The 144,179-nt window shown below is 45.1% G+C and overlaps 2 protein-coding genes across 6 annotated transcripts; one reads left to right on the top strand and one right to left on the bottom strand.

The window, feature by feature from the left end:
• Nucleotides 1-43,078: 43,078 nt before the first annotated feature.
• HMBS (hydroxymethylbilane synthase) lies at nt 43,079-93,346 on the bottom strand. 4 transcript variants are annotated; one of them, XM_085645902.1, is made up of 14 exons: nt 93,164-93,346; nt 73,447-73,500; nt 67,161-67,233; nt 67,008-67,057; nt 66,064-66,119; nt 60,982-61,059; nt 51,844-51,921; nt 51,662-51,737; nt 51,436-51,549; nt 49,392-49,430; nt 48,468-48,587; nt 47,824-47,877; nt 44,384-44,473; nt 43,079-44,052 (listed from the first exon to the last, which is right to left on the bottom strand). In XM_085645902.1, exons 1-14 carry the CDS (start codon nt 93,191-93,193, stop codon nt 43,879-43,881), a joined length of 1,086 nt encoding a protein of 361 aa, XP_085502028.1. In that variant the 5' UTR covers nt 93,194-93,346; the 3' UTR covers nt 43,079-43,878. The 4 variants fall into 4 exon arrangements, with proteins under 4 accessions (XP_085502028.1, XP_085502027.1, XP_085502029.1 ...); XM_085645901.1 differs by lacking the exon at nt 93,164-93,346 and adding an exon at nt 73,780-74,105; XM_085645903.1 differs by lacking the exons at nt 67,008-67,057; nt 67,161-67,233 and having other exon boundaries at nt 93,164-93,336.
• Nucleotides 93,347-97,668: 4,322 nt separating this feature from the next.
• Nucleotides 97,669-143,891, top strand: FOXR1 (forkhead box R1). 2 transcript variants are annotated; one of them, XM_085645899.1, is made up of 6 exons: nt 97,669-98,593; nt 102,239-102,355; nt 128,661-128,884; nt 130,362-130,603; nt 131,289-131,521; nt 143,084-143,891. In XM_085645899.1, the coding sequence occupies exons 1-6, from the start codon at nt 98,473-98,475 to the stop codon at nt 143,110-143,112; spliced, it is 966 nt and encodes a 321-aa protein (XP_085502025.1). In that variant the 5' UTR covers nt 97,669-98,472; the 3' UTR covers nt 143,113-143,891. The 2 variants fall into 2 exon arrangements, with proteins under 2 accessions (XP_085502025.1, XP_085502026.1); XM_085645900.1 differs by lacking the exon at nt 102,239-102,355 and having other exon boundaries at nt 98,336-98,593.
• The last annotated feature ends 288 nt before the right edge of the window (nt 143,892-144,179 follow it).

Below are 144,179 nucleotides of genomic sequence, written 5' to 3'. Positions count from 1 at the left end.
AACAGGCGTAGGGAGCTGTCCGTCACCGGCGAAGCATGTGATTCGGGTCAAGAAGAAGCAATTGAAACCGGGGAAGAACTGAGGACCAAACTTGCGAGCTCAAGAAAAGAGTGACCAGGACCACCTCAAATGAGTACCTGTGGGCAGGCATATGCCACAGCACGTTAAGGAAGAGCGATGACAAAGGTGCTGGAATAAGTTATTATTAGTTATATTATTATTCTTTGTTCTTATTGTGAACCAAAATACCTAGGAAGAACATTGCTTGTTTAACTTAGTCCAGCACCTTTGTCGTCATTCTTCCTGAACGTGCTGTAGCATATACCTGCCCATAGGTACTCACTTTTTATTTAACCTCTATACAGCAGACTTGGGGGGAGCTCTGAAAGAGGCAAATCTAGTTCCACCGAGACTGGACACGGTGAGATTGGCAACTCTTCAGTACGCAGACGATACTGTAATGATGGATCACACAAGGGTGGGCCTCCAAAGAGCATTAAAAGTTGGGGAAGTATAATAAGGAAAATCACTTGACAGTCCACCAGAGTAACACAAAGATAATGATATTTGGCAGTTATCCCCACAAAAAACAAGCAGTCTAGAATTTCGGAGATCACCAAATAGGGACCACCACAGCCTATAATTATCTTGGTGTTTGGCTACACGAGAGGGCAACACTGGCAACTCATATAAAACACTTAACTGCCAAAACCAACAGTGTAATTTTAACAATGAGACGCTTAAGCCAACACTTGTCCAGCCCAACAGAGGACCCCATGTTGAGGGTCCATAAGGCAAAATTATTCCCGGGCATTAATTACGGCCATATGGCATTTTCAGGAGCCTTAGACAAACTTATAGCAGCAGCTCAGGTCAAAGCCCACAAGATTGTGTTGCAAGTACCCAGGCATGCAAGGAACATCAGGTTACGTTTGGAATTGGGGCTCTGTAGACCTGAACTGGCCCTCCAGGGGGACCTAATTAAGTATTATATCAGAGTCCTTAAACCCTGTATAACTGTCTCAAACATCATTTGGTAACAATATTCAGAGAAGAGGACTCCCCCTGGCATATCAAGTTGGACAAAGCAAACGGGACCTTAAACATCGAATCCAACAGTCTGTCTCTACCAGACATCCCGCATACGACCTGGTCAAATATCAAACGGCAAGTCCACTCTATTTCGCATGAAAAGTGCAACACCACCTGAACACCTGGCAAGAATTTCCTGCTCGGTAAATATGTAATAGTCTATGCCTAATCGCTGTTAAAATGTAATCCTGAGTGAATTTGCTATTTATATATATGTATGTATAACTCTAACCACTAGTATATGTATTAGACCTTTGTACTTACTACCACTCCTATGTGATTTCAGAGTTTATCTGTTTGTATCTCTTCCTTGAGTGACTTTACAACTTGTACATTTGCAATTTTTCCCTCCTTTCACTCTACTTGTATATTTGCAACATTTTTTTTTCTGTTTGTATCTCTTATGTAACTCATGTAATCCAAAATCCTTATGTAATGCAACTGGTTCTTTTGTAAAGCGCTCTGACACCTTCGGGTAATGTTCACGCTATATAAAATCGCATTAAATAAAATAAAAGGATCTCACAGCACTTTGCCAAAACACCCTCACGATGGCGCTGGACGAATCTTATACCATGGGGAAAGCTCAACAATACCTACGGGAAGCACTAGGGGCCCAGGCTCCCAGGAAAAACCTCTTTATGAGGCTAACGGCCCTTAGAACTGCAAACTTTAATCCAGCATGGGCGCAAGCAGACAGAGCCGTTTCTTGTCGTCTATGCAACTACCAAAGGGAATCCATCTATTATGTTGCTGCCCCAAATTGACCAGCGGACGACAAATGCTGCTATGCCCCATTTTAAGAGACCTCGGCATCAGAACGTGCAAGGAGGCATCAGATTGGTGCCTTTCGGAAACAAAACCCACTACCTCGCAAGAGCGGCAAAATGTGTTCAGCAGATCAGACAGGCCTTAGATGCAAGTGTATAAATGACTTTCCACAATCTCTTGAATTTCAGAGACTGATTAATGGGCCAATAAGGTGCCGGCACAACATCCATGGGCAAAGAAGAGTTAGCCCGCCACTCCATGAGTTTTGATTTGAACATTGCTTCAATATGAATTAAATCCCCCGGATCAAAGGCAATATGGACTTTGCAACACAAGATTGACTATTGGAAACGAGATTTTAAAGCTGACGGGACGGTTGGGGAGCGGGGCGGCGTGGGTGGGCATCAATTTTAGCTTTTTTACTGTAATGATTTTAAATAATCAAACGGTTAACGATAAATCAATCAATCAATACACAGGTACTCACTTGAGCTGAGACCCTGGTAATCATTGAAAACAGTAGAAACGCATAGCCCCTTTCCTGTGTCCAATCTTGAAGTAAGGTATCCATTGACAGAGTCATGGAATCCGGTCTCCAGTTGAAAAGGTCCAGACAGGTGGCGGACAGGTCCAATGAGAAGGGACCCTGCCTGCCATACAACCTGGAGAAGACCCCCTCAGATCCAGCTTCCTGCATCCATTTTAATACATGTGAGTTTTTTAATTTATTTGGGTTATATATATATTTTTTAAGAAAAACGTGTGTGGGGGGGTAGTGCTTCCAGTTTAGTATTCATGTATGTTATATGCTTGCCACATTTACACTGTATTCTGGAAACTTGGGGGCGAGGGATTCTAAAAGGTGGTGGGATCAACTTTGGTATTAAAAAGTTGGTCGTTGAGATTTGAAGATGTAGCTCCCTTCCATCTTACAGGTGTGGTTGTTAATGAAATAAACCATTTCAATGTAAACAGTGTGAAAGCCGATTTTACAAAGTGCTGTACCACATTGAAAGCCTTACCCAGCCCCAGAAATGTTTTAATCGTCATTGACTTCAATGGGGATAGCCCTCTAAAAACATTAATTCTCCCCACCACAGAGACTCAAGAGTTTGAGGGACACGTAAAGCGCTCATCTGGGAAGATCTCTAACATTAGGAGGGATAGTGTCTGCAATTTTCAAAACAAAACTGCTGCAGGTTATCCTATCCATTCGGTGTTCGTCAGACAACAGGTCACATATGGCTAGGTCTCTTGAGCCCCTTTTAGGTCGAGTCTAGCGCAGCGCGCATGTGCTGCTTTATGGGAGCCTTCTTGTGAGCATTCCAAACTTTTCCGTGTTTGTCGGACTCCTCCCACAGATTGGATTGGCCTTTGCGTGTGTCTTTCAATAATGAAAGCACGCAAATAGCCAAAGGCGGGTGCATGTCCCACCTCTTCTCCAAAGGTTCATTCCCATGGCGTTTTGCTCTCAGGAGCGAGCAGCGGTGCGCAGGCTGGCAGCTGCATTCCTCCTTTGTCGTGGATCAGGTTACTAATTAAACAAAGCGTGGTCGCTTTCACTTTAGCGGCCGCGCTTGTTTATTTAGTTATGGTCTTGTCACAGGGCCATTTACTGTCGCTAGCGTAGATTGTAATCAGATGCAGAGACGCTCTAGTTGTAGTTGTAATGGCCTGGCAAGCACAGCTGACTGCTTTTTGCATTTCTCCGGCTCGTGTTTATTAGCGCCGCTGTTTGGATTGAGTTTGAAGATCATGACTTATGGCACAAATTGCTTATGTGCCCGGACTAATGGCTTTGTTTAGGAATAAGAAGGGCTGAAGGCTGCGCGCATAAACCTGCAAGTGTAATATTTTCGTTAAGGGCCAGCGCGTGCAGAGAAAACCATCCAGCGCCCCTCCCCACCACAAACACACATCTGAAGTATTTGTGCAGTGCAGCAGCTGAGGTAAATGGGCTTGTCAACAATATTCAGGTGTTTCTGGGCTAAATAAAGGCTATACGATTCAGCAGCATAGCCCTCGTCTCTACCCGCAGAGTACTCTGTCCGCAGGACTACATCATTTGTGGCTGTGTTGTCCCCATGCAAATTATGAAGCCGGGAATACATCTTTTTAGTGCTTGAAAAACTCTGAAAGAAATACAAAGATCTTTTTGGAGAAAAAAAAATCTAATTTTGTGATAGTTCATACGAGTAAACGATTTGCCTACCGTGACCATCAAAAAGTAGGTTTGCTTGTTTAATTCCTTTTCTGTGGATGCCATAATCCCAATACAAAAGTAAAAAAGGTGCCATGGTACCATGAATTTGTACTGCCGGAGGGAACTGATGGACTAATCTAACCCAATAACTGTTGCAAGAAAGTCAGAGGATATTAACCATTATATAGCCCCACACATTGTGTTTCTTTTTATATTTTAGGTTGTATTTTTAGGCAAAAAAATTGATGCATTAGCAGTCGAGACTAGCTAAATCTTCAGTTCATATATGACCACTTACTATCATGTAATATCCAAAATGCATGACTTATTTTCGTTTAAAAATGAAGTTGAACAACTCTTCCTGAAGCTCACACCTCGATGCAGAATCGCCCGAAGGGTGTGGTGGTTGCTGAAACAGCAGCTCATGAGGGACACTGCTGCAGACCCGTCCTCCACCTTAGAACAGCCACCGGTCCGTCATAACTCAATCCCCCAGCATAGATCTATTTGCCGAGCATTTGATAAATTGAGGATTGTGTGGTCATTTAGGGGTATGTACTCTGAAATCAAGATTATAATGCTTGGACCGTGCCGTAATGAGCAGTAGGAGCCCGGCTCCCCTGCTTTACTTGAAGACCTATAAACCACTTAACCCGTGAATACATGTGTGACCTTTGGGGTCATTGAGGGAGAGTAAGGTTGACCGACAATGTGCTGCAATACAAGTGGGACACAGTGGCTACTATACAAGATTGGTTATCTCTGCCCTAGCAGCTGACAGCAGGTATGTGGCCACCGCACACAACCTTTCCCAGAATCCTTCTCATGTGCACCGGCTCATTAAAGTGTCCTTGTGTAACGTAACTAGTGCTCATGTAAAGCGCTCCAAAACCTTTGGGTCGAGTTTGCGCTCTATAGCAGCAGCTACATTGCTCTACAACATACCTTAAAAACATTGCCAATATCTCTGGCTAAACACTTATAAGGTTCCAAAGGCGAGACCTATTGGCTATGCCAATGCTTGTTCTGGTACTTATCAACGTTTATTTTGATTTTTCTCCTGCGTCCCCTTGTTTTAGATTTTATCCACCGACCCCCATAGTTTAGGTTTGCTTCCCGCTGATCCTGTTGCCTATTTGTCTCCATACCCTTAGTCAGGCTTAGTGTTTCCATGTTCCTTTATTTGCGGGCGCATCCACGCAACTTTAGCTTTTCTCTTTTTTCTCCCTCTCCGCGCCAGCAACATGCCACTTTTCGATAATGCAACTGGTGCTCATGTAAAGCGCTCTGATACCTTTAAGTCGAGTTCGCGCTATAAAAAAACTACAAAAAATATATGTGTATAGTCTTTCCCTGCCCCCAGTTTAGTTTTAAATGCCTATTTGTGCGTTGCCCGCTCTTTTCCATGAAGCTTACAGCAGTCTCCGCCCCACAAAGTGGCTTTTGTCTTTTTACCCTCGCCCTGCTCCTTCCACGCCTCCAGGCAGTCAGTTGCGTCATCAGATTTTCAAAAAGTGCACGTGGTAAATGGAGTTTTTAGGTCTCGCCTGACCCAGCGCATGCGCTGGCCTGGTGAGACTTTTTGTGAGGGCTCAAAAAAATGCTACCATGGCCAGCCTAGAGCTACAGTGCATGTGCGCGGGCGCGCGCTTAGGAGCAGAGGCTGGCAAACCTCGTCATGCTCATTAAGCGCCCGCGATCACTTACACTTTCGCGCGCGATCACTTTCGCGGCACCCCTTTGATGTTCTTGTTCAAGGAACATCAAAGAACATGTTGTGTTAATGCTTTGCTGTGCCCGTTTGACTTACAATGTGCTTTCTCTTTCCACAAACTCGATGTTTGTGTTCCTTTATTTTGAGATGCTTTTAGTATTACTGTTTTGTGACTTAAAGATCATTAAGGAAATGTTACTGTGAAACTGGATAACGTTCACCGTGTTTATTTCTTGCACCATTCAGGGAGTCCTTTTGTTGGCGCTTTTATGAGGACATGATGAGGAAGCTGGAAACTTTTGGCACATTCTCTTTAAAAGCACAGCATTTTGGCGACTGGTTAATCGATTAGACCTATGTAGCGCTTTAGATCTCAAAGCGCTATGGTGGGTGCAGCAGTTACAACTCATGAAATATGGGGTGCAACTCACAAGGAGGGGGCAGGTTTGAGTGCACATTGGCTGCAATCGAACTCTTAAGTTGATGGGCTGTGTGTATCCATTATCAGCACTCAGTCTTCGCTAAGTGATCTTGTTTGTTTTGCTGTTGTGTTAATGCTTTGCTGCGCCCGTTTGACTTACAACGTGCTTTCTCTTTCCACAAACTCGATGTTTGTGTTCCTTCATTTTGTGATGCTTTTAGTATTACTGTCACATACACAACCACATGCACAACCACACACACAACCACACAGACACAACCACACACAACCACACACACAACCCCACACACACAACCACACACAAACACACACACAAACCCCACTCACACACATAACAACCACACACAACCACACCCACACACCCACACCTACAACCACACCCACAACCACATACACACACACCACACAACCACACACACAACCACACACACAACCACACACACACACACACACACACACACACACACACACACACAACCACATACACACACACACACACACACACACACACACACACACACACAACCACATACACACACACAACCACATACACACACACAACCACATACACACACAACCACACACACACACACACACACACAACCACACCAAGCATTGCCAATAGGTCTCGCCTTTGGGACCTTATAAGTGTTTAGCCATGCAACAGTTGATGTGGTTGCACCAAGGATATTGTGCTGCATAACTAAATACTTAGATGGTCCCAAAAGCGAGACCTATTGGCTATGCTAATGCTTGTTTTTTTTGTGGTACTGTGTTATATAATGCGAACTTGGGGTATAGTTGTATTACAGATGGACACTTTCTTTAATTTTTAGGTATGGGGAGATTAAGAGATTGACCCGGAATCACAAGATGTTTGAGTGTCCAGCAAGACTCAAACCTGGTTTCCCTGCTTTAAAGTTGGCCGTCAAGCCAAACCGCCGGGAGGAATGGAGAAGTGGGGAGCTGAAAGAGGGAGCCGAGCCTCAGACGCACACACTGCTGGGGAAGGGGGGGCTCCTTAGACTTTTAGTCTCTTTGTTGGGAGGGTCACGCCCAATCACTGCTTCAAACTGGGCAGAAGGTACCCGTGCTCGCTTCAAGATGACAGAAAGGGGAACACGTGTTGTAAGATACCACACACCTAAACTGCCTCGCTGGTTAGAAAGAAGGGGGAACACCCCCATCCTTCTTAATACGTGATGAAAAGCCCCCTCGCACATGGAGCGAGTGTGAAGGGTATCGCCGCTTAACCACTACCCCCGAAAGAAATTTTAAGTGAAGATCCCCACGTCAACATCGCATCGAAAGTGTAAAACATGACGCGTTCAATTTACGAGGGAACCGGAAAGAGGGCCCATTGGAACTTTGAGGGGGTAAAGGCATCTTCTACACGCACGGAACCTCCAGAACTTCACCGAGACCAACAAGTATCTTCTAGGGGCCTGAGAAGAAGAGAACCTGCTTCTTGGCGTAATAAAAGGAGACCCCCAAAACGCTTCTGATGGAGCAGGGTTTTTACTCTAAAACCGAATACCTGTTTCATTTTCATATGTTCTAATTAAAAGTACTACTGATTAATTATTAATAATTAAGTTTGTCGAATGTTGTCTAATCAACCTTATTAACAAGAGAATTACACGTGGGAATGCTATTGCATGGCTAAATAACAAGTGAACTAAGTTGGTGAGCAAACTGACAGAAAACGATGTTGCTTATGTGATGTTGTGATGTTTTGCGCTTTTAATTAATATGCATTAATTGCTTTTAATGTCGCAAATGGCTAGATAAATACACACACATAAGGGTATTAGCAGGGGAATAACACTGTTTAATCATTTCTATGCAGTAATTCTGTTTTATGTCTATTTTGCTTAAAGTTGTCCATTGTGGCCTACCACAAAATGGCCACCACCCGCAGCCTGCATTGGAGTTGCTAGAAATTTACAGAAAGGCTTCACTCTGCCTGTGACCTTGCACCTCCGATGAACTGAAAAGCCATAAGCATGATGACAAGTCTGGGACATCTGCCTAAAAGCCCCTGAAAGACGGAAAAGCTGATACAAACTTGTAATGAACTCACAATTGAAACAAATTCACCTAGTAGAGACATCCGTAGATGTTGCAAATTAGCCATGGACGTTCAATTCTGCTATTCATTATTTGGGACAATCTATGTGTGAGAACCTCCCGTATAATATCGAAAAAGTACCAAGATGACATTATTTCCGCCATTCATCCGTTCTGAATAAAGAAATGTAACTTTATAACATGTAAATTTTAGTATAAATACGAGTAGACTAGAGAGGTCTAGCGCCACTTCTTCCCGAGCTGATGATGCGAGGTCCCTATGCTGACGGAGAGGACGATGACTCTACATGACAACAGAAGACTCTAAATCTTCTACAGAGGACCGGTTCTGACTTAGGATCTGACATTTAGACAGAATAGGTAATTATGAGAGAATGAATTTTGCATTTAATTGGATTTTCATGAAATTTTAGATAAATGAACAATCTGTTTGAATTTCTGTCTCGGGTGATTATTTCTGGTCATGTTTATTGATTTTATTGTGTATTCTTTGAAATGTATTTTGCTAGATCCACAGCAATCAGCTGGTCGCATTGACCTCAAAGTACAGGCAGATTAGACAGAGCATATGTAAGAAGGTGCTTCTCCTTTACAGGGCACGGAGAGTGTGATTTAGGGTGAATGTTGGTGTAATGGGCCCCACCAGCGTATGATGTGTGTATGCGTGTGTGACTGTGAAATCATTCCGTCCGTGGTAGTAGAGGGGATTCGGAGGCTCTGATCTGCACCAGTTTCATGGTAGCAGAATGATGGTTAGCTATTGTCTTGATCTAGCAAAATTGCGTGTATATAGGCTTGTTGATTATTGATTGATATTTGTACTAACACTATATGTTGAAGTCGTGTTGAGTTCTATGTATTGTGAACGGCTTCTGGGATGTAGGAAGTCGGTGACAGTTCCTTAGTAGAGCAGAGGGAGTGTTGCTCTCGGAAAAAGGCGGGATTGTTGGCCCTGTATGCAGACAGGGGAAAAACGTGTGACAATTGAAGTTGCGCGTCGCATTGTCTGGGTTCGATGAGGTAGCATCGCCGTGTGTTACCATTAGAAATGTATTTCTGTGTGAAAGAAGTGTATATGATAGCAACGGTTATCTGTGAAACTCTGGTCTTAAGTCCCAGGGATCCGTAAGGTATTCCGTTACAGCTTACCGCTGGAGAAGTAATAGGTATTCTCGGAGCTTGTTAGAAGGACAGGGCAGAGGTAAGCGCTGCTTTGTTAACGTGTGATATAATTCTGTAGTAGGACAGACTGTTCGCTGTTCTCGGGAAAGACAGAATTCTGTGTGAATGTACTACATTTTCTGGTGTGTAAGTGCGTGAATGAGAAGGCATTCTGGTTAATTGTGAAACTCTTAGGAGCATTCCGGAGGGAAATAGTTAATTGATGCTTGTTAGAAGGGTAGAGTAGAGGGATGTGCTACTTTATCAACGAAAGTAACGATTCTGTAGTAGGGCAGAGGTAAGCGCTGTTCTCGGGAAAGGCAGAATTCTCGTGGGAAAGGTCTTTTGCTGTTCTGTGGCTAGCGAAGCAGACAATGGAGATGTTTGTATGTTGTAACTAACAGACTCGTAGAAGTTGAAACAAAGTCTACCAAGTAGTCTTGTAAAGGAGGGGTAGACGAAAGAAACAGGAGACAGGAGCAGAAGCGACTGCAGCGACTGCTGACGTCAGGGAGACTGCGCTGTGATTGGACAGTGAGGTAGAACGGTGGAAGCGCAGAGATTGGTGTGCTAGTGTACACCGCGCTAGGATTGGGAGACATACAGGGTGACGTACACGCTCCAGGATTGGTACGTTGGTGTGAGTCGCGCTAGGATTCGTGGACTGAGTCAGTGACATAGACGCTCCAGGATTGGTGCGTTGGTGTGAGTCGCGCTGCAATTGGACAAAAGATCGTACAGCTGTAGTAAGAGTAAACAGCTAGCGGAAAATAAGAAAGATGTATTACCATGCTGAGGAAAAGAAGAAAAAATCCTTGCTTAGTAAGGTTAAAACCTGGTTTGACAAGGATAAAGACATAGTGACAAGGGAAGGACAGTTATTACCCCCGATAAGAACCCCGGCATCCTTCATGGTTGCGAAGTATGGGTATCATACCTGTATTTGGTTAGACAACTGGGTGAAATACACTAAAGACGATGGAGTGTTAGCGTTTCCAGAACATGGTTAATTTAATCTGGCCATACTGAGGAACTTACGAGAGCAGATGATGAATCTAGAGCCTCGGCCTAGGCCGACGCAGTTTGAGGCATTAACTGAATGGGAAGATGAAATGCATGAACGAGAAAAGCAGAGGGGTGGGGGTAGCTACAGATATATGTTTGGGCGAAAGTATGATCGCAAAACCCATCATGACAGAATGAGAAGGTGGCGAGAGGTGGCGAGATGGATGTAGCTATGCTACGTATGGAAATGGAAGAATTGATAGTAGGAACCATACCTACAGAAACACTGAAGAATTATCAGGAAGGGGAGATTCTCTTTTTATGTAAGAGCATCACATGGAGAGCAAAGAACATACACGACAGGTTGAAAGGAATAGCCAGTGAAGTGGGAATTGACATGGATAAGGTGAAAGCTTTACAGAAAACATACCGAGTGGATTTTTCAGACAAAGATATTGAGAATCTGAACAATGCAGGCCGAACAGGACAGATTAAGGAAATGATTGCCTTATTAAGGAAATGGGGAGATGTAGAAAGATGGAAAGACAGATGGTATCGAAAGCAAGAGGATGGAGTGGATAGAACCTACTCAGCATTTCCCTTGACAGAAAAAGAGAAGTCAGTGGCAGCCTACCCCATGAGAGAGATTCCAGGAGGAGGGTACATACGTACATGTCCCATGGACCAGACAGGATACTTTATCATTTACGAATGATTTCCCTCGATTAAGGGAAAAGCCTGTGGAGTGGTACAGACAAGTCGACAGATTTGTAAAGCTGTCAAAAGTACTGTGGATTGACCTGAATAGTCTATTTGATATAATTGTACCATCAGACCTGTGGGCAGAATGTAAAATAGTCATAGACTGGCCCACTAAGGAATACCTGAGAGATCAAAAGACAGGAGCTCCAGACCCGGAGGTAATGAAAAAGTATGAGCAGGTTATGGCCTTCTTGAAAAATAAAGTACCCCCCAAAAGAGACAGACTGGGTTAAAATAGACCGAACACATCAGGAATCGAAAGAATCAGTCCATGCTTACTATGAAAGACTGATACTAGCTTTTAAGCAGTTCAGTGGAGATGAACATCTGGGTGACAAGGATCTGAGTCATTTTGTGTACAGATTTGTGTATGGTTTGCGGCCTGAGATCAGTGAAATGATACGGCAGCATACCGTGGACTGGCAGAGTAAGAAGATTGATGAGATTTTGAGACATGCAAAATACTTCAGTGATGAGATTGAGGCAAAGCAGAGAAAACTAAAAGAAAAGGCAATGTGGGCACAGGTGAAAGTTGCAGAAAGACAGGAAGCTCAGCTGGTTGAACAGGCAAATAACCCAGGAAATAAACCTAGGTTTGGTCCAGGAAAAGGGAATATAGAGGAAGCAAAGAAAAAGTTCCCCTGCCACAACTGTGGAAAATTGGGGCACTGGAAATCCGAGTGTAAGAATCCACCGTCTACTAACGATGAAAATTCATCATTGAATTCGCAGGTGCAGAGTGAGGGGTGCGGTCAGCATCGGCAACAGCAGAAGGCTGATAAGCAGAAGGCTGATAAGCAGCAGAATCAGGTGCCAAAACCACCCTTGCCACAGAGAAAAGGATCCCAGAAGTACAGCCAAGAATCGGGGTTCTACGATGAAGAGCAGGTAATCAAACCAAAACGCGCAAGCGCTGTATCACAGTCCTGGATGAAAAACGAGGGAAGTGACTCTGAGGGAGACTTCTGACGGTGCCGAAGAGAGGAGGAGGAGTGCGTACTTGGCGCAACTCTAGAAATAGACCAGGCAGGGCCTTTTGTAGATGGGAAAATTAATGGTGAAAATATCACTTTCCTAGTTGACACTGGGGCCACGAGATCAACTGTCAGGTCAGTAGATATAAAGAATCTTCCTCTTTCGGACGAAGCAATCCAAGTGGTTGGTATGTCCAACACACAGATAAAAACACTACTTACTGAACCAGTAAGGGTTAGAATAGGGAAATTTTCAGATATGCACTGATTCGTGGTGTGTGCCACAAGTCCAGTGAACCTGTTAGGCAGGGATCTGTTGTGCAAAATGAATTGCACTATTTTCTGTACTCCAGATGGAATAACCTTTGAGACACACGATGAGGATGTGCTATACAGAATGACCATGGATAACAGAGAATGTGAGGCTTTGGGGACATATGCAATATTTAATCCTGATGCATTACCCCCAGAATTGAAACAGACAGTGAAAGCAGCAGTTTGGGATTTTACTGGAGAAGATGTGGGCCTGATGAGAAATGTAGATCCAGTAAAGATTACTGTAAAAGAGGGAGTGGTTTACCCAAATATACCGCAATACAGATTGACACCTGAAATAATTGAAGGAATAACACCCTTAATTGAAAAGATGATCCAGCAAGGGGTGTTAAGAGAAATATTGAGCAGCCCATGTAATTCACCGATAATGGGACTGAAGAAACCTAATGGAAAGTTCAGAATAGTACAAGATTTGAGAAAGATTAACAAGATTGTTGTGCCATGTTGTCCGATTGTGCCAAATCCATCAGTGATTTTGTATCAGATTCCTCATGATGCAGAATGGTACACGGTAATTGATTTGTGTCATTCTTTCTTTTCAATCCCATTGCATCATGACAGCCAGCCGATATTTTCTTTTAGATTTGGAGAACGGATTTTGGCATGGTGCCGAATTCCACAGGGGTATACAGAGAGCCCTTCAATATTTAATCAATTGCTAAAGAAATCTCTGGAAAGTCTGACAATGCCTGAAAATTCAGTCTTGGTCCAGTATATTGATGACCTACTTGTGGCATCAAAAACACGTGAAGCCTGTGAAGTAGATACTATTGCACTACTGAATCACTTGGCAGACGGAGGATTAAAGGTATCTCCAGCCAAATTACAGTTCTGTAAGAAAGAAGTCCAGTATCTGGGACACAATATTGAGAAAGGCCTGAGAAAAGTGACTATTGACAGAATCAAAATCATTAGGGGAATGAGAGCCCCAATGACACAAAGAGAGGTGAGAATGTTCCTGGGAATGGTGGGTTACTGTCGTCAGTGGATAAGTAATTTTTCCCTGATTGCCAAACCATTGATTAAATTGACCAAAAGTGAGGTGAAAGACCCATTAGAACTAAACCCAGAAGACATGGCTGCATTCAGAGAGCTGAAAGACAGACTTTGTGAAGCTCCTGCCCTAGGAATGCCTGATTATGAAAAGGAATTTGAGCTGTACTGTAGTGAGAGAAATGGATGTGCACTTTCAGTGTTAATCCAGAAACACGGACGTCTGAGAAGGCCAATTGCCTATTTCTCAGCAACTCTTGACCCAGTACCTGTGGGTTTGCCAGGTTGCCTGAAAGCAGTAGCTGCTACCTGCAAAAGTCTGGAACAAAGTGAGGGAATCATAATGGGATATCCTGTAAGGGTATTCGTACCTCATGATGTGGCTATCCTTTTAACAAGGAGCCGGACACAGTTCATGTCTCATAGTCGGCTGACTAAATATGAGAAAGTCATTCTTGGTGCAACAAATGTAAGTCTGGAGAGATGTGTGAATGTAAATCCAGCTACACTGTTGCCTGATGCTGAATATGTGGGAGTGAGAAATGATGTTGATCATGATTGCCTGGATGTACTTGATTACTGTACAAAGCCAAGGCCAGACATAAGAGATCTGCCATTGCCTGAAAGTGATCATGTGTTGTTTGTGGATGGATCTTGTCTGAGAACAGAGGAAGGAGTGTTGAGTGCTGCATATGCTGTGTGCAAAGTCTCGGAAGTTGTGGAAGCATCACCCTTGAAAGGAGTTAAATCCGCTCAGGTGGCAGAACTGGTGGCACTGACAAAAGCATGCAAGATTGGGAGAAGTGTAAGAGTGACTGTGTTGACTGACAGCCAGTATGGCTTTGGAGTTGTCCATGATTTTGGCCAGCAATGGCTACAAAGAGGTTTCCTGACCTCAAGTGGAACTCCCATAAAGAATGCTGAAGTGGTTGGAAAACTGCTAGAGGCGATACAGCTGCCTAAAGAACTAGCAGTTGTAAAATGTGCTGCTCATGGTCATGGTGACGATTTTGTAACAGTTGGTAACAAGTTTGCCAATGACATAGCACAATATTGTGCAAGGAACAATCACTCAATTAACAGGAGCAAAGAAAGGGAAATGTCTTCTTGTTCATTAATGTTTACTAATGAAGTGGGGACATGGGAGGAAGTAAAACAGCTGCAGGATGAGGCAGAAGATGATGAAATGAGAGATTGGGTGAAGGCAGGTTGTGCACCTAGAGAAAAAGATCATGTGTGGGTCTATAGGGATGGAAGACCAGTCATGCCAAACAGCATGCTATCAACAATGGCAAGGATGTATCATGGCCAGGGACACCTGGGGAGGGATGCTATGATAAGAGCCTTTAAGCAAACCTGGTACAGTCCCAAGTTCAGACTGATAGCAGAAAGTCTCTGCCAGAGATGTCTGATATGTCAGCAATTCAATCCTGGAAAGAAAACAGTGGTGAGCCTAGGAACAATAGGCAGGGAGGGAGGACCCTTCACAAGAATGCAGATAGACTTCATTGAAATGCCCCCAGTCAACAGGTTGGGGTATGTCCTGGTGGTGGTCTGTTTGTTCTCAAGGTGGGTGAAGGCGTACCCAACAAGAAGAAATGATGGGATAACAGTGGCCAAATTACTGTTAAGAGAGTTCATCCCAAGGTACGGGTTCCCAATAACCATTGAATCAGACAGAGGAGGACATTTTTATAATGAAATCATGGGTCTAATTTGTGAAGCATTGAGTGTACAGCAGAAGTTGCATTGTGCCTACCGACCAGAGGCTTCTGGGGTTGTTGAGCAGATGAACGGTACTATCAAAAACCGAATTGGCAAAATGTGCTTAGCCACAGGAATGAAATGGCCCGATGTCTTGCCTCTAGTCCTGATGACCATTAGGTCTACTCCAGACAGAACAACATGTTTGAGTCCACATGAAATTATCATGGGACGTGCTATGAGGCATGCATATGTACCAGTGAACAAGCTGATGACTATAACTGATGACATGATTTTGGATTACTGCAAAGGCCTGGCTGACGCAGTTCATTCTGTGTTTCACCAGGTTGGAGAAGACGCCACCACACTTGAAAAGAAACCAGCCCATGATCTGAGCCCAGGGGACTGGGTAAGGATAAAAGTCCACAGAAGAAGGAATTGCCTGGTTCCAAGGTGGGGAAGACCAAGACAAGTCATCTTGACCACAACGACTGCTGTGAAGTGCGCTGGTGTGAAAAATTGGATACATGCAAGTCACACACTGAGAGTTCCAAACCCAAGAGATGGTACTGGAAAAGAATACTTTGAAGAATCAGATTCCAGTGATGATGCAGACAGTGAGGCAGTAAGAAAGAAAAAGAATCCTGAAAGTGGGGAAAGTGAGTCAAGAGAAGCTTTCATCCCACCAGAAGAGGTTCTGAAGGGAACAGTGCAAACTGCAGAAGCGAGTTCAGACTCAGAAGAATTGCCGGAGGTTCCAATTGATAGTGACCAACACAAAAAGAAAGAAAGAAAAGAAAAGAACATTCCAACAGAAGAGACACCTGAATCACATGAGGAAATTGGACAAGTTCCACCTGAGATAAATATTGAAGAAAAAGGGACAGACAAAGACAGAGAGGGACAGATTGCGGAAAAACCCCGAGGAGGTGTAGGGAACATCCACAACAAGCTAGGTGAAGGGACAAGCAGACAGCAAGAAGATTGCGTGTCGGAGACCCGAGGAGGGACAGAAGTAGGGAATTCTCAAGTGGTGGAAAAAGAGACTGTTGGAGAAAAGGAAGTTGTTGGAGAAAAGAAAGCTGTTAACGAACCAGAAGCAACTGAAACAGGGTCTGATGAAAGTGACAATGAGATACATGGAGGACGAGTTCTGAGAAAGAGAACTTGGCTTGGAGAAAGAAACAATAAAGAGGGAAAACAAAAGAGAAATGCTAAAGGAGATCTTTGGCCAAATAAGATAAAGAGACTAAGATACAGACTGACACGAGTTAACTCTTCGAAAGCTGAACAAGTGAACAAAGTGTCAAGTCAGAATCCTACCAAAGAAGAAGAAGCAAAGATACCTGAGAGAAATAAAAGAGTAAGAAAACCAAACCAGAGGTACAAGTCACCGGAATGGACGTATGTGGCACTGCCTGAAGAAGGAGAAGAGGCGGACAGCAAGGAAGTCCAGAGGAGGCTTTACTGAAGGAGGTTGCTGAAGAAGAAGCTGTGGGAATCCTGAGAGTTATCTTGTCCGACATTGGAGAAGAGACGGATGTTCAGGACCTGATACAGTTTGATGATGATGAAGAGACAGTGAAAAGTGATGAAAATCCAAATTGAGTGAATCCAAGGAAAATCACTTGGAGAAGAGAAGAAGAAGTAATACTAAAATTAGTAGATTTTAATGATCTGGTGGGTACTTGCTGCCCTTAAAAGTTCAGTAGAGGAGTAGAAGAGGCTAAGTCAAAAGACACGGTCAAATTAACAAAATGGCTAACACTGAGAATAAAAGTAGATGTACCTTTCTGAAAAGATGGTGCAAAATGTGCTGCTTTGGAGCGTGCTAGCTCTACTGATTTCATTTAGAGTCACTATAGACACTTTAGAAGGTCATACTGAGAACAAGACTAATATAGGGAAGAGTCCATTAAAAGTAGTTCCAACTAGAACTAGTAATGTACATATTCATAAAGATAGGTCAATTAACGATTTTTCTAGCAATGATTTTTCTAAATTGTTGTATGAATACGTAAAGACAATGGAAGTAAGGGATTGCTACGTCTGCATGCAATTGCCTGCCTCTGTTTCGGAAGGAGTGACTTATCATCATCTTCCGGCTACGTATGGAATGTCCTGTAGTGTATTGATTAGTATATTTTACCAGTTAGGGAAATTAGATTATAATATGTCTAATGTAGATAATATTCTTGGGCAGTTGCCTATGAATAAAGAATTGAATCCTGCAAAGGAAGCTAACACTTTAGGTGAGATTTTTTTAGAAACTAAAGAACTAACCTTAGAATATGTTTGTAGAAACAATTTAACTTGCAGTTTAAAGGGAGAAGAGAAGAATTTTTTAGACATGGTTAAGAGAAGAAGGTTGAACATGCACAAGAAAGCAGAAGGGCATAAAATGAGTGATACAATGTGGGATATTGAAAAAGAAAAGGAGTTGAAAGATGGAGCCAGTCCAACTATGGCTATAGATGCCCCACAGAAAGGAAAACTGTGCATTACCAGGAAGAGATCCCAATATGATTATTATTTCATAGGGGCTAGTGAGTGCCATGATACATACTTTATTGCAACCGGATGGGGATTTAGAGGAGGAGAAGATCCAGTTTTCCCGGGAGTGTATTATATTTGTGGGAACAAGGCTTATTACCGTTTGCCTGACCATTGGTTTGGTACATGTTATGTTGGCCTGGTCTTTCCAAAGATTTTTAACATGGATAGAGTAGATGATGCTGAACATTCTAACACATTAACACGTTATAGAAGAGAAACATGGACAGAAATTGTAGGAGATATTTTTGGAGCTTTAATTCCAGCAGTGGGAATTTCTTTGAATGCATTTGGCATCCGGAAGCTGTCAACAGTGGTAGATCGCTTGTCAACAAGCACCGCTGGAGGCTTTCTTTTGGTTAATACAGAAATGGTTGCTTTGCGTGCTATGGCAATGCAAAATCGACTTGCCCTTGACATTCTTTTGGCAAAAGAGGGTGGAGTCTGTGGAATGCTGAAAGTTCAACATTGTTGCACTTACATTCCTGACGAAAGTAAAGATCTAAAAGTTTACATCAAAAATATTACTGATTTGCATGAAAAATTAGTACCACTGGAAGCTGAAAGTATCTGGACTAAAATGGCTAACAAAATGATTGCTATTAAGAACTTTGTAGCTAAGATAGGTAGTACCATATTTGGTAAGATATTATTTCCTTTAACTTGTGTAATAGTTGCATTATTGATCCTTAGATTAGGATGTATGTGTTGTAGATATAGAAGAAATAAAAAGAAAATCACAAAAGAAAATGTTACAAAGAGACAAAAGAAATCAGAAAGAGATCCACAAGAAATAGAACTAGAATAACTAAGAGAAAGCATGTATATAGAAACTAAAAAGGAACATGAGATGGAAACTAGGGTCTAAAAACAAGAACAAGAAGATATTTCAAATTCTTCCAAAAGGGGAAACTAAATTGATTTTTGGGGTTTTGATTTTTGTGGTGATTAAATATCACCAAAGGGGGGATTGATGGAGCAGGGTTTTTACTCTAAAACCGAATACCTGTTTCATTTTCGTATGTTCTAATTAAAAGTACTACTGATTCATTATTAATAATTAAAAGTTTGTCGAATGTTGTCTAATCAACCTTATTAACAAGAGAATTACACGTGGGAATGCTATTGCATGGCTAAATAACAAGTGAACTAAGTTGGTGAGCAAACTGACAGAAAACGATGTTGCTTATGTGATGTTGTGATGTTTTGCGCTTTTAATTAATATGCATTAATGGCTTTTAATGTCGCAAATGGCTAGATAAATACACACACATAAGGGTATTAGCAGGGGAATAACACTGTTTAATCATTTCTATGCAGTAATTCTGTTTTATGTCTATTTTGCGTAAAGTTGTCCATTGTGGCCTACCACAAAGTGGCTACCACCCACAGCCTGCATTGGAGTTGCTGGAAATTTACAGAAAGGCTTCACTCTGCCTGTGACCTTGCACCTCCGATGAACTGAAAAGCCATAAGCATGATGACAAGTCTGGGACAGTGTCCCTGGACAGGTGGTAGGCCCCATAGAGTGGTTTGTGATGGATTGGTATGAATTTTGGGTCTCGTGTGAATCAGAATGTCTCTCAGACTGCAAGTTCTGGTGTATGCAAATCTAGGTTTAGGTATCTGTAGGTCCCTTGTGTTTAAAATGCCCCAGTGTTTCAAAATAATCTTCTTGGTTGGGGCAGAATTAGGTGTGTAAGAGGTGACACATGTAATCAAGGCATCGGGTGGTTTACGGTGAACCTCCAGTAAAGACTCTCTAGGGTTATTTCTGGCTCTCTTCATTGAGTCCTTGATAACTTTGGAGGGGTAACCTCTAGTCTTGAGACTGGTAGCTAGAGTGGCAGATTCTGATTTATAGTCATCAGTGGATGTGCAGTTGCGTCTAATGCGCAAAAACTGACCAAAGGGTAGGTTGTCTTTGAGGGCTCTAGGGTGATGGCTTTGCTATAGGAGTAAGCTGTTACGATCAGTAGGTTTCTTATATAAGCACGTCGAGAGGTGCCCCTCAGTTAGCCTAATGCTCAAATCAAGAAATGCAACAGTGGTATCTGAAATGGTATGTGAGAATTTCCGAAAAATGTTTTGCTGGTTAATCCATTCTACAAAGGCATTACATGTATCGATGGAGCCATGCCAAAAAATTAAAATGTCATCAATAAAACATTTCCAAAGTTTTAAATGTTGGAAGTACGGGTTGTTGTCATTATTGATGATATCTTTTTCAAAGGCTGCCATGTACAAACAGGCCAGACTAGGAGCGAAGGTGCTCCCCATCGAAGTGCCCTGGCATTGATGGTATAGTTGTCCTTTGAATTCAAATTTTTTTTCAGTTAGGGCTAGGGAAGCACACTCCATAATAAACGAGATGGGAGTAGAGGAATGCCACTCTAAGGAGTTCAAGGCCTCTTTATAGGGGCATACGCAGTTGGCACATTACATTCTGACTGTGGCCCTGCGTTTAGCTCCAGGGCTTACAAGGAACCCATGGGAAGTTTGGGTGTAGCATTGGGGTACTCCTCTCTGTACCATCCCGAGGGAAATTCGGTCATGGATAGGAAAAATCTAGACTTAACGCAGTCTTAACAGCAAGAGTATTAGGTTTGGGTGGTAGTTGGGTCAATCACTTATACGGGGTCCAACAAGCCCATAATAATATGCCAAGAAGTTCCCTAGGAGGTGTCACTCCTTACGAGGTCCTATTTGCGATGATAATGTGGGTACCTGATCTCTGTTAGGAAAGCACATTGGCAGATACAAAACCATATGACATCAATAAACGTTTGGCTGTTTTACAGGATCTGAATGAATCCCAGGCACTACTAAGCAATGTACAAGTAAAACGCACCACCACTGGGGAAGTCAAATCAGTCATGCAAGACCTGTCTGGATCCCAAAAGTTAGGGATCTGGTCAGAGAAAAGGTTGAGGACAAGAAAGAATTTGGGCCATCATACAGAAAGCCTGTACCTGTCCTGGCTGTCGAAGGAACAACAGTACTTCTTCCGCCTCTTGCCGGCAAAAAAGAAAAGAGATTTGTCTCCATTGATCTGATCAAACCACACTATGTGGCTGATACTGAATAGTAGGCCTCGTGGGCTCCTGGGTAGCCGACGCTCTCCTCTCACTACCATACAGGAAGTTTAGACAGAAAGACTCATAACATTTGAAGAATCATCAATACAAAGTCATGGAATTTCCAACAATGAAATGGAAGTCGTTCCACTGAATATATAACTTCAAAACCAAAATGAAAGACAAATATCAATTTGGCCTAACAACGATGTCTACATCAATATGCCTCTACAAGAGACGTCTGCCAGTTCAACAAAACCTGCTGAGCTACCAAAGATTGATCGAACTGCATCTGGCTACTTCATAGATTTTGATACCTTCGCTCTTGATCCCTGTGAACCAGAGACAACGCCAGTTCCAGTTTCCCGTAAGCAACAAATTTGTGACTCTTTCACTTTTCTGGAAGATACTTACCTAGTATCACCTTGGCTCCAGCTCTGGATTATAACTGGAATACTGCTTTTTCTGTTCTGGATTGGCCTAGTGACAGTCTTTTGCTTACTCATGAATGGAAAATCTCTCCCAGACCGCTCTGCAGTATCGAATGTGAACTTGGTCCTGAAACCTCATACATCATCTCATTGCGAACAAAGAGACCTGTCCTACGTGAACATTACTGCCGTTGCCATTCCTGATGGTATATTTTGGGACAAGGTTGATTATGATGTATTTGGTCCCACTGAACTTTTGATAAGACCACATTTATTTAAAATTTCTCTAAATGAAATTGCTTCCAGTACATTTTCTGATGATTGGGAGTTTGAAACTGTAAATAATATGTTGTCTGATTTAGAACAATCGGCTGCATGTTCAAGCACTAAAATGTTAGCAGACACATCTGAATTTGACACTATGCACTGTTACCATCATTATGGTCATCACTTTTTACACAAATCCAGCATCCCACAAAATGTTTTTACATACCACCAATGGAAACATTGCCCAACACCACCGAAAGGTAGTTCGAAAACATTTGCGCATTTTTTTTGGTATTTTTCAGGGTTTAATACCGCTGACCCGACCTCATATTACTAGAAGGTTGCACCTACACCTGCACAGAAACATATGCTAACTAACACCAAACAGATGTATTCTGCATCCTTCTTTTCCCAACTGTCTGAACAAGGGTTCGACTTATGGAAAGACACTATAGACATAAAATCAGTCTGGGGTTTAAAGGAATGGAAGGTTAAGGGGACAGCAGCAATATTTAGAGCCTGCCTCATTACACAGCAGATAATATTTCTGAATGACACTGCAACAGACTTCCTGTCCTGGACTAGCCAAGAACAAGGATCTGAACACACCTCGGATTCCCACACCTTCACACATCAATTTTACATCATGTGGAGGGGATACAATAGATGACATCGTGTAGTACAATACTTCAGACCCCAATTGAAGGGATGGTTAGTTTGGCCCACAGACACAAACAGATGTCAATCAAAATTCAAGGGTACAACAAAGGGTTTAGTATCCATAGGCCGGACCAAAGCTACATATAAAGAGAACATCCAGGGGTGGTGACATCATACAGTGTTGGGAAGTTGTGCCTCGATTGGCTAAAAACCTCAACACTGTCCCAGGTGAAACAGCACTTATCCTTACTCTCAGATGAGGTGGATTTAAGGGAATTTTTATTAGGTCCCCGAAAGCCACGTCTGAAACATTTCTTATAAGCGGTCTACAATGAAATCTGGAAAATATCTCAACAAGAAGCTGCGGAGAGACTTTGTGAAATAAAGAGAATTAACCTAGAAAAGGCGTTAGCTGTAGTTGACAATGGTATGACTACATTAACATCAAGGATGTATTCACTGGGCAGCATTGTATCTTCTGCTATTGATATTAGAACAGGTTCTTTCCATACTACAGCACAGACAATCACAGTTATGGCCTATTATGCAATCATTACGCGCTGGTTATGTGCCATGGCAATTTATCAACAGTACGTCCTTGTTCTCTGCATACAATCTAACTGAAAAACAGATAACAATGGCACAAAGGGGAGCAAAATATACAATGCTGTGTATTGAAGAACTGGACAAATTACCTTTTACTGTGGCAGAGTCACCGTCCACAGAATGGTTAATCCATGGCCATACAACATTACCGGTCACAACTTTCCAGTTTCAGTATTGTCTAGAACAACAACAGGCAGGCAGGTATGAAGGGCTGGGTAGGGAATTCATCAAGATATCTTGGGAATTGCCTAACAGATTTCGATGTAGGAGTGGGGACATGAAAGTGTTCCTAAGCGGTACTAAGCTGCGAGAACTCTTTAAGTGGATCTCTCATATGCCAGGATATCATGCTTCACTGGGCCTGTAATGGTTCAGTTGCCAACTTATCCTGTCACTTGAAAGGTTCCCCAGCTGCAGTGATTAATCCGGTATTCAAGTTACTTTCAAATGGTAGTTACTTGATGCTGAATGATCAAGGTCATTGTGGAATGCTCCTGGGCATTGCATATCTTGTCACTGTAAGCTCCAGGGTTACTTGGTGTATGCAAGTACTGTTTCCACCGACCCACACAGTTAGGGAGGCACAGTTATGGCCTTCGTTGAATGTTTCCTTTATATGGTTTGATACTCCGAGTCGAACGAAGGCCATGCTTTTACAGAAAACCGTGCCCTTAACCTCCGCCGAGAAACCTATGATCTTCAGGTCGCAAGGTCTTCGACTGAGATCCAGGCACTAGTACGAACGAACTGCCCTTTGCATTTCACAGAAATGGTACGATGCATCTTTAACATGTTGGATACGACTGGTATAGTACGCCTATTTAAGACCATAGGTTCTGTACTGTTAAGCACCTTTCAGACCGTCTTCGGAGTTATTCCCAACTTCATACACTCCGTATTCGGAAGCATTTTTGGAGGGCATCCTCTGATCCGGTTTCTAATAGTAGGTATCCCGATTGTAATTTTTCTGCTACGCAATGGACATCCCAGTCGCCACGGAGATGGAAAAAACGATCTTGGAGCGCCGATACCGTAATCGCATGGTACTCCATCTGGGCACACCGCGCTTCCGCGAACTGAGCGAGTCTCTGTTCCTGTCATTCAGAGCAGCCTGGATTGACTGCATTTTGCCTGTCCTCCGATGCCTGTTCTGCGGACAAGAATGCGTGTTGGATCTCTGTCTAACGCTTCCATCGGTTGCGCCAGCGGATGTTGATGCTTTACTTGACCTGATAACGGCCCATGTTCTGCTGTGTCCTCAGGGTATTCCCATGTTGATGTCTGCATTCTTAGAGCCACCACAGGATGCTTCAGCTTCTGTTGGAATGGATACCAGCTCCTCAACAACCACTCAGGCCTTGAATGTCACATGGGCGGCCCCAGCATTAGCTGTGTATAGTGCAGAAGAACATCTGTGCTTGACTGACCTAATCTGCGAGGTGTTACAGGGCTCGTCATCTGTGATGGCAAGCAACAGTGATGTTAGGTCTCCCAGCTAGGACACAAACATTTGGCTCATCGGGTGCTGGGAAAAATGTGGCCTTTTTCTAAACAACCAAATTTGGAGTTTTAAACAAGAGACACTTTTGCTAAACTGCATGGCTTTCAGTCACTCATTGCTCGAACGATATATACAAACATATTTAGTACGGACTTCTATCGCATGCCATATATGGTTTTTTTTTGGCATTTTTGGGAATTTTACATTTTTAAGTGCTGTTTTTTTATGGACTTATACGTTGTTTCTGTACAACACCTAGCTGTAAGTTAGATTTTTTTCTATGTCGTCCAGTCGGATGAGGAGTGGGTGTTATGTTTCTTATAGGTACCCCAATATTGCTCAGGTAGTCACCTAACCTTTCAGCTATATTCTCCCCTACATTATACAAGATAACGGTTCTTGGGACTGACCTTTTTTCCTAGTTACGGTACTGCTTACAGGACGTGGGGTTTTCCCTGAAAACTAGCCTCATCCATTATGCATGAGGATTCTTGCAAACTCAGCAGGACAACCATCTCCTGCATAATAACTATGTATAAGGGTCAGTCCTTCCGTCATCCTAAGTCCGACATGACACAGCAAGGTAGAACCCCTGAGGGTACCACTTTGGGTACATAAACCCCATATCTTGCTGAGGTAGTCAGAATAGAAAAGGACTTCCATACTGACACGAGACGCTGAGGTTCCTGCATGCAGACACTCCAGCTCGCAGTGGTCTGACATCCCTTGCGGGGTGTCCATCTCAAGACCAAGACGGGGTCCCTTAGTCTCTAACTTCAGATAATTAGGTTGACTTTATCCTAGAGAATTCTTGGCTTTTACACCTACATACATGCTAGGTACATCTAGTTAGGGTCACATCGTAGGAGTACGCATTTTACTGTCATGTATTTTAATACTTGCCTGTATTAATTGATTTAGCACTGGGGGAGAAATCTACCATCCTTTTACTTTGTTGATGCTTAATCATTTATATCTGTTACTGTCTTATGGTTGTTTCAGCACACCTATTTTTACACTAGAATGACGCTGGTTCAATAAATGCTTATTGAAAAACGTCCCCACAGTTTATTCTGTGCATTTCTCTGAGACCAAGTGAGCACGAGTAACTGAGTGAAAAGTATCACACTGTTTCGAAGAGCCTATGGGATCAGAGTTGTCATGGTCAATAGTTGCCAAGAACAATTCTCTCCTTGGTAAGAGGGGTTTCTAGTGGCACTGTGAGCTAGCTGGTATACAGGCAAACATACCTGGTGGGGCTGTCTGGAATCAGTCTAGACACCAAGCCCACAGTTTATGTTGTCTGAACCGCAGATCCTATATAGGTTTATAGGAACTACACAACATGGTGCCCAACATTGGTTTGGTACTTATTTAATGGTCAAATCCGAGTAGTTCAGTCGTGCTTTTCTCAGAGACCCCTACTCACATTTCCCCAGAGACTTCTGGAGTGGGAAGGGAACTATCTGCCACAGCTGAGTAGGCATATCCTACATATTGGCTGTAGGTTTATCAAGCTTGAAGGACAAACAGTTCCTATTGTCCAATAAAACCTTATCTCACTTTCCTTGAAGCTTTTTCCTTCTTCAAAAACAATGGCTGACGAAGACGCTGCTGCACCAGCACAACATGCTGCAGCTAGGGAGGAAGAACATTTCCTAAAATGTTAGAACTGCCCTTACTCTAAAATAGCAGACTATGGAGTCTCAGCTAGGGGTGGGACAGTAACTTTTGTGATTGAGGCTCATGAGTCATATAGAACAGAGGAATTCTATTCATAGGTTAAATTCCCACAAGCAGATGCACAATCAAAGGCATTTCATTCTTACACTGAAGATGAAACACCAGAGGAATGCTGTCCGTATTAGGACATTGAAGTTCTGCTCACCTACCAGGAGCACATAAACTGGTTTAAATGCACTCTCGCCCACACTAAAAACAAAGTAATTCTAGGTAAGAGATAGAGTGACTTGGCCAGTCCTTGCGGCTTACACACCACATGCAGACATTGACTCAATGCCCGTGGCAGACTTGCGTCCACTTTATAAAGAAATACAACTTTACAGAAACCTGACAGTTCGTGATGAGAACACTCACACTTCAGCCACCAAGGGCTACACAAGCAGGACAAATTCAGGGATCTACAACTAAAATAACACCACAAACGCTACACGCGGTTGGGGGTACAATGCCCATTAAACGCATGCAAATGACATTCTGGATAGCTCAGAAAATAACACAGATAGAGGCAGTATTTTCACACACAAGCCCTCAAGAAAAACACAGAATGTTAACAATCTGCTTGCCAATGGGGATAGCTCCTCAGAACGAGGATTGTACCACTTGGGGTACAGTTTTCGCTGCCATATATACCAGAACACATGGTATCTAGTAATTAGCAGTAATACCAGATGTATTAAGACAAATACAGAATGAGTATGGAGCAAAACCTGCTCTGAATTTAGGGATGAAATTATTAGGTAATTTTGCCCAGGTATCAGCTATCATACTAGCTACCGTTAAAGGGGATGCAGTGGCAGTACGCCAACGCATGAGGGATTTCACTCCTTTACAACAGGAACGTGGATTCCCTAAAATTATCGAAGACACCTATGCTGAATTAGGTAGAGATAGTTTGGGAGCTAGAGCAACAAAACCTCAACTGATGGGAGGTCCTGAAAAGGATAACACCAAGCAAGCACCTGATTCTTTCCAGAAGAAATGGGATAATAATAAAAAACATAAGAATAGATCACATTCCAGGGGTGGGTCTCCTCAACAGGAGCGCTCCGAACGGAGGTACAACCTTAGGAACCGTGATAACATTAAAAAGCCTGACAGGTATCAGGATACTGATACACGTTCCTCTTGTTCCTTTCAGGGTTCACCAAGAAACTCAGACAGAGAAGGATGGTCAGAACACAAACAAGAAGAGCATACACAGTCCAGAGACACGCCACGCACTTCAGATTATACTTCCAAAAAAGAAGAGAAGCCAAAATCAAAACCTCAATTTAAAAAGAAGAAGCAGGTCTCAAGTTAGACATGCCCAGAATTCTGAGGACTCAACTTCTGAATGGGGAATGGGCTCAGACGATGCTAGACAGCGCAGCAAAAGTAATAATAGCTCACCTGATGGAATTTCTGGTGACAGCGGAGTTTAATGAACATATCACGGTGTAAACACCTGATACAAGGGTAAGTGTCCCACATCGGTTACATGAGATAGCACTCCAAATGGAGGGGGACAAACACAGAAAAATAAAAGGTCTCTTTTGGGAGAATGCAGGACAGTAAATTCCATCCTAGCGATACAAAGACACAGTCTCCAGGACACTGCACGGCTCAGCTGGCAGAACTAAAAGTCCTATTACAGGCACTAATAAATACAGATCGAGAATTCTCCACACGGATTGTGTGCAATTCTTTTTACTGTGTCAAGTCATACAATGAATATCTACACTACTGGGGTGAAAATGGGTTTAAAGATTCAAAAAGGTGGTACAATTATACATAAAATGCTATGGGAACAGGTAGCGCAGTTGAAAAATAAAATACCAAAAGCTCACGTCATACACACGCCGAGTCATCAACGTGATGGCGTTCACGTTGAAGGGAATTCATTGGCCGATGAAGCTGCAAAAGGGGTAGTACTACTGCTTCCGTGCCTGCAATCACTAGTTCAAAAACAAGAATAGACGGACAGATAATGGTAGCCATCATAGCTTCACGAAAAAACAGCACAGCCTTACCGAAAGGCTTTCCATTCAAGTATTCCTACAAGTTAAATGCAAACAACATTCTGTATGCTCAGATACCAGGCGTGGAAGATAGAGTAATACCAAACATGGATCGCAGATTAGGATTAATACTAGCTGCACACGAGGTTCTGCACACACAGGGATTACCGCAACAGTTTCTTTACTGAAACAATGCTATTGGTGGCCTGGGTTAACAAAACAGACGAAGAAATTTATCTTGAAATGCGACATCTGTCAGCTGATGAAGGGTTCCACCGTGGCACGTCCAGCGCAAACACTGTTACTAATATCGGACAGACCACTCGCTTGTGTCTATTTGGACCACTGCAGCCCCCTACAATTAGATGGGGCTTACAAGCACATTTTGGTGGCAATGGATTCATGCTGCAGATTCCTATGGGTATGGCCTCAGCGATCGGCTGACGCTCGAACTGTTATAAAAGATTTGTGAGTCTTTATAGGGGCATACGCAGTTGGCATATTACATTCTGACTGTGGCCCTGCGTTTAGCTCCAGGGCTTACAAGGAAGCCATGGGAAGTTTGGGTGTAGCATTGGGGTACTCCTCTCCGTACCATCCCGAGGGAAATTTGGTCATGGATAGGAAAAACCGAGACTTAACGCAATCTTAACAGCAAGAGTATTAGGTTTGGGTGGTAGTTGGGTCAATCACTTATACGGGGTGCAACAAGCCCATAATATGCCAAGAAGTTCCCTAGGAGGTGTCACTCCTTACGAGGTCCTATTTGCGATGAGAATATGGGTACCTGATCTCTGTTAGGAAAGCACATTGGCAGATAAAAAACCATATGACATCAATAAACGTTTGGCTGTGTTACAGGATCTGAATGAATCCCAGGCACTACTAAGCAATGTACAAGTAAAACGCACCACCACTGGGGAAGTCAAATCAGTCATGCAAGACCTGTCTGGATCCCAAAAGTTGGGGATCTGGTCAGAGAAAAGGTTGAGGACAAGAAATAATTTGGGCCATCATACAGAAAGCCTGTACCTGTCCTGGCTGTCGAAGGAACAACAGTACTTCTTCCGCCTCTTGCCGGCAAAAAAGAAAAGAGATTAGTCTCCATTGATCTGATCAAACCACACTATGTGGCTGATACTGAATAGTAGGCCTCGTGGGCTCCTGGGTAGCCGACGCTCTCCTCTCACTACCATACAGGAAGTTTAGACAGAAAGACTCATAACATTTGAAGAATCATCAATACAAAGTCATGGAATTTCCAACAATGAAATGGAAGTCGTTCCACTGAAAATATAACTTCAAAACCAAAATGAAAGACAAATATCAATTTGGCCTAACAACGATGTCTACATCAATATGCCTCTACAAGAGACGTCTGCCAGTTCAACAAAACCTGCTGAGCTACCAAAGATTGATCGAACTGCATCTGGCTACTTCATAGATTTTGATACCTTCTCTCTTGATCCCTGTGAACCAGAGACAACGCCAGCTCCAGTTTCCCGTAAGCAACAAATTTGTGACTCCTACACTTTTCTGGAAAATACTTACCTAGTATCACCTTGGCTCCAGCTCTGGATTACAACTGGAATACTGCTTTTTCTGTTCTGGATTGGCCTAGTGACAGTCTTTTGCTTACTCATGAATGGAAAATATCTCCCAGACCGCTCTGCAGTATCAAATGTGAACTTGGTCCTGAAACCTCATACATCATCTCATTGTGAGCAAAGAGACCTGTCCTACGTGAACATTACTGCCGTTGCCATTCCTGATGGTATATTTTGGGACAAGGTTGATTATGATGTATTTGGTCCCACTGAACTTTTTATAAGACCACATTTATTTAAAATTTCTCTAAATGATATTGCTTCCAGTACATTTTCTGATGATTGGGAGTTTGAAACTGTAAATAATAGGTTGTCTGATTTAGAACAATCGGCTGCATGTTCCAGCACTAAAATGTTAGCAGACACATCTGAATTTGACACTATGCACTGTTACCATCATTATGGTCATCACTTTTTACACAAATCCAGCATCCCACAAAATCTTTTCACATACCACCAATGGAAACATTGCCCAACACCACCGAAAGGTAGTTCGAAAACATTTGCGCAATTTTTTTTGTATTTTTCAGGGTTTAATACCACTGACCCAACCTCATATTACTAGAAGGTTGCACCTACACCTGCACAGAAAAATATGCTAACTAACACCAAACAGATGTATTCTGCATCCTTCATTTCCCAATTGTCTGAACAAGGGTTCGACTTATGGAAAGACACTATAGACATAAAATCAGTCTGCGGTTTAAAGGAATGGAAGGTTAAGGGGACAGCAGCAATATTTAGAGCCTACCTCATTACACAGCAGATAATATTTCTGACTGACACTGCAACAGACTTCCTGTCTTGGACTAGCCAAGAACAAGGATCTGAACACACCTCGGATTCCCACACCTTCACATATCAATTTTACATCATGTGGAGGGGATACAATAGATGACATCGTGCAGTACAATACATCAGACCCCAATTGGAAGGGATGGTTAGTTTGGCCCACAGACAAACAGATGTCAATTAAAATTCAAGGGTACAACAAAGGTTTAGTATCCATAGGCCGGACCAAAGCTACATATAAAGAGAACATCCAGGGGTGGTGACATCATACAGTGTTGGGAAGTTGTGCCTTGATTGGCTAAAAACCTCGACACTGTCCCAGGTGAAACAGCACTTATCCTTACTCTCAGATGAGGTGGATTTAAGGGAATTTTTATTAGGTCCCCGAAAGCCACGTCTGAAACATTTCTTATAAGCGGTCTATAATGAAATCTGGAAAATATCTCAACAAGAAGCTGCGGAGAGACTTTGTGAAATAAAGAGAATTAACCTAGAAAAGGCGTTAGCTGTAGTGGACAATGGTATGACTACATTAACATCCAGGATCTATTCACTGGGCAGCATTGTATCTTCTGCTATTGATATTAGAACGGGATCTGTCCATACTACAGCACAGACAATCATTACGCGCTGGTTATGTGCCGTGGCAATTTATCAACAGTACGTCCTTGTTCTCTGCATACAATCTAACTGAAAAACAGATAACAATGGCACAAAGGGGAGCAACATATACAATGCTGTGTATTGAAAAACTGGACAAATTACCTTTTACTGTGGCAGAGTCACCGTCCACAGAATGGTTAATCCATGGCCATACAACATTACCGGTCACAACTTTCCAGTTTCAGTATTGTCTAGAACAACAACAGGCGGGTAGGTATGAAGGGCTGGGTAGGGAATTCATCAAGAAATCTTGGGAATTGCCTAACAGATTTCGATGTAGGAGTGGGGACATGAAAGTGTTCCTAAGCGGTACTAAGCTGCGAGAACTCTTTAAGTGGATCTCTCATATGCCAGGATATCATGCTTCACTGGGCCTGTAATGGTTCAGTTGCCAACTTATCCTGTCACTTGAAAGGTTCCCCAGCTGCAGTGATTAATCCGGTATTCAAGTTACTTTCAAATGGGAGTTACTTGATGCTGAATGATCAAGGTCATTGTGGAATGCTCCTGGGCATTGCATATCTGGTCACTGTAAGCTCCAGGGTTACTTGGTGTATGCAAGTACTGTTTCCACCGACCCACACAGTTAGGGAGGCACAGTTATGGCCTTCGTTGAATGTTTCCTTTATATGGTTTGATACTCCGAGTCGAACGAAGGCCATGCTTTTACAGAAAACCGTGCCCTTAACCTCTGCCGAGAAACCTATGATCTTCAGGTCGCAAGGTCTTCGACTGAGATCCAGGCACTAGTACGAACGAACGATGTATCTTTAACATGTCGGATACGACTGGTATAGTACACCTTTTAAGACCATAGGTTCTGTACTGTTAAGCACCTTTCAGACAGTCTTCGGAGTTATTCCCAACTTCATACACTCCGTATTCGGAAGCATTTTTGGAGGGCATCCTCTGATCCGGTTTCTAATAGTAGGTACCCGATTGTCATTTTTCTGCTACGCAATGGACGTCCCAGTCGCCACGGAGATGGAAAAAACGATCTTGGAGCGCCGATACCGTAATCGCATGGTACTCCATCTGGGCACACCGCGCTTCCGCGAACTGAGCGAGTCTTGGTTCCTGTCATTCAGACCAGCCTGGATTGACTGCATTTTGCCTGTCCTCCAATGCCTGTTCTGCGGACAAGAATGCGTGTTGGATCTCTGTCTAACGCTTTCATCGGTTGCGCCAGTGGACGTTGATGCTTTACTTGACCTGATAACGGCCCATGTTCTGCTGTGTCCTCAGGGTATTCCCATGTTGATGTCTGCATTCTTAGAGCCACCACAGGATGCTTCAGCTTTTGTTGGAATGGATACCAGCTCCTCAACAACCACTCAGGCCTTGAATGTCACATAGGCTGCCCCAGCATTAGCTGTGAATAGTGCAGAAGAACATCTGTGCTTGACTGACCTAATCTGCGAGGTGTTACAGGGATCGTCATCTGTGATGACAAGCAACAGTGATGTTGCGTCTCCCAGCTAGGACACAAACATTTGGCTCATCGGGTGCTGGGAAAAATGTGGCCTTTTTCTAAACATCCAAATTTGGAGTTTTAAACAAGAGACTGTTTTACTAAACTACATGGCTTTCAGTCACTCATTGCTCGAACGATATATACAAACATATTTAGTACAGACTTCTATCGCTTGCCATAAATGGTTTTTTTTAGCATTTTGGGGAATTTTACATGTTTAAGTACTATTTTTTTTTATGTACTTATACGTTGTTCTGTACAACACCTAGCTGTAAGTTACATTTTTTTCTATGTCGTCCAGTCGGATGAGGAGTGGGTGTTATGTTTCTTATAGGTACCCCAATATTGCTCAGGTAGTCACCTAACCTTTCACCTATATTGTCCTCTACCATTATCCTACATAACGGTTCTTGGGACTGACCTTTTTTCCTAGTTACGGTACTGCTTAAAGGACGTGGGGTTTTCCCTGAAAACTAGCCTCATCCATTATGCATGAGGATTCTTGCAAACTCAGCAGCACAACCATCTCCTGCATAATAACTATGTATAAGGGTCAGCCCGTCCGTCATCGTAAGTCCGACATGACACAGCAAGGTAGAACCCCTGAGGGTACCACTTTGGGTACATAAACCCCATATCTTGCTGAGGTAGTCAGAATAGAAAAGTACTTCCATACTGACACGAGATGCTGAGGTTCCTGCACGCAGACACTCCAGCTAGCAGTGGTCTGACATCCCTTGCTGGGTGTCCATCTCAAGACCAAGACGGGGTCCCACAGTCTCTCACTTCAGTTAATGGGGCTGACTTTATCCAAGAGCGATTCATGGCTTTTACACCTACATACATGCTAGGTACACTGAGGTACATCTAGTAAGGGTCGCATCACAAGAGTACGCATTTTACGGTATGTATTGTAATACTTGCCTGTATTCATTGTTTTAGCACTATGGTAGCAATCTACCATCCTTTTACTCTGTTGGTGTTTATAATCATTTAGATCTGTTACTGTCTTATGGTTGTTTCAGCACACCTATTTTACACTAGAATGACGCTGGTTCAATAAATGCTTATTGAAAAACGTCCCCACAGTTTATTCTGTGTATCTCTCTGTGACCAAGTGAGCACAAGTGACTGAGCGAAAAGTATCACACCTTTTCCACGATCCTGAGGGATCAACGTTGTCATGTTCGATCGTTGCCAAGAACTATTCTCTCCTTGGTAAGAGAGGTCTCTAGTGGCACTGTGAGCTGGCTGGTATACAGGCAAACATACCGGGGGGGGGGGGGTCTAAAATCAGTCTTGACACCAAGCCCAGTCTAGGTTGTCTAAACGCGCAGCTTCTATATAGGTTTATAGGAACTAAACGACAATCTTAAAAGTGATGACACTCCAGCCGCTCGTTCAATTCTCGAAGGTCTATTATGGGTCATTGGCCCCCATTCCATTTTGACGAGAACAATGTTGCTTATAAAGCCGCTGGGGTGTGGCAAAGGTGGAAATTAGCCCCTTTTGAGGAAGGCTTTGAGATCTTGGTCTAGGAGACCGCACCCGGATAGGGGAAAAAGAGATTGATCGCGGCTGTGCTGCTTGCTGTGGTGAGCCACAAAACTCGATCTGAAAACCCTTGAGGTCTGGAGAACCCATGCATCCGTTGTCAGAACTCCCACCTGTGGATAAAATATACCAGCGGGCCCTCAACGTTTAGTTGGGAAGGACGAATGCTCACAGTTTGTGGAGGAGTTTGAGGCTTGGCCCCTGGAACTGCCCGACCAGGAAACGCCCTCTGGCAGTCTAAAGCTCTGTGAAACGGTTGTGGTCCCGATATTGCCCGCACCAGGAGCAATGTCCCCAGGAGGGGAGTTCTGAGGAGAAGAGACCAGCGGAGCGGCCCCTGCTAAGACTCTCCCCTTGGAAAACCTGTGGGTTAAATATGCGCTTGAGGGACATTTGCATCTTGTCCAAGGACGAGAATGTAGCCACAAACTTCCCCCAGTTCCTTGATAAAGGGGGTCTCTGAAGAGGCCCCCCTGGGCTACCGTCCCGACCTCAGATGCTGCCAGGTTCCACAATTTAGGGTCCACCTTAAAAAGCAACGAATGACACCTCTCAGGAGAGAGGGAAAAATTAGCGTTGCCCAAAAGATAATGGCTCTCTGGATCCAACCGGAAAAGACCTCTGGTGAGATTAGGGCGCAGGACACTGTGGCCTCCTCAGCCATGGACAATATCTTAGTCAATAGCCCTACGGCACCCAGGAGTGTAGCCTGGCATTACCGCCAAGAGCTGTTTATCACCGACTTGGGGTCCCTAATGAATTAGGTCAGAGAAGTCAATCTCAGGGGTAAGGGCTACCTTCCCTTCCAGAGTAGGTTGGGGCTGTTGCACGCCTCTTTCTCCAGTGGCTTGCGGTGTACTTCACTACTTTACTGACTAGGGTCCATTCTGTTCATCAGGGGTGGAAGATGTAACAGCCCCAGCATGTCAGAAATTGTCTCTGAGGGGGCTGCTCCGAAGTGTCAGTGGCTGCGGGAGAGTGCCAAGGGCCACGAAGGGCATGCTGTATCCTCCGAATCCCCATGGGAATAGTCACCCAAGGAGGGATTGGAGGGGGGGGCTGGGCCAGGAAGGCTCGCTCGCTTATGGCGCCTGAATGTGTTCTTATCCACCCCAAGGAGTTTACGGCTCAGGCATGGGGGCACTAGCTCAGAGGTAGTCTGTGGGTAAGAGGACCATGGGTATTTATCAAGCACTTTGTGGTAGAGGTGTTCCACGCCACAATAGCTTCCGCAACTGCTCTATGAATAGCAGAATTGACAGCTTCGTAGAAGTGCTGTCGGATGACTGCTGAGCAGTGGAAAAAAAAAAAAAAGAGGCAACATAAACAGTGATGGACTATATCTGGACTGCTTTAGTTTTGATTGATCATTGATATTCTTAGACAACTCCAAGGGATTTTGGGAATGTTAGTTTGTTATATTACGTGATGCTTAAATGGCTACTGTGATTTTACTATGTGAAGCGAAGTAAAGATTTTAAGCATAATCCTGATCTCTGGGTCGGACATACAATTCAGGGTGAGAGTTTTCTCCACCTATTATTGCAATTGTCTGAATAATTATATTTCAATTGTTTTTTGTCAGTGGGAGACAGTGACTTGGCTTTTGATTCAACAAGATCAATTGTAGGGCTATTGCTCCTCCCGATATGGTGTGATGCAAAAATGATACAGTACCAATCTGAAAATCAACATTTCTCGCTCTACAATGTGACCATTCCTTTCCGGTCTTTTAAACACTGTCTGCAACAGTCTGTATTATTATTCTTTGTTCTTATTGTGAACCTAGATATCTAGGAAGTACATTGCTTGTTTAACTTATTACAGCACCTTGGTCATCGCTCTTCCTAAACGTGCTGTGGCATATGCCTGACCACAGGTACTCACTTGAAGTGGTCCTGGTCACTCTTTTCTGGAGATTACAAATTTGGTCCCCAGTTTAAATGGAACATTCTTGGGATTCTCCAATCCTTCTCCCCGGTTTCAATCACTTCTCGACCCAAATCACAGGCCTTGCCGGTTGGTGACGGACGGCTCCCTAGGCCCATTGGCATGGCGGATTACAGGCAACAATGACACATCCCAGAACTTTTGAGACACACTGAGAACCTCTTGTCCAAAGCCTGGGCAGACAACACCGTCAAGTGTTATAGATCGGCTTGGACGAGATGGATGAGCCGGTGTGTACAACGAGACTTGTATCCCAGGGTTGCAGATGTAGTACAGATGCTGACCTCTATTTGGAAGCTTTGGCATACCGTTCAAGTAATAACTTCCGTTTTGCCATCTCAGCTGACCACATACCTATTAATGGAGCTACAGTCGGTGAGCATTTTGTTTGTGTGGAGATTCTTACCAGGTATTCGCCTTTCATGGCCACCATTTTGTAATGTCTACATGACTGCAAGGAATGGATTATTCTCTAATGTCTACATGACTGTCTATTATTGTTCTTCCCTGGGTTATGTTTTGCTGATGTTATGGGAAGACTCCATTCCAATTATCTCTAGGTTCTTACCTTTTATAGGGAATGATGGCTCCAAGCAGGATTCATGAGCAACGGATTACAGTGATTCGCATGAAGAAAAGTGGCAGTGTAAACAGTGATGATGGACTATATCTGGACTGCCTTAGTTTTGACTGGTTATTGGTCTTCTTTGACAACCTCCAGGGATTGGTTTGTTAGATTAAGTGATGCTTAAAATGGCGGCTGTGATTTTATTATATGAAGCGAAGTAACTATTTTAAGCATAATCCTCACCTCTGTATCCTTAATAGAACTGAAACTTTCTGTTACAGTAGCTAGTATTAGCTCAATATCAAGTAAAAAAAACCTCACCGGTATGTATGTTTACGATACCCAATGAGCAATCCCGCTCAAGAAACGTTTAGCAAAGCAAGCTAGCTTTGCGTATGCCAGGACCATGTATGCTTTTCGATAAAGGACAATTTATAGTGCTTGAATGGATCAAAGACTGCAGTCCTAATCTCAACTAGTCACAAATTTAGGAATCGTTAAAAAAAAAAAAATCATATACATCAGGCACCCAGAAAGTGCCTGGATATTAAAACGAGGAACCTCATTAAGCCAGCATTCAAAGCTCTACATTGGCTTTCTGTTGCAATCAGAATTACGCCCAAAACTCTTAAACATTATGCACAGAGCACATAGGGGAAAGGATCCTGGGCACCTAAGGAGAGGGCACAATACTATGTTCCAGTGAGAAATCTAAGCTTGTCAGCACAACTGATCAAACAACACCCCTAAAAAACATATGTATTAAAAGTTTATGAAAAAAACAGAAACATAAGTGTTGTAGAAGAGTCAAATATTTTAAACAGGTTTTCAATTAATCCCACTTCCACATGGAAGCTATCACAGAATACCTACCTGGGGTTCATCCCTATGCACCGATCGGGCACTAACACTCATATACTTTGAGCAGGCTCATTGGCATATTTTGCTATACATCTCAGAGGTCAAAAGTAACTTAGGTAACATATAGCTCTATATAAAACTCACGTAAACCTGCAGAGGATTTTGATTTGTAGCAGGTCGCCCATATGATAATAATGAATGTTACATACATTGTACGTGAGCACAACTACTTTTAATTAGGCCCTGGCGAAGTTTCAACTATGCCAGGTAATCTGCGTAGTTTCAAGAATTGTGTTACACTGGTTATGAGAAATTTTCCAAAGTATGCTGCTACACCAAGTCACGTAATTATACTTCATTCGCGACAACATTAGAACACAGAAACAACTAGAACAAAAGCAGTTGTAATTCACAGTACTTGTGCTTTTGATGCAATTGTTTTAGTGTGTGATGCTTCCTTGTATCTATTAAATGTTGGATTAGCATTTCACTTAACTTTGTGTAACTATGCAAAAGCCTTCTTTTAATATTAGTGAGTTTGTGTAAGTCTTTACATTAGCTTCCCTAACTTTTGCCAAAGAGAATAGTTTTTTTACATTTCTATAGCAACGCAAGTTATCCTTCCCAGCTCAATAAACACCTAGTTGGTGTCAAAGGTATAGGAGGTACTAATACAGGGGTGGTAGACTAAATGTTGTTAGCCATTATATGGTTGTATTAGACACTTTGTGTAGAGAACAGACTAATAGGTTAGGGATGTGTGGTGAAATGTGGTCGGGCCCATTTAACATTTGGCCTAATATGCTAATTATCTGCTGAGTTGTTTCTAATAATAATGGTCATTCTGAAGCATATACTTTGTAGACAAATACTGCATAGTAAGAGCAAAATTAAAAATTAAAAAAATGCCACACAAATGTAAAATACCATGCATTATGTTTGCTGATATTTTATCATCACCTGCAGGTAAGAGATTCTGTGACGGGTTTGTCTGACTTCTAACGCAACATAACTCACTGGAAGAGGATTGAGAGACAACTACCAGTTCTCTTTTCCTTTCGGGCCAAGAGGATCTACTAAACATGATTCCAATAATATAGGGGTGTTAGAAATAGGATTCCGGATTCACCGAGGTATAAACACAGGCCAGGCAGGAACCACCACTCAGGGTAAGCTAGATACACACTAGAAGATAACCTGTGCTCACCCTCTGGTTGCTTGGCACAGAGCAGTCATGCTTATCTAAAGAAGCAAACTGTAAAGTATTTGACTGACAGACACACACACTTTAATCGGAGTAAAATAAGACAAAAACAACAAAAATCCAAATCAGTAGAAGTCGAGATATGAACTTGTATAGATTAAATGCAAAACCAGTGCTTAGAAGTCAATAGCGCTAGGAGGATACTTTAGGTAACGCTAGACCAGGGGAAATCCTAAGTTCTGGCCGACCGCGATGAAAAGCGGGTGGGATACAGATCCAAACAGGTCCCGATGAAGTTTTACCATCTCAAGCTGATCCACGAGCCCTCTTCGCGGGGGAGACAATCACCGGGAGCATGTCAAGCATCGCTAATAATGATACTGTGGGGGCAAAGTCTTGGACGGGCGTGGAGGACGGCAGAAGGGGCCTCATGTTCGTGGGTGACGATGCTTGCTGTAGGAGAGGATGTTGCGGCAGCCGACACCGATCCTTTGAGTAAGCAGCGCAGTACCAGTGCAAACGGGCTTGTTTGTGGCCACAAAGAGCCTAGACACTTGATTTCAGAAGCCCAAACACCACTTCCAAGGCCAGCAACTGCAGATGCGCCTACTGGGGGTCAGGAGAGAGTTAAAATCGGGCCCAGGTGCTGTAGGTGATGAACTGGAAGTCTTTTGTAGAAAGCAGCTGCAGATTCCACTTCTGAGGCCCAGAACTTGGAAGGAGCAACTCAGGCAAGGGCAGGACTCACAGATAGCAGAGTCCAGAAGCACCAGCAGAATTGCAGGAAGTCTTTTCTGTCCCCAAGACTTCAGAAAACAGGAGGCAAGCCAGCAAGCTCTTAGAGATCACTTGGAGGGTCAGCAGAGTCAGGGAGCAGCAGGCAAGAGGGCAACAAGCATAAAACCAGTTCTTGAAAAGCAGTCCAGTTGTGTCGTTTAAGCAGCACAGCAGTCCTTATGACAGAGGTTCAGTTCAAGATCCAAAAGTGTCTGATTTTAGGGGGTCAGAGACCCAGTATTTCCACTCAAAAGTGCCTTTGATGTAGGGGGTGACTTCAAAGTAACCCTCTAAAGTGCACAAGGATACCTTTCAACCCAGTCCTGTCTGCCAGGCTAACCCTGGTGCTTTGTGGGAGGATAGGATACAGCTTATTCAGATGTAAGTGTGAGCCACCTCTCCGCCTTTCTGCCTAGAAAGGCTATCAGAATGCCGATGAATGCAAAGGAGTCCTAGGTCACACCCAGCCCTTCCTGCGTTTGTGGCCATCTAGAGGGAATGCACAAAGTGTGCTGTCACTCAGCCCAGGCGTGTACTGGAGACAGGATGTCAGGCACAAAGAGCAGTAAGTATAGAGAAATGTCCACTTTAAGTGGCATTTCTAAAAGAGTAATGTTAAATCCTCCTTACTGATAAAGTTGGATTTATCAATACCATTCCAAACATATTAAACATGCAAAAAGCTACTCCTCTCAGATCAGGAATTACAGATTAAAAGTATATTAAGGAATTCCCTACACTGGCCTTTGACAGTAGTGAAAAACAAAATGGGCTGTTTGTCACTACCAGAACACGCAAAACATAAAAAGGTACATGTCCTACCTCCTACTTGCAATGCACCCTGCCCTTCGGGTTACTTAGGGCCTACTTATGTAATAAAAGGGGAAGTTTCAGGTTTGGCAAGCGGTTTTAAATGAAAAGTCGAAGTGGCAGTAAACTGCATACACAGGTACTGCAGTGGCAGGCCTGAGACCGGGTTGAAAGGCTACTTCTGCGAGTGGCACAATCAGCGCTGCAGCACACTAGTAAAAGGAACAAATGACGCATGGAATGATGAACAATGCAAATATTCACCCCAGTCACAAAGATCTGGGTTTAATCCATTGTTCTTCTGCTCACTCCACCACCCCAGTTTAGACCCAGCCATATGCAAATCAGTCTGGACCCTGTACCTCATGGGAACAGTCCAGCCCGAACTGCCAAACTAGATCTTCCCTGGACCGGAAACCAGCATCCTGGGACCGGTTTCGGGGCATCACCCATCATCAGCCAGGCTAGCTTGAATCCAGTGGCGCAGTGAGCATGGGACCCACATCTTGGCATACCCTTCCCACTTAGGGCGACAAAAGTAAAAGGAACAAATGATGGACGGAATACTGAACAGTGCAAAGATTCCCCCCAGTCACAAAGATCTGGGCTTAATCCATTGTTCTTTTGCTCACCCCACCACCCCAGTTTAGTCCCAGCCATATGCAAATCAGTCTTGAACCTGTACCTCATGGGAACAGTCCAGCCAGAACTGCCAAACTAGATCTTCCCTGGACCGGAAACAAGCATCCTGGGACAGGTTTCGGGGCATCACCCATCATCAGCCAGGCCAACTTGAATCCAGTGGCGCAGTGAGCATGGAACCCACATCTGGGCATACCCTTCCCACTTAGGGCGACAAAAGAAAAAGGAACAAATGATGGACGGAATACTGAACAGTGCAAAGATTCACCCACAGTCACAAAGATCTGGGTTTAATCCATTGTTCTTTTGCTCACCACGCCACTAGTACCATTTGAAGTACAGGCCTTGGGTACATGGTATACCACTTTAAAAAGGACTTATCGGTACAACAAATAGGCCAATCGGCATACACCAATATCAACATGTTTAGGAGAAGCACATGCACTTTAGCACTGGTTAGCAGTGGTAAAGTGCTCAGAGTTTTTAGGCCAACAGAAAGAATCAGCAAAAGTGAGAGGCAAAAGGCACAAAGTTGGGTAAAAGACCACTCTAACACTCTAAGGATGACAGGTCTAACATGGTGAATATGAGATAGTGCCCAGCGTAGGGCCTGGTCATAAAGGGCATGGAACCTCCCAAAATAAGATGCACGCACAGACCTAACTGGAGACAACCAGAGGTATTTTAAGATTCTCCTTAGTAGAAGGAAGACCATACCCATGTGCAACTGAGGTTTGTTGAGCGCTTAACAGTTACAAATAATCTGCCCAAATCACTAGCATTTGTTTCGGAGTATTTCTCAGCAATGGTGGGAGAAATGGAGGAAGTATTATTGTAGAGAGTACACATACAAGAAAAAGTTCACCCAGCTCTCATCACCCATCTGAAGGCATGAGCACTCCCATCAACTCGTGCCGAACTGCACTGGTAACTTGTGCCGAACTGCACTGGTAGTCGGAGCAATCCACAAACTATAAATCCAATCAAGGAGCGTTGCCTGAAGCAAAAGTCTCTCCATTAAATTAAAATTGCACTCTGAAAGTGGATGAAGGTAGGGTTATAGACACTATTACTCCTACTACTTATGTTCTTCTCTATCCCCCAACGTGCACATACCCTACACCCAAGTGGTGCGACCAGATCCTGATTTTGGAAGATTTTCCGATGCTTACATAGACACACATCCTCTTTTTGGGAGCGCACACATACCATCAATGTGCAGCTTTCTACACTGGGCACTGGCGAGTGTATGATTTTAACCAATGGAACAGGGAGAAGTGGTGGGGTGTAGAGTAGCAAAAAATATGTCCCAAAACCTCTTGGTCATTATGTAACTCGTGTAGTCTTCCTTTCCCAGTCTCCAAGTGTAAGGCATTCTTTCTGTCCCAACGACACTGTAATCTTTTCAATATTGCTCATGTCATCTTATAACTGTGTGTGCATCTTCAGATTTATGTTTTTGTATATTCCTATCCCTGTATTCTTGTTATCCCAGTTTGTGTCGAATTAGTGCATGGAACCTGGACTTTTGAGTAGACCTATGGTTAGTTGCTGTGTTGGCGTCAGTGTCATTATGTATGCATGGGCCTGTTTCAAGGGAAGGCAAACATCAGTGATGTGAATGAGACAAAAGAAAGTGTGTAACCATCAAATGGACACTAAATCATACAAACCTGTGATATTAGACAGAGCAACGTCACAGTCTAGTAGAGTCAGATCATGAATGCAGGTGTGAGATGTTCATGGATGCTTAGATCAAAAAATCCATACAACAGGACACTTATGATCCTGGAGCACAGGATCACCTTTCAGAAGCATTGCAGGCATTGCTAGCAAGGATAATTAATCTTAATCTTGGTACATACATACTGAGCATCCAATAATCAATCCTCAAAAATAGGTGGCCTGGCACGTAAATGTAAGCAGATGTGGCTGTACACATTTATAGGTTAAGAGGCAGGATTTAGTTAAGTTTCCTTAACATATCCCATGGTGCTCGTCATCCTAACATCTCTCTGGTGCACCATTTTAGCCATTGCACATTTGATGTGTACTGTAAGTGCTCCTACGCAATGACAACTCGCACAACCATACAAGTTGAAAATATTTTAATTTGGCCACAGTATATAGAGGTTAGATTTTAAAACGGCAGAGTACAGGAGGCAGCTGCGGCATATGTTCAGAACCTTTCACAGTAAGTCCCCCCTCTCCAGTGCTATGGGTTCAACATCTAATGTTAACTCGCACAGTTTTTCTGGCAGTAACAAACCTCCCATGAGCACTGTGCATCTTCACTAAATCAACAAATCTCGACAAAATACCTAGGGCTCTACTGCTCATGCCGCATGTATAATTACCATACCAGTTCCCTGCCCTCCTCAAAAAGCACTGAGGCAATATCATTCACAAATAGCTAAATATGTAAAAGTATTTATCATTGTACACTATTCTCCAATAGGTCAGGTGATTCTACAGTAACAGGCAAACAAGGTCAAGAGTGAGTACAGCCTTGATCACCAGTCCCGCCACGCAAAGGGACAAGATATTAAACGGCCCACCAAGGCAACTATGTTCGCACTGGATAAACTCACAGGACATTTAGTGGTTCCAAAACAAACCTTCAATATTTTTACTGTTTACAATACATATATAATTAGGCATCTTTTTAAAAATATATAATTCTCCTATTAAATAATTTGTCTATTGCCTTGCCCTATCCCTCCTACCCTCCCCACCCCACCCACAGCTTACACATGGTCCCCATTTGCCATCCTTGAACAGACTTTCAGTGATCTTCTTTTGGGAAGAATTGTTACAACGGCTCTTCCTTATGTTGACCATGCACCTCCATCTAGAGACATGGACTTCCGGTATTGAGTTTTCAGACAGCAGGTTACCGGGAGTCATTCAGCTGCCTGGCGACAGTCAATATTTGCTTCGCTCCTTGGCTCAGAAGTAGATTGGCCAGATTTACGCCGAGGGCCTCTGCAGCAGCCAGCGCATTGTGAGGCACATTCTTAGCAGTGATGCCCACATGCTGTATGTCATCTTCTGGGCCATCTTCATCCTAAAAAAAGAGACACCATGAGCGCACAATGCTTGCATGAAACTTACCCCAAAAGTTGACAGACTATGGTGAGACTAAAGGCCCCTTGGTCCAGATACAAAACAGGCAGTCCCTGTGTCACAATGGGGGAAATGTACACTAGTCAGGCTTAAACTGCAGGCGCTTTTTGAGTTTTACATCAATAAAAATAATCCAACATGGGTAAGAGCAAAGAAGGGTACAACATTTATTCAATCAACAAACTTACGCTGGAATCACCCAGTTTTATCAACGAAAGAGTAGGAAAAATGGTTGCTGACATTGAGCTCAAGTTCACAGATTGTACGACTACCTGCTGCAGCTTCAGATCCACCCCTGTTTGCATGGTCTCCTTTAGGCTGTCTGAGCCATCAAGACTGTACACGGCTCCAGTTAGATAGAGCTGGGGAAAAAGGAAAAAGGTATAAGCCACAGCCCAACTCTGATTCAGTCCAAGACTACATTTCCTAAGGTACAATTCAGCGCTTTTAGTAACAAACTGAACACATTCACTGATAAAGGCCAATGGCTACTGGATTTTTTAAAGTAACATCTTTTGGAAGGAAGCAGAGGACTCTAAAATACTTGGTTCCGGATTGCATATGGCATTGTGACATATACACAATAATCAGAACGCCCTTATGTAACATACACCAGAATTATGTTAGCATTACAGAATATATTATTTAGTAGAACTTGGTTATGTTCACCAATATGAGTGTTCTCCATTGAATGTCAGCAACTAACTGCTTCAGTCTTGATACAGAGCTGTAGCCTATTACTGTAATGTATTTGTTCGGCCTACTTTATGCGGCGTTTCACAATCTATTAATGACCATGGGCCCGATTTAGATCTGGGCGGAGGGAAATACTCCGTAACAAATGTGACGGATATTCCATCCGCCATATTACGATCCAATTATCTGCTATGGGGATCGTAATACGGTGGACGGGATATCCATCACGTTTGTGACAGAGTATTCCCTCTGCCCAGATCTAAGTCAGGCCCCATGTCTTTGGGAACATTTTGCAACATTCCCCCAAATCCATTCATGTTTTATTGTCTCAAAGCAGATCAACTACTGAGAATTGTTTGGCCACTAAGAAGGCAAAAATTAGAGCATGATCATTCAACCTATGGTAGTAAATACAGATTTTGTTATGAGAGTGGCCCAGTTAGAATTATGGTGAACGTATATGGACTGCTATAGGTCTTCTGAAAGAAAGGTATGCTATGCCCTGGGCTATACCATAAATGTAGCAAAATATCGGATACATCAGAGAAGTTCATGAAAAGGAATAAATCATATTGCCTATAGCATGTCTTGCTCATCTTTTAAGATGTTTCTTGTTATGCCATCATTGTTCACGAAAGATTCATCTATCTCTAATGTTGCAGGTTGTCATTGTATGACTTGTGACCAATCTGCAGTGAGCAGTCCCTAAAGGTTCAACAGAGCGGCATCGATTTGGACTGATGCCTACAACTGTATGCCAGATCACTTATGTAGGTAAGCAGGACCTTAGAGATCAGTAGGTAGAGAATTTGGGTGGAACCTTTAGGGAGAGTATACAAGCGGAGATATTAAACAAGCAGAGAGCTGTTGCTTGAAGAATAGGGTATTAAGTTATTTTCTAAAGTTTGAGGAGTGAATGGGAATGAATAATTTAATAGTTAAGCAATTGGGACTGGAACTGCCACTTGTTTAGGTCTCAACCCTCAGAGTGCTTTAGCAGCTTCTTGCAGAAGACCTACTGTCTACAATTCAATATACATATTGTGGGCTTTGGATAAGTCCCTTGCTCATGACTGGATAGCTTGCTCATCTATTTTTTAAGGCTTTCCTCACTATTCTTGCGTTTCTTGCACCTGTACTGTTTCTTTATTTCCACATATCAGAAAGGTTGGCCTATATACTACTACTGAAGTAAGGGAACTATTAGGCCTTATGGGCCATACAGCTTTTAGCTGTCGGTTTGCAAAAGCCTACTGTCAACCAAACCACATTTAGTACAGTGAGCTTAGTCTGCAGATAGCTTACCACTAATCGGCCTTTCTAGGAAATGACCAGATTTAGCATAGTGTACACACAGATTTTTGCCCTACAGTTTTTTGCTGGCAGGACACCTCTGTGCCCTTTACCCCTGCTAACCAGTAGTAAGGTGCCTGGGTTCTGCCTTTTAAACATGGTTGTAACCCCAAGTTTAGTGTGGCCGAAGAGTTTCGCCATCTTGAAAATGCCCAAAGTGGCTAGGGCCTGCTCCAAGAGCATTGGTTCGTGCATGCCCAGAAATAATTTCCACCCCTAGCTAGTGCCAGGCATAGATGTGTAACCCCTAGGCACCTTCTTTAGAACAGTTCCAGAACCTGTAGAACTCATAAGAGGACTGGCCCTGCTGTCTGTGACCGGATAGGATTCCTGAAGGACTAGGCCTGCTCGCTTTTGGACAAAGGACAAGGAAGTAGACTCCAAGGGTCATAGAGTTGGCCTCCTGTTCAAGCTACAGGGATACAAGTTACAAGAGTCGTTTTCCTGGAAATACCCAGCAGACCAGAGGCAACTGGACTGGACCCTGCTCTTGCCCTTTACCTGACATCTTGTGAGTCTCTGCCTCCCATGAGGTCTTTAGAAGTGTACACCTGTAGTGGAGTAGTACTTAAAGGACTAAGTCAGAAGGTAAAATCTTTGATCTGGACAAACCTGTCTGATATATCCAACCCACACTCCATTACCGTACCGATAATTGGCCTAGGGCACGTGCGCCCAGCCTCTTATTGACAGGGTCACCTGACCGGTGACTGCCTGTGATGTGTGTGTGTGTGTGTGTGTGGGGGGGGGGGGGGGGGGAGAGTAGGAGAGGCCAGCCCTCGAGGAGTGGCTGGCAAACCAGTATAATGGCAAACAATAGAACGTGTCCAGCAGGACACCACACTGCCCATGCCTTCCACCAACGGGTCTTTCTTATTTTTTAAATGTTTTTTTGCAGGAATCCGGCACCAGCATCCTGCTGCCCGACTGCTTGCTGCTGCCTTTTGGGCATTTACTCCTGCCCTGGCTCCCCTTGCATTCATTTAGTTGCCCCTACCCACCCCTCCGAGGTTTCAGCAGCTGCACACTGCTACTGGGCCGTTCAATTTTCCACCAATATGCATCATAACACGCGTACAATGATGGCCGCCTGTCATCTTGGTACAGTAAACTATGATGGCCGTCGCATATTTGTGCTCTCACACTACATCTTTGAATGATTTTTCTTTTTAATATATATCTCTTCAGTAAGCTTGCCATATAGTTATGATTTTTCTTAAAGAAAAATAATTCAGAGATGGTAACCACTTGTGCACAAGAATAAGCACCAACCATGTTTGAATGACTATCACGCCGGCCATCTATGTAGGGGAAAAAAAGCACTGGTAAAGACAATAGGCTTCATGGGCAAAACCTATTGAATTTGCAAATGCTTGTTTTCATTAAGTGTTTGAGTCTTGACCAAGGAAATGTCTTAAATCAGAAGTTTTTCAGCCCAAGTGTCAGTCTATTGTTCTATATTTTTGTTTTAAAAATTGCCATACCATTGATTTTTTTTATACCAATTTGCTAGGGTTAGGCCATTATAGGGATTCAGTACATTGTGCTCCAGAATGCACCAGTACAAAGACTTTAATCAAGTTATCTGTGATTAATCCCCCCATGTCGAAGTGGGCTTAGCACTGAGCTCAGCACGGATTGTAAACAAAGAGAAACACTATACCTGTGAGTCGTTCACTGTGGAGTTCACTGCTACAGGTACGCTGCAGCCACCTTCCTATGAGAGATAAGCATTTTGGTGAGCAGAGAGGTCAGCCAAGACAGCTATATATACCTCTATTTTCACAAGTCATTGGCGATTCGTTCACCATGGAAGGTTACAGATGAAGTTCCCCGGTAAAGGAGACAATAGATGGAGAAAGAAAGAAGAGGCTTGGTGTACTCTTCGACGGTAGGAGTAAATCTGGGGCTTCATCCATCAGCTGCAGAGGGTCCCTACACCCAACCTACTTCGTCTAGAGGGAAACTAGACGTGTGGTTAGCAAACAAGTATGTCTGAAGTGGAATAACCTGCATCCCTGGGAACACAACTTACTCGACCACAACAGTACAAGCCTGCGGACGTGTTCCCAATTATCCAGGAGGCAGCAAGCCTCTAGTTGTGTCTAGACACACACAGTTGTGGTCAAAGGACGCCATGAGAGGGGAGCTCTATGTTTCCAGTTCTTGTGGCACTGATGGTTCTATTGATGTGAAACAAAGACACGTCTCCCAGAAAGTACTAGGCTATTAAACAAAGCCTAGGAATCGAATCATGGAGTAATTCAGTTGTGTAGTAGGGGCATGGCGGAGCAATTGGTTACCTACCAGCTGTTTCATGAAAGCTCTCTCTGCGATGCACCGCAGGACCGTCTCTGGATCATGAAGAGCAGATGCCATGTTCAGGATGTCTTGGTCATTGACCCTCACCTCAACTGCCAACGCGCCCTGAGGGATGAGGGAGAGGACACAGGCTCAGTCAGACCTTACATTGCAGGATGCATCAAATCTGGGACTGTTCTTTCCGGCACACCAATGTTGCGGACTAAAACCAGGTGGACACACTTTAACCCTAGACCTCATTACCTTGTAGGAGACAAGTAGAGAACTGCAGACAGCAGGAACTATAAACACAACATGAAAATGGGGGCCCTGCAGGCCTCATGAGCTCCTTCTGTCCAGACATACTCTACTACCGATTATATTAGTCAGTTTCCATCAGACATGAAGATGGTTCTTTCACAGCAATGTCCTCCTCACTTTGGCAGAGAACCTTTAGGGCTTAGATACTGAAGGTAGATGGATAGCCAGGGCTGCCATGTCCTTGGACCTCTGCTTACACTCCAGCTCACTTTACTTACTTTCCTCATACCACGATCATTCTAAATCAATTGCTACAGAATAGAAATTAAAGAACGACGTTAAACACATTTTGTCCCTGCTAGCCATGACAGAACGTAGTTTCATACAGTTGCCACTCTTTCTATGAAAGAAAATTGTTTAGGTGACACCAGGAAGAACTCTTCATAAAATATTCTTTTAAAAGCACCCTGCAGTTGACATGCCAGGCGCACTGGTACTTTAATGCCCCTCTCATATCTTCCTTCTCCCTCCTCGCCATGATGTACCAAAGAAAGCAGCCGCACAAGCAGTTACATGTGCAACCAAACCATTAGCTGCCAACATTGTGAGAACAGTCATGCTTAAAAGAAGTAAAACCACATTCGACTCCTAAGACACGGGTCTACACACCTGTCCCACGGCGTACATGCAGTCTTCAGGGTGCAAAACCTGCAGAAAACACAAAAGACATTGTTGGACTTGGCCATTTTTGCAGGGTCATCCCTGAACTTTTTGCCTTCCTCCTATATTTTTTCTGACCTGTTGGCTGTTTCATGACTCTGGGCACTTTACCACTGCTGATCAGTGCTAAAGTGCATATGCTCTCCCTATTGTAAATTGATGTATGAATTAGTGATTCCATGATTGGTTGGTTTGGTTTACCTGTCAGGCCCTAGTACAGTGCACCAGGAGTGCCCAGGGCTTGTAAATCCAAATACTGCTGGTGGGCTTGCAGCACTGGTTGTGCCACCCACAGAAGCAGCCTGTAAAAGTGTGTCTAAGGTCTGCCATTGCAGAGCCTGCGTGCAGTCTGGTACTGTAATGCTGACTGGGCAAGCGCACCCACTTGCCAGTCCCTAAACCTCCCCTTTTCTTCATTTCAGACACCTCTATGGTAGGCCCAAGGGCAGGGTGCATTGTAAGTATAACGTAGGACATGCCCTGGTGTGTGTGGCATGTTCCAATAGTGATTACAGCCATTTTCGTTTTTCACTATTGCAAGGCTACCTGTTCCCCATAGGCCAGAATGGGCAGTTTGATTATTACATTTTATAATCCTAACTGACTCAGGGAACATGGTAGAAATTCGAATTTAGTATGCCTGAACTCAGAATGATAAAATACCACTTTTAGTGAAGTTGGTTTTACCATTCTGTGTTTGAAAATACCACTTTTAGAAAGTAGGTATTTTCTTGTCTAACCATGTGGATTTTTGTCGTTTATGGTCTTGTGGTAAATCTATATAAAGAATACTTATTTTTGATATAAAACTTGTGTGGTGTCCATCTGTAGTGTTGTCGCTTGATTACTGTATGTGTTCACAAATGCTTTACACACTGCCTCTGAGAGAAGCCTGTCTGCTCGTGCCAAGCTACCAAGGGGGTGAGCAGGGGTTATTTTAGGAGTGTACCCCTTTACCCTGAGGCAGGGGTCCCTATTTGTCACAAGTGCATACCTGTGCCAACTAGAGACCCCCAAATCTAACAGACATCTACTTACTTACAGTGACAATGCCAGGTACCCAGAGTGTCCACGAACCTGCCTCCACAATCAACCTATCCCTCAAATTCAAACACAACTGGAAGAATTTGGGTTTCCTGAAGAAGAGCTAAACCTAGAAGTGTGTTGGGTAAAGTATCACTAACAGAGAGAAAATAGCACAAAGTAGAAAGTGATACCAGTTTGTGAAAAACAGTTACCCGATCGTTCTCAGTGTGTGGCAATGCTGCAACCTAGTGCAACATGCTGTGTGCTTTGTGCTCCCAGGGTGTGCAGTGCATCTTTCCAGTGGCTCCTTGGCAGATATCACAGTTAATCCGGTTGTTTCACATATAGATGTCAGAATCCAAAAAATGTGAACTACAAACTAGGATTGGACAAACATTTCACACTTAACATGGAAAACTTGATAACTTTGCCCTGGATTCCGTGGTCGTATTGACCAAGTTGTTTAGGTCCTTCCATTCTGCATATCAGATAGGTTGCGCACTCCTCCACTGACTCGCTTTATTTCTGCAGGTATCAAAACGTTTTACTGACCCACCAGCCACACTTCGGAGGGCCTCTTTTCTAAAACTCTTTCTGGCATCTTCCACTGACCGATGATTTAAGTACTATAGTGCCAAGATACCCGTAGGGTGATAGCTGCGCTCTATAAATTCTGCATACATACATACACTTGGCCCAGCTGCATAGATACATGGCAGCTAGGGAGCAGGGATTTGGGCATATCAAAGATAACCTTATTGAATTACACCTTTTCAAGCTGCCAATTGCTGTGCTAAGACCATGGTTGGCTATTGAAGGGTGGGGACTGAAGAAGACACCACCCCTTGCCAAAGCTACCTCTTATACGTAATGTTCCCTTCGTCTTCCTTTTGCCTTCCCATTGCCTCCCAATATTTACTGTCTGCACCTACCTTCCCTCTCATGGCTGTGTCACGCCACTATTTACCTGCCCGATGCGGCTTTCCCACCCCATCCTCCGGAGCCCAGCAGCAGCCAGGATGATGGCACTGAACTCATTGTTTTCGTCGAGTTTCCTCAGCCGCGTGTTTAAGTTGCCTCGCTGAAGGGTCGCGTCAAGGGTCAATCAGCAACATTGCAAACACACAAAGTCATAGTAAAAAGACAATATGGCATCTAACCCCCACCCAGCTGGACCATTTAAGAAAGGATACAATGTCCCTGAAATCGAGGTGGGAAAACTTCTTTTTGAGTTGAGCGGCTCGGCGTAGGGAACTGGTCCCAATCACACTAGGGAAAGAAGTAGTGTCAGTGATGAGACGATGGACAACTGTGATACACTCCAAGGTTCATATGGGAAGCAACTTGCACCCTCTCCCCAGGGTTATTACTTTACCTCTTCTCTGCAAGAGAGCTTAGCGTCTTTCCAGCATTGCTTGGGTGGAAGACAACGGCATCGTGAGGGTTTTCACGTCTAAAATAAAGCGCGTTTGGTATGATAAATAATTAAAGTATGTATGATAAATAATTAAAGTATGTATGATAAATAATTAAAGTATGTGATAGCTCATTCCGCCTACACAGAACATCCGAATCAGGAACATTAGCAACATGTAGACTACATTTATACCCACTCAATCAGTGAAATATTCGTAAATCATATACGGACATCAACTTGCCTGCAACAATGGTTATTTAATATGGGGCTACTTCTCAGATTAACATACTTTGAATCTTTCCCATGGCGGATGAGGACCCCCTCAACTGCAGAGTGTAAGTAAAGAATTATGACTAAGAAGAATCACACATTAAACATACGCATGTTACTTGCCTTTGCCAAGAATTCTTCAACATAGCTTTACCATAATTCTCATATTCATTAGCATGGAATAATCCCAACGATTGGGGTGAATCTTGATTTGACTTCCACAATGAATAAGACTTAAAGTGCGAGAGTCACTAAAGGATACTCAGGCTGGAAATGGGACCTTAACTTATGTATAGAAATAGTTCAATAGCACAGTATCTCCAAAATCGCCGCTTTTAATATTTGCTGCTGCTTAGGGCAAACAACTTCTTATGCTTGAGGCTGATAGAGTGCCCATGCTAGAGAAGTAGTTACATAATTGTAGCTATAAAGCAGGTTTAATTAATTTGACATCTAATTCAATCTGTTATTGCGGTCATAAAAAAAAACAAAAAAAAACTGGACAAATTCTATACAGGCCAGAATGTGAAGTGTACGGGTTTCAGCAACCAACCAATGTCAATTTGTTAGTTTTGACAATATACTTACATCTAACTGATAGACATGAAACCAGAAACATGCTGCTATGAAGAATACAAAAATATTGAGTGTCCATTTCATTTAGTCTTTATTTCGATAAGATATCATAAAAGACATTTTACAGCCATAATAAAAATACAGATTCAGATACAACTGAAGAAAAGGAACATAAACTTTAAAACACAAAGATAGAGGTGGCAATCACAACATCACTCAAGTAAACTGTTAATTCCTATTTCGTATGATCCAGACCCTGCCTAGAAATTTGGCCACAGCGATTACAACGCATTCACTAGTGTCAAAACGCAAGATGTTAAGTGCAACAAAACCCTGCCGGGTACCCATATTACGACATAAGGGTTTAAGCCATTTGGCCCGAGGTGCAGCGTACGCCGGGCAAACAAAAAATATGTGTCCAGCTGAGTCGACACAATCAGAACACCAACTACAGGTATCGGATAATCCACCCTTCCATTTTTTTGTGAATGAATTGGTAGGTAGGGAGCCAACCCTGAATTGGTGGTAAAGTTTCCTATCACTAGGCCTGGTAATGATGTCCCAATATTCTTCGAATCCGGGGGTTTGTTTATGTCCAAAGAACCTGCCGGACAATGACTCAGGAGAAACAGAGGAGATATGTTTGTGGATTATCATTGACCAATAAAGGTTTTTAAAGTGTTTTTTGGGTGGAAAAGAGTTGTTAACTGGGTCAGTCCACAATATACCTAAACCCATGGATTCCAATAATAATCTAACATGCTTACACCAGGGGATGTCACCCGCCCCCAGAATACAGCGAACATCCATAAATGCCTTGGCGTTGGGACCTAGTTCTGGTACTGTCCATAATCTCCTCCAGAAAGCCAGAGGTTTAAACCTAGCGATGTCATAAAAAAAAATGACATCCAAGGTCTGACAAAAGCGGTTTCAGTGGAGTTGAACAAGGAAGACCCGTTAATTTTCTAAAAAATTTGCTTTGTGCTTTGACCAAGGGGGAGAGATCAGCGAAACCCCAGAGTTCAGCGCCATACAAGATCGCTGATGTGATCCTAGCTTCGAGGATTTTGATAGGGGGACCTATCATTTTCGACTGGGATTGTTTTTGTTCCTTGATCAAGCTGCCCGAAAGTTGAGCAAATTTAAGAGAGAGAACGTCAATTTGGGGCCTCCAGTTCAACTTATTTTCGAATACCACCCCCAGGTAGGTCATAACATTTGTGCGTTCCAAAATGTCGTTGTTCATGGACACTTGGCCCTTCACAGGTTTCCCTTTGTTAAAGACCATATATTTGGTTTTTGAGATGTTAACTAACAGGTCATAGTTGGAACAGAAAGTAGAAAATACATTCAGAGCCGACTGCAACCCGGACAAAGTTTGCGAGAGGAGAAGGGTGTCATCCGCAAACATAAGGAGCGGTATTTTGGAACCGCCCAACATTGGAGCATCGGTGGGTTTATTGGAGAAGTATTGCACAACTCTATTGATGAATAGTAAAAATAAGGTCGGTGCGAGGACGCACCCTTGCCTGACACCTCTGTTGACATTTAATTTTTCAGTAACCTGCCCTTGATTCCCCCAACGGACCTGGGCGAAATTGTTTTCATGTAACCTAATTATGATGTTTAAGAGATCCGGGGACAGCCCAAGCTCCGCTAGTTCGCCCCATAGTTTGGTCCTATTGACTAGGTCAAATGCAGACCGAAGGTCTACAAAAGCTGCATAGATAGTACCACTGCAAAGATATACCGTTTTCCAGACAATTAGTTGGAATTTGAATGCCTGGTCAATGGTACTAGTGCAGGATCTAAAACCTGCCTGTAATGGCGAGATAATGTCATCCTGCTCGGCCCATAACTGGATCCTGGCCAAAATCATTCTTGCGACAATTTTTTGGACGGAGTCAATAAGACTAATGGGGCGATAATTGCCCGGGCAAGAGCGGTCACCTTTTTTAAAAATGGGCAGGATCTCTGCACCCTTCCATGAGTCTGGGATGGAAGCCCCCTTAACTAAGGCATTAGCCAAAAAGGCGATGTAAGGGGCCCAGTTACCAGGATCGGATTTAAAAAGGTCCGCAGGGACACAGTCGATACCTGGAGCCTTACCACTAGGTACCTTCAATAGTGCCATCTTAACCTCTTCGATATCAAACTCGAGGTTAGAGGGCATAGTCAAGTCCCAACTTGTTGGAAGAGTAGGTATAACAGCCATATTGACATCAGAAAACTGAGATTCGTAGTGGGATACCCAGTTGTCCGGGGGGACATTATTAGAGGGGACCTGTGAGTTGGATGTATTACCCCACTTCAAGGTATGCCAAAACAGGGTTAAATTCCTCAGTTTGCTGGCTGCCAATAGTTCACTCCAGTGGTCGTTATCCCAGTCACGCTTTGCCTGGGCTTTGGCCCTGGTGTAAAGTTTTCTCGCGGATCTAATAATGGCCTGATCCTTGGTGACAATAGCTACTTTCAGATTGTTATAGGAATCTCTGCAATTCTTATTGTACCAGGAGCTTTGTTTAGGGATCTTAGATGTCGTGGCCCTACGAGGTTTAGAAAAAAGGGACTTTAGATCCGAGAATAGATTTAGGTGTATATTTGTAGATTCGGCAACGTCACCGTTGTCGAACCGGAGGGACTGTAAATCTACCAGCGCAGAGGAGACTTTAAAACTAATCTCGGAGAGCAATGCACTATCGAGGGCAACCTTTTCCCAGCGCACTCTCCGGTGATTATTGGTTAAGAGGGCATTAGCAGTCGATATCTCAGATTGAGTGCTTCTGAGTTGAGGAGAAAACAGGAGTGTTAGAACCAAAGGGTTGTGATCACTCTCTATGCGCTCACAGACCGACATATCGCCCAAGGTGTGCCAAAACTCCACTTTTATTAGGGCGTAATCGATTCGGCTGCTACGGCCTCGACCATCAGAGAATGTCATATTACAGACATATCGGAAGGGGTTCGTCCGTTAGCTGCCCTAAATCCACGTTCCATGCAGTGACTTGTCCACTGAACAGCGGATTCACTCCATCGTTTGATGGGCGGGAGGTCAAGGGGAGGAATATTCAAAATAATATCAACTTCCATGGTCAAAGAGTCGCATTCGGGATACAGTGGCTCAAAACAGTTGAGATCACCTATGATTACGACATTGGTGCTTGTGTCAACGGTCTCCAGAAACTCATCCAGTTGTAGGAAAGTATTAGTTCCACGACCTCCAGGAAGACCCCTGTTATATACATTTATTATCAAAGTTGGGGGTTCGTCAGTTCAGTGCAGGGAAATAATCAAAAGATCAGGATTGTCAATGGCCGTTTCAGTTAAACTATACTTCAGGGTTTGCCTTACCCAAATGCAGAGACCACCTGAGGGGCGACCCCTCTGGTTAATGATAGCCCCCTTGTAAAAATTCACATACCCAGGATAGTAAATAGGGTCGACAGCCCAAGTTTCCTGAAAAGCCAGGATATCATGAGATGATACCCAGGCAGACCAGTCCTCATTGGTTAGTTTACTACGGAGCCCCGCAATGTTCCATGAAGCCAAGGTAAGGACAAGGGAACATGGGGAGACCAAGGGTGTTGGAGTACAGGAAGAGGTCAGAGCCACTGGAAGGGATTCAACGCTATCAGGAACCAGAGTCTCAATCACGGGGGTGCAAGGGACAGTGCATGCAGAGAAAGGAGGGACTGTAGGCGACTCACCATCACCAAATACCAACACAGTGCTTACGGGGTTAGTGTTGGTAGGAGTACAGAATGAGAGTGTATGAGAACACTCCAAATCTGCAGAAGGAAGGTGGGGCTTGTTAAGAAGGACAGGTTGAGAGACACAAGAAAAGCTAGGGGGTGAATGACAAGAGTCCGTGTGATTACTCCCAAGCTCACCCCGACCGGTGGGTCTATGAAGAACAGGGCCACCAAGGGCCCTGGACTCAAAGCCCACCCGACGAGGATTGAGAAATGGTCAATCAACCCCATCCAAATTACTCAAAGGGGCATATGAATTAAATAGAGGAAGATGGAAGTCCAACCCCTGCACTCTGCGAGGTCCCCTGGATACCCTCTCCCAACCAGATGACCAAGTATTAAACTGAGAGTGTGGATCGGGGGGGCAAAAGTATGACAAATCTGTGGCAATAATTCCAGAGGAACTCGAGGTGTTAGGATGAGAACATATGTAACTCACCACCCTAGGGTCTCTAAAATTAACGAGCACACAGTCCCCTGCCACTCTCTTAACCCCACTACCCAGCCAACACACCCTGCGAACTGTCAAGATTTCAACGCAGGATGAGACTGGCAATGGCCTATTATGGTTTAACCAGTGAATGACCTTGTTTTTTAGCTCTCTATGGGTCTCAGTCTTATCTTGCGGAAGACTTGGAACACCCACCAGGATGACAGTGTATGCATAGGACTCTGGCGGGAGGTTGATACAGGGGAGTTTTGGTGAAGAACCGACACCCTCAGCGGTGGGATGCCTAATGGTGGGATTACACCCATTGTTATTTACATTACTGTCTGAAGCATGTTGTGAAATGGAACAAGGTGGCTGGTAAGGGGTATTCGTAATGTGGGCTTTGGGGACTGGTTGATCGGAGAGAGCTCCAATCGTTAAAATAGTGTCGTTAGGGGCGACCTCGACCACTGGAGCTGTATCGGGAATTAATGTGGTCCCGGAAGTCGGTAGAGTCGCAGAGTGCTTCTCTATTATGGCCAAGTTGGTATGCATCATAGCCTCTAATTTTACAAGTAAATGGGAGAGCCGGTTAACTTTCTCATATAATGGTAGAAAAAAGGACTTTAGTAACTGTTCCAAGGGCTCAACATGATCAACGGACGGGGATGATGAGATAGACAAAGATGCAGGGGAGGGAGTTGACACGGGACTCACATCAACAACAGGGATATTGTGTGATGTGAGAGGGTGGGAGGCAAGACAGGGGTTAAAGGTTTTGGACGTTTTGGGATCTTTAACACGTTTGCCCTTAAAGTGCACTCCCCTACGTTTGTTCGTCCCCTGGATTGACCGTGGCTTGGCACCCAGTGTCGAGTTAATAGTACCTGTCAAATCAGTGGAGGGCTGTAGGCGGGTATCGATAGCAATTGAGGGCAAACCAAGAAGAGCAGAGCCATTAGTAGTAACTGGAGAATTATCCGGTAGACCAGGTGCTGCGCAACCCTCTAAACCTAGCTCGGTGTTGTCAGGTTGGTCAAGAATAGATTGGGGTAACCTAGAGTCGGGGGATGAAACTGTCATGATATTGCCTAAAGAGGATCTTTTAGCAGACAATTCCATAGACAGTCTTTTTTCAGTTAGAACTATTTCGTGCTCAAGGACCCGGGCTGCTCTAGTAATGAAGTTGTCCAAAGTCCCCGAAACACAACCCCCAGTGCTATCCCGCGCTATCTTCCTGCCTGACCTCAGGGACGACATCCTTATGGTCAGCAGGCAAGTTATGGATGTCGATTCCAAGAAAGGTAGTCTAATATGGGACTAAAACTTATATTACACGAGCGGTAGCTCCAAATAAGGGAACTGGCCTGTCCCGTCCGCGCTCGGCCACAAACGGCCACAAACGGCCCGCTCTTAGCCCGGTCTTCGCCCCGAGCTTCGTACCGCACGCGTACCGCTAGCGCGCTTGGACCTGAGCAGCTATAAGCTCGGGGCGGAGTCGGGGGCGTGAGCCGGAAGAGGAGCCAGGTGAGCACAATCAAAGGAGCGCAGTGCTCCGTGGTCCTCGCAGTCCCGTAGGTATGGAAGTCTGCAGCCTGCCCCCGTTTAGCAGCGTAGCGTCCAGGCAAATGAGGGAGCACCAAAGAGTCGCACACACAGTGAACACCAGCCAAGATTTATAGAGATGAGGCCGGCGAGCGGCTCCCGCGCAGCGGGGGCCGCGGGGCGCTGCGTGCGAGGTGGAGACCAAGGCGGGAAGAGGAGCCAGGTGAGCACAATCAAAGGAGCGCAGTGCTCCGTGGTCCTCGCAGTCCCGTAGGTATGGAAGTCTGCAGCCTGCCCCCGTTTAGCAGCGTAGCGTCCAGGCAAATGAGGGAGCACCAAAGAGTCGCACACACAGTGAACACCAGCCAAGATTTATAGAGATGAGGTCGGCGAGCGGCTCCCGCGCAGCGGGGGCCGCGAGGCGCTGCGTGCGAGGTGGAGACCAAGGCGGGAAGAGGAGCCAGGTGAGCACAATCAAAGGAGCGCAGTGCTCCGTGGTCCTCGCAGTCCCGTAGGTATGGAAGTCTGCAGCCTGCCCCCGTTTAGCAGCGTAGCGTCCAGGAAAATGAGGGAGCACCAAAGAGTTCAATCCAATTTTTATCCATGATCATTTCTCCCATTGTACCCTAACATGGAAGAATCAGTTTGCCTCCTGCGTCATCCTTCGTTGCAGTCCCTGGTGGGGCATGCACTCTCCAGCAAGGGCCCCCCGTGCTTAGTCACTGCTGGTGGTTGCAGGTAGCGGGCACTGGCAAATATTTTTAGGGCCTGGAACTTTTTTTTTCATAATCTTTTCGTTTTAAAAAGGAGAGGTTGAATTTTTTTTCAGGATATTGAGTGTCTTAAAAAGGTTTTATAGCAAAATGTGTCTCAAAGTAGTTTGACTACTCACATATGATTTGGATTTTACAGTGCATCTGCTGCCTGGATAACTGGTGGATAGGCACAACACTGCCTTCTGTCTGGTTTTTTTTTTTAGTTAAAAAAGTATCAAAATAGGACATCAGCCTATACAATTTATTAACAATACATTGAAATAAGCTCCAGCATATGTTCTAAAACAACAAAAAAATACTAAGATTACTGTGGTCATACATATAGGAACATAACTAAATTATGAAATTAGTAAACAGTTAAATAAATTACGTACAATACCAGTGATCAATTATTAGAGGATATCCTGACAGCCAAGAGTGTGGACGGTCCGCCATTCATTAAGTGGTGCCCGGATTTTCCTAAGCTTTCTACTTCTTGGATTATTACTATTAATCGCTTTTTCAATGCCAAAAAGAAAGATCAGCTCCTGTCACCATACGTTACATTCTGGAGCTTTCCTTTGCCATAAGCATGCCACATCCAGACTAGCAACTATAACACCAAAAAAATATAACCCTTGAAGATGAGGTAGTCTAGCAGTAGCATATCCTAAAATTATAGCTATGGAATCTAGACGAATGGTATTTTGAACACTCTATTAAGTTGCTTAGACACTTTCATCCAAGACAGTACCATAACTGGACAGGAAGAAATATGTGCAGTATCTGCGGCTGGGGGTTTACAGCGAAAACAGTTCAAAATCTCCCTCAAGCCCCATTTGTGCAGTCTATACATCGTATAATAAAAATCATACAGGGTTTTCAAAAATGTGAACCTTAAGTCGCGAGATATTGAGTGCAGCTAAGGCTAGCGTAGGTTTTATAAAAATAGGAACAAAGCCACGACTAGGTGTCTTAACAAAACTCTCCAAAAAGAAATTAGGATCCACCACTACCTCTTCCATCTGTAAGTTTTGAAAAAAGCCCCTTAATTGTAAGTATCTACGCCTCCCACAATCATTACATAATTCATTGTATGCTTTGATTATTCCACGCCTTCTGTTTCTGGTTCACGGTTAGTGTACGAAACTACGGAGCCCTGGCTAAGTTTCCTAGCATGAGCAATTTATTGAAGGTGGTCTCGCTAGGAGCTGGGCCCGGTGTATGTGGCTTGGACTTCCAACATTGCACAGTGAACTATTATTCACACAAATCTATGGAAGGAAGGCTGGCTTCTTAAGAGGAGGCATGGTTCCAGAGTTTATACCAGAGCAGGGGCGTAGCACAGGCCCCTGCGGCACAGAGGGGCCCACAACCCTTCAGGTGTCCTTAACCATCGAAGTTGTGCCCCATTCAGCCCAAGGCAAATTAACATATGCGAGATATGGGAGCTGCAGTGGCCCTTCATAACATTCTGCAGGGGTTTCCATCATTTTGCATCACAGCACTGCACCAGAGATTATGTGATATACATTTAGCCTTCTCTAAGATTATAGAAGGAATCCCTTGGATGCGCAAGAGATGCACAAGATTGCACCAGGGCTGTCTTCAGTAACACCAGGGGTACCCTAGAAAGCAGCAAGGCCGCACAGGGCTGAAGCACAGTCATTTGCAATATAAACTTTAAAAGATCACATTGTTAGATCTGCCTCCTCCACCTACTGTGCCCTTCCCAGCTCTCTCAAGGTTCACTCTAAAGTGCACTTACTTGCAAATGGCTCCGATGGTGAACCCGAGAGGGAGCGTTGTTGGAAGATCCTTCAAGGAGTGAACAACCAGGTCAACCCTGAAGATGTGAAAGGAAAAAGGTCAGAGTGAGGGAACACGAGCTATATACAGTGGGAACAATGGATCAACAGATGAAGGGAACAAAGGGGAATGAGGGGAGATAAGAAAAGGAGAGAGAGAGAGAAAAGAGAGCGAGAGAGAGCTACGTATCACAGAGTGGTCACGGGTGAGATGTAAAAGGCCTGGGCCAGAAGATGGGTCTGTGAAAGAGAGGAGACAAATTACAACTTTGTGGGCGCTGCCTCATTGCACTGGCAACGGGCAGGAGAAATTAGGATGTGGTTTAGGAAACGTGTGTTCTTCCTGTATAGTTGTATCCTGCGAGTTTGATCTGTTACACAATCAGACGCTGGCTGTTTGACATAGTCTTTTACTCTGGTGCAGTGCCTAGGTCGGCCATTTTGAGGGTGATGAGCACAGGCTGTGTTTGTGTATGTATCTGCATTAACCACAGAACAGAAACTTACTGGCAAGCACATCCTATTGTATTGTATTTAGAGTTCAACTGAGCTCTGTGTCGCTGTGGGACATGAAATATAAGCTGTTCTTCACTCTTCTAAAGTTCCGCGTATGATCTTGAACTAAACATTCTTAATCATCTAATTAAAGACCAGGATATTCATTTTAATTAATTATGTTTAGTAACCTGGCTATGGTGACTAGTTTGATAACGTTGAGATCAACAAAAATGTAAACAAAGTGCCAATGACACTGATGGCTAAAGCAACATTGTTACTCTGGAAAGAGAACCCACTCAAAAAGATATTGGAAGATTGTTTGTAATATTGGGCTAATTGTGGCTAGTCATAATATAGGTAAATTGTGGGGAAAACTGGTAATCCTGAGATCTGACTCTCAGTGAGAAAACATGGACTGGGATACGTTACCCCAAAAATGTGTTTATACCAGTCTAGGTTGCCCTTCTAAATATACCAAGCTCTGGGGGCAAAGGTGCAGCTGTTATGGTCAAGAATGATTCCGTGAAAAACAACCTTGGCTCATAAGACATTCATAGTCTAACAAGCAGTTAGGTTGGTGATACATCCTGCATTTTTGTCTTTCAGCGGTGAAAGAATAAGGTTAAACATTTGTTTTCTCAATGTTGTCTTGGACTCCAATAACACAGTAGTGTACTCCATAAACTGCAGTGAAAGTTACTCGACTCCTGATACCGCTTTGTTTACAATTTTTATGTTGGAGGGAAAAACAATCAAATTGTCAAATTTGTAACTCCTTTCTTACAAAAGCTAGGGAAGCCCGACATTGAATGACCAAGGTTGTTGAACTTATTTGAGGCTTACGTTTAGGCACCGAAATGTTTTGAAAGCGAACACTGAAATGTGTGTTACTTGAACTACATTTGGCCGCAGAAGGTATAGAAGCGTGCAAAAGTTTTTTTTTTATTAACATTTTTTGCCCTCATATCACCTTGACGTCTGCAAGTCTCAGACCGTTTTTTCACATCAGTCTCGGTCTGTTGCATTGGAATTAGGTCCCACTGCACTGACCCAGCCATCAGATCCGTCACCTTTTGCGGTGGCCTGGTGTAATCATATGACCTCTTATGCAATCGATTCCACTCCACCTAGTGAAATCGGCCCACACTTTAAATGATCTTCCAGGTTTGCCCTTGTATCCAAACGTCAAGTCCGATAAGCCGCGTTGAGCCAGACCGTAGCACCTGGGGCAGATGGATCAGTCCAGCATTTACAGATCTCCCTCCTTGCTAGAAATACCAGGTAGAACAAGAGGCCTCTTTGCTCTCTGTTCAGAAGGCTGTATGAGGTCATGTCCACCACCATGACCCCCATGATATGGTTTAAAATGGACTCCATGTCCTTCCAGAACACTTAGATCCCAGGACAGGTGAAAAAGACATGTTCATCATTAGCTCTTAAGAGACCACATCTTCTACATCTGGGGTAGGCTGCAGTACAAACTTTGAGATCTTTTGGGAGTCCAATATAATCTATTAATAGTAAAAATATAATTTAGTTTTAAATTTGGTGGTTTAACCACTGAAAACAACAGTTTCAGGGACTTTTGCCATATGGATTGCAAGTCCACCCCATATTAAGTATCTTCCCACACCGAATAGGATGCAATCTACTTCTTGTCCTCAGCTTCTAAGAGCTTTCAGTACCATGTAGCGACCTCTTTACTTTTAGATCTCACATCCTGGAGTGTAGACTCAAATTCCCAGTACCCTCCCCCCAATCTCCCCCACCCCTCTTGGTCACCCAAGTCACACTTACAGCTGCACATAATTGAACCTGGACAGGGAGTCTTCAGTCTTAGCTCCTAGACCACCCCAGGGCAATAACCCCTGCATGGTCATCAACCCTCTCCCCTCCCCAGGTGGCAATCCCAGCCCGCCTTGATGGGAGTCTTAGCCTGTCCTTCAGGCACTCTGGGGTGCCAGGGGAATACCCAGTTAGGTGCAAAGTCAGAGTACTAACCGATACACCAGATCTTCCTCACTCTGAACCATAGGCTTAGTGCTGCCTTTAGGACCATCAGACGTACTTTTTTAAAGAATTTCAGGGTTCTCGGGGCTCCAAACTTATATAAATACCCAGTGGTTCCAGACTGTCTAATCATTCCTGATAGTAGCACCCCATATTGAACTATCCGGCTTACCCAATAGCATCCTACAGTTTTGCAACTGAAAATCCATGCAATACAAGTTTAGGTCGGACAGGGCAAGACCACCCATCTCCATCCTTGGGAGGTGTTCAAATGTTTGCCCCCATTTGATTAACAACGTGGAGACTTGGATAAGTATGCAGTCCAACAAATGCAAGGCAGACAAGGTTTATTTTCTTTTTTTTTTAACAATTAAAAATGAATTCCCCTATAGAACAAAGAAAACGTTTGTCCCTCGGCAAAGAAGAGAAAGAGTATACATAAGTGTGTTGCCATTCTAAAAATATTGGCTGTACCCCGGAGCGACTACATAGAGCGGGCCTGCGTGTCTTGGCTGAATGCACACGCTGCAAGTACCAACCAGCAGACTTCTACCATACGGTCTGGTCTTGCCCCCGCCTCATAAAATACTGGGAAAAGATAGAATCCGAACTCCTGCATATCCTGGGTTGGCATGCACCTCAAGACCCTATGTGGCTCCTCCTGGGTATTATGGATGGTCTAGACCGGTCCCGAGCAGATAAATTATTCCTGGGGACGGCCATCATGGTGGCCAAACGCGACATCGCTATGGCCTGACCACAACCTGACCCCCGCCCCCCCCCAACACAATATCTAAATGGAGACGAGGGGTGGACTTGTGTGCCGCACAAGAGAAGCCCTTGTTCGAAGCCAGAGGCTGCCCTGCCAAGTATCAGAAAGTATGGGGTAAATGGTTGGACGAACGGAGATAGAGGGTTCATGGGAATAGCTCCTTGCTTCCGGAAGACAGCTTGTTTTTTGCCATGTTAAATGCTCGATCACTGTGCATACTGGACAACATTGCCATCGACACCCTTACAGTGTCTTATATGGTGCCCAAAGTTCTAATCAGAAGCCCACGGCTTGTGTAATTAAATGTTGGTGCATTGAATACCAAGGTTGCATAGTCCCGATTTCACTTTAGGCCTTTTTAATCCAGTACTCGACACTGCTGCCACATTATCTCGCCCTTTCCGGTCCCTGCTTTCTCCCTTTGTGTTCATTTTGTCGTCTTTATCTTCCCCCTTCATTCCCATTTGTGTTTTTTCTCTCTTGCTCGCAGTCATTATCTGACGAGTAGAAATAATGCTGGTCCTCAAAACTAAATGCCAGTGGTCCACGCCAGCTCAAATGAAGCTCTGCGCATTGTAATTTTAATTTGCAAATAAATACAGAAAGAAAGGGAAAAAATACCATTAAAAGAAAAAGCGAACTTTTAATTTAATGGGAGTGTTGAAGCTTTCCTAAATTTGTTTTTTAATTCTAAAAGACGAAGAAGTATACAAGACTAGCATATCACTGTCTTTTTTGTGCACTGAATGCATGCGCTCTATTTGTTGGTGCTTATATTTTGTTTGCTATACATGAGCTGCTCCCACAAATCCAGCTTAGGACACCAGCTTAATTATAGCCTCCAAATTTTAAATTCCTTCATATTTATAGAATGTTTTTACATTTTCTATTTTACATTTTCTTATTTACATATATTCTAATAATCCGCTAATATCGTTTCATTTTCCAAACAGTCCACTGATCACATGCTAAGAACGACTGCTCTAGGGGAACTGGGGAATCGAGTTGTTAAAGAAGTTATACCATGAGCCTTTAATTCCACATTGTGTGGGCACAGGTCCCTCCAGTCTTCTTGTGACAGCAGGCAACCAATCCCCATTTCTCTTAAAGGGAAATGATAAGGGCGGGCGGGGTTGGCAGCTACAAAATTAGGTCTATTACGACTGTCCGACAAGAGCGGCTATAGATTTTTATGTGAGAACAAGGATATGTTGCTCAAAGGAAAAACAAATGAGCATGTGAACTGTAGAAAGAGAAAAAGAATAAAAAGAGAAAAGAAGAGCGAGACACAGAGTGTGCATGTAACAGAGAACACGAATGAAAAAACAAGGGAGCCTTCAAGCGAAAAAGGTACCATGGGCCCAGGGATAGTGGTAGATACATAGATAGACCAAGACAGGGAGGGGATAAAACATGGGTAGCGGGAGGGGACCACGAGTCAAAGATAAAGGCCAGTACAGATCAGAGAGGAAACATGCACCACAGCAACCCCACAGATCTCATGGAAAGATGATGGGCCAGAGAAACCACAGCAGCATACATGGTCACCAGAACCAGGGGCAAGCGATGTAGGCACAGGAGTGCCAGGGCATGATAGATTTTAGGACACTCCTGTAAGATAAATGCCCCTAAAATTAATATAAAGGAAGTGATTTGCAAGATGTTTATTATTTCAATCTGGCATGGTTAAGCCCTGATGGACCTCTCGCATCATCTGCCCATCAGCAGTACAGCCGAGCATCACATCCAAGCAACATCTTACTCATTCTTCTCCAGTGCAGTTTCCAGCTCCTTCGTAAACAGGCTCTTCTCTCCAATCTGAATATAAAACACAAACAAGCAGAGTTACTACAGAATATTTCCAGAACGCATATTAGAAATGGAATAGTAATTGCACTAGTAATGCCTTACTATCAAAAAGCTCGAAGGTACTCGCGGTTTCACCACACAAAATGAAGACTGGAAACTGCAGGTGAAACATATTCCACAGCAGGAGCACCACTAACCCACCAAGCTATATTACCCCGATTGGGATCTGGGCCTGCAGGTCGCAAACGGCTATATGAATGAGGCTCATTAACATAATAAGCTATCTTGGACTGGAATCTGGGGGGGGGGGGGGTGTATATATATGTATATGCTGCACACAGGTCTGTGCAACAGGCACATCAACTCACAGACCAAAATGGTGCTGAAATCTAGCGCATGGTTACAACCGAACGATTGGGACAGGTGTATGACCCACTAAGTCACCATAATGTGATAGTACGGCCCGTCCACTGGCCCCGTGTCCAGAGGGTGACTTTCTGTCAGCACTAAGCTTGTTGCGACCTGCAGGCCCATATGAATAGCTGAAAAAACAGAAACCATGAATCCAGCATACTCAGGGCACTTGGGTGAGAATCCGGGACTAACTCACTCTTATGAAAGGAGACAGACAGCTATGAGAGAGGCACCCCGAGACATAGGTGTCCCACCAATATGGCACAGGTGTATAAGCAACAAGAAGGGGAGGGGGGCAAAACGGGCTTTTTGTTAAGGTCCAGCTAAGTGTGCCCAATATATGTAAACAACAAGTGACAAAGCTGTTCCTAAGGGGGTTGGGGGGAAGGGGTACCATGTATGAAGATATCTGTTATGGATATTGGAGCCCTCACACAGCCATCGGGATATTGTGAATCACATACCCCACGCGCACGCAATTACCTTGGACAGGGCTGTATCCAGGATCTTGTCTCCTGTGGTGGACATGGCGACTATTGAGAACAGAGAGAGACAAGGAGGTGAAATACTACAACTTCCGGGTACCAGTGATCCGCCACGCTGCCACCCACCCTCAGAACCAGAAATCACACTCACCGATCTCGAACTTCGCTTCAGGGAACCGCTGGCTGAGCATTTCCACCACGCTGTCTGTCTGGATCCGCGCCAGCTGCAGCAGAAGAGAACAAACCAGTCAACGCCGCATCCACGGGCGCGTGAATATCATCTGATGACGGCCAGCAATAGACGGGAGGTGCCGCAACGGCTTGACCAAGATGCACAGCACAGTCAGGGCTCGGAGACCATTAACCTTATCAAACGGAGACAACTACCCTGGAACTGACTGCGACCGCATCGCACAGTGACCTTGGGCGGGACAGAAGTTTGCACCTCAATTTTCGTGCCCGGGGCTGCTTCAGTATTACAGAAGGGGGAGGGAATGCTTATCTTACTCAGTCTGCAATACGGTTGGCTTTAATGCACAAGTTTGTGCTGGCGCGATCCTTATAGGGCAACTCCATATATGCACGCAGACACCAACCCATGAAATGAGAGAAGGCCTCTGCCAATGCACCGGTGCCTTACTGCAATGGGGCGCAAGGACAACAAAATATATAGGGAAGCTTACTGATTGTGTGCAACACAGGAGGTGATGCACACCCCCCCCCCCCCCCGCAGCCAATCCCCTGCAGTTATGCGCAGTATATGCCCGTTATACCACTCTGCCTTCAGAACTAAAAGCAAGGCTGACGGTTTCAACCCACCGGGCTGCCTTTTAATGCATCACTCTCTCCAGTGCGGGCACCAGTTCACACCTCGACTGGGGACAGCAGAGTGCTTGTAATATGGCACACTGGCATGTTTGAGGCACACTCTCGTGAAGGTGCGCCAGGCACGGACTAGGCCAAATTCATCATTTTACGGAATTAATCCACGTGAGCGAACGAGCTGTAGGCGGCACCGCTCAGTAGCAGCTTTGTTTCCAAGCTGTGACCCCTGCAGCTCACGCACTAACTCACGAACGTTAGAGGCTGCGTTTGCATAAGGGCTGGCAAACTGCTGTGCGGTGCAGAGCGCGCATGTCCATGACGGGACCCCAGGTGAACAACAAAGCCAGGGTCTCTAGTACTGCTCCAATTCAGGGGAGGGGCTGGCCTGTTTAACTCCTAAAATCTATCTAATACGTCTACCAAATAGATTAGGGAGAAACAATATTAACAAACGAAATACGAAAGGTTTTCAGTCTTCGAATCCTTCCTCTCACACGGACCTGCTGATTCCACCAGGTGGCGACCTGTCTAAATACAAAAGACCTTAAGTGGTAAAACGCTGTGTGCTTGTTCGAAATGTTAAAACTACGAAGAAATCGCGGATTAGAATTAAATTAACGACTTTAAAATACATCTTTACCCGCCTTAAGAGATTGCCACAGGAAATAAAAGTTACCTCCTCACTCATCAAAATACGATTTTACTCCAAAGTTCCGAATGTAGGGAGTAAAATGGCGCTCATTCAGAATCTAATCTGCAATATAGATGGTTTAACTATGCTTTTCGTGTTTAGTGCGTGTATTATAAAACTCAGAAAATGGCCAGATCTGCAGATACGATTTTTTGTAACATCCATGTCCAGTTCTCCTGCAGGGTGCGTCTGGGTGGATAGCTGCCCCTGCTCATCACAGAAGAAAGACCTACGCCTTCCCTAGACCCATCAAGGCCAACCTACCTTGTCCACTCCCCTTCGCCCACGTTACTGCATGTGGGATGCCTCGACAAGACATTCTCACAACAGGGTCTTCCCTGTTGCGACTAAGGCCTGACATGGAGTTGTAAATGGCAGACAGTGAAGGGTCTTTATTTTAGACACCGTTTGCACGTCAATGTGATCAGATCTTCAATATCATATTGTCAAAATGAAAAGTCCCACGAAGACAGGTCTCGAGACTGTAGGGGTCCATGTGGGCCTCGGTTCAAGTACACGAAGGGGCGCTGTAGACCAGAATTAAGACACACAAGTAGGGGTTCGGTCTCAGGACTGGACTAATGTCAAGCGCCATTAGCCAGGAAGGAGGTACACTGGCCGCACTGTGTCTCAGTACAGGACCAGTACATGGGTACTACCAATCAGAACCGGTGTGCGTTGGCACAGTGTACACTGTACATTTTGTGGGTGTCAGAAATGGAACAATACAATTAAGACTGGCGGTATTGGCTGCGCTGTGTGTTGGTCTTAGCTGTCAGCCAGTACTGGGGTACACTGGCCGAGCTGTGTGTGAGTCTCAGTACTAGAATGGAAGGCCTGCTGATGGGAGCTGTAGTATGTGGCTCTTAAAAGTGGAATATTAAGAGGCGCTTACAGTATGAATTGAGGTGCACTGGGAGAGCCGTGTGCTGATCTCGGCATGGGAACAGTACAGGCCAATGAAGTATGGTTTGAGGTGCATTGGCAGAGCTCCTACGGCTGGAGTAGCACAGCGCAGAGTTCTGCCAGTCAGGACTGCCGTAGAGATGGCAAAAGCAAGAGGAGAGAGTTAGATCCGGAGGGGGGTGCCCAAAAAAAAAAAGAGTGGCGGTAGATTTAAGAATTGGTAAATTGGGGGCGGAAAGCCAGATGTGGGTGTGGCTCTAGGCAGACGCGCTGAAGGACACCCCACTCATGAATGAATGAACAAATGTGTGCTGTTACACAGCGCTCTCCGTGTATCTGACCGGCTCTGAGGAGTCCCACTAGACTGATGGACTCTAGGACAAGCCAGCCCTCAGATCACCCACCCCAAGACTGTTTGGTCCCAAAACCCAAACAAATCAGCGATAAAATACAGAGACCGACACATAAAGCAATCTATCTAATAAGGGGGGGGGAGAGGGAGGGGGGGGGGGGGCAGGTGTCCTTTGGATTCCAGTACTGGGCTTGCTTTTTAGAAAACACTAAGATTCTTTGCTCATTTTGGTTCATCCGAAATGATCCATGTCTATAGTTTCCGGCACGTATTAGATTGTCAAATAAAAGTCCTGAACAAGACCGAGGATACTCCTGAAGTTGGAGTCAGTGGGCAACTGTTGACGAAATGTCATTTTGCAGTAAAGGTTTCATTACAGGGCATCCAGGAGATCCCAGTCACTCTACAGAGCTCCATAACTCGAACTCCCGAAATTGACACACTCGGACTCACCCCATGGACAAAACACCCAGCTAAAAGGAGGGAACAGTATCAATTTACGCACACCTGGAGTAGGTGACAGTGTCTAGGGTTTTCCGCTTTGCGTTATGGTCCTTGTGCCGTGGGGGTGGTCACACTGCCTCTCATCCCAGCACAGTTCACCCCCTGCATTTAGGTAAATGCAGTATGCTTACTTCAAAGTTGCTGTAGTCTCTCACCAAATTTGGTGCAGGTAATGCTGTCATCTCTAGATACAGGTTTCTGGGTTTAGCCCTTCATTAGTAGAGAGCAGAAGTAGTAGAGAACAGAAAAACGTCACCTGGGGTTGTTGAAAAGCTGTCCAAGTCTTCACAGGTCACAGTACCACTCAACCGGCACACAGGTGCCCCACAGGAGAGTTTGTCAGCTTAAGGGACCCTTTAAACACAAGGGGGGGGGGGGGGAGTTACTTTACACAGCTCAGGTTGCCCTAACAAGGGTGAAAAAGCAAAGACTACTACTGAAGCAAGTGTTAACATACACTGCATTTACCATGATGCACTGGGGTACATTGTGTGCTGTGCTCCCACCCTCCTGTTTAAAAAGGCTCCCTTGAGGAACTGAGCCGAGCTGGTGTTGATGCATCTGCGCCTAGTGAGTGGTACAGAGACCAGAAAAGACTTCGGGCAGCATTTTCAGCACCCCAAAACGACTTGCTGCTCTCTACTGATGAAGGAATGAATCCAGAAACACGTGTAGAATTACACACCACAGGTTACACCAACAAGGGTGAAAAAAGTAAAGATAACTACAGAAGTGTGAACATGCACTGCATTTACCATGATGCATTGGGGAAAATGGAGTGCTGGGCTGTGAGGCAGTGTGCTCCCAACCTCTCTGTTTTCTCACATGTAAATTATTCGTGTAGCACTTTACGCTACTCAAAGGTCGTCTCAAAGTGGTGAAAGGAAACAGGCGGTGGTCTCTCCCCTTATTAAAAAGCCAACCCTGGATCCAACTAATCCGGCTAGTTTCCGGCCTCTCTCTCTCCTTCCTTTTCCTATTAAAATCTTGGAAAAGGTCTTGAGTAGATCCCTCTTAGGCTACTTAGAGGAACACCATCTACTGGACAAGGACCAGTTTGGCTTCCGTCCCGGTCACGGGACGGAGTCAGCTCTGGTCACCATGATGGACAACATGAGAATGCGGGCTGACAACGGGAGCACCGCCGTTTTGGTGCTCCTGGATATGTCAGCCGCATTCGATACAGTGAGCCACTCAATCTTGCTGGAGCGTCTAGTGGAGATTAGGGTGAGGGATCAGGCACTGCAGTGGCTCCGCTCCTATTTGGCGGGGAGACATCAAGTGGTGACTTTGGGACCTTTCTCTTCCAAAAAAAACCCCGTAGCTTTTGGAGTTCCGCAGGGCTCGAGCATCAGCCCCATTCTATTTAACAAATATCTACAGCCGCTATTCTCGATCATCAAGGCGTTTGGGGTTGAGCTTGTCAACTATGCAGATGATACGCAGCTGGCTTTCTCATTGGAAGGAAAGCAGGCGGTCCCCTTAGAACAATTCCAAAACTGCATGAGGCAGACCATGGACTGGCTACAGAGAAACTGCCTGCAGTTCAATGGAGATAAAACTGAGTTATTGTACTATTCGCCACTTAGACAGACTCAACATCTGCCGGTGGATTTCAGGCTCGTTCCGGATGAGGCTCCACCTAGTGGAATACGTAATCTCGGTTTCTTGTTCGATAGCAATCTCCAGCTGGATTCACAGGCAAACAAGACAGCCTGCATTTGTTTTGGGCTACTACGGCTCTTACGCCGAATCCTCCCACTTCTGCCTGAAGACTCCCAAAGCACGGTTGTAAGGAGCACGGTACTTAGCAGAATGGATTATTGTAACTCCCTGTACTTAGGAGCCCCCCAATACATTCTGCAGGGGCTACAGAGTCCAGTCAGCTGCAGCGAAGCTGGCGTTAAGACGCAAGCATGACTCTTCTTCCACTCAGGCGCTACAAGAGCTTCACTGGCTGCCAGTCAGAGAAAGGGTTCTCTTCAAGTCCCTCTGTCTAGTTTATAAAGCAGTCCATGGGATGGGCCCGGTCCCTCTTCAGGAAAGATTTACATGCTATCTTCCCTCGAGACAGCTGCGATCCTCCAACGCTAACCTGCTGGTACAACCCAGGTTCAAACGAACATGGATGGGCGGGAGGGCCTTCAGTGTGGTGGGTGCTCGAATGTGGAACGAGCTCCCACTGCGGATTAGACAGATTAATTCTTTAATGGAATTCAGAAAGAGCCTTAAGACCTGGCTCTTTCCAGCAGCTTGATGACTCCTGATCAACCCTCTCCCTCTGCACTAGTGATTCTGTTCTGTCAGAGCGCCAGGATACCCGTAGGGTGACAGTCTGCGCTATACAAATACCAATACAATACAATACAATGGAGACATGGAAAAGCGATGAGAGGGAGAGGGGACTCAGCGGTGAGATACATACAGAAAGGGAAGGGACAGAGACAAATGTTGGCTACAGGGAGAGAAATCTAAAGAGAAAGGCTTGGAGGGGGCTTTACAGAGCAAACGAAATCAATGGGAAAAGAAAGGAGACGAGTAAAAATGAACCATGGAGAGAGATTGGTTTGTGAAATGCTTTTTGGCTCAGAAGAAAACATCGAACAACTTCCCGCCCCCCCCCCCCCCCCCCTAACTCTACTCGCAGTCAGACACCCACTTCACAGGAACTTTGGGTGTGAATGTCAACGCATTACAGGCGATGAACTAACCTAATGGCGGATGGTATATACTCGATTTGCATCCGCTATGATATTATCTGCTGAGACCAAGCACCTGGGAAGCCTATATTACTCGTAGGGAGTGTTCCATGACTGTTTCAAAGTTATTGGCTCACAGCAGTAAAACCAGAAAAGCGGGTGTTAGTCATCTAACACTATCAGGATTGAAAACAGGTTTCCAGCTGCGGAGATAACCAATAATTAAACGCAGCCGACATTACTTCATTTTAGCCATCTCTCTGGAAGGCAAATAACATGATCTGGCGGTCCTTAACTGTGTGCGGTTCATTTCTTCCCCGGGTACACAAACCCCAGTCCCCACTCGTGCTGGTGTGGAGGCTATGCAATGATTTACGGCACAGAGCTCACCTGAAATATGGATTTTACTTAAATGTCAGACACAACGTGGGTCGGAGGGGCACAATAACTCAAAACTCACCTGGCTCTTCCTGGTCCCCACGCGGATAATGCGATTTTGGGAGACTGCGGCATCCTGTAAAGATAGAAACCAGTGGTTAGCAAACTGAATAGCAAGTACTTCACCCCACCTGCCAAAACACCATCAGACAGCCCATTCCCAAGAATTCTAGGCGGGAAAATAATGACCCCCCTCCCCCCCCCCCCCCCCCCCCCTCCTCCATATAGGTTTCTTCACTTTTGGAGAGTCGGAGCAGGCTGAAATATACCCGCGCCAGGTTCCAGGTCTACCTCGCATGTGTGCTCGATAAGTATTTTAACTTGTCACAAAGTGAAGCAAACCCCCTCAATTCACCTGGCCGTTCCTTTGCGGTTGCTCCTCCATCTGTAGACGCGGAAATCCGACCTATGTGGGGCACAAGTGTGAGTAAAAGGTTCCGGACGCCTCGGATGGAAGACAGGCTCGTGTGTGGCAGAGCTGAGCGCGCGGAGCAGGCTGTGACTTGAACCCTCCTCTGTCGCTCACTGGAACAGACCATGTGCTGTGAAGCACCATCTCCCAGAGCCACAGCCCTTCCTGGCTAAGGTGGGCAGAGTGATAAGAGGCCGCGGGAGCGAGGGCCGGGAGGGCTGTTCGGGGAGATTGCACAGGGTGTAGCCAGTACGAGGCTCCAGGGCGGGAAACCGCAGTGTGGCGCAGCAGGTGTGGGCTGCAGAACTCCTAATCCACAAACGCGACATCAAGGCCGGCTTTAATGCCCAGTTAGGGCCTTACTCTGGCGTGCCTGACTGACTGCAGCGCCAGACGCCGGGCCGGGCCCCTCCAAGACAGTGCACGTGTAAGACGTTGTATACTTCAGGGTAATGAGGGGCACGTACGACTCCCGTGGGTCACAGTCTCCCGCATTACACAGACTGTGGCTTCACAAAGACTCTGGCATCTCGCAGGCATGTTCTCTCCCAGTCTGTGGCGTCTCCCCATAAAGACTACACGCCACCGCAGCCCTACACACACGGTTGTAGCATCACACACACTCTCTCTCTCGTTCGCTGGACAGACAGCGGCCACCAACACCATTCAGTGTGCACAGAAGTCCACTATCTGGAGCACGTCTCACTCTCAAACAAAACCGCAAATGCTGTAGCATCATACACAGATGCCTCTCACACAGTTATCACATAAGGTCCAAGGCATTAGTTACAGACACTGAGGCATCACACATTCCCACCGGCATCTCAAAGTTGATGAAGCGCTGAAACTTTTCAGACACTCACCCCCAGTTTCAGACACTCACCCCAGTCACAGATCTGGGTTGAATCCATCATCGTTCTTTAGCTCAGTTTGCCACCCCAGTTCAGACATAACTATATGCAAATCAGTCTTGACCCTGGACCTCATGAGAACAGTCTAGCCTGAACTGCCAAGCCATGTCTTCCCTGAACCAGAAACAAGCATCCTGGGACCGGTTTCGGGGTAACAAGCCTCATCAGCCAGGCTAGCCTCAATCCAGTGGCAAAGTGAGCAAGGGACCCACGTCTGGGCATCCCTGTCAACTGAGGGCAAACAAAAGAAGATGATGGACGGAGCGCTGAAACTTTTCAGAGACTCACCCCCAGTCACAGATCTGGGTTGAATCCATCATCGTTCTTTAGCTCAGTTTGTCACCCCAGTGCATCTCGCATTGCGTCTATAGTACATCTCTGCGCTCTCTCACTCACACGTTCCTTGTGCGTTATCATACAGTATCGTAGAAAACTCAATAGCATTAGACGCACAGACTGTGGAATGAGACACCCTTCTCAAGACCTGGCTCTTCATGGAACTCAGTGAACCTCCCAGATCTGCGGGCCCCCACTCCCTCCCTTCCCTTTTAGCGCCTTGAGACCCGCTCCAGGTGAGTAGCTAGTGCTTTACAAACCCGATTGATTTATTGATTTCAACACCTCTCTCAGAGTCAAGCAGTGACACAAAAAGTGCTGCATTACGTGCAATCCAAGGCACTAGACACCCAGTCCAAGGCATGCAAACACTCAAGCAATGTCTGCTACATCGCTCACATGCAATATCATACAGTATGTGTTGAGTCACACACTGTTTCTCAGATGTGGCTCAACAAGTGTACACAAAAGTCTAGATATAGCCAACAGAACTGGGAACATTATGGCCTGTGGGGAGTCTCTTCAGCTCTGCTGGACTTTAAGGGCACAGGCCTGCTTTCCAGTTTGACTCCACTTATGAGCTAATGGGTGCTCAATTGGCAATCAACGGGCCTAAAAGTGGTATAATTAAAGAAGCACAGAATGTGGAAGGAACCCCCAACACACGCAGCGTGAGTGTGCTAGCATGACTGTCTGTACACTATATTTAGTTGTTAAGCACCTATTCCTGTAGGCTGTGCATTGCTCACCAATGTCTGCACATTGTACATGGCCGCTCTGGACATCTGTCTGCACAGCGTATATGAATTTTCACCTATGCCTGCACAGTTCTGAACTACGGCACCGAAGCTTGCACAGTAATGTATTATCACGTATGCAAATCCGTCTTATTTATGATTTGGATCACAAATGAGGTCCACAGAAAATGTCTGCAATTTTCAATTACAAAATAAGAACAATTTACAAATAATATTTATACAAAAAAAAAAAAATCATAACAGATCTAGAGTAACAATTACCATCCATGCGATGACAGTAAAAACTGCTGGTTTCAAAAAGTGCCATACTTCTAAAGTGGAAAACAGTGCAGGATCGAGATACCAAAACGCCATAAGCACAATTCCAATTAAACAAAAGGGAATTTCCCTAGGGGATCCTACATCAATAGCTTGTAATTCCTATGTTTTACAGCTCAGTAATTAGTTATCGGCCTGGGCCTATACAAACTCATACCAGCAATTTCCCTACAATAAACGAGTTGAGACCTTCTAAAATACCTTTAACAAACATTTTGAAAATGTATATTCGGTCTAAAACATTTCATTTACTGGCGTGGTGATCAGAGTGCACACTTTCACTACCGAACTACATTATGTTTAAAAAAACACAAAGATCTCACCTATGCCTGTACATAGTCACTGTTTATGTCTTCATCACCTGTGCCGCCTTCTAGTAGGTTTGCTCAGCATCTGCACTTCTTCCCCCTGACAAGGCACTAAAGCACTTTGCGGATAGATAACACGTCATTCAGTGGCGATGCCTTGCACACAAGCATGTGTCAGGTGGCATACATGAACAGTTATGTTTAACGCGCAAGGACCAGAGTTGTACTCTTTTGTTATGTCGTAGCATCTATGCATGAACCTGAAGCAAAAAGATTGTGAGGGACATAATGCTTAGGCATAATATGTTATCACGCAAGTGGTCCCAGAAGTAGTAAGACAAGCAAATACCTACTATGTGATATCACAATGAAGGAATAGTGATATCAGTAAATGCTATAAACCGCCAAGAAACGTTACAGTCAGCACTGGGGCAACACAAACCCAACCCATGGAGACACTGGTGAGCAACCAAGGGATACTACTATATGGAGTCAGCCCTGCCCCTTCCTCCCCTACCACAGCCATTGGAAAATGTACCCTTAAAGAGACCCAGGAATACAGAAAAGAAACCCCTGGAGACAACTGGCAAGCCAAATTAATATTCTACATGGAGTTTTCCATGTGCAACAGAAAGGTTAACCCCCTGAAGAGAGAGTAAAGCAACCAGCGGGGACTGTACGGAGCTCTCTCCCAATCTCTGAGCGACAGAAACTACACCCTTGGGGAGATTGCTTGGCCCAAGCAAGACAGAAAACTCACACTGTGAGGGACTGTCTTGTCAAAATAATATCTGGTGTTAACCAGGAGCAACCAAGTCCATCCACTGGATACTCAGTTAAGTGATCAAACAGACACTATATGGTATCGGCTTCCCTCCACACTGAACCGTTCAACTCCACCATTTGAAAAAACGGTCGAGCTACTTGGGATCAGCAATAAGGAGTCCACGTAAAAGTGAGACAGAACAGCTATTTGGACTGGAAATTATATGAACAGGTGTGTTAGGTTGTTCAAGAGTCGATATAGCTCACATTCTTGGTGTCAAGGTGTTAAAGCACCCAAAGGGAGAGGGTGTAATTGGATTCTGTGGAATACATTCAGATTAACTTACCAGAGAGTGTGTAGGATGTAAGGGTGTGAAGCAAGGAAGGGATTCTGGCCCAAGCCATGGCCCTCTTTCTAAGCCAGGTTCTAACAGTCTTAAACATGGAATGTCTCCAAATAAGTTTCCCTTAACCAGTCTACCTTTTACCTGGACATCCAGGCTGGGCGAACTGGGAAAAGTGGTTATGTAGGGACCAAAAGAAGGGGAGAGTGTCCAGGCCAAATAAATGGCTGTCCGGAGAAAATATTTGTAAATCGATGGGGGAGATGAAAGCAAGGCCAGGGTCACATGGAGCCAAAGTGGAGTATCGGCCAAGATTGGCAACCCAGGACAACACATAAGAGAATGAGAACAAAAATAAAATAAAACAAGAAACCTCCAAGAGTAGAAGGCTCTCTTATCCCCACAAAGAAGAAGGGGGGGGGGGGGTGGAGGCTGTCACCTCAGTCTTCTTCCTTCTGAGACCAATCCCTTTTCCAACTGTCCATTCCATCACATCCATCTATCCACTCCCCCAGCATCCAATCTGTAATATCCACCCATCCGTCTATCCCTTCACCATGCATCAAATCCTCCCCTGGTTCAGTCAACTATTTAAAACCCGCCCTTCAGTCACAATCAGTCATGCATCTAACTAATTGTTCTCCACCTATCCCTTCACCATCACTCAATCAATATAAAAAAATCCCTCCAAGACCCGTCTCCTCCACCATACTTTCCATCACATCTCTCCCATCCATCCCTGTGCATCCATCCATCCATCCATCCCTCCCCTGAGAGCTACAATACTAAACACTGCCACTTCACACAAAAATCCTCACTTTGTGATGACAAACTACAAGACTTTGCCCTATCATGCTCTAGTACCCACATCCCCGGATTTAAAAAATGTTGCATCTAAACCTGCACTGAACCTGCTCCTAAAAGGTCATTAACTAAGACAATGAGCTTCCTCTCCTCCACATTTAACTTTACAACTGGAAGTCAGAAGCCATACCGTAGATATGGACACTGGTAATTACACTTCCCGGATCTCATCAACACACCCAAATCAGTAATTACCAAAGTCCCAACCAGGTCTTCTCACTCAATACTACCTCTTAATTTAAACTACTCCTATGAATGATAATGATCTTTACCTTTGGTTCTCATGACAATCATGATCTTTCTTTGTGCAGTTCCACAGGACAGCCTACCATCACATTAGGCACGCAACATGTCCAGCACCAAAAACAGCTCCGATGTGCAGATAAACTGCTAGCCAGTGCCTGCCAGGAGCACTCAGTACAGAGTCAACTTCCAACAGAACACATTAGACAGAAATATGTCCAGATAACGCCGATACACTACAGAGTTGTGCAATGCAGGGACATCTTAGGGATTTTTGGGGCCCCTATTCAGAACAGCTTTGAATTTATGATCTAATTTCAGCTTTTTCATGTCCTCTTTTAAAACAATCTGTTTAAGAATTATTCAAAGTCATCATAGCACAGTTCCAGATTACCAAATAGGCAAAGTAGGCACCGGCCTATGGGCCCCACAACAACAGATTAAAATACAACTTAAAAGTACACAAACCAGAAACATCAGATTCATATAACAGTTTGTCTCTTAAAAGCTCATCTTCTGGCAGCTGGCAGTTTGTAAAAAAAAAAAAAAAAAAAAAATAAAAACACAGCAGCATTGGGTATTTGGAGATAATTTGTGCGAGGGGCCCGACATTTCAGCTGATTCCACAGAGTTTGATCCTAAACTGTCAGGGAAAGACTCTCTGCAGAACACAACATATCTGGCTCTATCAGGAGTCCCCTGGAAGGCTGGGACCCTGGGCCAGAACCCACTTTGCCCATACCTTAAAACAGATCTGGTGTAACTTTGTGCTCATAAGACTACTTACAGCAAAAGAGCACACACACACACACAACACAGCCAGCACAACATATTAAACAAAATAAATTATGCACATACCATATATACGGGTATCGAGATGCCCACAACATCACCTAAATTACAATGCTTAAACAGAGCTCGTAACAACCAGCCAACACCATGCAGCTAAAATAGCAGAAATTATATGTGTTCAGAAACACAACCCACTAACTACCTCGAGTTAGTGCACTACTATCAAGAAAGTGCTGCTGAAAACCAACATGGCAAAGATATTACTTGCGAGCTACCACCACTCAACAAGATCTGCCAGCAAAAGCCCAACAGCAGTACGGTCCATCGGCACTCAGTTGTCGGGAGTACAGACTGAGGAACACAGTAGAAGATGTGGTGGCAGCAACATCCCTCAACAGAACAACACTGTTAGTTGTTCTTTATGATTGAATTCGAGAAAGACACACATTTATATTCACTGACAAAAGCAAAAGGTTAAAGTGATGTTATCATTTGGTGAACCTTTAAGTTAAAATGTAACGTTTTAGACTCAGAAAACCACTGAAATTCACCAGATATCGTTAACTGAAGAAACTAGAACTCGCGCCTCCACCATGCAGGGTTCTCAATGTCATTTCAAATGTTTTCAATATTTGTATCAATAATTCCACAGAACGTGTCATGAGTGATGTAATTTGTGAGTTCATAAGCAGTGCAAATAGAAATGCTTTAAAGAAGCAAGCAGCACTGCTACTGCAGCAACCAACCCCCCTATTTATTGTGCAGACCAGCAACAATGCCATAGGCAAGTTAAAAACATAGAACAATATATGTTCACACTATCATAGACACACATAGAAGAATTACATACATATACATCACACTGATGTATATTCTCACAGAGCCATGTTGAATGTAAACAATTGCATCTGGCAACTATCACTTCAGGAGAGAGTCTCTTAATTATCACAATTTCAATTCCTAATGAAATTTCATCACACGCAAATTAATGAACATTAAAGAGTTACTATCAGCTTACGAGCCACGCCATTCCATTCTTAATGAAACCTGCTCAACATTTTAAACCTTGCAACTGAAACTTAGTAGTGGTGTGGTAAAACAGATAATAAAATGTTAGAAATTGTTATGAAAGTGCAATCACTTCGACCTCGAATTATGAACTAGTGCAAGAACGAAAATATAAGTACACACAACACAATAGAGCATATGTGACTATAACATAACTCCATGCTAGTAGATGTCCCTGTAGTGTGTTATCCATTGGTTAATTCGGGTCAATGTGCTAACTTACCACTGCACAAAATGGGACAGTAATTTACATATGGTGTGGTGCACCACAAGTTGGTTGATTCCAGTTTCATGCTGGCAGGATCCCCTACAGTGTACTGTCAAATAGTCCAATTGGGCCAGTGTCTTAATCATGCACATATCAGGACAGTAACCCAATTATGTGGGTTTTACTGATCTGCACATTAACAGATTTCTATTTTCATTATTGGCGGGCGACACATCCCGCCGATATGTGGATGTAATTGCCATAGCTAAAAATACATAGTCACACACACAAATATATACATTTATATAGTACAATTGATTTAAGGTGGCATTTTTATTTGTCTAGTATTTACTGAATATAGTGCACACCTTTTTCTCATGTAAGTACTGAGCATTGGTTGGTAAATTGGAGATCGAAGCTCAGAAACTGAAAACTCAATTTGTAACCCGGAAACTTGGGCTCAATATTTAGCTTTCTCACCTGACCCAACTGTGTGACCCTAAGCAAATCTTTTTAGATCACAGACCTTGGTTTTCTTGAGTTATCAGTTTATAACACTGCAAAGAGATTTTGCGCAGGACATGCCTTATTGAAGAAAAAAAAAAAGTTGCTCCTATATGGTTTCATAGGCAATGATGTTACCCAACTTCTAACAACAATGGCCTTCTATAAAATGCACATGATAAACTGATATCTTCTTGGTGAATGCATGCCAATGTTGTGAGGGCACCGATGTATTTTTGACTATTTCTAAGCTTATGTTTAGAGCAGACATCTCGAGTTTCCCAGTTCTAGTTGTGAATCCAGGTATTTTATTTGCATTCTAACATTATTATTCTTTTGATAGCATAAACAACCAGGACTACAAATCTACAATTCAAAGCAAAAACCTGGACTGAATGAGCCACAGTTGGGAGGCTTGGGAGTCCTGGATCAGAGACAATTACTTTTGTTAAACTTCATTCAATTTAATGATATCTAACATTGAAACACAAGTATTGAAGATATTATATATTTAATCTCAAAGAGTTCCATAACATTTTTACTTCTGTATGGTGTGAATTACATACTAAATATTGTTATGCCCAACTCTGGCTCAGTTCTCTGAAATTACTGGATTGCCCATGTCTGCAATTTTTTTCTTCAGGTATGTTTTGCACCCCACCTCCGGAAAACCATCAACATCTCCTTCGAGACAGCGACCTTCCCGGAGAACTGGAAGCACGCAGAGATCAACGCCTTACTAAAGAAACCCAAGGCGGACCCCAAGGACCTCAAGAACTTCCGACCCATCTCCTTGCTCCCATTCCCGGCGAAGGTCATCGAAAAGGCCGTCAAAAAACAACTGACCAGCTTCCTCGATGAGAACAACATCCTGGACCCATCCCAGTCAGGGTTCTGCAGCAACCACAGCACCGAAACTGCCCTCATCGGCGCCACCGATGACATCAGGATCATGCTCGACAACGGGGAAACCGCAACCCTGATCCTCCTGGATCTGTCAGCCGCTTTCGACACAGTCTGTCACCGCACACTAAGAGCACGCCTCCACGATGCCGGAATCCAAGAGAAGCCCCTGGACTGGACCACCTCCTTCCTCTCTGGGAGAACCCAGAGCGTCCGCCTCCCCCCTTCCGCTCCGAAGCCACCGAGATCATCTGCGGCGTACCCCAAGGCTCATCTCTCAGCCCAACGTTGTTCAACGTCTACATGGCACCACTCACCCACGTCGCCCGACAGAACGACCTAAACATCATCTCCTACGCAGACGACACCCAGCTGATCCTCTTGCTCACCAAGGACCCCCACACCGCCAAAACCAACCTCCACGAAGGAATGAAGGCCGTCGCTGACTGGATGAGGAACAGCCGACTGAAGCTGAACTCGGACATGACGGAGGTCCTCATCCTCGGCTCCACCCCCTCGGCCTGGGACGACTCCTGGTGGCCGACGGCACTAGGAGCACCCCCTACACCCACCAACCACGCACAAAACCTAGGGGTCATCCTCGACTCCACACTCTCCATGACAAAGCAGGTCAACGCCGTCTCCTCCTCCTGCTTCAACACCCTCCGCATGATCTTCAAGCGGATCCCCACTGAAACTAGAAGGACAGTCACCCAGGCCCTTGTTAGCAGCAGACTGGACTACGGCAACGCACTCTACGCAGGAGCCCCGGCCAAACTCCTGAAACAACTCCAACGCATCCAGAACACCTCCGCTCGCCTGATCCTGGACATCCCCCTCCGCAGCCACATCACACCCCACCTGAAAGACCTGCACTGGCTCCCCATCAACAAGAGGATAATCTTCAAGCTCCTCACCCACAAGGACCTCTACGACACAGGACCAGCGTACCTCATATGGTCCCAGAACATTATGCTATCAAAACAGTAGGACAAAAAGGGAGACAAACCCTTTTCAATTCCAACCGAAAATGTGTTTGTTTGGTGTGTAATGTCAAAAAATTCATTATATGTTCTTGTCTAATCAGTCTAGAGTCTGTTTAGAAATGATATAAAATGTGTATATAAATGTTTTATATGTTGTCATAAACGTAGGAGATGTGTAAATATATCTGATGAAGGAAATTTCTCCATCAAAAAAAGACTTGCTGAAAAAGGAAAATTATGAGTTGATGCCCAAAGTCAATTAAAAAGACTAGTGTGGCTAAAAGAACAGTGTGATTAATGGTGCCAGAGGTATTTTGTTTATGTATTTGCTAGTTTATTGATTCCGGCTTCCTAAATTGAATCTTTCCCCCACGTTATATACTTTTTAACAAAGACAGCATGCAATTGGCCAAAGGCAGGCGCATAGCTCCGCCCATGGCCTACTGGTGTCGGTTACCCACACCGTCGCCATGCGGTTTCAATTAACAGACACGATAATTGAAACCACATGTCTCGCTGTGGCGCGTGCGCACACCACTCATTTCTGAAGGGGATGCAAGGGTCTAGACTAGTAGGAGTCTTTTCAAAATCTTTCCTTGTTTTTACTTTGAGCTTTTGATTACGGATTCAAAGAGTTTGGGTTGCTCTGATCCTAAGCCTGGGTAGTGAATATCTTGCCTTGTCATACAGTCCGAAGTTACTCATTTCTACTCTGTTGATTGGTCAGAGAACATTACCACTGACCTGGTTTGAATTCCAAGCCTTAATGAAGGCAGAGCAGACTCGGAGAGCAAGTAAGTCTGCAGACAGGTAGCATTGTATGCCATCATGATGGTTTTAAACTTGATCTATCAAGTGTAAAACATGGATAGCAAGGGACAGACAACCATTTCTCCTCAATGGCATACCATTTCCACTGAAGGGATTTACAGCATTTTGTTTGCACGTGTAACTCCTGTAATTGCTGTGGCTCTGGAACCTGGTAATTGCTGGTTTTAAGTTATTATTAACTTAAACAATGCTTGCTGTGACGTTTTTTGCGAAGCCCCGCTTACGTCTGTTTTGCTAAACGTATTGATATAACGCACATTTTTATATAAGTGTGGCCTCGAAGCGCTGTTTCAAAAATAACATAAACCGAGATTGTGCAAGAACATTTATTGTAAAACTTAATTTACTAAGATAGGCCATTTAACTATCGAAAAGCCTATTACGTTGTCGCAATGTTTAATGGAAACATAATCTTCAACAGATGTTTATGTATGGGGCCGGAGGGGGTTAATACGCACTCAAACGAGTCGGACCTAAACGAGGCAGACAGCTCTAAGCAGAGGTGGGCGAGCCAACATATTTGCAGGGAGAGCAGAGCCAGGGCCGAGCTTACAGTACGTGCACGAGCCGGGTCCTGAAAAGGTCTGCTAAAAATCACACAACAAATATCACATAAAATATAGCAAAGTCGCTTCAAAACTAAACAAGCATTTGCAATGCAACAGGTCTCGCATTTTGCGAGTTTGAGCTATTGGCATTGTAAATCACAATTACTTTTATTTATGTTTTGGTTTTTAAAACATAAATAAAAGTATGGTCATTTACAATGTCAATAGCTTAAACTCGCGTAAATGCGAGACCTATTGCATTGCAAATGCTTGTTTTGCATTGGAATGTAGCCTGAAAGTAACACAAAGTAGCCCAAATCGTTGTTTAGTGTAACTCTGGGTCAAGGGGGTATTCCGTGGGTCGTACATGTGCGTTCCCATGCAACCACCCATGGTTTTTGACATAAGACCTTATCTACCTCCAAAAGCAGACAGTGCTTTGCATCAAACAATAAACGCCACTTGAAAGCAGGCCTTTAAAAAGGAGAAATGCTTTTATTTCTCCCAACCTTTCCCACTTTGAATGTGTACTGGACTGTACATCACAAATATGTAGTACAATTTATTTTTAAGTTTGTCCAAGCATAGTATTTTGTACTGGAAGGGCACCCTTCCAGCACAAAACCTATGCTAGACACCTTTGCACTGGTGCAAAGGTGTGTGTGAGATGTTCTGTAGCCTAATTGTGTGCCTGTGTTAGAGAGAGAGCAGGATGGTGCCATATCTTTGCAGTTATGGTGCTTTCCGGATCTCTCCCACTCAAGTAACGCAGCAACTTTAACTCACATTCTCTCACTTGCTCTATCTCACAAATACTCACTCCCAGACACACATGCTCATAGACTCTCATTCTTATTCACTAACACACTTACATACACTCACTAACTCTGGCCCTGGTGTAACTGCACGTGCTGCACCATTGATAGCTATACCCACGATTCCCTTCCACTCCCTCTCACAACCTCAAATCAATAACACACTCATACTCCTTCACTCACTCCCTCGTACTCACTTTCACATATTCATGTACACTCCCAAACTCCAATTTTCACTTTCACTCTAATTGACACTCTCAAATACACACACTTTCACTAAATCCCATTCACTCTAAAACACAGAGAAATATTTTTTTTGTTTTATTTACCTAGCAAAATGGAGGCTCCTTGGCAGCAGCAAAGCAGAGATCTGGTGCTGGGCACTGGAACCATCAACCATGATTTCCAACTAAGAGCCAGATGGAGCAGCAAGGTCAGGATTGAAAAGGAGCTGCTAGCTGTACTTTCCATGAGCTCAGCACTGACTGAGAGGGCAGGCGTTTTGCACTGGCTGGAGATACAGGGACACCGGGAGTGGCGTAGCAGAGTTATGGGCACGTACACACTTTCCCACACGCAAGGGTCTACTCCCAGGTCTCCTTCTGGCTATCTCAATGTAATCATGCAAAATTGCCTTATGCTGTTGATGCTCACCGTAACAAGAATGAATGTAATTTTTACATAGATTCAGCTCCTTTACTAATATGGCTGCCAGCACTACTTCACATGATGAATTTCTGTTGCAGCATGCACATACTTAAATCTGTGCATCTTTATTTAACCTTCTATTATTTGGAGAGAAAGAAACAGTGGCTGTGTAAAAGTTGGGCTTAGGTGCAAGTGTGTATTTCACTGAATTAACATTGGGAACTGGCTGTATAGTAGTAATTTACAATATAGCCTTATTGCTCTCAAAGCAGTGTTTGGCCATTTTAAAGAACCTTCACAGGGCCAACAACTGAAAAAAGATTCATCAACCCTACCTTAGATGACAGAAAATACATTAAAAAAAAAAGATACTCATTCCCACCACAATCTCTGCACACACTGATGGGTACACTGGAGATTATTCAGAAGTCATTACATCTTTGAGTAAAAATGCATGTATTACCTGTCTTGGTGTGCAAAAAGCAGCAGTGTTAAACCCAGATATTTTGAAGGAACCGTGAAATATGGAAAATATTTCAAGGTTACGTGTGAAATACAGATTTTGTCGCCACTGTGCAAAGTTTTTACATTGTCCAGGCTACTCGCATTTTGTAGCTTGAAGGATCAAGGTTATTGAAATTAGGCGACAAAAAATACAAATAATGGGGCACTTTGTCTGGCGCTGCTATTTTCATTTGTTTGAGCTGAAAACACAGATTTTGATGGAATCTGCATAGTCAACAAATCCATAATTATGCTGTAAACTCTGCAGCCACAGAATTACATAGATCCACTGACCTCACCATTGCCTATTGTTTTATCTAGAATGTATTAGTGACAGGTAAACAATGCCTCAGCATTTTAACTACAGTTAATGGCCATTGTTGGCTTCACTTTGAATAAAATAGCTTGTGATATCAAAAACACATAATGAGTGCCTGGTCATTGCCACCTTAGACTTCTGGAGACATTTATAAACTACAAGGCCAAATATATCACCATAACCCCTCAGTGCTAATATTGGACCAGATTACACAGTAAACCATTATGCATGTTCTGTATGTACTTAACTTCAAGCCATTATATATATATATATATGCAAATAGATAAACCCCAGCCTTAAAGAGGAGACAACTCATTTAGACGCTAACCATGTATAAAATATAAATACCAAAATAATGTGCATTGGGTCCACTCACTAGACAGCATGAGGAATGAGGCTTAATGGTTACGTAAAAACATGAACAGAATAGGAGTGTTCAGAAGGACTGGTGAAATTGAATGTTTGAAGCTTTTTACAAAGTCCTAGTCATTAACTAAGGAAAAGAAATGTGATCAAGTGGCTAAGCTGTCGATCTGAGGACCTCGATTTGAATCCAGCTTGGCACGGACTGAAAATTGTGAAATTCTGGGAAATCACTTAATCACAATGTACCTAAAATTTAAATGTGTGAGATACTAGTGCAAGTGTTTGTGCAACAAAAAGATATAAGCCACCACTTTATGAATACAATCTTGCACAATGTTCCATCACCTCCACAACGGGCATCCCTCTGTTGCCCTCGGATTAGGTCCATGCTATAGAAATACCAACAAATGCATGCTTTTACATTGTGAACAGGTACCCAGCTTATTATTTTCTGTGGATACCCCTTACTTTTGAACTGCTGGTGAGCCCACCTCATTGTGTGACAGCTAGAAAGAAGCTCCCATTATTTACTTTATCCAAGTTTTTTTCTTCACACCTCAAGTTTACTTCTCAATTTCTGTGGGAGCACTTTATTGGGCACATTGGGAGATTCCCCGCCACACACATCTTCTTGTTCCCTGGAAGCATGTTAACATCATGCAGTTCACGCTACTTTTAATCAGAAAATACACTTTTCCAGTAAGCCTTCAGGGCTTTCATTTCTGACATGCACAGGTCTTATTTGGTACCAACTATCTTGCAGACATCTGATGTTTGCAGATCTGGTGGACGTTCTCTGAGCTCCAGCAGTACTCAGTGTCTAATGGGAATGCATGGGTGAAGACAAAAGATCTGGCTTTAATATGCTGGTGTAGAAAGAACAGAAATTGACATTTCCTGTGGTAGTGAGCCCCCAGAAGAACGCACACGGAGGGAGGCAGGTTGGTGTGTGTCATGCTTCTTTATTCCTTAATGCAGGTATCGGCAGCGAGAGCACTTGCTTGTCCTGCCTCGGTGTGTGTGTATGCTGCAATGCCTGCAGGTATGTGTTTCTCCTGCTCTTCCTTCCCGCTGCCCAGAAGTGGTGGTTATGTTATGTTATGTTATGTTATGTTATGCAGGTTTTTGTATAGCGTACAGCTACTCCAAGGAGTGTCCCGACGCTTTAGAATGCATACTAATCATGGAACACAACAACGGAAATAGACAAAAAGAAAATAAAGAAGAGGAAACCTAATAGAACCTGAAACTAAGAAGTAAAAAGCCAGGTTTTAAGCCCCTTCCTGAAAGCCAGCAAGTTTGGAGTGCTACGCAGGGCCACAGGCAATTTGTTCCACAGCTGAGGCGCTAAACATTTGAAGGAGCGGCCGCCAATGCGAGCTCTCTTCGCGCGGGGGACTACAGCAAAAAACAAGGCTTCCGACCTGAGCGATCTGGCCGGACGGTAAAAAGACAACCTGTCCTGGAGATATTTTGCTCCAGATCTGTACAAGGCTTTGTGTGCCAGGGTGAGAGATTTAAAAACTATCCGCTTCCGGACAGGAAGCCAATGGAGAGATTCCAAAAGGCCCGAAGCTCTGGCACAACGAGGTAGTCCAAAAATAGCACGTGCAGCTGAATTCTGAACGACCTGTAGTCGTTGAAGCAGGTATTCAGGCAGGCCGAGATAGAGAACATTGGCATAATCTATTCTCGAGCCTATCATCGCCTGCACCGTGATCTTCCTATGTGCCTCCGATAGCAGAGGGAGGAACTTGCGAAGCATCCGGAGTACGCCAAAGCAGGTCCCTGTGAGGCCGATTACCTGCGAACGTAGTGTGAGGCCATTATCGATCTTAATCCCAAGGTTTTTTGCTACCTGGGAGGAACTAGCTGGTGGAAACATGTTCTCAGGCCACCACACTTTCCAGTCCGGGTCCGAGCTGCACCCAAAGAAGAGGACCTCAGATTTATCCGAGTTGCACTTGAGGCTGTGTTGATGGAACCACTGAAATACAGCCTCAAGGCAACCCTGGATCCTACCTCCATCGAAGTCCGCACCCCTCTCACAGGTGAAGAGGAGCTGGGTGTCATCAGCATAAGAGACGATCTGGGCCCCGAAAGACTCCGCCAGGGCCGCCAGAGGGGTCATAAAGATATTAAAAAGAGTCGGGCTCAGGACGGAGCCCTGAGGAACTCCGACACCCAAAGGCGACATATCGGCGGCGCAATCAGAAGCCCAGACCGATTGTCGACGACCAGCCAGAAAAGATCGAAACCACTGGAGCACCGTCCCACACAGACCAATCTCTGAGAGTCTAGCAAGCAGACCCTCGTGGGGGACGGTGTCAAAGGCCGCCGACAAGTCTAACAACACCAGCATCGCTCTCCCACCCGAATCCAACACCTCCTTTACCGCCTCCGAGACTTCCAAGAGGGCTGTTTCGGTGCTCAGATTGGCGCGAAAACCCGACTGGGTAGGGTGCAATAGATGGTGGGCCTCCAAGTAATCGGCAAGCGCCCTATGCACGTGCTTTTCAATGACCTTCGCCAGAGCCGGCAGGAGCGAAATAGGTCTATAATTCGCTAAAACCTCTACATCCAGACCAGGCTTTTTAAGCAGGGGAATAATCATAGCCTGCTTCCAGGACTGGGGAACCACACCCTGTGCAAGAGAACAGTTCAACAGGGGGTTCACAAGAGGATTCATGACAGCTGCCATTTTAGCCAGAAATTTTGCGGGGCAAGCATCCCGAGGGGAACCGGACTTTAGTCCTCCCATCAGGTCAAGAGAAGCTGACAGCGAAAGAGGGGGGAAAGCCGCCAAAGTCACACCGGCACTCAGTCGGGTAGCAGCGGCGTTCTCCACCCGACCTGGTGCCTCAGGATCCAACACACTGAAGGAATCCTGAATCCGCTGGATCTTAGAGGTGAAAAAGTCCGCAATCGCCCTGACCCAAGGCGCAGGAGGGGGGGTCTGGGCAGGCGCTGTGCGAGAGGCTGTAAACTCTCGCACAATGGCGAAAAGCTCCTTACAGGAGTTGGACGCGGCTTCAATTCTTCTAGCAAAGTAAGCCTTCTTCTCCGCGAGGATATTCCGATGGTACGCTTTCGCCAGAGACCTGTAAGTGAGTTTCGCCGTCGCGTCGTATTTCACGCGCCAGGCTCTTTCCGCTACCTTGCATTGCCGACGCGAGGCCGCCAATGCTTCCGTGAACCAGGGGGCAGAAGCACCTTTTCCGGGTTTGCGGGGGGGTCTCAGAGGCGCAAGCTCATTGAGCCTCTCTGAGAGCCAGACCTGCAAACGCTCCACATCCTCCTCTAAATTCCCGGATAAGGCACAGGGGTGATCGGCACAGGACTGTGCCAACAGTTCAGGAGTAATCCGGTGGAGTGGCCTAAATCCCACTAAAGACTGCCGGGGGACACTGGCCGGCTTCCCAGACTCTGAGAGATAAAATCTCACCAGCCTGTGGTCAGACCAAAGCACCTGGGTGGGGGCCAACATCTCTATAGGGATCGTAGAGAATGTCAAATCCAGGGTATGTCCCTTCTCATGGGTCGGCCCAACATGGTAAGGAACAAGGCCCATAGGGGCTGTGACCTCCAACATTTTCAAAGCATCGGGATCCGTTTCAACGTCCATATGGACGTTGAAGTCCCCGGCGACAATGCAATGTTCTGATGAAAAGAGCAAAGAAGAGGTCACCGACTGGAACTCTTCGAGAAAAGAGCCCAAGGGCCCCGGCGGCCGATAGACTAGAAGACCCTTAATCGATTGGTGAGGAGAAAGGACAAGGGCAAAGGCAAGGGATTCACAATCCTTGATCACCTCCGATGGAATAATGGTGCAAGAGACCATTTTGTTGACTATTAAAGCCACACCACCTCCCCGCCCCTTCGGCCTATCCTGCCTGAAAATGTTATACTCGGGCGGGATAGCAGTGGCAATATCAGGGTTAGACGCCGCGCCGAGCCACGTCTCGGTGAGCATTAGAAACAGGGGTTTTTCTGACTCCAGCAGATCAAAAACATCCAGAGCGTGCCGGCCCAACGATCGAGTGTTGAGCAGTAGGCCCAGATGTTTAGTGCAAAACGCCGCCTTCAGTGGCGCATCGCCCAAATATTTCTGCGGGCGCCAGCCACACTCAGGGCAGCAATGCTTACCCTTGTGGCGAGCAGGGAAAACCGGCCGGCAGAAGCCATTTGTGTACCGCAAGGACCAGAGTTCAGAGCCCGAGTAGTGAAGCATGATGTTGAATAGGCCAGCTGACTCGAGCCGAAAAGCCGCAACGCGTCTGTCGCCTCCGGGACGCGGACGGGCGCAGACGGGCTAACTCTGGCGTAAACTCCGGCGGAAATCCGGCGCCCCGCAGCGCGTATCCGCTGCGCGAAGTGTGGCTGTTATTTCATAGTGGTCTAGGCCCTTGTGACCCAGTGCCACACCTACCCCACAACGAGCACTAAACGTAGTTCCCCGTTCCAAAATGGCCGCCAAACACGAGTCGGGGCAAAGGACCCGCAAAACGCGGTGGTCGAACAGATTATGGTGCAGGTAAGCAGGGATGAGTGCCGGAGTGCGAGCAGCCCTAAAAACCAGGGGAAATAGAAAGAAAAAAGCAAATGAAATGGCAAACAGGGAGTTTTTAAAATATTATCTCGGACAGTCCGAGGACCTTAAAAATCACATGGGCAATTAATCATCAAAGCGTTCTCTTAGAGCAAGTTATTTGCCCAGTGTGTAGCAGGTCCTAGTGCCCTGCCATTCTCCACCACTGCGACAGGACATATGTCTTTTCCATGCTTTAGCACATTAAATCCAAACCTATTGGCCTTCCAAACGTGTATTCGAATGTCGTCTCAGTTCCCAGTGTGCGAAATGGTAGCCCCACCAACACTGTTTAGTCCGCCCCAAGCCCAAAAATATGGTCTAGTTGCGCCACTGCCAGAACTGAACCCTGGCTTCCCCATTCCGAAGTCAGCAGCTCCGACCATTTTATTTAATGCAGTTTTATATAGCGCAGAATTTACCCAAAGGTGTCAGAGCGCTTCACAATAGAACCAAGACAGTTACATGAGGAAATTTACATACTTACACGTTACAAATGAGATAGATGAAAAAGTAAAATAAAACAATAGATGGCAGTCACACAAAAATCAAAAACACAATAGGATTTGGATCGTACAGGCATAGATTACATATTTACAACGTTTTAAGAACTTCCTTGAGGGGCATGAAAAGGGATGCATTAATTCTGGAAGTGTCTTTGGAGGAGAAGAGATTTGAGGTCAGCTTTTAAAGTCCGACTTTCACCATAATTCTACATAGGTCTGCATTGTGTATATGAGGATATGTGTATATGATAGATTAAAATAATAACTTTTACCCTATGTCACAAAGACTCCTCTCCAGACCAGAGAAACATGCATGCCAACATTTTACAACTGGAAAGTGAGAGATTTTGAAAACAAAAATCGGGAGAATGCATTTTTACGCATTGTTTTTTATTGTAGCAGAGGCGATGTTTGACGGAGAAAGCTAAAATTATGCAATTTTTGGCATCTGAAATCTCCCGTCTAAATCGGTACTGTTGGCATGTATGGAAGTTGAGAGTTGCAGTTTTACTTAGTCACAATGAATTAAGAAGTGCAGGCCAAGTACTAAAGTCGCGTGGCCCAATGTAGGCATCCCTATGGAGTGGGCTCCATACCTGAACTAAAAGGATGGAACTGGGTTGTAGACGAGTCAACAACCAACCCCAAAACTTCTCCTCTAACCCATACTTTTCTATCCCCTTTTTCAGACAGAAACTTGCAGCTGCCAAGGCACCGCCCCTCTGTTGACGGACAACTGCTTTGGAGCAATAGAGTTCAATGTGAGCCATCGATTGCCCAATCAGGCATCAGAAGGTGGGCCAACTCACAGAGTGGAGTTGGTGGCTTTGCGCAATCGCGTGTGGTGCGTATGACCTTGCCTGGGAGTGGGCGGGGCTTGCTTCTGCTACTCACCTCGCAGCCTTCTGCTTTGCTCCCGGGCATGGCGACTAATACCCTCAAGGGCTCCCTTGATCGTGGGTCATTGGGCTTCCTTCGGTGGCACCTGAGGACTCAGGACAAGTCCCGTTTCTCCTCCCGCTCTGCACAGCACGTGAAGCGCACTGCTTCCGGCTCCATTTCCTGGTGCCCGGCGTCGTATTTCCTCACTTCCGCCGGGTGCGCCTTAAAAAGACAGTGGCTATTGGAAAAAAAAAAAACTTTCAGTTTCAACTTATTTACTCGAAAGCCACGATTCTTCTGTGACCAGGCGAGATTAATGCAGTATAAAACGTTTCAAAGGGAAGCACCAGTTGGAATCCTTCAATGATAATCGATCCACAAGTCTTATGTGGCCAGAAAGACCGAGGCGCCCATGACTGACTATGATGTCGCTCAGTGACTCTAACCCTAGGCAAGGTGGTTTATCAACCAAACTTCGGCCGCCGAGCCAGATCAAGCTATCGCATTGACCCAAAACAAACCCTATTTTCACTGACCGACCCTGAACAGGACTTCAGTTCACTGACTAGCACCGAGCTTGAGGACCCCGATTGATGTAGAGCAAGGCTTGAGCTCAGTTTATTGTGCCGGCTCACACATAGCTGTGAAGCTTTCTGATTCCATGTTTAACTGTTCTTCTTTGCGACATTTCAACGTTTTTTATTTCACACTTTGTGTGACACTTACTAGTAAGTAGGAAAGAGAGAAACACTTCTCATGTGGACTGCAAGGGTCTGGAAAACTGCCTTCAACGGTTGCAATACTTCTGCAGTGGTTATGCTATGGTACACAGCAGAGGCGCAACTAGAGCCAAATTTCGGGGGGGGCTGAGCAAAAATTTCGGGGGGGGGGCTGAACTTTAAGCAATAGGCAGAGTGGAGCTGCAGGGGCTCTTAGAAGGGGTAAAACAACAGCGAGGCCTCATTAACATGCAAATGGTCTTTTAAAGACCTGTGAAGTGCTCAGGTGCGGCTGCTTTTTTGCCCGGGAAGCTGTCTCATCCCGGGCTGCCACACACGACGGGGGGGGGGGGGCTGAAGCCCTGTGAGTCCAATGGGTGTTGCGCGCCTGGTACACAGTGTTCTACCCACTGTGTACCTCTGGGTCCAGTGTTGGTAACAAATTTCGGACCAGGACTCCTAGTGTCAGTTGTATCCAGTCACAAATAAACAAGGACATCCACAGACCTTTGCAGATGTGGGCCGTTCCACTTAGCACTTTTATTGTCTTGTGCTTTGAGTACCTCCAGCTCCACGTACTTCCAGAGGCCATCCATGGAAATGAAGGGTCTTATTTTGTCTTTGGCGGAGGATAGGATTAGGACCTGATTTAGAGCTGAAGAACAACAGAAAAACTAGAGGCGGTGCTAAAACCAGTGGAGAATCCACCCATGCATTCACCTCACCATAGTATCCTTGAGATGAAGGACATTGTGACCAGTGCGCCCACTACCCCATCCATCAAATCAGCCCCTCCACGAGGAGGTAGAGGATCACCCACCTCCAAACCAGATGTAGCCTCCTGGAGCCCTAGGGACCTCAGCTACTGCTCTGAGGTGACCATGGTGGCATACCAGCACTATATAAAACTCTGTAAAAATATATTAACAAAATTGTGCTTGCAAAATCCTAGCCAGCCTTCGCTTGTTGTTACAGACCAGGTAACGCATGACACCCTCTCGCCCCCCTTTGCCCTCTCGACCTTTTACTTTACCACACACTCCTCTTCTTCTTTTCCTCTCAGTAAAGAAAAAAAGCGATATGATGTGGCCAGCGTTGATCAAGTCATATTGCTTTTTTCTCGACTTTAAACCATGTTGCACAGCAGCACATTCAGTTAGCCAAAAACATAACTCATTTGGCCACAAAATAATTGGAAAAAATAAGGATTAGTCAACTTCTTACTAGTTATTGAAACTTTAAAAAAGCACTGCATTAACCTTGAATGTTGTTTTTTAAGTATATGAATAAAATTGGCCAAACCTGTCTTTTGTGCGCAGAATGGTGGTGCTGGTTACTGTTGTAGCACAAGTCACTGTTTTCAGAAAATGCAGCATTGTGCTGTGACCAGGGTTGGATTGGGATTAAAAATCGGCACAGGCACGCAAAAAAAAAAGTGGCCAACATTTACATATTGCCTTTCCGCAAAACAGTGCTTCGTCAAAGTTCTATAAAAAGAAGGGGGGGGGGGTGTCTCTGACAGAGGCATGTTTTCGTAATTTTACTTAGATTTAAAAAAAATGCATGTATTAGTTCACACTGGTGAAACCCACCTGAAAACAAGTGAGGCCACTTCTGCTCAAGCCCCCTGCTCACTATTCATATATTAATGGGCCGGCCCAGCCAAAGAAAGGGAATGACACCTCTGCCCGTTGATAAAAGGGAGGTAATGGACGGACTCAACATTGTTTCATACGCAGACGACACCCAACTCATCCTCTCCTTATCTAATGAACCCAACGCAGCCTAACACAACTTTCAAGGGGGCATGAAAACAGTCGCCAAATGGCTGAAGAGCAGCTGTCTACAACTTAACACGGACAAAACAGAAGTACTTGTCATGGGCCCACACCTCGACGCCTGGAACGACACTTGGTGGCCTCCCGCCCTCGGAAGCCCCCCTCCACCACGGACCATGCACTCAACCTCAGAATCATCCTGGACTCCGAACTCAAAATGGACCGCCAGATCAACTCCGTCGCATCCTCCTGCTTCCACACCTTACGCAAGACCTTCAAATGGATCCCCCTCGAACACAGAAAGACCCTCACACACGCCCTCGTCACCAGCAGACGTGACTACGGCAACGCACTCTACGCCCGAATCAACAAAAACCTCACCCACAAACATCCAGAACGCCGCCGCCAGACTAACCCTCAACCTACCATAACACTGCCACATCACCCAGCACCTGCATACACTCCACTGGCTCCTCATCGTAGGCAAGAATCACCTTCAAGATTCTCACCCACGCACACAAAGCCCTCCACAACACCGGACCAGCATACCTGAATAGCCGACTCACATTCCATGCACCCCAAAGGACCCTACGATCAGCCCACCTCTCCCACGCCGTGGTCCCACGCACCAGGAAGTCCAGATTGGGAGGCCGCGCCTTCTCCTTCCTCGCGGCCAAAGCCTGGAACGCCCTCCCGCTCCACCTCAGACAGACGACATCACTCCCCAACTTCACGAGGGACCTCAAAACATGGCTCTTCGATAGACCTCCTCCTTGATGGACAGGACCCTGTGCCCCCCCAGCGCCTTGAGACCCTTACGGGTGAGTAGTCGGACTCAACAAATCCATGACTGATTGATTGATGGACGGCCATCTGCCTCCAGAAACGCCACTCAGGCAGCCACTGGGCCGCTGGCGACATTCGAACAACACAGACCCCGCCCAAATCGTCCCCCCAGGCTGCCCAAAAAACAGCCCACAGCTGGAACTCGGATAACGGCTCCTTGGCCACTGCCCGAGTGCCCGCCTTACCAATCCGACCCTGGCTGTGACACAGAATATCCTGCTTTGTCTTTCTTACTTTAACCACTGACAGAGTTTGGGTGAGGAGTTATCTTTGGCAAGCAATCTCAGTTTCCATGCAATAGCTCCACTGTCTTCACACAGTGTACAGCCTGCACAATAAAGCACTGCTTACGCTCATGATACCTTAAATTATTTCTGACCAACTCAGCCATGATTTCAAGATACTGGTGTGTCCATGCAATATCGACCCGAGCTTCTGCCTAGGTATTTGGAAGCAGCAGACTTGCAACTAGTTCAGGTAATAAATACACACAACGGCACAGAGCACCTCGAGCAATAGTAATGGAGATGTAGAAAGGAGTGCTAATTGCATGACTAGTGCATTTCAGTGCAGTGACATCCATTTATTTAATCATGAATCATGGTGCTTGTCAGGGGTGCTAACTGATGTAAGTACACAGATTGACCTTGAAACCGACCAGAGCGGACTCATAACATGCTAGAATTGAACTCACAAACCAAGAGAAAGACCCGAGTTTACTGAATGATCCTGATAACCACTAGATGTGACGTACCGTGGGCGAGATCTGAGCTCACTAGACGACAAGGAGTCAGACCAGAGCTCTCTGATCGACACTGACATAGGCCTGAGCCTGACTGACTGACCCTGGCCTATGACTACTTACTGATAATGTCCTCAGGATACCAGCTCACTCAGAGTCAGAGGGAACTGAGCACTTGGACATAGTGCTAGCACCGAATGATGCACTGTCATTGGTGACTGCTTTGGCTATTCTTGCCTATTTATTCACACCCTGTTGCATTATGGGAGTTGCAGTTTCACTTTCAACATTGTTAATATTGGAGGGTGGGGGAGGGGTTGCCAACAGGCAGACTACTGTAGGCCTAAAATGCACTTAATGTGTCACACATGATATGTGTGTCATGTGGCATTTTTCACTGACTTCTAGACATACCCTAGCTTATATACAGACAGTGAGCCAGGTCTCCACATTTATTGTCTTGGAGTCAGGCTTGTACACACAGACTGGCCTTGGATTAGCTATGTGCTCACTGACAAAACCTGAGTCCTGCCTGAGCTAACTACCTGATCATGACCACACCAACTGATCTAAGCAGTACTAAGCAAATTGACTGACCAAGGGCAAACCCTGAGCTTAGTGACTAACCATGAGCCAGACCTCAAATCACTGATGGACTCGTACCAGAGCTCACTGACTGAACCTACGATGCAATACCTACCTTACTACCTAGGAAAGAAACAGAGATATTTTAGGGGGATGAGCACTTTCTCCAAGTTATACATTCCAATTCCTGGAAGGTAGCTCAGATGGTTAATGAACCTTCTGCAGAGGTCTGTACCCGGATTACAAATGATCGGAGTAAATACTGGCAGTGACAACTAAGACTTTAATCTTGGCAGGCTTTATGAAACGAGAGTTGACTGGCTCGACTGCTATTTTAGCAGAAGTGTTATGTAGTCTTATCTCAGATGTGACTAGTTCAACCACTATGCTACTTGTAGGGGATGCTTATGTAATTATAAAGCCAAAACTGTGAGTGCGAAAATTCAAAGAAGAAATTAGACCTGACATGGAACCGTTTGAGCTTCAGCAAAAGCAAGACTGGATGTACTGGCCACACCTGACATAGGTCAGCCTTCGATCTGTGGCAGCTGGGCCTGCAGGAGGCACCGGTTAACGTTCAGCTCAATCTGCCAGGAAACCCTGGGATTGCAGTTTCTGTTCCTGAGCACACAGCGGGTAAAGTTTGGAGAGATGTTTTTGCGTTTCCACAACCGGGCTACTTTCGAGAAACTTCACTTACGGTTTGGACTCGAAGACTGGGACATGGAAGAGGAATTGAAACTGACTGCCACTACTGACCAGTACTTCCCAGGTAAGGGTATTTGGAAGTACGATTCTCGAATTGTTAAACAGAAATAGCCATATTGGCTTTATCTCTAGTCAGATAGTTTCTCTATTGTAAATGAATAGAGGAACTAAAGACCCCCGCCCGGATTTCCTTTGTTTAACTCTTCTAGATATTTCTCTTAACTATTCCTAAATGTAGACATGTATAGGTTATGATAATTTGCGAGTTCTCGGTGTTCTATGTCGTTGTGAGTAGTTGAGCCAGTCTTATTTATCTCTTCATTTTGATGTTTGCCGTTTTGTTTTGTCATCGTAAGTGCAGGATTCCTACGTCCCAGAATGCAAAGACATTTGATTTAGGCTGCGCTATTGGCCTGACGCTTAATGAATTGTAACAGAACATTGCCTGTGTGAGGGTCATGTCATATGCAACACCTTGTAACACTCACCGTTTTTCAACAACTGCACCCGATGTGCTTGGAATTTTGAGTAAAAACGCTCAGTGTTAAAGGCAAAACTACAAGTTCCGACAGGTGGGATATTTGAGCCAAACTTGTAAAAACCTCACTCAAGTCCCAGAATACAAAATGCCGTAGACTATAGAAAAAGGCTGAACATATCACACATAACATGGGGCCACTTAACAGGTTTGGTTTCCAAAATGCGACATGTAATTGATTAAAAAGCAAGACTGGGCTGAAGATACCATTCATGTGGCCAGCTTCATACAAACTTCTCTTCAATTTTATTCCCGTTTTTGCCAGTCCTGCTGCTGTCTCCTGTCCTTTAGGTCTCAACTTTTCCCAGGTCCTTTGTGTCATCCTACACTACATTTTTTTTTTCCTGTGATAATTTCAGTTTCTCTTTGATGTTATAATTACAGGATAGCAACGACCGGAAGACAAAAAAAAACAAGCATTTGCAATGCAATAGGTCTCGCAATTACGCAAGTTTAAGCTATTGGCATTGTAAATGACACTGCCTTTTATTTATGTTTTAAAAACAAAAATAAAAGGCATTGTTATTTACAATGTTAATAGCTCAAACTCGAGGAAATGGGAGACCTATTGCATTGCAAATGCTTGTTTTTTCCTTTGTTGGCTCTGTCTACTTCTGTTGTGCGTCATCGAGTAACTCCAGTTGTAAATGAGTAACTGGGCGAGATACAAGTTAGCAGAAAAGCAATATATTAAAGCAAGAGGAGATTTATAAAATTAATCAGAAAACAAAACTACAAGTCCCGCAATGCTTAGCGCTGTTAATTTACATGTCAGACTTTCTTGTAGATAAATCCATCTGCCTCGCCCGTCACTTGCCCCTCCAGAAGTTACAGCACCTTGAAAGCAATGTTAAATAATTTGAGACCACCTTTCCATTAATTTTCTAAGGAATAATGCCTCCCGGTCCGTTTCCGAGCAGACGCCGCAGCCCAGCTGCTTCCCATTAGAGGCACACACTGGAGCAGTGTGGGCTGCGGCGTCGTGGCGCGCGACGTGGACCGTGTGGAGGCCGTAAAGGAAGGACGTCTGGGGCGAATCTCGCGACTGTCAGGGCGTTAGTGGAGGTGAGGGCGGCCCGCGGGGTGCGCAGAACCGGCTGAATGGACTCGAGATGGGGGGGGGGGGAAACGTGCATTCCGGGGACCGCTGGTATGGACGGTGCAAGGGGTAACCGAGAAGCAGGACGTGGTAGGGAAGCGGCGAACGAGGGGTGGGTGATGTGAATAGCAGAAAAAATGAACATGAAGTAGATGGAAAAGTTGCCGTAGGCTGTGAGGTTTTTTGCAAGGGGGTGGGCGAATGACAATGGCGTAGTTTGAAACAAATTCTAAAGTAGATTCTGCAACAAACAAAACAAGCATTAACAAGCTTTGGCAACGCGGCGGCCGTGAAAGTGATCGCGATTACGATCGCGTGCTACGGAGGGAAGACACATGGCGGGCGCTGCGCGCGTGCACGTTCACGTGCACTGAAGCGTTAGGCCACGGCAGCACTTTGAAAAGCCTGTATACAAAATGTCTCGGCCAGATCAGTGCAAGCGCTGGATCAAGCGAGACCTAACAAAACACAACTCACACGTAGCTGCTGTAGGAAGAGAGTAGTTTCTTCTATACTCCACAGATCTCTGCTCTTTTAATACTATTTTGTTTGGGGCATCCTGGCCTTTCTTTGATGACATGCCCAAATGGTGGTTTCCAAAGTTAGATGAAAACTTGGGCTGGAAACAGAGAAGGTAAAAAATAATATATCTGGTAAAATGTATGAATTGGGTGACTGAACATCAGTGAATCCTGCAGGTTTAGGCTCCAAGCGACCTGAATGTAACTAACAAGAAGAACCTAGGTGACCGGTGTATGAGACACTTGAGACCATGCAGCCAATCCGGTTTTCTTTGATCTTAGATTTAGCCTTTCTGGGGGCAGGAATAACAGGGACAGTTCTATCACCACTAATCATGTCATCAACTTACAAAATCAGTTCCTCCAAAGACTTTTTCTTTCTTCTTTTTTTTTTCCCCAGAGTTTTATATAGCGCAAACTTGACCTGAAGGTATCGGGTATCAGAGTGCTTTACATGAGCACCAGTTGCGTTACACAAGGACACATTCATTTTTGTTTAGGCACGGGGAGATTAAGTGATTTGCCCAGAATCACAGGATGTTGAGCGTCCGTGCCAAGATTCAAATCTGGTTCCCCCGATTTGAGATCGACCGCCCTAGCAGTTAGGTCACATCCTCTCACTTGAAAGACGCAGTTCGTAACTGCATGGTGCCTTGCATATTTAGGCTTCTTCCCAGTTCCCAAGGAATTGTCTTGCGCTTTTCATTTGACCATGCCTTTTAGAAATAGGCTCAAGTAATAACACTGGCGTGAACAGGACACAGGCTGTTGGGCAAATGATCAAACAGGCAGGTGGGGTGGGGATCGAGACCAGTGTGAAGATCGGGGCATCAAGAGAAAAGGCTTTTCAAACAGAAAATGACCAGTATCACCAAACACAGGATCAAGGGGAGTGGCCCAGGCTCTGACGGGCGCAGGATGGGCCTGCCAGTGCGCGTTCCGTGCTGCCGGAGTGCAGGGAGAGCTATTCTGCGTGTGGCTGGCCCTGCCCCCTTTTCAACGGCACACAACAGCAGCTCCTCCTGGCGCGTTTCAAAGTGGGAGATGGAGTCCCTTTGCACAGGTAAGGTCCTAGGAGGTTGGATACCCCTCACTATGGTCCCAAAAGTCCCACATGGAGTAGTGAAAGGGATGCTTGTATTTAAGGCTAAGGAAATGAGTGAACAAAGCTTGTGATGCTGCCATAACTCTTTATTTGTTCACTGGTCATAGATGCCAAGTAAAATCCATGAACTGCTTTGACTACCCAGGAATCTGCATGTTTCTACAATAGGCCTTCTAAACTGGGCATTCTTTAGCATTTTCTGAGGCTGTTGAAGCACAGGCACTAGATGGCAAGTTAGTGGGTGCGGCACTATTAATTTATAGACTCCAATTGCAAATAATTGACGGTAGCAAAGAAGAGTCAAGCCCCTCCTGCAGCAATTTGCTTCAGAAATGCCTTTTGCTTTCTGAAGAGATCTGCCAACAGATAGGTTGGTCCGATGAAACGGAGAAGTTCCGAGCAGGGAGGGAAATCATATAACTCTTACCCTTCTCCATTGTATGCAGGTTGCGATGAGAAGCTGGAGTGGTCCATGCTACGAAGGCAAAACCATTCACTGCACGCGCCATGGATTTCGGCTCACAGCGGTGAGGCTCAAAAGTCACCAGGCGCCGGTTACCTTGGTATGTACCTGGCAAAGGGTGGGATGAAGACCGTAAGTTTGAGTGAGTGAGCCCTCATATAAAAATTTAGGATGCTAGTGCAGGAGATGACTGCTACTTCGTTGAACTCTGTGGAAAGGAGGGGCTCCTTTGATATGAGGCAACTGTTTTCTGATCTCAGCAATGCTAGCAAAGTAATTGAAATGTAGCACCAGACTCCAGAAGTTGGACATTGAAGTGGGCATGAAGCAAGCGTGTGGTGTAATCCCTGTTGTGTAAAATAAAGGCCTGCTCCAAAAGAAAGGGAAACGGTAGATTATATGATTCGGTGACTCCTAGGAATCGTCCTCCCCCTTGGACTGAGCATTTTTAACTTGCTGCCAGAATTGCTTCTCTGCCTAGATAAGGCTCCGACGTCTCTGCACGTGGGCTAGTCTTCGGTGCACTTAACAAACCCTCTGGCCTTGTACCCCAGGAAGCTGACATGCATGCAATTCATTTTCATTCCTAACTATATATGCACTCAATGAGATAGCGCCCAAGCAATTATTCGTTCTTAGGGTGGTCATGTATGATTTCTGTGTGATGTTGGATATGGATCGTACTAAGAACATCTGACATTGCCTCTCGCTCAAGATGTATCTACTACTTTTGACAATGTCTTTCACTCTGGCCTTCTTTAATGCCTTTCGGAGGAGGTAGGTGTGGGAGGTACTGCCCTAGGTTGCATAGACTCTTTTCTGACCGGTCGCACACTAGTGGTCTCCATCTTGCCTTTTATAACTTCCTACAGACGATTTGTTGTGGAGTGCCTGAGGGATCCTCACTTATCCCAACCCTTTGTAGATCTGGCTAGATACACCTTTCACTGGTTGCTAGAGTTCAGGTAATCATGCACACAAATGGTGGCATTTATGGAAGCACTTTAACTTCACCTCTTTGTTTGTCTTCTTTACAGGCATTTGGTTGTGGAGAAGTTGTGCAAGCTCGCTTATGAAGTCGTTCCATTGCACATAATTGATAGAGATGTGTTTTTAACACAGCCCCTTCGTCAAATACAGTAGCAAGGGGGTTTTACATTATGAACTCTGACAAACATAATAGGAAAGGTTTTTACTGTAACGCTGAAAGAGTTTCTTACTCATGTGTGGGCAGTAGTTGTATTGGTCTATAAAGTAGTTCCAATTACTCATAACATGGCAACAGTATTAAAGCAGACCCTGTGTCAAATACAGTATGGGAGTACTTTGCATTTTGTACACCCTTTATAAATGAACACTGACAAATACAGTGGAAAGAGTTTTACATTGTGAGATTTAGACAAATGCGATAGGCATAGGCTTAACGATGTGAGCCATGTGACATAATGGGAAGGCAGTTTACGCTGGGACCCCTGTGACAAACCCTACAGGAACGGGGTTTGCATTGTTTCACACATAGATCTCTAATTCATGAAGGGCTAGAGAGATATGATTTTCAATTTGTACAGTTGTTATGTTTAGATTTAGTTGTGTTTCAATTAAAGTATGCATCCCTTTTAAAATTAGAAATCAGTGGCTGGACATCAATATATTATGTTATTGTAGGCTTTGCAGACTTTGAGTTTCTAACATCACCCCCTTGAGTAAGCCTTGGACTGCTTGTTACACTGAGGGTCAAGTGGTATGGGGATGTGCTTATGTCATGTTCATGTCTAGTAGCAAGGTGGCACCAGGGCTTTGGCGCTTTGGTCCTCTTTTTCAAGGCCATTTCGTTTGGCAGTAGTTGTGTTAGCCACCTATGAAATATTTTCTTATGGAGCCTTTATTAATGCAGACCTCTGTTAAATGCAGACGGAAGGGGCTTTCCATGGTGTAACTCTGTGATAAGTACAGTAGTATGAGGTCTTAATTTGTGAACTCTGGCATGTACAATATGGAAGGAACTTTATACTGTTAACTTTATACAAACCCCATAGGAAGAGGATTCGCACTGTTACCACGGAAATACATTCTTAAACCAGTCTGGGCAGCAGTTGTTGGCGTGCCTTTGTTCTATTGATCATAAATGAAAGGGACATTGTTAACACAGACTCTGTCAAGTACAGTACAAAGAGGCTTTTGCATGGCGTAACTAGACCTAGGCGGAATTTGAAGTGTTTTGCTCCCCGGAACTCCCCGAAGTGCCAGAAAATCTCCGCCGCGCTCCGCGGAGTTCTGCCAGCTGCAGAGTCTGTCACGCTGCTCACACTGATTTTTAGCCCCAGGACTTTGTCCCAAGCTGTAAAATCAGTGCGAACCGCACTACACATCGCATTAGAGGGAACTGCTGCTTTCTGCCACTCGAGTAGATATTCTACTCAAGTGGCAGCTTCCTCAAGGTGAGCAGTAGATTTCTCAACGCGAGCGGTCACAGCCTGCCGCAACCACCCGCGTCGAGAAATCTCACAGGAATGTGGTCTAGCGTCACTTCACTGCGTTTTTGGGAGCCCCTCGCGGAGTGTGCAAACCTCCGCTGGCGGAACAGAATTCTTCGCCCACCCCTTGGCGTAACCCCATACCAAATACAGGAGGCAGGGTTTTCAATGTGAACTCTGAATACAATGGGAAGGGAATTTACATTGTGAAACTGGTTGATAATTCAGTAGGAAGGGGCTCTGTGTTGTTTGACATTTAGAGACTTTCTTTCACAGTTCTCTAGTTCAGGAGCTTCCAAGCAGGTCTGGTTTTCATTGTGTATGTTTCTAATTTTATATGTGTGAATTATAGTACTTCTTGGGTCTACTTGAAGGCCGCTCCAAGTGTCTGCCAAAACTCATGTAATCATCAATAGGAGCTTTAAGAAGCAGTATTACGATAGGGTTTCTGGCTTCCCTCTTACGTTGATCTTTTCTAAAGCATCGGATTAGTTGTCAGTTATGTGCTGCTTCTTAAATGCTTAGTTTCTAACTTTTGTGTTCTCATAGATCACCATGTCTCTTTTATAATTTTTCCGGGACTGTTACCACATAGTGGTTAGAGCAGGCCCTGCTTCTTTGAATTCTGTTCAGTAAAGCATACCTGGTGGCATTGTGCATGCTAAGTCATTTCTGCCCATATTCAGTTCTTTTCAGCATCCTGTCACTTCCGGTAGTGTAGACTTCAAAGGCATGTAGTGCAGGCCATGTGTGTGGTCTACAGAGAAATACAGGAGTCTAATCCGCCCAAATCCGTGGTTTATATGAAGTGGTACCTTCTAGGCGAATATACTTACTAAAGTCACTGCCATGCTGTGCAATTTTCTAGAATTACCGTTTTTGTATTTTTTTTGTTTGTTTTTTATTGACCTCTTGAAACAGTTATTTTTTTACATTCGATACACACACGGGCAATGTAACATACTGTAGAAAACATTTGTGAGAAATATTTTGCACATGTTGCAAAGCATCCTGGTGAGTGAATGTCACTCTGTCATAAAGAAGCTGTTGCAAATCAGAAAACAATAACAATTTGCCAGAAAAGTGACACAGCCCCACTTTCAATAAATGCCAAAAAGCAACCGGACAAAACTTTGAATACATAGACCAGGCCGCAGGTTCAAATTAAGCAGACCCGGAATCTGAAAACCATTCTAGAACGTTCCACTCACTAGAAAATGTGGAAGTGTGGTGAGTATGTGGGAAGTTTACTAATGGAAGAGGCAATATGCATAGGAGGTATAGGGATGCAATTACAACCTTTTTAATAAAGTAGTTCCTAGTCCCACCTGGGGTGACAGGGTTGTTTTATCCCTTGCACCTGCGATCATTAACTTGGACTTTCCTAAAAATGTGCAAAGGAAAAACTTCTTTTTCTTTAGTTCTGTCCCGAGAAATAAAGTTAAAACTGTTTGCTCATCTGAAAATTGTTCTTAGTAAAGCACACAGGAATTGAAGAAAAGATCAAAAAAGTACATTCATGTCAGGCATTATAAATAACATTTGCACATGCACTGCCATGCTGAGATATTATATATTTACAATTGCTCGTATGATGCCAATACATACACCACTACCCACAACACACATAGTTGATGTGTGTACTTGTGGATCTTCACAAATCTCCAAGAACAAACACAAATGTGCACCATTAGCACATAGTAGGAGGAGATGCCATTTGAAAAAGAGTTACCATTGTGCTATTTGCGCATAAAATAGTATCTAAATCCTCTAATTGTATTTCTTTAGCAAATCACCATCAACCTTCGAAATTCTGTAATAGAAGTCCCCAGTGAAAGGCCAACAGGCTACAGCATGTTCTTCAAGACTGTTCCAAAGACCGGCAGACTGCATGTAATATTGAGGGGGTAACTGCAGACTTAAAGAAATGTGGGGGCCTTCCTGTAATTCGAAATCACTACAGACTTGATAGTTGGTACTTATCAGCACCAACAATGGCTTGGATCGGTTGGGTAGAATAGAAAAAAATAGCAAAGAAAAAATAGCAGAGGTGGTTTCTGTCTTTGCAAAGATCTGATTGGGGTCACCCACAACTCTTCCTTTGTACTCTTTACAAGAGGAAAGATTCTACTAAAGAATTTTAGAAAAATTAGTCTATTTGTTAGGGCATGAAGAGCTTTAGACCAATTCTGAGAAGTTGGCCTGGTATATGCTGTCCACTAATTAAAGTGGGCACCCTGTGCCAGGCCAAACAACCCTTATGGTGATTTAAGAGTTCAAAGATAACCTTAGAAAGCTATCCAAGTGGTAGCTGTGGAGAGCAGCCGTCGGGCATAGTCTTGAAGGAATGTTTAGCAGCTTGTTTTACCAGAATGCAACCTTATAGTATTGGTTAAATGAAAGGAGAACCACACAGTGGTTATAAAAATATGTATTTATTGATATAACACTCTTTAAGTACGACACAGTACCCTCTGCACGAGGATACTCACGAAGCGCACACACTACTATAGCACAGAAACAATAGTAAATAGCACTAATACACAGTGGGCTCCCAGGGGAGACCAAACCATATGCTAAAATAGTGGTATAAGAACCGCGACTCGAGTCAAGACATTGTCTGGAGGAAGTAGAATCATTGGGACCCCAAGGAACCACTCAAGGTGAGTAAGTAGGGACCCACGGAGGACGGGTGCAGTGTGGGAGCACGACTGCGTGTTACGTACAATTCTATGGGAGAGTCGCGGTTTAAGTTTTAAAGTTTAAGGACCCTTCCCAGTGGACTTCGAAGAAACTTTGTGAAACTTAGGAGGTTGGAGAGCCTCCCCACCCGTGAATACCGTAGTACCAGAGTTACCTATCGCAGGGGAGCCAGGTGCATAGGCCTGAAGTGCGGCAAACCCCCCTTCGAACCCAATGGAGGACTTCGAAGAAAAGCCACTGCTGGAAGGAAGAAAAGTGTCAGTTGGAATCCAAAGGTGGATTCTTGCTGAAGGCTACGGAAAGCAGAGAAGACAGAGTTTGGGTGCCTCAGGAGTGACCAGGGGCTCAGTAGACGAATGCCCACCGATGTCGGGTGCATTGGGGGGGGTTCTTGACTCTGCAGCCACCGGGACCAGGCGACGTCGAGGATGACCAGAAGCCGGGAATGAGTTGTCCCACGAAGGATGTCGAGTACTGAGGGGTCGGTGTCAGGCTGGAGCAACAACAAGCCTTGGCAACGGAAACCCACGCAGAAGGTTGAAGAAGGTTACGGTTCGGACCAGCAAGGTCCAGGAGACTCACCAAAACAGTTGAGTCAGGGCAAGCCTGGAGTAACCAGGGAGCCCAAGAAAAGCCAAGTTGACCCTCAAGGAGACCCACAGCCCGAAGGCACAGGAGTCGCAAGGGGACCTCAAGCAGTTTCACAAAGCAACAGCCCACGGAAAACACTCGGTGCGAGGAGGCCGAAGTTCTTTGTAGGAAATGGTGCCAGAGGTTGGAGTTACTTGGAGCCCAGTGCACTTGTTTGGGAAACGCCAACAAGCATATTCACTTGCAAATTAACGCGGGGCACAGGGGTATGAGTATTGCAGACCCATGAGGGATTCTGACCTCAAACTTGGTGAGCAGGCAGCTCGGACATGTGTTGCTGGAGCCTTCGGAGTCCGTAGGATCTCAGGAGCAGCAGAGCGGTCAATCGTGATGTGGTGCCTGCATTGCAGGAGAGTGACTCCTTCACTCCAAGGGAGATATCTTCGGTTGTCCTCGATGATCCACAGGTCCTGCATGGAGCCTTTATGGTGCACAGGCACAGACGATGCTTCAGAAGCACCCAGACGGTCAAAGGTCAGTGGTTTCTGGTTCAGAATCTTGTCCACGTCGAATCTAGGGTCCTACAGCCAGGTAAGCCCTTTTGTAACCACGGAAGAGGGTTGGACCGATTCAGGGGACTCTCCCAGGGGAGGGTCTGGACAGTGGGGAGGTTACTCCCATGTCCTTTGTCCAGTTTTGTGCCAGAGCATGAGCCAACGGCTCCCAGGACTGGTTTGAACTGGACTATGCACAGGGACACCAAATGTGCCCCTCATGCAGACTTTCGGTTGCTGGCAAGTGCACCCACCCAGGCCTAATACACTAAATCCTGTCTGGGAGGTGGTTACACCTCCCTGTGACAGGATGCCTATTGTTCTGCCTTCCCCTGCTCTAGTCTGGCTCAGCAGCAGGAGGGCAGAAATGTGTCTTTGGTTGGCAGCAACCCTTTTGGGCTGCCCTGGACTAGAAGGCTTGCACCAAGAACACCAGAGACCTCACAAAGCTCGTTTCGAGGGGTGGAATTGTTGTGTGCAGATTTAGATTCCGTATATAGGTGTCCCGATTTATGCCCTTATATAGGTACAATTCACATTGCCCTTATTTGGACATAGAAATACGGCCCATATTTGGACATTGTCCGTACAAACCAAATACAGGCATGACCACCTACATCCGTCCATCCACGTCACAACAAATTCTTGGAAAACCAGACCCATAAGCCTCTAGGAATTTCCCTCAGCTTGAATATTGATTTCTCCAAGAACTCATTAAGTATGCATGAACATCTATTCCTTAGGGGTTCATTCATGACGTTCCTCTGCCCGACTTTTACGTCAATACTGGCATTCCTAGACACCTTCAAGGTATAAATATATCAGCACTTGTCTTGGCAAATTGCGGTTCCCGGAGGATATGATCCAACCCAGACTACGCGGTTCGCCACGGCAAGTTCGGAAGGAGATCGATTCCAGCCTGATAAACTGACCTGACGCTGCCATCCTCCTCACAGAGAATCCAGCTCCAGTGCTCTCTGACTTCCCTTGCGGGGGTTAGACTATCGAGTCCAGAAAATAAATTCCATCCTCTCTCTTTCTCCGGTATGGAGCTGACTAGAACTTAGAGAAACTTTTGGCAACTCTTGGCTAAACTAAAATATAGGGTGAAGTGACATGTGGTGAAAAAATAATTAAAAATCCCGTAGAGCCAGTAAAATGTCTTTAATTGCACTGGATACAAGGAAGTTATAATAGATCTTCGGTGTGCACTCAGAGACTAGTTATAGTCCAGTGCACTATAAAAAGGTGTCCATAAAAAAGGTCGACATGTTTCAGCCCTTTTAAATGCCCCGAAGGGTCAAGTGGGCTTTCTTCAGGACCTAAATGGTGAAGGAGACCCTAGTATTCAGGGGGTCTTCCAGTGAAAGAAGGGGAGGGATATAGAGTTTTTAATCCCAAGTATGTCTGTTCAATTTGAACCTATAGTCATGATTCGAATCAATGTAGGGTAGGGAGGAGGGTAGAGGGAATAACAAATAACAGGCCATGTTAAAAATGTACTCAATAGAATACAGACATTGCTTGTTTGTGTCAAACATTATAACAATTAGAAAATGTTATAACAACTAAAAAATGGCAATTCTTTGGAGGTGAATGACTACAAATTTACCCACTGTTCATGGCAAAATTCGCCCCTCCTTCCAGCAAGAATAAGAAGACACACAATCCATTTTGTCGTACGATTTGAGTTAATAAACACACTTAATGGTGGCGTTCTAAGTGGTGAACATTGTTTTGCATATGCCAGCAACCCCAATGTTTTGTTACTAAGGCAAGTTATCATACGACACCAGACATCTCTCTTATTATACGTTTCTCATTTCATTACATATCCAAAGAGAGGGGTTCTCGATATAGAGGAGAAAGGGGTTCATGGTATAAGAGGGCCGTATGTGGCATCAAAGGGAAACGTGCCATATTAGCATACTGGTATTCAGAGAGTAAGATGTCATATTAGCGCGCATTAAGACTTCATAAAGAGGGGAGCATACAGTGTTTTAGCTATCAAGACTGTGAATGTCAACAGAGCTCCGATGTCAAAACTATGTGTTAAGGGGTCACAAGATGGAAGGCGCGTTACTTGTATAAGTGACTACTCGTATGGAAACCTCTAGAATAAACCAATTTGATAATGGGAGCTTGCCTGCCAAATATTACGCATTGTTATTTCATGGGGTAGATAGCGCGGAAAACTAGGGGGAGCAAGACAGGCATAGTGACAAGGCACAAAAAGCAAGAAACACACTCGTTCGTACCTGTTTGCCGTTATTGAGGGTAACAGTGGGTGTATATGAGGTGGTCGCTCACGCTCTTTAAAAAAAAAAGTAGAGGGAGAAAGGGGAGGTACATGAAACAGTTTTCTAAATAATACGTTGCGGTTAGAAGTGTGGTCTCTCGTTCTTCTCACCTCTTCCGCGTGTGACTTCGTCCAGTGCTGACTCTGCCCTCTTTGACCCGGTAATAGTACGGGTGCCTGTATAGTAAGATTTAAAGGAGGCAGAGAGGGCATAGAAACAAAAAACGGACTCATAGTGGATAATATTTGTCCGATGGGAAAGGGGGATTTGTAGTCCCAAATTTACAGTGATGTTGTTGTTATAAGCACAACCTCATAAGTATAATTATTTCTTGATGTTGTGTCAAAGGGGAGAGAAAATTACATTAATTTTCACATAAATTCAAGTTTGTGCACTCAAAGAGGTAGGAGAAAGAAAAGTACTCAAATCAGATAAATCGTAGCTGTTGCGTTATGTTACTGACACGGTATAGAGTTGTAATAACGGTGTCATCAGCCAAATAATGTCATAATACTTCGTCATGAAAAGGACATTTGTGTTAGCTGCATAAATCAAAAATGTTGGTAAACACGGTATTGATGGTAAATAGAGTATACCTAACAAAAGAGAACAAAACCTGCATGCAGTTCTCATAGATAAATAGCAGTTAAGTTACATGAGTTCACATAAGTTATTGATTCTGCAGTTTAGTATATTACCATACAGACCTCATGTGTAACTTGCATCCGTATCAATTAAAAAATATCAATAAGGTTACATTTGTGTAGTTGTCACAATGGAGTCTCATTACTTCTTGATGCTCAGCCATGGTATATTGTCATTCAGTCCTTGTATATGTGTCTGAAGGCGGTAGACCAATCTTTGTTCTTTCTCGAACAATACTTTTTCAGCATTGTTGTTCTTAATGGTTAGAGTTTCTAAAATAACCCATTGTAGGTCGTTAACAGTGTGCCCTCTCTCCAAATAGTGAGTGCTCATCTTGGTTGTGCTTTTTTTACACTTGATGTTACTCCGGTGCTCGCAAAGTCTTTGTTTGACTTTGCGACACGTCATTCCGATGTAGCGTAAACCGCATGGACAGGTAATCATGTAGACAGCATGGGTGGTATTACAGTTGGTGTGAAATCTTATTGTCCATTTTAGATTGGGTAACAGTTGTAAAGTCTTAGTTTCCGTTGTTAAATGGCAAACGGAACAAGACCCACATGGGAAATGTCCCGTTACAGGTGTGTTATTCCAAAGTCCCTGTGGAACCATAACGGCTGGTTTTTCTGGTGGTCTTGTGTGTACTAGTAAGTCTTTTAAATTTCTGGTTCTTTTGTTTGAGAACCTAGGTTATGGCCATTTAAGGGATCCAGAAGTAAGGATTCTCCAGTTCTTGTTAATGATTTTTTTGACATTGTTTGTCACTGTGCTGTAGGTACTCACGCAGGTGACTAGGTCTACTGTTGGTTCCTTAATTGTGGTGCCTAGGAGGGTATCTCTTTGTTGGTTTCTTGCCCTCTTCTGACATCTTTTGATGATGTTGGTGGGGTAGTCCATGATTCGGAGTTTTTCGCTGAGTTCCTTCGCTTGATTCTTGTAGTCTTGGATGTTGCTACAGTTTCGTCTTAACCTAAGGAATTGTCCATAAGGAAGGTTCTCTCTCATCGGGCGTGGATGAAAACTTTTGTATGACAGAAGGCTGTTTTTGGCAGTTGGTTTAAAGTAAGTTCTGTCATTTTCAATAAAGATTGTAACATCCAAAAAATCCAGTTTGTTGGGGCTTGCTGTGTATGTGAACTTCAGCCACTCATCCCTGGTGTTGAGCCATTGGTGGAATTCAGCCAGATTTTCACTGTTACCTTCCCATATTAGGAGAACGTCGTCTATATAGCGTTTCCAGAAGACGATGTGGCTCAGGAAAGGGTTGGAAGTGTCATGAATGTGGTTAGCCTCGAAATCACTAACGTAGAGCCCCGCTACGCTCGGCGCAAAGGTTCTACCCATGGAAGTACCATGGCACTGTTTGTACATGATCTTGTTGTACTCGAAGGGATTCTCAGTAAGCGCTAGCCTGCAACATTCGAGAACCAAATGTCTCGGTGTTCTATGCTCCCATTGCTGGTTGAACAGTAACGTCTCTAAAGTTTCCAGAGTTTTTTGTTGCGGAAGGCTGGTATACAAGCTTTCGACATCGAGACCAACTAGTAACATGCTGTCCTCTGAGTATTGTAGATCTTGAAGAAGATTCAGAAGGTCTTTGGTGTCCTTCAGATAGGTAGGGGTCTGTTGTACTAGTGGTCTCAAGTAGTGGTCATCAAATTGTGATAAAGGTTCTAGGAGAGAGCCTATCCCGGACACAATGGGGCGTCCAGGTGGTGGTCGTCGTTCTTTATGAATCTTGGGAAGGGAATAGAAGTACTGCATCCTGGGTGTATTTGTTACCAGAAAGTCAGTCTCAGTCTTCGAGATCCAGTTGTTGGTTTCAGCTTCATCAACCATTATTGTAATGGTATTTTGTAAGCGCGAGGTGGGATCTATGAGAATGACTTGGTAAAATTTCTTATCAGAGAGTAGTTCAATGCATTGCAGGTGATACCCTTCCTTGCTAAGTAGCACAATGCCTCCGCCTTTGTCAGCTGGTTTTATTACTAACTCATCATTTTGTCATAGTGTATCCAGTGCTCTCTGTTCAGAATTGGAAATGTTCATGAAGGGTTTATTTGTCTGATCTTTAAGGTCTTCTACTTCCTTCATTATCGCCTGTTCGAAGGCTAAAACTTCCACTGGAACCTGGTGATTCAAAGGACAGAAGTTTGATTTGCGACGAAGTGTCGTATCGCCGTCTCTGGTTATTTCATCCTGGTTATTAAAGAAAGCTTTCAGTTTGATTTTTCTGCAGAATTCAGCCATTTCACATTGGAGTCTGAAGATATCCAAAGGTGGCGTGGGGACATAGCTAAGACCCTTATTGAGAAAATTTTCTTGTTCTCTTGTGAGTGTGATATTGGTTAAGTTGAAGATGAGGTTGTTGCGCTGGTCCCTGTTTTCGCGCTCGTCATGCTCCTTGTGTGAACTTGGCGTTGTTGGTCTGACCAGGTGACTCCCTTGCGTTTCGACCTGTTGGTGGTCTGGCCTCTCCCTAAAAAAGGGGGTCTATGTGTATAATTATGTCCCATATCTGACATGGCTGGGGTTCCCATTGTTAGAGGGCCTGGGTGAAAAGGATTTGCCCAGCCTGGGAGATTGGGGTTGAATGGCGGGTAGGGTATTGGATGTGGTTGTGCGCCAAAATAGGGATTAAACCAGGTATTGGGTCTTCTTCTATTTTGGCGTCTGTACTGGCCTCTGTTTCTTCTTGGTGTGTAAGACTCCTCACCACTCCAATCAGAGACATTAGTTGAGGAGCCCATACTGGAGTTACTTGAGTTGTCAAACATGTCATCTGGGACCTTGTAATCTTCTGCGCTATAAGGGTGCATTCGTTCCATTGAGAATTTCTTCAGGTCCTTCCCAAGTTTTTGTATTTTGTTCTGTGTGATGTAATCTTTGGTTTCATTGATTTCTTTATTAATTTCTTCCAACCTTTTCTTGTATACTGTAAGGTGTACCATGCCCTTAAGTTTCGTTTCCATCACTTGGATTTTGATCGTGAGTTCATCTTTAAGTCTCGTTGCTGTTTTAATTATAAGGAATAAGTAATCTCTAGTGCACTTCCAGGAGATGGAGGACCAGTCTTTGCGAAAGACCAGGTCTTGTAGGAAGATTCGTGGAGCGTTATTAACCCAGAGTCCTTTTGGTGCCGCATTGGCACGCAGATAGTCCTAATGACGCCATGAATGGCTGTACGCACTTGTTCTTTTTTGGTTTCTGACAGTTTGTCCCAATCGGTGGTTTGAGCTAGGGTTTGTGTCAGATCTTTATCTTGCAACAGTGAGGGAAGGGACAGAATTGCATTAATTACTTCCGTGGAGTAACTCAAGCCTAAGTTTTCGGCCATGATTGTCTTCAACGGGAAAGGTATAAAAAGTTTTAGGGAGAACTCCCACAGCTGTGCGCTGCTCGAGTACTACAATAATCAAACTGGAGGGAGAAAGAAGAGTCTCTGATCCACTCAGCTTCCTTTTCTCAAGTATCTCAAAAATCAATGGGGGAGTGGATCACTAGTCCCAAAAGAACCAGGGTGTGCAAAGGCAGTACATGGTACTGTTAAGAAACCCTCAATCACGTTTTTCAGAGATCGATTTAAGCGGTATATTTTCGTTCTCCGCTCTGTTAATAACAACGTGACAGCATCATCATTGGGTTAATGCAATGGTACCTCCACCTGGAGGTCGTCCCACTGGTTGTTTTAGTAGTGATCGTAGAAAGAAAAAAGTGTGTTCAAGTGAAGTGACATGTGGTGAAAAAATAATTAAAAATCCCGTAGAGCCAGTAAAATGTCTTTAATTGCACTGGATACAAGGAAGTTATAATAGATCTTCGGTGTGGACTCAGAGACTAGTTATGGTCCAGTGCACTATAAAAAGGTGTCCATAAAAAAGGTCGACATGTTTCAGCCCTTTTAAATGCCCCGAAGGGTCAAGTGGGCTTTCTTCAGGACCTAAACGGTGAAGGAGACCCTAGTATTCAGGGGGTCTTCCAGTTAAAGAAGGGGAGGGATATAGAGTTTTTAATCCCAAGTATATCTGTTCAATTTGAACCTATAGTCATGATTCGAATCAATGTAGGGTAGGGAGGAGGGTAGAGGGAATAACAAATAACCGGCCATGTTAAAAATGTAAAAATGTACTCAATAGAATACAGACATTGCTTGTTTGTGTCAAACATTATAACAATTAGAAAATGTTATAACAACTAAAAAATGGCAATTCTTTGGAGGTGAGTGACTACAAATATACCCACTGTTCATGGCAAAATTCGTCCCTCCTTCCAGCAAGAATAAGAAGACACACAATCCATTTTGTCATACGATTTGAGTTAATAAACACACTTAATGGTGGCGTTCTAAGTGGTGAACATTGTTTTGCATATGCCAGCAACCCCAATGTTTTGTTACTAAGGCAAGTTATCATACGACACCAGACATCTCTCTTATTATACGTTTCTCATTTCATTACATATCCAAAGAGAGGGGTTCTCGATATAGAGGAGAAAGGGGTTCATGGTATAAGAGGGCCGTATGTGGCATCAAAGGGAAACGTGCCATATTAGCATACTGGTATTCAGAGAGTAAGATGTCATATTAGTGCGCATTAAGACTTCATAAAGAGGGGAGCATACAGTGTTTTAGCTATCAAGACTGTGAATGTCAACAGAGCTCTGATGTCAAAACTATGTGTTAAGGGGTCACGAGATGGAAGGCGCGTTACTTGTATAAGTGACTACTCGTATGGAAACCTCTAGAATAAACCAATGTGATAATGGGAGCTTGCCTGCCAAATATTACGCATTGTTATTTCATGGGGTAGATGGCGCGCAAAACTAGGGGGAGCAAGACAGGCATAGTGACAAGGCACAAAAAGCAAGAAACACACTCGTTCGTACCTGTTTCCCGTTATTGAGGGTAACAGCGGGTGTATATGAGGTGGTCGCTCACGCTCTTTAAAAGAAAAAGTAGAGGGAGAAAGGGGAGGTACATGAAACAGTTTTCTAAATAATACGTTACGGTTAGAAGTGTGGTCTCTCGTTCTTCTCACCTCTTCCGCGTGTGACTTCGTCCAGTGCTGACTCTGCCCTCTTTGACCCGGTAATAGTACGGGTGCCTGTATAGTAAGATTTTAAGGAGGCAGAGAGGGCATAGAAACAAAAAACGGACTCGTAGTGGATAATATTTGTCCGATGGGAAAGGGGGATTTGTAGTCCCAAATTTACAGTGATGTTGTTGTTATAAGCACAACCTCATAAGTATAATTATTTCTTAATGTTGTGTCAAAGGGGAGAGAAAATTACATTAATTTTCACATAAATTCAAGTTTGTGCACTCAAAGAGGTAGGAGAGAGAAAAGTACTCAAATCAGATAAATCGTAGCTGTTGCGTTATGTTACTGACACGGTATAGAGTTGTAATAACGGTGTCATCAGCCAAATAATGTCATAATACCTCGTCATGAAAAGGACATTTGTGTTAGTTGCATAAATCAAAAATGTTGGTAAACACAGTATTGATGGTAAATAGAGTATACCTAACAAAAGAGAACAACCGTAACGTATTATTTAGAAAACTGTTTCATGTACCTCCCCTTTCTCCCTCTACTTTTTCTTTTAAAGAGCGTGAGCGACCACCTCATATACACCCGCTGTTACCCTCAATAACGGGAAACCGGTACGAACGAGTGTGTTTCTTGCTTTTTGTGCCTTGTCACTATGCCTGTCTTGCTCCCCCTAGTTTTGCGCGCTATCTACCCCATGAAATAACAATGCGTAATATTTGGCAGGCAAGCTCCCATTATCAGATTGGTTTATTCTAGAGGTTTCCATACGAGTAGTCACTTATACAAGTAACGCGCCTTCCATCTCGTGACCCCTTAACACATAGTTTTGACATCGGAGCTCTGTTGACATTCACAGTCTTGATAGCTAAAACACCGTATGCTCCCCTCTTTATGAAGTCTTAAAGCGCACTAATATGACATCTTACTCTCTGAATACCAGTATGCTAATATGGCACGTTTCCCTTTGATGCCACATACGGCCCTCTTATACCATGAACCCCTTTCTCCTCTATATCGAGAACCCCTCTCTTTGGATATGTAATGAAATGAGAAACGTATAATGTCTGGTGTCGTATGATAACTTGCCTTAGTAACAAAACATTGGGGTTGCTGGCATATGCAAAACAATGTTCACCACTTAGAACGCCACCATTAAGTGTGTTTATTAACTCAAATCGTATGACAAAATGGATTGTGTGTCTTCTTATTCTTGCTGGAAGGAGGGACGAATTTTGCCATGAACAGTGGATATATTTGTAGTCACTCACCTCCAAAGAATTGCCATTTTTTAGTTGTTATAACATTTTCTAATTGTTATAATGTTTGACACAAACAGGCAATGTCTGTATTCTATTGAGTACATTTTTAACATGGCCTGTTATTTGTTATTCCTCTACCCTCCTCCCTACCCTACATTGATCCGAATCATGACTATAGGTTCAAATTGAACAGATATACTTGGGATTAAAAACTCTATATCCCTCCCCTTCTTTCACTGGAAGACCCCCTGAATACTAGGGTCTCCTTCACCGTTTAGGTCCTGAAGAAAGCCCACTTGACCCTTCGGGGCATTTAAAAGGGCTGAAACATGTCGACCTTTTTTATGGACACCTTTTTATAGTGCACTGGACCATAACTAGTCTCTGAGTGCACACCGAAGATCTATTATAACTTCCTTGTATCCAGTGCAATTAAAGACATTTTACTGGCTCTACAGGATTTTTAATTATTTTTTCACCACATGTCACTTCACTTGAACACACTTTTTTCTTTCTACGATCACTACTAAAACAACCAGTGGGACGACCTCCAGGTGGAGGTAGCATTGCATTAACCCAATGATGATGCTGCCACGTTGTTAACAACAGAGCGGAGAACAAAAATATACCGCTTAAATCGATCCCTGAAAAACGTGATTGAGGGTTTCTTAACAGTACCATGTACTGCCTTTGCACACCCTGGTTCTTTTGGGACTAGTGATCCACTCCCCCATTGATTTTTGAGATACTTGAGAAAAGGAAGCTGAGTGGATCAGAGACTCTTCTTTCTCCCTCCAGTTTGATTATTGTAGTAAACTAAAATATAGCTAACTATACTTTAGAAACAGCACCTACTTCAAACCTCGTACTGAACTTAGGTTAGGTACACTGGAGTAGAACAATTTAGAAGCATCAGATGAGTATCACATTTTAGCATTATGTTATTTATGTATGTATTTTGATTAATATAGGTCATAGCTACAAACCATGCTATAGCAGTATTATTTTATCTTACTGCTAACCTCGTACATATTGTACTTCGCAGTCTGTCTTACGATTGTAGCAATTCATATCTCTTGCATGAGAAATAAGACTGTTCAATAAACCCTTTTATTGGAACACCTGTCTCTCTATTTCTGTGCAACTCTGTAAAAACGAAGCATGCAAGATTGACTGAGTGAAACTGTTATCTATTGTTTCCACGATTCTGAGACTGTTACGATTCTAAAGGGAAACAACGTTGTCATGTTTATGCGGTTGTCAGAGACTAATCCATTCTTGTATATTCGAGAAGTTTCTAGTGACCTCTGAGTTAGCTGGCACACACAAGTAATTAAGTTTAGTATACTCGATAGAGACATACTAACCTTAGTCCTATGTCAAATCTATAGTGTATGTTATTCCAATGCGCAGAGCCTATCAGGGTTATAGGAACTACACTACAGAATCATACCTCCCACACCGGTTATCAGTGTGGAGGGTATGGTTCCACAATGTTTGACACCAAACATGATAGGGTTTCTTTCAGCCGTTTTAGAGTTGGTCATCACATGGTCGCATAATGCCACTCTATATGTTGTACATGGCTGCAGTACTAACCCAGGAGACTGGACTCCATAGGCTGCAGGGTTGTCCTGCTCATGCAGTGGCACCCTCTCACTTAGAACCAAGCACCCTGCCTTCAGGATTGTTAAGGCCTGCTATAGGGGTGACTTACAGTTTTTAAGTGTAGTGACCCTTAGATATAGTAAACCTCTATCTAAAGTGAGGGGATTTTTGCTAGGGAGCTTAGATATCTCGGAGTTATAATAACCCAGGACCCCAGAGAAATTCCAAAAATTAATCTAGACAGAGTATCGAAGGAGGTTGAGGTTCTAGTAAAAAAATGGCAGAATATACCTCTCTCCCATTTTGGTCGGGTTAACCTGATTAAAATGAGTGTCTTTCTGAAATACACCTATCTTTTTAATAATATCCCAATAGAATTTGCAAAAACGGGCATTCTTAAAATTCACGGCAAGATATCCTCCTTTATCTGGGCAGGTAAAGGGATCAGGCTGTCCTGGAAAAAACTTGGGCATAAATTAACGCAAGGGGGCATGTGCTTACCAGACCTTCAGCTCTACTGTTGGGCTTACCAATTAAAAAACTCCAGGATGTTATTGCTTACCCCAGATGACTCGTTGATTGGCTGTATGTTTAAAGCCATGTTAGACGGGGTAGTGGAGTTAGGCTTCATGTATAAATTCGGCTCTCCTAAGTTCTTTAAAACAATCCGTCTAAAGACGTTGCGTATGGCTGCCAAGTTGTGGTCGGATTGTCGAGACTGCTTGGGACTTGCCTATTATAGCGATTGGGCACCTGTGTGGGACTCTCCTGGAACTCCGGAGTGCCTTTTGGACACTCTAGCCCAGCCACTAAAAGAGGCTGGAGTCTTACACTAGAGGGACGTTGTAGTGGGTAATAAATGTCTTCCTTGGGACTTTTGGAGCCATATTACGAGTGGAGCTCTGTCTAGATTCAAGTTTTATCAGCTTTCATCCTGGTGTAAAAGTCAACGCTGGTCCCTTTTGGAAGATAATCCCATGGAAAACGAACTACTAAATCTGGCCCGAGGAAGAAAGAAGTGACTCAATGGTATAACCATCTTCTGGCTGCAGTAGATAAAAAGATGGAAAAGCCATACCGGGTCTGGGAGAATTACTTGCCAAGTGAAGAGCGGAAAGAGTTATGGCAAGTATCTATAGACATCTTTACCCTCTGATTAAATCTGCTGCACTCCGAAGAAACCACTTTTTCACACTCCACAGGATATATTGGTCTCCCTTAAAATATCCAGAATAAAGGGTGGTGGAGAAGCTAGTTGTCTGAAATGTGGTTTCCAGAATGCAGACGACGTCCATGTATTCGCCTCCTACCCCAAGATACAAGAATTTTGAAGAGATGTGGGTAAGACTATTTCTAGGGTCCTGGGTACTGTCGTGGAGGTAAGCCCATCTCTTATTTTATTTCACATTGTATCAATGTCGGGTGCGGTGTGAGACCCGATTGGGTTGCAACACAAATTGGTGTTTTATTTCATTTTGTTGGCTAGGAGAGAGATTTGTAAATTGTGGTGCCAGATGGTTCCTCCTACCTGGAATGCCTGGTGGAACTCTGTAAGATATTTCAGAGCTTTAGAACAGAGGGTAAATGTATATAGAGAGAGGCCAGATACTGGGTTGTTTTGGAACTTGTTGGATGATCCACTCTTCGATCAGATCAGTTTAAGGCATAGGATAAGTTCCAGTGATTAAAACCTCTGGGTCAGCTCAGGTTGCGTATAAACGGTCATTCCCCGTAAAGAATACCAGCTGAGATTAGAACCACCAAGTTATATGCACCAGAGGTGGACCAGGACGAGTGGTTGCTATAGCTACGGATGTCATGTGAGGAAAAAAAACTATATCTAAAATAAGTGGTGCATGCACCATCTTAAACAGGCTGCAATGGCAGGCCATAGTTCCATTTTGTATGACCGCTCATGGGTGGCATAATACCTGCTTCAGCCCAAGGGAGGCCTCTGGGGTACCTATGCCCTGGGTACATGGGTGCCATATATTAGGGAGTGACAAGGGTACCCCAGTATCCATCTGGAGTGTACCCAAGTACATGACCTAACAGGTTATAGTGAAAATAGATACACTGGTGTCCTGATTAGCAGGATCCCAGTCAGACAAGTCAAAAACCATATCACATGAATCAAAAAGTGGGGGTAAACAAGAAGCACATCCCACTTTCCTACACTGTTTCCGCAAAACGGCTGTTCTTTGAGAGGCATGCTATCTGCAGTTTCAGTTCATGCTTCTGAATCATCTGGGCCCTAAACCAGTGGACATACTGCCCTTTAACTATTGCAATCCAAATACTATTTATTGATCCATAATCAAACCAGAGCCTTTTCATGTCTAAGTTGGTTAGCATTGTTCTCACACAAAACAAATGTTAATAGAGGTTTTTACAGTCTTTCATAAAATTGCAAAGAGCTGACCTATATCTTTGTGCAGTAATGCTTCAAACCTTTACCCAATAAATCAAATGTTTTAGACTATTGTTATAAATAATTGATTCACAACCTAAGTCTTTATAAAGAGGAAAGGTGGAGGCACACTTAGCTAACCTAGGGAGGCTTTGCCCCCAAAACAATTCTCGAGTAGGCAGCGCATCTCCCTTTTGTATCTCCCAAAGTTGTGCTCAATATATTACTGCCTTTGCATGAAAGAGACTAACAGGTGTTTCTTTAGCCCGAACTCCATGCCCTATTATAATTCCTCTCAAGGCACCATCACTAGGGCACAGCAATGCAACACTCTTTCCAAGCAAATGGCCATATTTCCTGTCCTTCCTCTTAGTTGCCTGAATATTCATAATTAGATACCTGTCGAGAGTTGTGAAATCTAGGGGGATGCTGTGCATGTGGGTTTAAAATCCTATCTTAAAAAAAAAATACTAGCCCTCTACCAGGGTAAAACATATGAAAGGTGCTTAAGAGTCATGTCAGACCCATTGGCGTTCCAGCTGTTATGGTGGCATCATCCAAAGGATGTGGTCACACCGGTAACCAAGATGGCCGTGCAGCAGTGAAGATCCAGCATCCCTCAAAGCTGGGTTACAGGCCCCAAATGTAATCATCCCACATCAGAAACAGGAGATCTGGCTGTGCCTTTTCAAGCAGATAAGAATATTCCCATCCTCTTGGCGATGCAGTACTGGGGAGCTAAGTAACTGTATGCAAGTGGGTTAGGCCCAGCGTTTACCTCCGAGGTCCCGCGGCGACAGGGGCCACGGGTGAGCCTCGGGGCTAGCCTATCGAGCCTTGCTTGGCCCCCTGCTCGCAATTGATGACAACTAGTGTGTCCTTGCTGTTGAGGGCTACCAGCTGGGCTCTTCTGTGATACGCGCATGCCTCCAAACCCCGAGGCCTATGCCGGAGACCAGCCGAGTGGCCTGAGTGTGACACTTCACCGATTCTGGCTATGGTCCCTGGGGCAATGGTGCACTTCCCCTCTAGGCTGCGTATCTGCCCACTGGTAAGTTGTGCATTGCGCTGGCTGCAGGCTCCGCAGGGGGCCACTTTGTGTTAAGGGGGCCTACTCAGCCTGGTTGGATCAGCGGCAGGGATTGGGCTGCAGTGATCAGCTGCTATGACTGCCTATCTTTGAAGAGTGTGGCCACGGCTCCCCTCCTGCCTCTTGGCCCCCTTATTTTCCCTAAATGCCAGGCCTGCTGAACACTGATGAAAGTCTCCTGGTGGGGTGGGGGGAGGGCATTTCGACCTTTTGCATGCCCACTGCGCCTCTCCTGCACTGTCAGCCCGGCTGCTGATCTCCTTTCTCATCCAGAGCTATCTCAACTAATCTGCAGGCCCTAGGCATTGGAGCAGAAGATACCTATCCCAGCTGGCCATCACTCCACGTTTAGAGACCGGGCGCTTCAATGCTCTATTACATGTTGCCCCTTGGTACATGCCTTGTCTAATCGCACTTTCCATTGCTAACCTTGTGCAGCACACGGCAGGCGCCAGGTGCATACTGGGTCACGCATGCTAACTGGCAATTTGCCAGTAGCTCCTTTAATACTGGGGGTCCTGACGGCCACTCTGATATTATTCTGTGATTAGCTCCAGACCCCCATCCTGAGTGCACTGCGCCATGTGTAACCCCTCTGGGCACCTGGGGGGGCCCACCAAATATTGCCTCCCATTACCATTTCTTGCTCCAGGCTGAAGTAATACACATTTACCTTGGAACCGCATATCCCAACAGTGCTGGACCTCATCGGTAGAGGGGACCCCATGCAGCATAAACTCTCATTTGATTGCACCAAAATGGCTGGAAGACCAGAATCTATGTCTCGCACGGAGTAGAGGTCAACGTAAACCACCACACTGACCAACTGACTGGCGCTGCTACCATCATAGTGGAGCTGTGCTCTGGTCTAAGCTCCATTGATGCATACAGTGGCCGGCCGCTTGAATCGTATGGGGGAGAAGCTTGATCATCTGAACGTTCGTCTAGACAGTGCAGAGAAACGTATATCTAGCTTATAGGATGGTGCTGTGTACCTTACTAAATGCCTGGAAAAAGACTGAACTGCTTCTGAAGGTGCTCACTGTTTAAAATGAGGAGCTTGAAGCGAGATTGCTCAGAAATAATATTTGGATCATGGGAATCACGGAATCTACAGACCTGGGGTGCACCCGGATCAGTTTGTGGAACATCTCCTTGCAGAACTCTTTGACCACCAAAGCTCCACAACCACTTTTGTGGTAGCAAGAGCCCATAGAATTTTAGGCTCCCGCCCACCACCAGGGCCCCTCCTTGTCTCATTGTCGCAAGCTTACTAAACTACAGAGATCGGGACACAACACGACGCTTGCCTTGTGAATGCAGCCCAATGCAATATCAGGGAGCCACCCTCTCCTATCCTGATTTTATCTTAACGGTGCAAGAGGCAGGCACAGGTTTCAGGATGCTAAAGCCCTAGTCTGTGAGCAAGACTGAAATACGGCAGGCTGTACCCCGCCAGATTGCATGTGGACGCAAATGGTAATGCCCAGTCCTTCAACTCCCCGGCAGAGGTGATTACCTTCTGTAAACAAATTGGAACTGGCAGGTCCACATCCCCGCGAACCACACCAGAGCACATTCCTCCGGGTCTGCATGCCTCACGAACATGGATCTTTTCCCTCCTGACTGAGCTGATCTTGCATTGGTCTACCTGTGTATTATGCTCTGTCCATATGCCCTAGGGCAGTATCTCCCTATCATACCTATTGCATTTTTCTTGCTGGAATGATCCTCCTATAACCTGTGCTTTTCTGTTATGCATCAGGTATCTCTTATCACATGGGCTCTATTTCCCGTAGCGTTGCCCATCTTCCAAGGTGTATACCACACTGGCAATCCTTAGGGTATTTGGTTGCTTTTCTGATTTCATTGGGATTCGCTGGGTAGTTCGGTGCCTGGTGTGGGTGGAAGGAGGTATGGTACTGTTCATGTGAGTATTGTAATTTTTTTTTTACTATGACACCTGTTTGGAAGGGGACAGAGTCATCACCATGCACACCATACCAGATTCACTTTTTCCACCATGACTACGACGCCAGGGGGACGACATCACCTGGCAGAGCTCACATTTTTGACGTAGAACATCTGAGGCCTAAACAACCCCTATATGGGCAGACCAGTATATCTCAATAAACATGGAGTGAAAGTCACTTTCTTACAGGAGACACTTCTCCCCAGGACACACCCACTTTCGTGACTACATGGGGCTCACATAGATATTTCTCTAATTACAGAACATATTCACGGGGAGTATGTACACTCATTCATAAAAGTATCCCCTCAAGCCTTACTGCCTGTTTTATTGTCACAAAGGAACGCTACAGGATTCTTGTGGGCAAGCTGGCTGGACAGCGCCTTCTACTGATTAATGTTTATGCTCCCAAAGTAGATGCTCCTACCTTTTTTTCAAGAACTTTCATCCATCATGGGATGCATTGACTCTGACACTGTACCTTTTTGAGATCCCCACCCAATATGACTGAATCCAACAATAGACTCCATAGTCGTTGATGCAATCGAAAAACCACAAGCTTTGAGTGTTTTTCATGATATAAGCAACACTTATGTCCCCAAGGACTATTGGTGCCACAAACACGATAACATGCCTGAGTACATGTTCTACTCGGCACCCCATGCGGTGTGGACACGCATAGACTACTGGTTCAAATCGGCACATGCTACCCTGTGGCTAGATGATATCTGGTATCTCCTGCGTACCTTATTGGACCAATCTCCAGTGGGGATGTGGTTGAAGGTACCATATGGAGGGAAGCCGGAGAGGAGGTGGTGCTTTCCTGGCACTGCTCTCCTGGACACAGTATTCCACTCTGAACTGCACAACTCCATACTTGAATATTTTGAGCTAAATAATGGCTCCGTTATTCGTCAGTCTACCTTGTGGACCACCTTTAAGGCATATATCCGGGGAGTGTGGGTCTCCAAACGCACTGGTGTCCTCCGAGACATCTGCAATAGCTTTTCCAGCATAGAGACCAAACTGAAAGACATTGACCAAGCCAAGGCACAACAGCGCTGCTGGGCCCAGTTATACCGGGTCTACTAATAGGGGGAGAGTGAATGTCTGGTATGCAAGTTAGCCCGCCTACTACACCTGACCCGTGGCACAGAATACATCTCCGAGCTCCACCTGGACCAGGGTGGGCTTGTCACTACTAACGATAACATTATCTGCTAGCTTCTTCGATATTATAAACAGCTGTATTCCTCGAGACTTGACAGGGAGGCGGACGCACACGCACAGTATCTGGCGGAAATTGTGATGGTATGGATAACTGATGCACAATGACAATTCTGCAGCGAGACTATCTCAACTGAGTAAATCATCCAGGCAATTGATTCCATAGAGGGCTCAAAGGCCCCTGGCCTGGGTGGCCTTACAGGTGTTTTCTATTAGGCATTCAAACATATCCTTGCCCCGCATCCATTGGACATGTAGGCTGAGGCCCTCCCGGCAGGAGCCTTACCACCCCTGCTGCAAGAAGCAGTTATCACATTACTTGTAAAGCCAGGTTAGGACCCTCACCTCTGTACTTCTTACAGACCTCTCTTGTTACTAAACTTTAAAAACAAAATCCTTGCAAAGGCGATGGCCACCCAGTTGTTCTTGTTGTTGGATCAAATTCTTTCCCCAATGCAGACAGGGTTCGTCTCCCATAGATCCACATCCTTCAACCTTCGTACTGTTTTTGTGGTGCTCAACAGGGTCTCCCCATATGTGCCAGCGGCTGCTGCCCTGCTCGAAGCAGAGAAGGCCTTTGATTCCTTTGAGTGGCCCGTACTTCATGTGATCTACAAAAGCTGGGGCTACCTCGTGACTTCACTGCTTTGATTATGCTTCTGTACTCCAATCCAAAGGCCCAGTTATGGGTGAATGGCTCGGTCACTGAGCCATTTGCCATAACCAGGGGTATGCGCCAGGGCTGCCCCTTGTCACCACTTCTTTTTATAATTGCTGTGGGCCGACTGGTTCGTCATCTTTATCCTTCGGGGTCTGTTGCTGCACCTTATTTGGGCTGGCAGTAGGCCTCAGATGCGGTGGGATACACTTGTGCTTCCCTATGACAGGGTTGGGTTTGGGTCTCAGACTTTCAAATCTATCTAGCAGCGCAGTGCCAATGTATGTCCCATTGGTTTCATGCAGATGCTTGTTTACCATAAGTCCTACCAGAATGTGACCAGATGGAGGATATTCCCCTGGTGTCTCTATTGCCACGGTATCTTAACTTAGACCATTCTGACATGCAGACCTTGTCCAGCATATGTTGGGCATGAAGGAAACTCTGCCGACTCCTGGGGAGGAGGCCCTCTGTACTCACCTGCGCTACTGTTAGCAAACAAGCCACGGCTATAGTTGACCAGGAGAAAGTGGTACAACACACATTGACTCATCGTGATTTGCATACAATAGTGGACCTCTTCCCCGATTGCCATGTCCTTTCACATACTGACGACATTGGATTTGCAAATGCCACACATATGGACCATTTTATTCTGCGGCGCTTGCATGACACTCTGGATGCCCACATTCCCTCTTACACATTCGCTCTTGATGATTTTCCTCCGTTGATGTTCTTAATCTCTGATACAGAGGGCGGAGACTGATCTCTAAGATCTACCGGGCCTGTATGACCATAAAAACAACACAGGATGGAAAGGTTAGGCAGAAATGGGGATGAGATTTAGGCTGCCCACTAACGGACAAGGAGTGGTACTGCTGCAGGTCGCAGTCGAAGTTAGTTTCCCCAACCACAGGCATAAACGACTTCCTTTTGCAAATTCGTACATAAGACATATGTCACCCCAAGCTCCCTAGCCAGGCTTGACCCCACCAGATCCTCCCAATGCCCTAAATGCCATATGGCAGCTGCAGACTTTGCACATTTGAACTGGACATGTCCACATATAGGTACATATTGGGGTGAGGTGTTTGGGTGCCTTTCTTTGATGATGGAGCTCCGACCAGGCCCCCACATGGCACTCCTGGTCTATGTGGCAGATGTGCTAAAGAGTGTTTGCAAATTTACTGCCATATTGTTACTGTTGGCCAAGAGGGAGATAGCGGTGCGTTGGTATTCGTCCTAGTGGAAAAACTTGGTTAGCTAGTATGATATACTGTGATAAGAGTGAAGTGTATGTGATGCTGCAAACCACCTGCTTCTAAGTCGAAGGACTTTTGGCAACCTCTATGTGACTACTTGTTAAGCCTTGACTCTGATGTCCTTAACTGATAAATTGACTGTGTTCTCCTGTATGACTTATACATCCTGTGCTCTGTTGCCCCGTTGTTTTATAATTGGCCGCCATGGTACTACTCTATAAGCTTGCCTCGTTCCAGTCAGGTGTGGCTTGAACCATGTATCCTGCTGGTATTTGACTGTTAATGCCCCTTCCGGAAATTCATCTAACCCACCTTGTGGGATCTGTTGTCCATGCTTCTTCTTGTTCTGAAAATAAATGAACAAATAAAAAGAAAAAGTGGCTCCTCTACAAAGTGTTTTTACTCCAACGTTGGCATCCATTAACACATAGTCTAGAGGGAAAGGCAGATCGTTTATATATATATATATATATATATATAAAGACGAAACCATTTGCTGCAAATAACTGAATTTGTATTCTTGATCTAAGAGTGTAAGGGCATGCAGATATCTTCCCCTAGAAATGTTTTTCACAAACTTTTCTCCATCTCCTTGACATAGGGTGCAGCTTCCAGCCGAGCCTCTGGCTACTAGTGAGCCCCAGCAAGGTCTGCACATGGCCGTACTCTAAGCTGGAGGTGCCAGAACTCATTGTGCCAGTGAGGCCTGCCTCAAATGTGCCAGCCATTCCCATCCCAACCACTGCACAGGAGTCTTCACCACCCATGGAAGAGGCTTGTGGCGAGGAGTCGGAGGAGATGCCGTCATCCTCCAGTGAGGGATCAGTAAGTTAATGTAGCCAATTGTGTTCAAGTGTCCATTGAATGCCCAGCAGAACCACATAAGAACATATGGCTCCCCTTTAAAAATGTAACCACAAGAAGAGCATCCTTTTTCAAGAAGTCAAGATATGACCTGTACTTATACACAGGTTCCAGGGAAAGGAGTTCATTGAGGGGCTGGTAACTGGATCAAGGAGCCAATAATGGGAAACTCCTTGAATGTAAATGTCAACATTAGGAATAATAATTGACCACACATTTTAATTCCACTTCAGTGATTAGGTAAAACTACAGCAAACCAACGAATGTAAGGTGCGTAGACTCAGCCACTCTTGGTTTTACATCTCAGTTGTAAGTTAGTTGGGAGCTGATCTCCTCTCCCTCATCCACCTGAAGATGTCACGTGGGCAATTCTAGATCTGGCACATGCCCTACCCCCAACCCCCACCACCCCCACTCCCTCACCCCAAGTTGTACCACAAGCAGGCTAGGAAGAGATACATCTAATATTGCAGCATGAATGGACTGATGCTCCTCCCCTTCTTACCGCAGTAGCGTGTACCCTTTAAAATGTAGGGGGAAACTACGCAGCCCCAAGGAAGTCTACATGCAAGCCTCTTGAGCTGGGCAAGAAGAGCCCAAGCATGACCAGTTGTAAACAATGAGAAAGAGAGCAGGTGACTCGTGATTTCGTCATCTGCTGTAGTCTCTGCCCATAATCTAAACATGCAGCATGGATTAGATGGTAAATTTTATCAAAGGCAGCAGACACATTTATTTGCAGCAGTACTTCAGAGTTGATCGCTAGCCCTCCACCGCTTCTCTTTAATATCAATTAGAGTTGACTTACTGCCGTATTGTGATCCAAAGCAAGACTTAACCGGGTCAGCAGGGTAGATTCATCCAAGAATGACTGTCGACACAACCTCCTCTCAGCAGTCATTGCTGCAAGCAGGAGCTTGTTACTGGCTGATGAAAGAGTAATTCTAGAGGATGGAGCACTTGAGGATATAATTTCAGGGTTAGAAAACCAGTATGGTCATAATACCAGTAGGTGGAACCCCCAAATGTCCAGCAGTTTCCCATTTCTTCGCATCCGTTTGCTTTCCTGGAACTTCTGCCTTGCAAATTCTTTCTAGCGGATAGCGGAAGTAGGGGCGGGGGCAAATTGAAATGGGTGATACCTCCAAGGTTTGCGAAAACTAATTTCCTGAATTGTGAGACCCCCTAAATACTACACTCCCATGAAAGAGAAAGGTATGAGCTTTGAGATTGTCCTTACACTGGATGTGAGGTCTGCTGTGCCTGGGTCTGTCAACCTGTTGAGCATGTGGGACAAGTAGGTCAGCAGTAGCATAGCCCTGTCACTATTTTAGGTGTTTGAGACGTGCAGCTGATGCTTAGCCCCATCCCATTCGTTTTCCACCTCTTTGCTGTTTCTCTTTCTTCACATTTCCTTTCACCTCCTTTTTGCTTGTAGGTGATTGAAGATGACTTCTCCTCATCCTCGTTAGACTTCCCACTGCCTCAAGAACTTGACATGTTCCTTCCCCCGCTTGCGGTACCAAAGAGGATGCCAACCCATAGCAAGAACCTCCGGCGGAAGGCTGATCTGAGTAACAAGTGGCCTCGACCACCAATCAACTACTGCATCCTCATCTCAGTAGCACTGCGAAGTTCTCATGGCAGCCTCAACGTACAGCAGATTTACAACTTTGTTCGGTAACATTTCTGTTCCAGGGACAAACCACCAGTCCCATAACCTGCCCCTCTTCCCCCTGGTCTGTCATACAATAGGACATGAATCAAAGTGATCTATGCAGAGTATTACAGTGGATAAGCTGTATTTAATAGCACTTGTATGGGAGGGGATGATGTTGGGGGAAGAATGTTGTCTGTGTATATTTTCTTAGATGGTGGGATCAGCACAATTGGCTACTGTTAGTTGTAATTTTGAATCCCACCTAGCTCAACATAATGAAGGCAGAAGTTACTCTCAGAAAACTGATGTCTCCATTGGGATTTGATAAAGGCGCATGTGTTGCGTCCTGACTTTTGGCACTGTTCAGCACATTGGGCAGCAGAGGCAGACTGGGCTGTTGGTAATACTTAATGACTCCGGCAACCCAGATAGGGTATCGGTATGCGCAGCTCAGTCAGAACAGAAATCCCTATAAACCATATGGGCACATGTGAGGATAGGTTTGTGCCCAACTGGCATATTTACCTTTTTCCATCTTATGTAATAGAAATGTTATAATGTTTGCAACCAAGGTGACCTATTGATACTAAAGATGAGGTGTGTTTTTGGTTGTGGGGCCAATGTGCTGTAGATAGATGAAGCGATAAAATGTTTGATATGGAGATTAATAAATAGTCTGAATGTGTTTTATCCCTTCGTTTACAGAGAGCATTTTCCTTTCTTTCGAACGGCTCCAGAAGGCTGGAAGAACACTGTCCGCCACAACCTGTGCTTCAGTAGCAGCTTCCAGAAAACCACAAACCTCGCTTGTGGTGGGAGCAAGCGCAAGTCTTGCCTATGGAAGCTGACCCAAGAGGGCCGCCGCAAGTTCCAGGAAGAGATGCAGACCCTGCCTGAAGAGCTGGTGGGCCTCCTGAGGGATAGCATGTACAAGCCAGGTAGGCACAAGTGACCTTTTCGTGCTGGGCAGCAGGCAGTCACAAGGCATACATTCCTCCTACTGGAACTCAGAAACTTTTCTGTTGCCCAGTGCACATTTTTGGGGTTTTAAAGCGGTCTTCTGTGTTATACATGGAAAGAAATACAAAATGTCGGATGGCTAAGCTTGAAAGGTGCCACCTGTGGTGTCAATGGTTTGTCTCGCAGCTGACCAGAGGAAGCCATGCAGCTCTGTTGATTGGCTCTCACCCATAGCTCAGAACAGTCAAAAGAGGCACAGTTCTGTGCACTGGGCATGGATCTTTATGATGGAGTTCTTCCTGGGTTGTGGGAAGAAATATTCGCCTCCACCCAAACTATCTTCAAACTGCGGGGATGAGACAAGCTGCTTCCGTTGACTTTTTATTAAGGCTGGCAGGCATCAGGGAAGGTAGCTGAGAGTGTAGTGGGCCAGGCAAGCATTTGGTATGGGAGCTGCGGATTTGACTGTAAAACCAATACCAGGGACATCTTGACCGTTTAACTGGGTTCTGGCTGTGTAAAGTCAATAACAATCTTGCTTTTTGACCACCTGTTTCACCCCTTGCGGGTGACCCCTCCCATGGTTTTGCAGCCAGACATGGCTGTTTGAGTCCTGCCTGTAGACCTCCTTCACGGATGGGAGAGATGAATCTATTGTTTATTGCAGAGCAAGTTCTAGTTTAGCATTGGAGTTTCCTTGACTGCTGGCAGCAGGTGACCAGCACATCCTGTTGATTTGGCTGTGGCTAGTCCAGAAGAACAACTTACCATAGACTGCATGTGTCCAGGTGCCAATGCATGGAATATTGTTCATCTAGAACTATGTTATGGGTGCAAGAAACAAATATTTCATTGTGGGTTGAGCATCTCAACCCCCAGGGCATTTCCACTAGTCAGGACTGATGCTGCCTGTTTTCAGATAGACTGCAGTACCGGGCCTTGTCATTTCTGGGCAAACGGTGTAAGAGGGTATTCTAGAGGAGGAGCAAGGCATTAAGACCTCGTTCCTCATAGGGGTAATTAGTGGGTCTGTTTAGGCTTACAATAGCTATGCTCTGTGACTGACAAAATCCTACAACGTTTTCCTGTGTCACTCATTTGTTCTTAGTTACATGTCTGTATTGAATATGGCATTTGAGGAATGACCAATAATCCCATTTTCTCAGCTTAAACATGCCTCTCTGCTGCGTAACTAAATATACCTTTCCCAGGTGACTGTTGTAGTACAAAATGGTTCATAGAAAAATCAAAAGTGTCTCAAGTGATGCTATTGGAGTACAGAGGCGTGCAGGCTCAAATCAGCTCTACAGGAATGGGGCAGGTAGAAGAGCTTCATGTTATCGGGTTTGACGTGCCAGAGTGAAAATGCACAAAGAAACTGGCCAGTCAACGCTTGCGTCTCTTTGGAAGGGAGAAGAAGGATGGTGTAGATCAAGAAATGTATAGTGGGATGACCGGAAGAAAGAAGGGCTTGTTTGTTTGACATAATGATAAAACCAAAGACACAGTGTATGTGTTGCTAGAGAAACATGGTGGGCCACAGTAGTCAAATCACACGGATCTGTGAGTGTTGTAAAAAAAAAGAAAAACCGTTTCTGGTCGATGCATGTTCTTCTGGCATATTTCTTACCTTAGGAAAGGATCCTTTGAAGCTTCAGTCTAGACACCAAAGAGATTCCCCAACAGCATCTCACCGGTGCTGCCAGGTTTCTTCTTGTGGCTTCAGCTGCAGCTCCGCTGCCAGATGTGATGACACCTACATAGCATAAATTAGGCACCAAACAGCATTCTGGTGTCATTTCCTGAAATTGTTCCACACCCCATTAAGGCATGCTGCGAGAGTAGAAACGACAGTGACAAAAACAGTGGATAATGTTACCATAACCTAGAAACTTATTAACCTCTGCACTAATTCACAGGTGAGAGGACAGTGAGAAGTCTGCTAGAAGATTATGCATCCGTCTGAAATAACTTTACATGTGTAAATAATATTTTCTTCTGATGGATACTTCATCCTGCTGATTTATCACCTTATGAGTGTTGAGGGAGGGAGTAGCACCAGCTAACTACGAAATCCATGCAACGGTTTGGGGAAAATACCCATCACTGTGTACTTGAGACATTTGTGCTTGCCAGAAGTATGTAAAGATGATCCTGCAGCCACCAGGCAGATGTCTGCAAATTAAATGCCTCTGGAAAGATCTGTTGAAGCAGCCGTGGTCCTAGTGGAGTGGCTATGAATGGCCTCCAGAGGGTCTTTCTTGGCCAAGCCATTTGCAGATCTTCATGCAGAGGGTGACCTAGTGCAAAATGGCGGGTTTAGTTACAGCCTTGCCCTTTATTTTTTTGTTTGCACTGTCAAAATCGGTCACAAAGAAAGAGCCGATTATTGACTGTCCTGTTGCATGCAATCAATGTAATAGGTCACAACACATCTGGGGTCCAGCCTATGCAGACACTCTTTTTGGGAGTGGGGGAGGGAAGAAAAATGGAAGGGAAACAGAATGGCCCATGTGGAGTGGAGACACCATCTTGGGTAATGAGGATGGTTAAAAAACATAAACTGAAAGGTTAATAATCTGAGAGGGCCTGGATTTCTCCAACACTACAAGCTAAAGTTATTGCCCCCAACAATGCTGTCTTTAAAATGAGTAGCTGAACCTGGCAAGTGTGCATAGGCTTGAATGGAAATACAGTTAAGAAGGCTAACACAAGGTTCAGATCACACTATGAAACGATAAATGGAGTGGGAGGACAAGCTAGTGTGTCAGAAAATGTGCCATCAAAGGCACATCAACACAAGGAAGGTTGATCAGGAAAACATATGGATGCAGATAGCACAACCAGTAGTCTTCATCAGTTGACACTGCAGGGTCAGTGCAAATTTCAAGACGTCAGAAAAGCAAGATTTAAGGGACTGACAACATCTTCAGCAGGTAGGCAAAAGGACGTGCTAGCAGTTCTCAATTTCCATGTGAGGAGCACCCGCATTTGGGGATTGAGTGGAGGGCCTGAGCATCCTGCTTCAAGAGCGAACCACTCTTTGCGAGAGAGGAAGAGGATGCTGAATGCAGTGTCAACAAATCAGAGTATAAGGTTATGCTTGCCCATTTTGGACCTATTAGGAACTGCTGAACTTGATTCCTCCTCGCACCTTCTGCACTACGAGGGCCGTAATACAGAGATCAAGTCCTGAGACCTGCCGAACCTTAAGGCATCCTCCATGGACCCATGTATGGCACAAACCTGAGGTCACTTCCGTTTCTGCGTTATGGCGTGGAGATCACTAAGGGAACCCTAATCTGAAGAAGATTGCTTTGGTCACTCTGTTGTGTAGTTCTCACTCATGGCCCTCCAGCGATCAGCAGCATTGATCAAACCTGCAAAACGAGCCACTACCAAGAAAATACCTCCGCGCTGCACCCACTGCCACAGGTGAATTACCTCTGACAAAGGATTCATGACTCCACACCACTCTGATGATAAAATTGGCAGTGTTTATGTGGTTTGAGACTGTCTGAATAAGGTTCCTTGAGATGGAAGGTAGAAACCCCTTCGCAGCTAGATCCGCCACCCTCTGTTCCAGAGCATTTATGAGCAGGTGCTGGCATGATGCGGACCAAAGGTGTTTTTATTTCCCAGGTAGGCACTCCAGCGCAGCAAGGAGGTTCCTGTGACCGCAGGAGTTTGTGCTTCTAGAGAGATGCAGGGAGGGCCCATAAAAGGTTTGGAGAGATCTGTCCACCAGTGCAGATCAGGCTTGGCTTAGACCGGAAGATCTGTGACTGAGCTAAGGGGATTCACTGATGCTAAGGCTAATGTCTCATAAGGCACCACTAATCTGTCTCCTGGCGTGTTGCACCAACAAGATGCAGAGAGCCGTTAGACCAAGCAGGCGGAAGATCTGCAGAACCATGATTTCAGCTGGAGACAGAAACTAAAGAATCATCTATTTTTAAAATCCTCTGAGAAGTTGAAAGACCTTCATACTGTTCGTATCTAGAACAGTAACAATATATTGTTTTGGTTGGCAAATACTGAGAGAACTCTTACTCATTCACTCACCTAAATCACACACATCCAATCATGGGGGATACAGTACCAATTGAAAAAGCAGTGTGCCAGTACACAAGAAAAATATTGGAAATGTTATGGATCAGTTTGTTAAAAGCATATAAAAAAATTGTAGCAGATTAAAAAAGTTAATCATACATAGTATATTTATGTTCAAAATCTAAACAACATCACACTATAAATAAACAAATGGACGAACTTAATACCAAAGACAATTATACAAGAGTATTAAAAAGACACTACACTTTGTCATAAAGAGACCATATCCGTATGAGGTAACGTTGGGGCTGAACCCTGATATACCAAGGACGATCAATATCTAGTGTGGCAGCCCACTGTGCGGATTATGGTTCTATTGCGTCAACTCGTTTCAATGGTATTATAATGATTCAAACCATCTTTATCAAGACCAAAGATATTACTCTCTGATGAAATCTTAAAAAATAGCTTGACCAAAGTGCAGAAGTCACTTCTATCCTGAAACTCCTTGTCGGGGAATATAAAATGCTTCTCCCAACCCCAGATAATGTTAAAAAAAAACACCTTGTATAAGGATCAATACGAAATGCAGATTTAAACAGCTAGCCTCACAGTCCTCCTTTCGTCGTGGAATCTCCAGTACCAATATCGGATAACCTCCAGTGTGGGTATAATAACTGCCTACTTAAGCCTGAATTATATATCACAAGGTTCCTATATATCCTCCATTTAATAGAGCCTTAAATCCTTAAGTATGGCGGCATCACTCTGCATCCGTCCACTGTTGTTTCTCAATAAAATCTAGAACTGCCCCATTGATCGTAAACCTCTCATTTGGCAAGAGGCAATATTTTTGGGTGATGATGGTGAAGCCCAATTTGTGGAGGATAGCTCCCTTCTGCTGAAAGTGATACTTGAAATCCATTTTCAAGATCCAGGTATACAGCTATGGAAACCAATAGGATCCTGATTGTTGCACTAAAGCTCACAACCACCAGTGTCGGAGAGATGCATGGAGTGGTCATCAATCCAAACAGTAGAACTACGAAATAAAAATGCTGAGATCCCTCTGTAAACCTCTGGTAACATTCGTAGGGGGTAGCTTTGGGAAATGGAAATGATTATTTGAGAGGTCCAGGGATGCCAACTATTCCACCACGTTCAGGGCCCACAGAACATGGCTTATTGAGAAAATCTTGAGTGTGTTTTGCTGAAAGATCAAGTTCAGAAGCCGAGATCCAGGATGGTGCTTAAACTTCCGTCCTACTTGAGGACCAATAAGTAAATAGAATCCAATGTTCCTTTCTTCTAGACGCTCCGCCTCTGTTGCCCCTTTGCTCTGGAGGGGAAGGATCACTGCATTAAAAATCTGTGTGCAAAATCCCTATTAAAATGATAGACTTTGCCTCTGCAGAGGGCAAAACCAACTCCCAAGATTTCAGCTTTTTGTACAACAGTGATAAATAAGGAAATACCCTCTAAGGCAGGCCCAGATGGCAAAAGGATGTCCCTTTCCAGTAATGTGTCTGAACCACTCTCATCTGAAACAGACACATTAGTGATAGATTCCTTACCTTAGAATATCCCCAGGCGTCAGACTGGATCCGGAAAGTTTTTTCGTTAGCAGTACCCCTGCGCGTCAGTAGGTGGCGTCGTATGCACCGAGATGACGTCACGGAGACTATTTAGGCGCCACCCATGCGCGCTGACGTCAGTTCTTCCTTTTTCCTTTCTCAGTCACTTTTTGACTATCTTTTTGAGAATTTTGTCTCTTGTCGGTTGCACGTAGGGATGCCTGGTTTTAAGTCTTGTGGGGCCTGTCGTCGCAATATGTCGGTGGTGGACCCCTACGACGTCTGCCTCTTCTGCCTGGAGAGCGACCGCAACTCCCGGGCCTACATGGACTGTTTGGCTAGGGCCCTGAAGACCTTGCGGGAGCGGCGCCGGAAGCTGTTTGAGGTTCGACACTCCTCCCCGTGCAGTTCGCGGTCCAGGGGCCGCTCCAGGGAACGCTCGCGGGGCCACCATCACCGCTCCTCGTGCTCCAAGTCTTCACCCTCGGATTCGGGTAAGAGACGACACAAAAGAAGTCGAAGAAGCATGGTCGCTCTCAGACGTCCCCCCCCCGTCGATCTCCGGACGAGGGGGACCGGGGTTCTGACCCTGCGGCTCCTTCGGAGCCCGTGAGTCCCGCAGCCTACCCGGCTTACCCGGGTCTGTCGGCGACTCCCGCTCCGGTGCAAGAATTTCTTGCCACCGTGGACCGTCTGTTTAGGCCTCGGGCTCCCGCCGGCGCACCCTCGGGTCCCGCGTTCCCGTGTCAGGATCCTGTCAGGCCGCCGGCCCCGGTGCCGCAGGATCCTGCGCTGCTGGCCATGGCGCCACAAGGTCCCGCGCTGCCGGCTCCGGCCCCAGCGCCGCCCTCGGCTACGCCTACGGCACCGCAGTGGGTACCATTTGTCCCGCCCCTGCCCCGGTTCTCGGACACTTTTGTCCCTACCTAGGATCCGTACTGGGACACAGCGCCGGTTCGGCCCCGTCCGGCGCCGTTTGTTCCTTCTCTGCCGCCACAGCCTGTTCCGCATGTGGCGGAGGTGGAGGATGACTGGGAGGGGTCCGAGGACCCTCTTGCTCGCCAGTGGGACTCCGAGCAGGACTGGGCGGACGAGTTAGAGGAGGCCAGTGGCCTCGATCTCTCCTCTGACCCGGGGTTTGCCTCTCCTCCGCCTACCATAGAGGAGGCCGCTGAGGTCCTCCACCTTGTTCTACCTACGGTGGCCCTGAAAACTGATCTCCTCACCGAGGTACTCCAGATGGCGTCCACTTCGTCGGAGCCCCTGCTGCCATGTAACGACGCCTTCACTGACGTCTTGCTGGGTACTTGGTCGCGGCCAGCTACAGGGGACCCGGTGGATAAGAATGTAGCCAGGCGTCATCGCCCGGCACCGGGTGACCCTGCCTTTCTGACCACTCATCCTATGCCCGAGAGTTTGGTCATCCAAGCTACGACGTCCCAGAGTGCCTTTTCCACGGCTCCGCCGGATAAGGACTCTAAGAAACTGGAGCAGTTCGGCAAAAGGTTGTTCTCTTCGACCAGCTTAGGGCTGAGGTCAGTGAACACCGCCTGCCTCTTGGGCCGCTATTCCCACGCGGTGTGGGATGCCGTTGCACATGTGTTGCCTCAGTGTCCTGAGGAGGCCCAGGCTGTGCTGTCTCAAGCTGTTGCCGAGGGTAAAGATGCGGCTCGGTTCGCCATTCGGTGTGGTTTGGACACCGCGGACTCCCTAGGTAGAGCCATTTCTACGACTGTGGCGTTTCGCCGCCACGCATGGTTGACGTCTAAAGGGTTCTCGCCAGATGTACAAAGCTCGCTCATGGACATGCCCTTTGATGGCACCCGCCTGTTTGGCGATAAGGCCGACGGTGCGCTGGTGCGTTTTAAGGACTCGAGGGCTACGGCCAAGTCCTTAGGTCTTTCCACGAAGAGCCCAGCCCCTCGTGGTTTTCGTTCCTTTCGTGGCAACAGCAGGGGCACACAAGCGCATTCCTTCAGCAAGCCTGTGCAGACCCAGCTGCAGTGCGGACGCGGCTTCCGCAGGGGCGGGTCTGGCGTGGGGGTCAGTCCACCTCCACCCCCGCTGCTTCTACCTCCAAACCTTCCTAATCCGAGCTTTGTGGAGCACCCCACGCCAGTGGGTGGCAGGACCTGCCATCACCTCCCCCACTGGCACACCGTCGCCTCGGACGAGTGGGTGTTGCAGAACATCCGCAAGGGTTACTCCCTTCCCTTTCAGTCCACCCCTCCAGCCATGCTGCCTCCGTCCCACCGCATGTCGGAGGAACACTTGGCAACTCTCCAGCAGGAAGTCACGGCCCTCTTGGCCAAGGGGGCCATCGCACGCGTTCCTGGGCCAGAAGTGGGATGCGGTTGTTGGTCCCACTACTTTCTGGTCCCCAAGAAGGACAAAGGGGGCCTGCGCCCCATCTTGGACCTGAGGAACGTCAATCGCTTCCTCCGGAAGGAGAAGTTCAAGCTGTTGACTCTGGCTCAGGTCTTGGCTGCCCTCGACCCTGGAGACTGGATGGTAGTGTTGGACTTGCAGGACGCGTATTTTCACATACCTGTCCTGCCAGCCCACCGGCGTTACCTGCGGTTCACAGTAGGCCACGCGCATTTTCAATGTGCCGTGCTCCCCTTCGGCCTTACCAGCGCCCCTTGGGTGTTCACCAAAGTGATGGCGGTGGTCGCAGCTCATCTGCGCAGGTCAGGGGCGTCAGTCTTCCCCTGCCTCGACGACTGGTTGTTGAAGGCGGGCTCGCCCCAGGCAGTCGTCGCTCACCTCCAGACTACAGCCGACCTCCTGCATTTGCTGGGGTTCTCCATCAACGTGCCGAAGTCGCACCTGAGTCCCTCTCAGAAGCTCCCCTTCATCGGAGCGGTTCTGGATTCGACGCAGTTTCGGGTTTATCCTCCCAAACAGCGAGTCTGGGATATTCAGGCTCTGATTCCGATCTTTCAGCCTCTATACCGGGTGTCAGTCAGGTTGACCCTCCGGCTCCTGGGCCTGATGGCCTCCTGCATCCTACTGGTGCAACATGCCAGGTGGCATATGCGGGCTCTGCAGTGGGACCTGAAGTTCCAGTGGGCACAGCATCAGGACAAACTGTCTGATCATGTCCAGATCTCGGAGGGCACTGGATGTCGATTGCAGTGGTGGCTCACGAATCGCGATTGGGTCAATGGCAGATCCCTCTCCCTTCCCCCAACCGGAGCACACAGTGGTGACGGATGCGTCCCTCCTGAGATGGGGAGGCCACTTGGGAGAGGCGGAGATCAGAGAACTCTGGTCTCCGGCGGAGTGGAGTTGCGGTCTGTTGTACGCCTTTCCGCCTATAAAACCTCTGCCCAGAGTGCTGAAGAAGATTTGGCGCGACCGGGCCCAAGTCATCCTTGTGGCTCCAGATTGGGCACAAAGATACTGGTATCCCGAGCTACTCAGCATGGCGATCGCTCCCCCGATTCGACTGCCGCTTCGGGAGGATCTTCTGTCGCAGCAGCAGGGGACGGTCCTCCACCCGAACCTGTCCAGCCTCCACGCATGGAGATTGAGCAGCAACAGTTGACAGCTTTCGATCTTCCTCCCGAAGTCTGTGATATCATTCTGGCAGCCAGGCGTCTCTCCACTAAGACGGTATACGCCTGTCGATGGAACAAGTTTGTGGCATGGTGCACAGCGAAGTCTGTGGATCCCCTTTCTGCCCCTCTTTCTGAGGTTCTTCTGTTCCTGCTATCCTTGGCCCAGAAGGGCTCTGCTCTGGGCACTATCAAGGGTTATCTTTCGGCCATCTCCACCTTTCTAAGTCTTCCAGATCAGCCTTCTGTCTTTAAGTCCCCGGTTGTTAACCGTTTCCTGAAAGGCATTGCACACATGTTTCCTCCTGTGCCTTTCATTATGCCTCAATGGGACTTGAATTTTGTTTTGACTTTTCTGATGTGCGCTCCTTTTGAGCCTTTTCATAACTGTCCTTTACATCTTCTCACTCTAAAGACGGCTTTCCTGGTAGCTATCACCTCTGCCAGAAGAATGAGTGAGCTCCAGGCTCCTTCTAAACATCCTTTCCTTTCTGTTCATCCGGACAAGGACCCGTCCTTCTTTCTTGCCAAAGGTTTTCACGCCCTTCCACATCGGGCAGACCATCACTTTGCCCACCTTCTTTCCGCCTCCGCATCCTTCAAAAGAGGAAGAGAGGCTCCACCGTCTGGACCCAAAACGTTTGCTCTCGTTCTATCTGAAGCGCACACAACTCTTCCGGGTGGATGACCAGCGCTTTGCTGGCTATGCGGGTGCCAAAAAAGGTCAGGCTGTGCACAAACGGACCATCTCTCGGTGGGTCGTTCTGATCATCAAAGAGTGTTACTCGCTGGCTAACTGGGGCCTCCTGTGGGGCTGCGTGCCCATTCTATCAGGGTGACGGCGGCCACTACTGCTTTGGGACGCTGCGTTCCCTTGCAGGATATTTGTCAGGTAGCTACGTGGGCTTCGCTGCACACGTTTATCAAGCATTACTGCCTTGACAGTCAAGTCCGGAGAGACGGCATCTTTGGCCGTTCTGTTCTCCGTGACTTTCTGGTGTAATCTATTCGCAGACCCACCACTGGGGTTGGTATTGCTGGGGTATCTATTCTAAGGTAAGGAATCTATCACTAACGTGTCTCTTTCAGATGCACAAGTTACTACTTGCGTAATGATATATCTGTAAGAGACATTCATTAGTGATAGATTCCTTACCGCCCCACCCATCCTCCCCGTTCTGCGAACTGATTTCTAGGGTTAAGGTCGTCCCTTTCAGGGCCCTAGTTTCATGGCACCAGTGGTCAGTTTCTTGCATGGCTCTGCGTTCCTGGTGCAGCAAATCATGTACAGAACTGACGTCAGCGCGCATGGGTGGCGCCTAAGTAGTCTCTGTGACGTCATCTTGGCGCATACCACGCCAGCGACGGACGCGGAGCCGCACGACGCCACCTACTGACGCGCAGGGGTACTGCTAACGAAAAAACTTTCCGGATCCAGTCTGACGCCTGGGAATATTCTAAGGTAAGGAATCTATCACTAACTAATGTCTCTTACAGATATATCGTTACACAAGTAGTAACTTGTGCATTCTGTCCGAGACAAACCTCTCTTCCTTCCAGGCAAATCTCTGAGCCCTAGGGAGGGGCTATGCCAAGAACACATCATTGATGCTTGCCTAGCTTTCTCTTTGAGGTGCAGGAAAAACTGGAACTGATGCCGACATACTGGTTGGTACCTACTAAACACCAATGTCATCACATCATTCAGTGGAATTGTGGCTGAAGCTGCATGGTGCTACCTGGCAGAACTGATGAGCAACTACTAGGGAAAAGGTTAAAGGTCCAGTCTGAAGCCTGAATGGATATTTCATAAGGTGAAGAATATGCAGGAGAATGTATCCATATGAATCGGGAGACTAAATGCGGACTTTAAGGCAAGGGAAGGGTTGCATGTGTGGCTCCTGGCAGCAGTCGCTCTTTTCATCAGTGGGGTAATGAGGCTTCTTAGGCCCCCAATTTGAGAATCCCAGTGTGCCTAGGCAGTAATATTACACCTGGCATTTCAAATATTGAAGCCATTGGTGTGACCAGTCTCCGATTTATCAGAATTAACAAGTTCATCTCCTATTGGCAGATAACATGCGGATCACGATACTACTTCCACAATTTTAACACAAAAACAATTTTGGGCCTTTTTACAGTGGGCAGAACCACCCAAATATGACCTGGAGCATTTGTTCCTTGTAATCATTGTAGTATTAGTACATACTGGATGAGGGCATTTTGTAATCCCATTTTGACTGAAAACTTCAGTTTCTGAGCAGAACAGAAATACCAACAATTGATAATGAGGGCGTTTGAGCTTAGTCTTGTTAATTAACACTTTCATCTTCTCTTCCTACCTCTGTCACAGCTTTGATGGGGATTATGTTTGATATCTGAGACCTTCACAGCAGTTTTCCATGCACCTCACAGGGGCACTTTCACAGCTGCAGAAGCGAGGCCTGCAGCCAGGGTGATGGGGCTGCATCTTCACAGCTCAAAAGAGACCTGTGCTTGACCCACTGAAAAGCACCTTTGCAGATGGAGATCTTCAGCGTCACTCACGGGAGCACTTTCAGAGCTACAGGAAAGAAAACCTGCAGCCTTGGTGATGGCAGCACCTTCACACCTCAAGCAGCCTGTGGCTATCATCGCAGGAGCAACTTCGCATAAGCAGAGATGGGACCTACAGCCAGAGTGAGAATAACCAAAACAGACTGAGAACCAACCTGCAGTCAACCTGGGAAGCACCATCACAGATGAAAAAAGGCCTGCAGCTAGAGGGAGAAGCTTGTACCCGAGTCCCAAGAGCACCACCGCAGCTGCGAAAAGACCTGCAGCCAGATTGACAACCGCACTTTAGCAACAAAGGATTTCCTTCCTTGAATATTTCGAGGGCGGGGACACCAAAACGTCTATGTTAGACAGTGTTTGTGTAGTTTAATGCCAATACAAATCACGGCTTTGCACCCTCAAAAGTTGCCCATTTTGGCGCCTAGTTTTCTCCTAGGGGTGAGGCCAGGAGCACTGGCGTCTCATGACTTAGAATGTTCATGTGTTAATGTGAGTTAAATGCCACGCCTTTATTTTTGTGATTTAGTTTGATGACCATATATTTGGCATGGCTTGGGTATGAATTTTGGTGGTTGTTAAAAATAAAGATTTTGGTGTTGTAAAAATGTTCTCTGTGGTGATTGGAGTCAGTGCAAGAAGGTGAGTGGTATGGTGGCATTGCACTTTTCAAAGCAACAACACTGTCCGTGGTATTAGTGAACAATTGTCTAAACCAAAACCTGAGGCCCATCCTTAACGCTAGAGAAGAGCTGCGCATCACAAGGGTCAAGTGGGCACAACAATATTCTTGAACCTTTGCGTCATTTGACAGCATTGGTTATAAAAACCCTGCTTTGTAATCTGATCTCACATGAGATTGAGTTTAATGTACCAAGAATAAAGTTAATCCCAAA

The sequence above is a fragment of the Triturus cristatus genome, chromosome 3_1 (genome assembly GCF_964204655.1).
Source record: "Triturus cristatus chromosome 3_1, aTriCri1.1, whole genome shotgun sequence".
NCBI classification, from domain to species: Eukaryota; Metazoa; Chordata; class Amphibia; order Caudata; family Salamandridae; genus Triturus; species Triturus cristatus.
Note: the sequence above shows the minus strand (reverse complement) of the source record. Positions and strands in the feature narration are given on the sequence as shown.

Excerpts from the sequence above, each read along its gene's own strand:
- HMBS (XM_085645902.1), bottom strand. The coding sequence starts at position 93,193 with ATGCCCGGGAGCAAAGCAGAAGGCTGCGAG. Across the intron at positions 67,058-67,160 it reads TGAAGCGAAGTTCGAGATCG|TCGCCATGTCCACCACAGGA; the intron begins GTGAGTGTGATT and ends TGTTCTCAATAG. Across the intron at positions 51,922-60,981 it reads ACCATCGGAGCCATTTGCAA|ACGTGAAAACCCTCACGATG; the intron begins GTAAGTGCACTT and ends GCTTTATTTTAG.
- FOXR1 (XM_085645899.1), top strand. The coding sequence starts at position 98,473 with ATGTTTTTGCGTTTCCACAACCGGGCTACTTTCGAGAAACTTCACTTA. Across the intron at positions 98,594-102,238 it reads TACTGACCAGTACTTCCCAG|GTTGCGATGAGAAGCTGGAG; the intron begins GTAAGGGTATTT and ends CATTGTATGCAG. Across the intron at positions 102,356-128,660 it reads ACCAGGCGCCGGTTACCTTG|GGTGCAGCTTCCAGCCGAGC; the intron begins GTATGTACCTGG and ends TCCTTGACATAG.